This window comes from Bufo bufo, chromosome 4 (genome assembly GCF_905171765.1).
Source record: "Bufo bufo chromosome 4, aBufBuf1.1, whole genome shotgun sequence".
NCBI lineage: Eukaryota > Metazoa > Chordata > Amphibia > Anura > Bufonidae > Bufo > Bufo bufo.
In genome coordinates, this window is record NC_053392.1 from 230,609,951 (window position 1) to 230,754,129 (window position 144,179).

The following is a 144,179-nucleotide window of genomic DNA, read 5'->3' on the forward strand; positions in this document are numbered from 1 at the left end:
GCTTCTTCTTCACTGAACAGGACCTGCCAAAGGACCTGCGAGGTGCGCGACGACGTCACCTCACTCTGCCATGCATATTGTTTTGCATTCTGTCTTAAGAATGCTATTATTTTCCGATATAACCATGTCATAACAGAAAATAATAAAGTGAAGCTCGGGTCCCCATTGACTTAAATGGGGTTCGGGGTCAAGTTAAAGTCCCGAAGCCGAACTTTGACCTGAAGTTTGGCCGAACCCGTTGAACCCTAACTTCCACAGGTTCGCTCATCCCTTACTCATGAGTATCCAGTACTGACTGTCAGTTTTGTCCCTGTGGACATGGATTTCTCCAGTTTTTCTGAATCCTTTGATGATATTATGTACTATAGATGGCTGGATATTAAAGTCTTCGAAAGTTTACATTGAGGAACATTTTTTTTTAATTGTTCCACAATTTTTAGATGCAGTTTTTCACAGATTAGTGAACCTCCGCCCATCTTTGCTCTGAGAGTCTCAGCCTCTCTAACCTACTCGTTTTATACCCAGTGATGTGACTTAGTTGCAAATTGCTCCTCCAGCTGTTTTTTCATTAGTGCCACTTACTTTTCCAGCCTTTTGTTGCCCCATCCCACCTTTTTGGAGATGCGTTGCTGCCATCAAGTCCTAAATGAGTTAATTTTTTTTCATGAAATGGTAAAATGTTTTACTTTCAAAATCTGATATTTGTTCTGGGATCTATTGGTAATAAAATATGGGTCTGTGAGATTTGCAGATCATTGCACGCTGTTTTATTTACACTTATTTACATATAACACCGCACCCCAACTTTTGTGGAATTTGGGTTATACATCTACAGAGCTGTGTGAGGGCAAATTTTTTGCATGACTGTAGTTTTTATTGATACCATTTTGGATTGTGTATTGTATGACTTTTTAATCACTTTATATTCAATCTTTTCAATGGGGCTGAGCTGCAAATAGGCCATGTGACGTAACCACTCACCGAGCGCCAGCCTCTTCTAACAGGTGATCGGCTGGGTTCTCGGGTGTCAGACCCCCAACAATCTGATATCGATGTTAGGTCATCAATATGATTTACGGGTTATCCCCTTTAATGGGATTGTCCAAAATTAGAAAAAACATTTCTGCTTTCTTACAAAAACAGCAGCATCCTGTCCATGGTTTGCATCTGTTATTGCAGATTGGCTCCATTGGAGTCAACTGGTCAGAGCTGCAATACTGCACAAGACCTGTGAAAATAGGTGGTTTTTGGATGAAATCAGCCATGTTTGTCTGATCCTGGACAACCCATTTATTCCTCCTGCTCTCCCTTGCTTTATACTAAATCAGGTGCTGTTCTTAGTGGTTACGGACTCCAGATTCATTTGTCAGCTGCTTTGTTAGCACAACATGGTGAAAAGTAAAGGCAAATGCAGTGTAAGAGACAGGTCTCCTTTATCAGAACCAATGCAGACACTAGATGTACGTGGCATACTTCCCAGAACGTGATTCAGCAGAAAATGGCTATAGTCTAAATAGGATCCAAGAGCAGCTCAGGGCAATGACCATCAGCCCTTGGCCGCCTATTCTCCAGGTCTTCCCCAGCCCAAGGTGCACATAAAAGCCCCATATATTGACTCAGGTCTCCATGGAGACAATGTAGCGCCATGCTCCGGCGTCTGAACCCATGACTACTGTTGAGCGAATCGAACTCCACGAAGTGGAATTTGACCATTATTTCAGGGAAAAGGAATGTCCTTGTGCTTCGTGGTAGCAAATCAATTTACCTTGAATGGTAGAAAATAAAAATTTAACTTATCTCATCCATTTGTGCGCGAAGAGTTGGCCGCCGCCATCTTGCTTGAAGATTTCGCATGAAATCCCTTGCGCGGTGATGTATGACACAACCACGCCGGCCAACATGATGATGTCATTATGGGTCGCTTGAGATATTGCGCCGGATCTTCAATCAAGATGGCGGCAGCTGGTGCAGTGGCCGGGTTTGGGTTGGCCCGAGGTGTCACCACGTGTTGCTGCTCTCCGGAAGGGATGGTAAGGCGTGGTGTATCCCAATGGGAAATAAGTCCAGAGAGTCAGGGTCTGCAGTAAACCAGGGTGCTTCTTTACTGGAGGACTTCAGGTACAAAACAATACATGCAAAATATTGGGCTGGCTTCTCCAGTCTCCTCCCTGGCAGAAGAAGGGTTTGATGCTGAAGAAAGGCCTGAGCTAGCTGTCTCTCTTTCTCTTCAGAAGACTGGCACCCTGGTCCAAAGCTGGAGATCCAGGGTCTGTGGCAGCTTATCCCCGTCTCAGCATCTTTTTCTGGTCACTCAGTAGTCTGGCAGAGTCTCCTCCCTGGCAGAAGAAGGGTTTGATGCTGAGGGAAGGCCTGAGCTAGCTGTCCCTCTCTCTCAGAAGGCTGGCATCCTGATCAAGGGCCCACGCAGGGCCGGTTCTAGGTGAAATGGGGCCCTGGGGCGGAAAAAAAAAAGGCCCCCCCCCCCCCCCCACATGACACTTGCTGACTTTAACGTCCCGTATTGTAAACAAATGCAAGTGGCAAAGCAACATGTACAAGTAAAAATGCCCCCAAATGCACATTTCTCCAGTCCAACTGACTCCAAACAGAACCAGGGCGAGCAAGTACACTGGCACGGGTGAGATGGTGCCTGGGATGGATAAGACCCATTTTAATCAACCAACCTACCAGTAACTGGTCCCCTCACACCCCCCAAATGCACATTTCTCCAGTCCAACTGTCCAAACAGAACCAGGGCGGGCTAGTATACTGGCACTGGGATGGGTGAGATGGTGCCTGGGATGGATCCCGATCCAGTTCAATCAACCAACCAGTTACTGGTAGGTTGGTTGATTAAACTGGATCGGATCCATCCCAGGCACCATCTCACCCATCCCAGTGCCAGTATACTAGCCCGCCCTGGTTCTGTTTGGACAGTTGGACTGGAGAAATGTGCATTTGGGGGGGGGGGGGGGGTCCGGTTACTGGTAGATTGGTTGATTAAACTGGGTCGGATCCATCCCACCCGTCCCAGTGCCAGTATACTAGCCCCGCCCACCCTGGCTCCCGGCGGTGTTCAGCATATATTGACAAGAATCTGGGGCATTACATGATGTAATACCACCCAACTTTCGTGCTGTCCAGCATTGCACATGCGCAGAGACATGAGAAAAGTTTGAGGAAGTGAGTGCCCCCCTTCCCCCATCCTCTGTGTCATGCAGGACAGCTGGGAGACACTGACATTACTTGCTATCCTGCATGACACATGTGCAGAGACATGAGTCTCTGGGAAAGCTGAGTGAACCCCTCCCCTCTGCCTTTCCATGTTCTTATTATCTGCATTTATGCCTTGCAGGATAGCAGGAAATCTGAGTGACATCACATGATGTAATAGCACCCAGCTTTTCTGCTGCCCTGCATGGCACATGTGGAGAGACATGAGAATAGTCTGAGAAAGCTGAGTAAGGCTACTTTCACACTTGCGTTCAGAACGGATCCGTCTGCATTATATTTCAGAAAAAAATCTAAGTGTAAAAGTTGTTCAGACGGATCCGTCCTGACTTTGCATTGAAAGTCAATGGGGGACGGATATGTTTGAAATTGCACCATATTGTGTCAACTTCAAACGGATCCGTCCCCATTGACTTACATTGTAAGTCTGGATGGATCCGTTTGGCTCCGCACGGCCAGGCGGACACCCGAACGCTGCAAGCTGCGTTCGGGTGTCCACCTTGTGGTGTCTCAAAGGGTGAAGTAATTGAGGGTATATACAGTATGTGTCTCCCAGGTTCTTAGCATATGCTGAAGAAAGTTATTTAGGAAAGGGTTAAAAAACCTAAGCCTGGGTCCTGATGAGCTGCACCTGGGGAGTTGCTAGATAACTGGGCTGACAACACACTTGCTCCGAACTTCCTGGGAGTGAGAGAAGCCACATCTCACTGAGGGACCTGAAGGTCCAGAGCCTGCAAACTGCAAGTATCACAGGTTGCTGTTCAAACAGCGTGCTTATTTTGGGTGGACTGAGGATAGCTCATCCACATCCTAGAGAGGGACATATTGTTTAGTTAGAGCCTGGACAAGGCTAGGTGTTTCGTTTTATGTTTTTGTGTTTTAATGCAACCTGTGAAATAAAGCTGGCAGGACGCCAGTTGAAATGCACTTCTGTCTCCTGAGGTCTCCTTCTGCGAAATAATCTGACTAATCCCCCTACCTTTTCACCTCTGGAAAGGTGAGCTAAATAACGGACTGTCACAATTGGTGTCGGATGCGGGCAACGACACCTCAGAAAAGCTGAATGCTGCAGTGCTGTGTGGGAACTTAAAGGGCCAGAAGCCCATTTGCTCAGTGGAACAGGTGCTGCTGAATACTTAAAAAAAAAAAAAACTGTGTGGAGTTAAAGGGGGCTTGCTGCTGGAAATTTTTCTGGTCCTTGAACAGCTGGTTGCTAAGGGTAACGCCTGAATACAAATTGTTTCTGGACTTGGGAACAGGTATATGTCCTGGGTAAAACCTGCTACATTGCTGCAGAGAAAGACTTCTGACATGGAGGATATGTTAAAGGCTTTGCTGCAAGCCACCGCAGCCCAGCAACATGCAAACAAAGTGCAGCAAGAAGCTAATCGGCAGACAGAGGATCTGGCGCGGTCTATGGCAATGCAACTTACCACTCTAACAGAGATGCAAAACAAAGATCGTGTTGCTTTGACTGAGGTGGTGCAGCGCTTTGCAGACCAGACCCCTTGGTCGACTGAAAGTGGTCCCATGGGGAAGAAGGACATATGTGCTGGGAACTACCTACAAAAGATGGCTGCCACGGATGATGTGGAGGCTTATTTGATGACCTTTGAGCGCACCGCTGAGCGTGAAAGATGGCCACTAGATCAGTGGGCGGGGTTGATAGCCCCCTTTCTGAGTGGAGAGGCTCAGAAGTCTTATTATGATTTGGATCCTGCCGACGCTCAGGATTACTGTAAGCTGAAAGCGGAGATTTTGGCCCGTCTGGGAGTTACTTTGTCGGTTCGGGCCCAAAGAGTGCACCATTGGGTTTTTCAGGCAGACAAACCAGCTCGCTCCCAAATGTACGACCTGGTACACTTAACCAAGAAGTGGTTACAACCAGATGTTCTATCGGCTCCAGAGGTTGTCCAACGTGTGGTAGTGGACAGATATCTTAGAGCCCTTCCACCTGAAATATGCAAGTGGGTTACCCACGGTGACCCTAACAGCGCAGATGAGTTGGTCTCTCTGGTGGAAAGATATGCTGTGGCAAAGGACCTGTTACAAAAGCCCTGCCTAACCCAGGAAAGTACCCGGCAGGGGGGTACTCCTGCGAGGGGTGGGGCCCCTAACAGGGACACAAGGTCCAAAGCTGAACTCTGGCCGGAACGCTTCGAAAGGTCCAAGTCTGACTTTCTGAGACCAGAACCTATCAAATGCTTCCGGTGTAAGGGACCAGGACATATTGCTGCTAACTGTCTGTTAAACTCAGAGCCCATGCAGTGTGATATGAGTGCTATGCCAAATACGAAATCGATGTTTGCCCAAGGGGTTTGTTCTATTGGGACCCCTGAAAAGGTCGATAAACATCTGTGTCCTGTTTCAGTAGAGGGGAGAGAGGTGCAGGCTCTCCTGGATACTGGCAGTATGATCACGTTAGTCAAAGCCAGTTTGGTAAACTCCGATAGCTTACAGACCCAGTCAGTAGGGGTCACCTGTATTCATGGGGAAACTCGCGAGTATAATACGGCACGTGTTACCATAGGAACTGTGCTCAACCAGATAACCTGTCAGGTAGCGTTAATACCCACTCTCATGTATGACGTAATACTGGGGAGGGATTTTCCTTTTTTCTGGGAATTGTGGGAAAAAAGGGTTAAAGAGCCAACAGTGGTTACGATCTCTGGAGAAAGGGCAACAGGAGTCACAGTACCTGAGCTTCTTCATGAGGTTCTGTCATCTCCTGATAAGGCCGTGTTTCCTTTTGATGTAATGTCAGGGGACACCGAAACCACTGATGTAAGTGGGGAGCCAGAGGAGAGGGTTGAAAATGTCTTAGCGGATATAAAGGTTTCACGCGACAATTTTGCCACAGCGCAGCTGAATGACCCTACTTTGGTTCGGGCCCGGGAAAATGTAAAAATAATAAATGGTGTTCTGGTTTACCCAGATGTCATGCTTGCTTATCCCCATATCGCGATGCAAAATAACTTACTGTATCAGGTAGACAAGCAAGGTGAAGACATCGTAGAACAACTGATAGTTCCCAAGCCATTTAGGAAGATGGTCTTGGATCTAGCACATGGTCATTTGTTGGGGGGACATCTGGGGATGAAAAAGACAAAAGAACGAATTTTAATGCGTTTCTTTTGGCCATGGCTAGTAGCAGAGGTACGAGATTACTGTGCATCTTGTCCCGAGTGCCAATATACATCTCCGTCCCCTAACTTTAGAAGCCCATTGGTACCCTTACCCATTGTGGAAGTGCCATTCGAACGAATAGCTATGGATCTGGTAGGCCCTATAGTGAAATCAGCTCGCGGACATCAGTACATACTGGTGATCCTAGACTACGCCACCAGATATCCAGAAGCTATTCCATTAAGAAATATGACGGCAAAGACCATAGCCAAGGAGTTGGTCCTGGTGTTCAGTAGGGTTGGGATCCCTAAAGAGATCTTAACGGATCAGGGCACCCCATTTATGTCCAGGGTGACCAAAGAATTATGTCGGCTATTCAGGGTGAAGCATATCCGAACCTCAGTCTACCAACCGCAAACGGATGGATTGGTGGAAAGATTCAATAAAACCCTGAAAAACATGTTAAGAAAGGTGATTGCCAAGGATGGTAGGGATTGGGATTGCCTACCTCCCTATTTACTGTTTGCCATACGAGAAGTACCGCAATCGTCTACGGGGTTTTCACCCTTTGAACTTCCGTATGGCAGGCAGCCCCGAGGGCTACTCGACATAGCTAAAGAGACGTGGGAGCACGAATCTACCCCGTACCGTAGTATAATTGAGCATGTGTCACAGATGCAGGACCGGATCAAGGCAGTCATGCCCTTGGTTCGTGAACATATGCAGCAAGCCCAACAGGCCCAAAGTAGAATATATAACCGGGGTGCGAAACTGCGTCATTTTAGCCCAGGGGACCGGGTGCTTGTATTAATACCCACAGTAGAGAGCAAATTCTTAGCAAAATGGCAAGGGCCCTTCACAATTGTTAAAAAGCTAAGCGAGGTGAACTATCTAGTTCATCAGCCCGGGAAGAGAAAACCCGAACAGAACTATCATATTAACTTGATAAAGCCCTGGAAAGATAGGGAAACTCTGGTGGTAAACTCAGTACCACGAAGCTACACCGTACCTGAGGTTAGAATTGCTGAGTCCCTGTTTCCCCATCAGAAACAGGAATCACAGGAATTTGTTATGAGAAATAACGATTTCTTCTCAGAACTCCCAGGCCTCACTCATGTGATAAAACACGATATTGTCACAGAACCCAGTGTTAAGGTGAAGATTAAGCCCTACCGGGTCCCCGAAGCAAGGCGCGAGGTCATTACCCAAGAGATTAACAAGATTTTAGACCTAGGAGTAATAGAAGAGTCCGTAAGTGAGTGGTCTAGTCCCATCGTTTTAATTCCCAAACCTGATGGGTCCATAAGGTTCTGTAATGACTATCGCCAGTTAAACTTGGTCTCAAAGTTTGACGCCTACCCAATGGCGAGAGTAGACGAACTAATAGACAAGCTGGGTAGTGCTCGGTACTTAACAACATTGGACTTAACTAAAGGGTACTGGCAAATTCCGCTAACTGAAAAGGCCAAGGAAAAGACGGCTTTTTCTGCACCCAGTGGTCATTTCCAATACACTAGGTTGCCATTTGGCCTCCATGGGGCCCCGGCGACTTTTCAGCGTATGATGGATAGGATCCTAAGGCCACATATTGGTTATACATCAGCATATCTGGATGATGTAATAATTTACAGTAGCGACTGGGAGTCTCACCTACAAAAAGTGCAGGCGGTCGTGGATTCACTAAGACAGGCGGGTCTCACCGCAAACCCTAAAAAGTGTGCCATCGGCTTGGAAGAAGCCAAGTATTTGGGATACACCATTGGGCGAGGTCTGATCAAACCCCAGCTAAACAAAATAGACTCAATACAAAACTGGCCTAGACCCCTAAACAAGAAGCAAGTGAGGTTGTTTTTGGGAATTGCAGGGTATTACAGAAGGTTTATCCCTAATTTTGCATCTATGGCGGTTCCCTTAACCGATCTTACAAAAGGAAAAAATTTGGTGATGATAAAATGGACCCCAGAGGCCGAGAGGGCGTTCCAATCCTTGAAACAAGCCCTGTGCTCCCAGCCGGTACTGGTATGTCCGGATTTTCATAAACCCTTCTCACTGCAAACCGATGCTTCGGAGGCTGGGTTAGGAGCAGTGTTATCACAAATAATTGATGGGGAAGAACACCCTGTCTTATACATAAGTCGGAAGCTGAATGACCATGAAAAGAGAGGTATGCCACTGTAGAGAAAGAGGCTTTGGCCATTAAATGGGCCCTGGACGCTCTCAAATACTACCTACTGGGCAGAGAATTCACCCTCATCACAGACCATGCACCCCTAAAGTGGATGCAGAATAACAAGGAAAAGAATAGTAGGGTTACCAGGTGGTTTCTGTCCCTCCAGCCTTTTAGGTTCACAGTACAGCACCGAGCAGGCAGCCACCAGGGAAATGTAGATGGTTTGTCTCGTACTTACTGTTTGTCAAGCCAGGGTGCCCCAACCCATAGGTTAGTGCAAAAGGGGGGGAAATGTGGTGTCTCACAGGGTGAAGTAATTGAGGGTATATATGTGTCTCCCAGGTTCTTAGCATATGCTGAAGAAAGTTATTTAGGAAAGGGTTAAAAAACCTAAGCCTGGGTCCTGATGAGCTGCACCTGGGGAGTTGCTAGATAACTGGGCTGACAACACACTTGCTCAGAACTTCCTGGGAGTGAGAGAAGCCACATCTCACTGAGGGACCCTGAAGGTCCAGAGCCTGCAAACTGCAAGTATCACAGGTTGCTGTTCAGACAGCGTGCTTATTTTGGGTGGACTGAGGATAGCTCATCCACGTCCTAGAGAGGGACATATTGTTTAGTTAGAGCCTGGACAAGGCTAGGTGTTTCGTTTTATGTTTTAATGCAACCTGTGAAATAAAGCTGGCAGGACGCCAGTTGAAATGCACTTCTGTCTCCTTCTGCGAAATAATCTGACTAATCCCCCTACCTTTTCACCTCTGGAAAGGTGAGCTAAATAACGGACTGTCACAGCCTGCTGAGCGGAGCGGAGGCCAAACGGATCCAGACTGATGCATTCTGAGCGGATCCGCATCCACTCAGAATGCATTGGGGCAGTACGGATCCGTTCGGGGCCGCTTGTGGGAGCCTTCAAACGGAGCTCACAAGCGGAGCCCCGAACACAAGTGTGAAAGTAGCCTAACACAACTCCCACCTCCCCTCATATCTTCTCATGCACTTGTGCCATGCAGGACATCAGGAAAGCTGAGTCACATTACATAATAGCACCCAGCTTTCCTCCTGTTCTGAATGGCATATGTGCAGAGGAATAGCCTGGGAAAGCTGAGTGACCCCCCTCCCTCCACACACATACACCTCTGCACTGTCCTCACCTATAAGTCGTCACTTCATTACTGGTGGGGTTGTGGCAATCCAGAGGAATCAGGCGGGAGGCGGGGCTAGCAGGCGGGGCTAGGAGGCGGGGCTAGCAGACGGGAGAAAGTTAAGAAGATAGATGGGGGGGGGGGACCTCTCCTCCACTGCGGGCCCCCTTCCTCACGGGCCCCATAGCAGCTGCGTGGTCTGCCTATATGGTAGGTACGCCACTGTATGAGATAGATAGATAGATAGATAGATAGATAGATATGAGATAGATGATAGATAGATAGATAGATAGATAGATAGATAGGAGATAGATAGATAGATAGATAGATAGATAGATAGATAGATAGATAGATAGATATGAGATAGATAGATATGAGAGATAGATAGATAATAGATAGATATGAGATAGATAGGAGATAGATAGATAGATATGAGATAGATAGATAGATAGATAGATAGATAGATATGAGATAGATAGATAGATATGAGATAGATAGATAGATAGATAGATAGATAGATAGATAGATATGAGATAGATAGATATGAGATAGATAGATAGATATGAGATAGATAAATATATACGAGATAGATAGATAGATATAAGATAGATAGATAGATAGATAGAAGATAGATAGATATGAGATAGATAAATAGATATGAGATAGATATGAGATAGATAGATAGATAGATAGATAGATATGAGATAGATAGATAGATATGAGATAGATAGATAGAAGATAGATAGATATGAGATAGATAAATAGATATGAGATAGATATGAGATAGATAGATAGATAGATAGATAGATAGATATGAGATAGATAGATAGATAGATATGAGATAGATAGATAGATATGAGATAGATAGATATGAGATAGATAGATAGATATGAGATAGATAAATATATATGAGATAGATAGATAGATAGATAGATATTAGATAGATAGATAGAAGATAGATAGATATGAGATAGATAAATAGATATGAGATAGATATGAGATAGATAGATAGATAGATAGATAGATAGATAGATAGATATGAGATAGATAGATAGATAGATATGAGATAGATAGATAGATAGATATGAGATAGATAGATATGAGATAGATAGATAGATATGAGATAGATAAATATATATGAGATAGATAGATAGATATAAGATAGATAGATAGAAGATAGATAGATATGAGATAGATAAATAGATATGAGATAGATATGAGATAGATAGATAGATAGATAGATAGATAGATAGATAGATAGATATGAGATAGATAGATAGATAGATAGATAGATAGATAGATATGAGATAGATAGATATGAGATAGATAGATAGATAGATATGAGATAGATAAATAGATATGAGATAGATAGATAGATATAAGATAGATAGATAGATAGATATGAGATAGATAAATAGATATGAGATAGATATGAGATAGATATAAGATAGATAGATATGAGATAGATAGATAGATAGATAGATAGATAGATATGAGATAGATATATCAATCAATCAATCAAATCAAATAAGCTTTATTGGCAGGACTAAATACATTTCAGCATTGCCAAAGCAAGTGGGAAAAAATTGGGTAGGGTTGGGGGATGGGGACATAGGGTGGGTGGGGGTATAGGAGTCCATGGTATATCAGGCTCCTCTCAGTCTATGGCAGGCAGTAATATATTGTGCTGCTGTGGCAGCTGTGTTCTCCTCTTCCCCCAGCAGTATGAAGAGTCTCTCTTCCTCCTCCATGGAGATGAAGGCTGGGCAGAGATCAGACAGTCTCCTGAAGTGAGTCTCCCTCACTGCTGAGTATTTGGGGCACCGCAGCAGGAAATGAGCCTCATCCTCCACGGCCTCCTGGTCGCACTGCTAGCACAGTCTGCTCTCCCTGGTAATGTACCTCTGTCGGTGACGCCTGGATTCAATGACCAGGCTGTGGGCGCTCAGTCTGTACCGGCTCAGGATCTGTCGGTCTTTTGGATTGGGGAGTTTCTCCAGATAGGGGGCCAGTTTGTACTCCCTCTGCAGGCTCTGGTATACTGTCAGCTTCTGGGATGTTCTTATGTCGTTCCTCCAGACGCTAATATACTCCTCTTTGTACTTGTGTATCGTCCTCTGGATTTCGCCCTTTGTCAGACTATATTGGTTGGTGGCTTGGGCATGCTGGGTTTAGGTGACTTGTTGCTTTGTTTTTCTAGGGGTTCTTGGTGTAGCAAGGCTTTGTGATGGTAGGAGCTGGGACTGCTGCTATGAAGATGGGCTCTGAATGATAGCACCCTTTTCTGGACAGCAAAGTAGAGTGGGAATCTGTCCAGTTCTGCTCGACAGGCGCTGTTTGAGGTGCTCCTATGGACCTGGAGAAAGTGTTTCCAGAGTCCAAGTGGAATAGTTCTGTTGGCCCAGAGTCCCACTTTGCCCGGTCTGGGTATATGTCTGGGCCCCAGACTTCGCTGCCATACAGGAGGATCGGGGCGATGACGGTGTCAAGGATTTTAAGCTAGATGGTCGCTTTAAGGTGATACAGACGCCTTCTGATGGCATAGAAGGTTTTGCTCGCCTTGTCTTTCAGTGTTTCCATGGCTTTCTTAAAACTCCCTGATTGGCTGATTTCTAGGCCCAGGTAGGTGTAGCTGTCAGTTTCTGAAAGTGGACAGTTGTTTAGCAGGAAGGGAGGACGCGCGGCTGCTATTCGGTTTCTTTTCTGGAATACCATGATGTTTGTTTTCTTTGGATTGAAAGGCAGTGCCCACGTGTTACTGAACTTCTCCAGAATTTTCAGGTTATCTTGGAGACTCAGTTGGCGATAGTAGCAGAAGATCATCTGCATAAAGGAGAAATTTCACCTCAGTGTCATGGAGGGTGAGACCAGGTGCTGTGGAGGACTCCAGATGTAGATGTTAAACAGGGTTGGACTGAGGCTGCAGCCCTGTCTGACTCCTCAGCTCTGCCGGAAATAAGCCGTTCTCCTCCCATTTACTTTCACGCTGCATCTGTTCTCAGTGTAGGAACTTCTGATGACATCATATGTTTTTCCTCCTATTCCGCTTTCAAGAAATTTCAGGAATAGGCCCGGATGCCACACTGAGTCAAAGGCCTTCTTAAAGTCCACAAAGCAGGTATAGATCTTTCCATGCTTTGTATTGTGGACATGGCTCTTGATGAGGCTCTGCAGGGTGTAGACGTGGTCCGTGGTGCGGTGGTTTGGTATGAAGCCTGCTTGGCTTCTGCTGAGGATGTTGTGCTGGGTGAGGAAGCTGAGGATCCTCTTATTCAGGATACTGCTGAGGAGTTTTCCCAGGTTGCTGCTGACGCATATCCCTCTATAGTTGGCTGGGTCGTACCTGTCTCTGCCCTTGTGTATGGGGGTGATGATGCCCTGGTTCCAGCTCTGGGGGAAGTAGCCGGCACTCAGCACAACATTGTAGAGTTTTACTAATGCGGCCTGGATACCTGGCGGGCTGTATTTGATCATTTCTGGAAGGATCCCATCTGGGCCGCTGGCTTTTTTACTCTTTATCATTGAGATCCTCTCTGTTATCTCCTGCAGCGTGATCGGTGTGTCTAGAGGGTTTTGGATATATATGAGATAGATAGATAAGATAGATATGAGATAGATAAATAGATATGAGATAGATAGATATGAGATAGATAAGATAGATAGATATGAGATAGATAGATAGATAGATATGAGATAGATGGATAGATAGATAGATAATAGATAAATATATAGGTAAGATAATAAATAGATAGATATGAGATAGATAGATAATAGATAAATATATAGGTAAGATAATAAATAAATAGATATGAGATAGATAGATAGATATGAGATAGATAGATAGATAGATAGATATGAGATAGATAGATATGAGATAGATAGATAAGATAGATAGATAGATGATATAGATAGATAGAAAGATAGATGATATAGATATACATGGGATAGATAGATAGATAGATATGAGATGGATAGATAGATAGATAGATATGAGATAGATAGATATGAGATAGATAGATAGATAGATAGATAGATATGAGATGGATAGATAGATAGATATGAGATAGATAGATATGAGATAGATAGATATGAGATAGATAGATAGATAGATAGATAGATAGATAGATAGATAGATAATAGATAAATATATAGGTAAGATAATAAATAAATAGATATGAGATAGATAGATAGATAGATATGAGATAGATAGATAGATAGATAGATAGATAAATATATAGGTAAGATAATAAATAAATAGATATGAGATAGATAGATAGATAGATAGATAGATATGAGATAGATAGATAGATAATAGATAAATATATAGGTAAGATAATAAATAAATAGATATGAGATAGATAGATAGATAGATATGAGATAGATAAGATATGAGATAGATAGGAGATAATAGATAGATAGATAGATAGATAGATAGATAGATAGATGATATTGATATACATGGGATAGATAGATAGATAGATATGAGATAGATAGATAGATAACAGATAGATAATAGATAAATATATAGGTAAGATAATAAATAAATAGATATGAGATAGATAGATAGATAGATAATAGATAGATAGATAGATAGATAGATATAAGATAGATAGATAGATAGATAATAGATAAATATATAGGTAAGATAATAAATAAATAGATATGAGATAGATAGATAGATAGATAGATAAGATATGAGATAGATAGTTAGATAGATGATAGATAATAGATAGATAATAGATAGATGATATAGATATACATGGGATAGATAGATAGATATTAGATAGATAGATATGAGATAGATAGATAGATAATAGATAGATAATAGATAGATAGATAGATAGATAGATGATATAGATATACATGGGATAGATAGATAGATATTAGATAGATAGATAGATATGAGATAGATAGATAGATAGATAGATAGATATGAGATAGATAAGATAGATAGATGGATAGATATGAGATAGATGATAGATATGAGATAGATATGAGATAGATAGATAGATAGATAGATAGATAGATAGATAGATATGAGATAGATAGATAGATAATATATAGATAGATAATAGATAAATATATAGGTAAGATAATAAATAAATAGATATGAGATAGATAGATAGATAGATAGATAGATAATATATAGATAGATAATAGATAAATATATAGGTAAGATAATAAATAAATAGATAATAGATAGATGATATAGATAGATAGATAGATAGATAGATATGAGATAGATGATAGATAGATAGATAGATAGATAGATAGATATGAGATAGATAGATAGATAGATAGATAGATAGATATGAGATAGATAGATAGATAATAGATAAATATATAGGTAAGATAATAAATAAATAGATATGAGATAGATAAGATAGATAGATAGATAGATATGAGATAGATAAGATAGATAGATGGATAGATATGAGATAGATAAGATAGATAGATAGATATGAGATAGATAAGATAGATAGATATGAGATAGATAGATAGATAGATAGATATGAAATAGATAGATAGATATGAGATAGATAGATAGATAATAGGAGATAGATAGATAATAGATAGATAGATAGATAATAGGAGATAGATAGATAGATAGATAGATAATAGATATGAGATAGATAGATGATAGATAATAGGAGATAGATAGATAGATAGATAATAGGAGATAGATAGATATGAGATAGATAGATAATAGGAGATAGATAGATAGATATGAGATAGATAGATAATAGGAGATAGATAGATAGATATGAGATAGATAGATTGATAGATAGATGATAGATAATAGATAGATGATAGATAAATAGATATGAGATAGATAGATATGAGATAGATAGATAGATAGGAGATAGATAGGAGATAGATAGATAGATAGATAGATATGAGATAGATAGATAGATGATAGATAATAGGAGATAGATAGATATGAGATAGATATGAGATAGATAGATAGATATGAGATAGATAGATAGATAGATATGAGATAGATAGATAGATATGAGATAGATAATAGATAGATAATAGATAGATAATAGATAGATAGATGATATAGATATACATGGGATAGATAGATAGATAGATATTAGATAGATAGATAGATATAAGATAGATAGATAGATATGAGATAGATAGATAGATAGATAGATGGATAGATATGAGATAGATAGATAGATAGATAGATATGAGATAGATAGATATGAGATAGATAGATAGATAGATAGATAGATAGATAGATAGATATGAGATAGATAATAGATAGATAATAGATAGATAGATGATATAGATATACATGGGATAGATAGATAGATATTAGATAGATGATATAGATATACATGGGATAGATAGATAGATAGATAGATATGAGATAGATAGATAGATAATAGATAGATAATAGATAAATATATAGGTAAGATAATAAATAAATAGATATGAGATAGATAGATAGATAGATAGATAATAGATAAATATATAGGTAAGATAATAAATAAATAGATATGAGATAGATAAGATAGATAGATATGAGATAGATAGATAGATATGAGATAGATAGATAGATAAATATATAGGTAAGATAATAAATAAATAGATATGAGATAAATAGATAGATAGATGATAGATAGATAGATAGATAGATAGATATGAGATAGATAGATAGATAGATAATAGATAGATAGATAATAGATAAATATATAGGTAAGATAATAAATAAATAGATATGAGATAGATAGATGGATGAATAGATAGATAGATAGATATGAGATAGATAAGATGTGAGATAGATAGATAGATAGATGATAGATAGATAGATAGATAGATAGATAGATAGATATGAGATAGATAGATAGATAGATAATAGATGATAGATAGATAGATAGATAGATGATATAGATATACATGGGATAGATAGATAGATGATAGATAGATAATAGATAGATAGATAGATAGATAATAGATAGATAATAGATAGATAGATAGATAGATAGATAATAGATAGATAGATAGATAGATATGCACTATACTTGTTAAACTGTGGTGGTCTTCTATATAGAATTGTGTAATCACATGTATCACTATATTCATGTTGTTTGCTTATATATTCTTAATTGATGTTAATCTTTTGTTGATCAATGTCCCTATATATCACATGCTTGTGGCACATGTGCATTAGGCTTGATAAAGACAGCAACAAGCTGTTGAAACGTCGCTTCATTTTTGGGTCAATAAACTACACGTTTTCTTCAATAATCTGGGGTGCTGCCGGCTGTTTTTCCATTCCATATTACTGGACCTAGGTGCTGGTCCACTCTGGCCGGACGTACACCCCTCGCATCTACAGTGTGCTGCTTCCTCATTTTCTAAAGTCTAGATAGATAGATAGATAGATAGATATGAGATAGATAATAGATAGATGATAGATGATAGATAGATAGATAGATAGATAGATATGAGATAGATAGATAGATAGATAGATAGATAAATAGATATGAGATAGATAGATAATAGATAGATGATAGATAGATGATAGATAATAGATAGATGATAGATAGATAAATAGATATGAGATAGATAATAGATAGATAGATAGATATGAGATAGATAGATAGATAGAGAGATAGATATGAGATAGATAGATAGATAGATAGATAGATAGGAGATAGATAGGAGATAGATAGATAGATAGATATGAGATAGATAGATAGATAGATAGATAATAGATAGATAGATGATAGATAGATATGAGATAGATAGATAATAGATAGATAGATAGATAGATAGATAGATATGAGATAGATAGATATGAGATAGATAGATAGATAGATAGATAGATAGATAATAGGAGATAGATAGATAGATAATAGATATGAGATAGATAGATGATAGATAATAGGAGATAGATATGAGATAGATAGATATGAGATAGATAGATATGAGATAGATAGATAGATAGATAGATAGATATGAGATAGATAGATAGATAGGAGATAGATATGAGATAGATGATAGATAGATAGATGATAGATAATAGATAGATGATAGATAGATAAATAGATATGAGATAGATAATAGATGATAGATAGATATGAGATAGATAGATAGATGATAGATAGATAGATATGAGATAGATATGAGATAGATAGATAGATAGATAGATAGATAGATAGATAGATAGGAAATAGATAGGAGATAGATAGATAGATAGATAATAGGAGATAGATAGATAGATATGAGATAGATATGAGATAGATAGATAGATAGATAGATAGATATGAGATAGATAGATAGATAGATGATAGATAATAGGAGATAGATAGATAGATAGATAGATATGAGATAGATAGATAGATATGAGATAGATAGATAGATAATAGGAGATAGATAGATAATAGATATGAGATAGATAGATGATAGATAATAGGAGATAGATAGATGGATAGATAGATAGATAATAGGAGATAGATAGATAGATATGAGATAGATATGAGATAGATAGATAGATAGATATGAGATAGATAGATAGATAGATAATAGGAGATAGATAGATAGATAGATAGATAGATAGATATGAGATAGATATGAGATAGATAGATAGATAGATAGATATGAGATAGATAGATAGATAGATAGATAGATAGATATGAGATAGATAGATATGAGATAGATAGATAGATAGATAGATAGATATGAGATAGATAGATATGAGATAGATAGTTAGATATGAGATAGATAGATATGAGATAGATAGATAGATAGATAGATAGATATGAGATAGATAGATAGATAGATAGATAGATAGATAGATAGGAGATAGATAGGAAATAGATAGGAGATAGATAGATAGATAGATAGATAGATATGAGATAGATAGATAGATAGATAGATAGATATGAGATAGATAGATAGATAATAGGAGATAGATAGATAATAGATATGAGATAGATAGATAATAGGAGATAGATAGATGGATATGAGATAGATATGAGATAGATAGATAGATAGATATGAGATAGATAGATAGATAGATAATAGGAGATAGATAGATAGATAGATAGATATGAGATAGATATGAGATAGATAGATAGATAGATATGAGATAGATAATAGATAGATAGATAGATATGAGATAGATATGAGATAGATAGATAGATAGATAGATAGATAGATAGATATCTAATAGATAGATAAACAGATAGATATGAGATAGATATATAGATAATAGATAGATATGGAATAGATAGATAGATATGAGCTAGATAATAGATAGATAGATAGAAGATATATAGATAGATAGATAATAGATAGATAGAAGATATATAGATAGATATTAGATAGATAGATAGATAGATAGAAGATAGATATGAGATAGATAGATAGATAGATAGATATGAGATAGATAGATAGATAGATAGATAGATAGATAGATAGATATGAGATAGATATGAGATAGATATGAGATAGATAGATAGATAGATAGATAGATAGATAGATATATAGATAGATAGATATTAGATAGATAGATAGATAATAGATAGAAGATAGATATGAGATAGATAGATATGAGATAGATAGATATGAGATAGATAGATAGATATGAGATAGATAGATAGATAATAGGAGATAGATAGATAATAGATATGAGATAGATAGATGATAGATAATAGGAGATAGATAGATGGATAGATAGATAGATAATAGGAGATAGATAGATAGATATGAGATAAATATGAGATAGATAGATAGATAGATAGATATGAGATAGATAGATAGATAATAGGAGATAGATAGATAGATAGATAGATAGATAGATAGATATGAGATAGATAGATATGAGATAGATAGATATGAGATAGATAGATAGATAGATAGATAGATATGAGATAGATAGATATGAGAGATAGATAGATAATAGATAGATATGAGATAGATAGGAGATAGATAGATAGATAGATAGATAGTTAGATATGAGATAGATAGATATGAGATAGATAGATAGATAGATAGATAGATAGATAGGAGATAGATAGATAGATAATAGGAGATAGATAGATAATAGATATGAGATAGATAGATAATAGGAGATAGATAGATAGATATGAGATAGATAGATAGATAGATAGATAGATATGAGATAGATAGATAGATATCTAATAGATAGATAAACAGATAGATATGAGATAGATAGATATATAGATAATAGATAGATAGATATGAGCTAGATAATAGATAGATAGATAGATAGATAGATAGATAGATAATAGATAGATAGAAGATATATAGATAGATATGAGATAGATAGATATGAGATAGATAGATAGATAGATAGATAGAAGATAGATAGATAGATAGGAGATAGATAGATATGAGAGATAGATAGATAGATAGATAGATAGATATGAGATAGATATGAGATAGATAGATATGAGATAGATAGATAGATAGATATGAGATAGATATGAGATAGATAGATAGATAGATAGATAGATATGAGATAGATATGAGATAGATAGATATGAGATAGATAGATAGATAGATAGATATATAGATAGATAGATAGATAATAGATAGAAGATAGATATGAGATAGATAGATAGATATGAGATAGATAGATGATAGATAGATAGATATGAGATAGATAGATGATAGATAGAAGATATATAGATAGATAATAGATAGAAGATAGATATGAGATAGATTAGATAGATAGATAGATAGATTTTCGTCACTTTTGATGTGCATTTTTTTCAAAATGCATGGCAGTGGAAGAAATATAAAAGGAGCGTATGCTTCTCTTTCACTGCTAGATCTACTCTTGGCTTTGGTACAAGAACTGCATTAAAAGCTGGCACAAACCCTCTAGCCCTTCACAGCGCCCCTCAGGGTACATTCACACGGCAGTGTGGTTTCTGCGGATTTTCCATGCAGATATTGAGGATATTGTCAGGAATTTTGATGAAGATTTTGTCACAGATTTGCCCCAGATCTCACTCACTGCAAAGTGTGAAATCTGCAAAATCCACACAAACTATTGACATGCTGCGGGTTCCAGATTCTGCGGGTCAATTTCAACGTGTGCATTATCTATGATGCATATTACACATGATACCCGCAAAGTTAACTCCATGTACACATGTGCATTTTTTCCATGCAGAAATTGACCTGCCGTAAGGATTGTGGGCAAAGCCTAATGTCTCGTTCACACGTCAGTGTTTGGTCAGTGATTTCCATCAGTGATTCTGACCCAAAACCAGGTGCGGCTCCAAACACAGAACAGGAACAGATCTTTCCTTTAAACCATGTGTCTGTGGAGGCTCCAGTCCTGGTTTTGGCTCACAGTCTCTGAGGGAAATAACTGACCAAGACACTGATGTGTGAATGAGGCTTTAGTGTATGTCCACAGGGGATGGGTCAGCGGCAGGTTTCCCATTAAAAATACAGGGTATCTACCAGAATCTCACAGCAGCTGTGTAGATTTCATTGTCACATTCATAGCATAAATGATGCCCATTAGCCACAGATTTCACCCATGCTACCAATTTAAAGTCTCCCCGCAGATCAAACTATGTGCAGATTCAAAAGCCACTAAGTCATGCCCAGCTCGGTAGTAACGCCTTATTCCAGGGGCAGACTAGTCATAGACCCTACAGGGAAATTACCTGGTAGGCCGATGTCCAAGGGGCTGCGTGACCTATCCTATAGGCCACCAGCTGGGTGCCTAATGACCTGATGCTCTAAGCATTAATTAATAGTAGGAGCATCAAGTACTTATACACCTGGCTGGCACCCATAGGTGACCTCCTGAACTCAACTGTATCACTCTTCTCAGGACAGCCACACAGTTGGATACTGCGGCACGGGCTACAGTATTTTGTGCTGCACTGTGGTATATGGTTCTGCTGGGGCAATATTCTGTGCTGCTCTGTGGTGTATGGTTCTGCTGGGACAATATTCTGTGCTGCACTGTGGTGTATGGTTCTGCTGGGACAATATTCTGTGCTGCACTGTGGTGTATGGTTCTGCTGGGGCAATATTCTGTGCTGCACTGTGGTGTATGGTTCTGCTGGGACAATATTCTGTGCTGCTCTGTGGTGTATGGTTCTGCTGGGACAATATTCTGTGCTGCTCTGTGGTGTATGGTTCTGCTGGGACAATATTCTGTGCTGCTCTGTGGTGTATGGTTCTGCTGGGACAATATTCTGTGCTGCACTGTGGTGTATGGTTCTGCTGGGACAATATTCTGTGCTGCTCTGTGGTGTATGGTTCTGCTGGGGCAATATTCTGTGCTGCACTGTGGTGTATGGTTCTGCTGGGGCAATATTCTGTGCTGCTCTGTGGTATATGGTTCTGCTGGGGCAATATTCTGTGCTGCACTGTGGTGTATGGTTCTGCTGGGGCAATATTCTGTGCTGCACTGTGGTGTATGGTTCTGCTGGGGCAATATTCTGTGCTGCACTGTGGTGTATGGTTCTGCTGGGGCAATATTCTGTGCTGCTCTGTGGTGTATGGTTCTGCTGGGACAATATTCTGTGGTGTATGGTTCTGCTGGGGCAATATTCTGTGCTGCACTGTGGTGTATGGTTCTGCTGGGGCAATATTCTGTGCTGCACTGTGGTGTATGGTTCTGCTGGGACAATATTCTGTGCTGCTCTGTGGTATATGGTTCTGCTGGGACAATATTCTGTGCTGCTCTGTGGTATATGGTTCTGCTGGGACAATATTCTGTGCTGCTCTGTGGTATATGGTTCTGCTGGGGCAATATTCTGTGCTGCTCTGTGGTGTATGGTTCTGCTGGGGCAATATTCTGTGCTGCACTGTGGTGTATGGTTCTGCTGGGGCAATATTCTGTGCTGCTCTGTGGTGTATGGTTCTGCTGGGACAATATTCTGTGCTGCACTGTGGTGTATGGTTCTGCTGGGGCAATATTCTGTGCTGCACTGTGGTGTATGGTTCTGCTGGGGCAATATTCTGTGCTGCTCTGTGGTGTATGGTTCTGCTTGGGCGGTATTTTGTGCTGCACTGTGGTATATGGTTCTGCTTGGGTGGTATTTTGTGCTGCACTAAGGTACTGCTGCCCCCGCCTATGTTTGTTGCCCCGCCTTCTGTCAATCTGGTCCCGCCTATAAGATGGGGCCACCCATGCCTTCTGAAGGGCCCATCTGCTAGTCCTAATGCCCAGTTGGGGATGCAGCTGCTCACTGGCCCAGTCATCTGAGGCAGCTGCAGGGATGCCCTCGGCACAGGAGGGGTTCGGCAGCTTGTTGCATGATCTCACAGGCGCTGCCAGTCACGTTGTCTCCAGTGTGTGCAGAGGGAGAGCCGGAGCCCCGCCGACCACAAGCAGACTGCAAAAAACAATGATCCCTTTTCCCAAAACTTACATCTCACTTGCCATAAAAATACAACAACACCGTCAATTCTTTTTGTTGGGAGGTCAGTCACAGGTTTGTTAAAAGGCATAAAGATCTTTCCAACCTTCAACATTATTTCAACATGAAAAAACTGCATATCGAGGTGTTAGGAAGCTGTATGCCAGACCACCAGACTCCCGGTGGGCAAGCCCACCTTCTGCTCCACTCCATTACGACAAACACCGCCAAGGAGGAGTCCGTGTACTGCTACGCGGAGCTCCGAACCCCACCCAACAAAAAAAGAGCATGCTCAATGTCATCCTGGATCCCCGACAAGAAACAAGAAAATGTTGAGGCCTATGTCATTGAGGTGATCCCCATCAGTCTGGAATTATCCCCTTCCAATTGACGATGGCGGATCACCACCCCTGATCTGGAGCGCACAAAGAGAGCAATTCTCATGCTGACAGAGCTCTGCGCTCTTAAAAAGGAGGATTTCCACCGGCTGACGCATTGCGTTACATCACTGGGTGCCTACATTCCTTTCTAACATACTCCTTACGCCAGCCTTTTAAGGCCTCCCAGACAAGGAGGTGCCTGGTGACATTCGTCCAGCCATTAAGTCGAAAATGAAAGCAGATGCCGGCCATGCTGAGCTGGGCAACCACTGCAGACACCCCGCGGTCACGGAGCCAAAGCAGGTAAACTAGTGGGACAGCTAAAGACTCCTCAGCACGACCATGCACCTGTCTGTCGCCAACTAACCCCCACCATTCTGACCAAGACTTACCATGACCTAGGCAGGTGGCTGTTGCAACCGAAGCCTGGCAGATGGGGTGGACATGGGCAACCCTCCTTCTCCGCGTCCGGCAACAGGTCTCAAAACTTTTGCCACTGGAAACAAGAGAGAGCATCAGCAATTGTATTATTTGACCCTGGGACATGGCGAGCCCTGAACCAGATGTTAAGTTCCAGGCACCAAAGCTCCAGATGCCGTAATAACGCCAAAACCGCAAGGGATGAGGATTACAAGCTGTTAATACAGTCATAGGCGTGTGCACCCTAAAGCACAAACACACACGCCGCAGGCGTATGTACTGTATGTATATATTATACACACACACATATATATACACAAATACACTCTGCATACGTACATACAGACCCGCACTATAGAAGAGAAGAAAATACATACATACCCGCATTTTTCGCCCTATAAGACGCTCCAGCCCATAAGACGCACCTAGGTTTTAGAGGGGGACAATAAGAAAAAATATTTTTCATTACACCTGAGGTCAGACCACCAATGTTTATTAGACCTCAGCTGACAGCCCCAATAAGACCCCCAATGTTAATAAGACCCCAATAAGATCTCAGATCAGACCCCAATGTGAATGACCCCCAATCAGACCTCAGATAAGAGCCCCAGTGCCTCATATCAGCCCCCAGTGCCCCTCTTCAGCCCCCAGCAGCCTCTCTTCAGCCCCCCAGTGCCTCATATCAGCCCCCAATGCCCCTCTTCAGCCCCCCAGTGCCTCATATCAGCCCCCAATGCCCCTCTTCAGCCCCCCAGTGCCTCATATCAGCCCCCAGTTGCCCGTCTTCAACCCCCCAGCAAACTGTATGTATGCAGGTGATAGGCTATCAGGAGCTGAAGAGGAGGAATTATTATTGCCCATGTCAGCTAGACAGCTCAGTGGGGGTAAGGAGCTGTAGCACTAAAGGGCACAGAGCACGAGGGGCCAGAACATGGGGCTAGAAGCACTGAATGGCACAAAGCACAAGGCAGCAGAGGGCGGAGGCAGAGAACATGGGGCCCTCTTGTTGCTGGCGACGACGCAAGCGGGGGGCTAGGACTTAAAGGGAACCTGTCATGTGGATATTTGATTATAATCTAACTAATTATATACAATCATTAACTACTAAAAAGTGCCTTAGATGTATTCACTTACTGGTGTGACAGATGGTTATCTCATAATATACACACAAAGATGCCGCATGCCGCATGCTAATGAGCTGATTTGAGTCCAGCGTGATGTCATTGAGTCCAGCGTATATTTGATTCAGAGATATAGCCACTCCCCTGCCCACCTGCTGCTGATTCATATGGAAACAAACTGTCACTCAGCAGCAGGTGGGCGGGGAGAGTCAGGAGCTCATGAATATTCAGGACTCATCATTATCAGCTGGAGCTTTTCAATACAAGATGTTGGCAGATTGACTGGGTCAATCAAAGAAAGTGACCCAGCATTATGCTAAGAGAATCAGTCACTTATTTATGTTGCCCTTAGTAAGGCCTTATTCACACGTCCGTTGTTTCTTTCCTGATCTGTTCTGTTTTTTTGCGGAACAGATCTGGACCCATTCATTTTTAATGGGTCCTGAAAAAAAATCAGACATTGAGCTGTCCGTTTTTTTTCAGGACCCATTGAAAATGAATGGGTCCAGATCTGTTCTGCAAAAAACGGAACAGATCAGGAAAGAAACAATGGACGTGTGAATGGACCCTTAGGACACCATAAAACTGGTGACAGGTTCCCTTTAAGGGGTACCTCCATTTTCACCCCGGCAGCCCCCCTGACTTGAGCATCAGAGTAGTTCATGCTCCGAGGCTCTCCTTTGCCCTGCGCTAAATCGTGCAGGGCAAAGGCATATTCAGGAGTTTCGGTGACGAACCGGGCTCTCCATAGGGCTGCCAGGAACCCCGATGACGTCACCGGCACTGATGGATGGGCTTTACATTACAGTAAAATGGCTAGGGCAGCGCTAAAGAACGCCTATCAGAGCCAGTGACGTCACCAAACACACTGCCGGGCAGAAGCTTCTGCCCGGCAGTGTGTTATTGTAAACAAAAGAGCCCGTGCCCTGCGCGATCTAGCGCAGGGCAAGGGAGTGTATCGGAGCATGAGATGCTCTGATGCCAACATCAGGGGTGCTGCCTGGGTGAAAATATGGGTATGTCCGGGTTCAGCTCTGAACCCGGACAACCCCTTTAAGACTCCTTCACACGTCAGTGTTTAGTCAGTGATTGTGAGCCAAAACCCGGATTTTAGCACCACAGACATAAGGTATAAAGGAAAGATCTGCACCTGGTTTTGGCTCATGGAAATCACTGACCAAACACTGACATGTGAATGAGGCACTAAACCTGCACAGGGGGGAGACCAGGGACGGAACCATTCCTGCCTTTTCTGAAAGGGGGGTGAACCACCCTTTAGCAGCTAATGAATGCAACATTCTCCCCCCCCCCTCCCCTCCCCTCCTCCCAGCTTGATAGTTCCAGCTGCTCTAGCAGGCTGGCTGCTCTCCCATTAACCCTTTCAGTCAGAGACCTCCTCCTCCAGTCCGGTGTCTGTCACACTCCCAGACGGCAGCCATCAGCCACCATCCCGGGGAGGGGAAGGAAGGAGGCAGCGCCGCTCTCGTCTAATCCTGCTGCCTGTGCGAGTGAAGATGGCGGCTCCCATCCCCACCAAGCCCGGCACTGTAGTGGGAGGCAGCAAGCCCGCTCCCCCGGAGCTGGATTTCAGGTCTGGAGCTCGGGTAGAAGAGCTGAACAAACTCATCCAGGAATTCAGCAAGCACGACCAGCGGGAGTACGACGACCAGCGAGCCCTGGAGATCCACACGGCCAAGGACTTCATCTTCTCCATGCTAGGTAACCTGGCTGCTGCCCCCGTGCTCTGTGCCCACCTGGCAGGTCTGTGTCTGCCTCTGCTGCCAACATGTATGTACACTGCAGGTCATGTGTGCCTCTGCTGCCAACATGTATGTACACTGCAGGCCATGTGTGCCTCTGCTGCCAACATGTATGTACACTGCAGGTCATGTGTGCCTCTGCTGCCAACATGTATGTACACTGCAGGTCATGTGTGCCTCTGCTGCCAACATGTATGTACACTGCAAGTCATGTGTGCCTCTGCTGCCAACATGTATGTACACTGCAAGTCATGTGTGCCTCTGCTGCCAACATGTATGTACACTGCAGGTCATGTGTGCCTCTGCCCACATGTATGTACACTGCAGGCCATGTGTGCCTCTGCTGCCAACATGTATGTACACTGCAGGTCATGTGTGCCTCTGCTGCCAACATGTATGTACACTGCAGGTCACGTGTGCCTCTGCTGCCAACATGTATGTACACTGCAGGCCATGTGTGCCTCTGCTGCCAACATGTATGTACACTGCAGGCCACGTGTGCCTCTGCTGCCAACATGTATGTACACTGCAGGTCACGTGTGCCTCTGCTGCCAACATGTATGTACACTGCAGGTCACGTGTGCCTCTGCTGCCAACATGTATGTACACTGCAGGCCACGTGTGCCTCTGCTGCCAACATGTATGTACACTGCAGGCCACGTGTGCCTCTGCTGCCAACATGTATGTACACTGCAGGTCACGTGTGCCTCTGCTGCCAACATGTATGTACACTGCAGGTCACGTGTGCCTCTGCTGCCAACATGTATGTACACTGCAGGCCACGTGTGCCTCTGCTGCCAACATGTATGTACACTGCAGGCCACGTGTGCCTCTGCTGCCAACATGTATGTACACTGCAGGCCACGTGTGCCTCTGCTGCCAACATGTATGTACACTGCAGGTCACGTGTGCCTCTGCTGCCAACATGTATGTACATTGCTGGCCACGTGTGCCTCTGCTGCCAACATGTATGTACACTGCTGGCCACGTGTGCCTCTGCTGCCAACATGTATGTACATTGCTGGCCACGTGTGCCTCTGCTGCCAACATGTATGTACATTGCTGGCCACGTGTGCCTCTGCTGCCAACATGTATGTACATTGCTGGCCACGTGTGCCTCTGCTGCCAACATGTATGTACATTGCTGGCCACGTGTGCCTCTGCTGCCAACATGTATGTAAACTGCAGGCTACGTGTGTCTCTGCTGCCAACATGTATGTACATTGCTGGCCACGTGTGCCCACCTGGCAGGTCTGTGTGTCTGCCTCTCACGTGTGCCTCTGCTGCCAACATGTATGTATTGGGTCCAAGGCTCATGGATACAAAAAGGTAACCCATGACATTAGGCCCAGAGCTGACATGATGTGTGGATTCATATATGCATCATCTTTGTAGATAAACGATGACATATTAGACACACAGTACATTGCTGGAATCATATGTACTCAGAGGGCCAGGTTTATCATTAGCTCAGGTCAGAATAATGGAGTGAAAAAAGTCCCAAACGCTAAAACTGCGCACAAATGTGCGACTTTTTCCTGCTCTGCACTTTGCTCGCTAGTTTTCTGAAAGTGGGCGTGTTTTCTTATGTAAATGAATCTCTAGACAGATTTACTATTGGGACTATTTAAAAAGTCGCAGTTTCACTCCAGTGAGGACCATGCTTATCTTATGAGACTTTTTAATAGAACATGCGACTTTTTCATAAAAACGTGCGACTTTTTCGTAAAGATGTGCGACTTTTGTAAAGCTGCTTACTGACGGATAAACTGCTACCGTCAAACCACATTTATTACAGTCTGAAAGGGCCGATCATAAATCTGACTTGGCTAAAACTGACTTTAGCCATATGTGAAAGTGGAGTGAGCTGTCAGTCATGATAAATCTGGCCATCTATGGGTCTATCTAGAATGATCTGGACTTGCCTGCCTGATGAAGGCTATATGTGCAGCACTGGTGCTTCCGTGCTCCTGACTGGGACTGTGGAGGAGATCTAGCCGACATTGATTGGAAAGCCTAAACTTCAGCACAGCAGCAAAAGTATTTCCTCAGGTTTCTTTGCGGTTCCTGAAGGATCTGCATGCTTTCTTGAGACTGTTCCTACACTTACTCATGGAAGGAGCTCACGTCCTGGAGATTAACCCTTAGCTCCCAGTGATATTACAGTTTGTATTTCACATGGACGGGTCGCAGAGAATACACCCTGGGGCGAGTCTATGGCGCTTTGTGAAGTGCTGTGACTGCACTGGAAGTGGCCGGAGTCGCCTTTCTACCGCCTCTTGGCTGTTGCACAATAAGGAAATATTCCTTTGCTGCACCTTTTATAAATAAGTCTTAGAGGGTTTGTCCAGGATTACAAGAACATGGCTGCTTTCCTTCAGAAATGACTCCGCTCCTGTCCTTGGGTTGTGGCTTGCATTGGAGCTGAACCTCAGTAGCCAGCATGGGCTATGGACAGGTATAGCGCTGTTGCTGGAAGAGAGCAGCCATGTTTTTTTAATCCTGGACTAACCCTTTAAATAAAGCTTTGAGTAAATCTTCTTGCGTGTATTTGGCATCTAAGGCCGCAGCTACACAGTGAACACATTTCCATCCATTTGACGTCGGTGGAAAATCTGTCCGTTTCCTACATGAAGATGTCTGTAAAGAATCATCAAACTGGTGTAAAGTAGAACTGGCTTAGTTGCCCATAGCAACCAATCGGATTCCACCTTTTATTTTCCAAAGGAGCTTTGAAAAAAGAAAGGTGGCATCTGATTGGTTGCTATGGACAACTAAGCCGGTTTTCCTTTACTCCAGATAAATCCACCCCTCTGTTTGGTCGGTGTGTCTGTTTTTTGCCCTCCCTGTGCCATCCGTACTCCATGGGCACTGTTCAGCTGAAAATGAATTTCCAGAGCATCTCCTACCAATGGTCCGGGAAAAGACACTATCCGCGTTGTGTCATTGGTTTTTCACGGACCTGTAGACTCCAGTGGGCGTGTCTGGTCCACATCACCAAAGTGGTGCACGCCTCCGTGATGTTTCCTCTGACCCATGTTCAGTGGGAAACCACTGACGTATGAACAAGCACATTAAGAGTCGATGGCTACGTGTGCTGTCTGTGGAGAACATGTAGCGCATGTCTGTGCGTCAGTGAAGTGCGCACAAGGCCGCTTTCACAGTCCGTGTTTGATATGGGATTTCCACTACTGATTGTAAGCCGAAACCATAATGGCGCCTGCACAGTGATGAGGTATAATGGAGAAGATTTGTACCTTTTTTAGGTTTTATTTTCTGGTTTTGGCTCACCATCACTGATGGAAATTGCTCAAACACTGACTGTGTGAAAGAGGCCTAAAGCTGGTCAGGCGGCCATGTGTAGCGAATGTCTCTCCAACGCTGCATTGCTCTGTTTACTGCCGGTGACGTTACTGGGCTTCTCCTAGCAGTGAGCCCGATAACGTCACTGGCACACATGGTTGGAGGGTACTATGGAAAGTAGCATGGTAACAGCCTCCGGCAGCGCTATCAACCACCCGTCGGTGCTGGTGACATCACCGCGCTCACTGCTAGGCGGAACTCTCTGCAGGTTCCCTTTAAAAAGGTTTTCCAGGGAAATCCTGGAAACAGCCCGCTCAACCAATCACAGACTGGGGTGGGTCACTGCTGCAGCCAATGATTTGCTGAGCGAGCAGTCCAAGCTGCTTCCTGCGTGTTGATCCCAGGAAGAAGAAAGCAGCTGAGACCAAAAATGGCAGCGGGAGTTCAGGGAGGTGAGTAATGAATTTTTTATTTTTTTTATTTATGTCCATCCCTGGGGCAAACCTGCAGATAACGGCTCGGATACAGTTTGTCCCTAATGAGAATTCTTGTTTTGCTGGCTGTCTCCCTGTTAGGCCTCTTGCACACGACTGTATGGCTTTTTCAGTGTTTTGCGGTCCGTTTTAAACTGAACAGTTTTTTTGTTTCAGTATTTTTTTTTCCGTTTTGCCATTTTGTTTTTCCGTTTGGTTTCCGTTTTTTGCGGATCGCAAACGGAAGCATGGTATATACAGTAATTACATCGAAAAATTGGGCTAGGCATAACATTTTCAATAGATGGTTCCATAAGAACGGATACGGAAGACATACGGATGCATTCCGTATCCGTTCAGTTTTTTTTTTTTTTTTTACAGCTCCATTGACTTGAGCCACGGAACGTGATTTGCAGGAAATAATAGGACATTCTATCTTAAAACGGAAATACGGAAACAATGCATACGGAGTACATTCTGTGTTTTTTTTTTTTTTTGCAGACCCATTGAAATGAATGGTTTTGTATACAAAACGGAGCGTAAACGGGGAAAAAAATGTTTGTGTGCAAGAGGCCTTATAATATTTAATCTTCAGCAGGTCTTCTATATTTCATAGTAAGCGGATAGTTAACTGCATGTTTCTATTTCATTTTTAGAATTTTTTTTAATTTTATTTTTTTATGGGTTATCTAGGCAAAATGCATGAGGATCCCGGCTCAGTAATTGGCTGCCAACACAATGACAAGTGTCTGTCATCTTTCTCATAGGATGTGCTAGGGCTGCAGTAAACAATTATTTTAGTAATTGAGTATCTTATCGATTTTATTTTTCACTATTAATCGAGTAATCTAATAAGAAAAACCTTCTTAAAATAGCGTATTGCTTTTTAAAAACAATATTTTTATTTCTTACAGTGGTATAGCACATAATTGCACACACATAAGGCTTCTATACATTCTGTCAGAAGCCAGAATGTACCATATCGGGTACAGCTGGATACTGCCGACTGCTGTAATGGGGTCCGGCCTTGTTACAGCATTCAAGCTGGGTTTTGTAAGGACAAAAAAAAAGCTTTGGATGATACGCAGCATGTATGCCGGAACATGGCCAGATGGCCTTGGACCACATTATAGTCAATGAGAGCGTATAGCTGGTTGTATCCGGCTATACCCAATACGGTATACTCCAGCAGGCTGTTCCTCTGCCAGAATGTGTATCTAAGGTTATGTTGTGAACTCTGGTGGAGGAACAGACTGCCATGATGTCCCCCTTTCCCAGTGCCTCCATGCCATCCACCATGTCCCTCACGCCCCCAGATCAGCCCCTCCATGCCAAATCACAGGTGCCCCCATTTACCCCCCCCCCCCGCCAATAACTTTATACATGCCACTGCTGAATCACAGGTGCCCCCATTAACCCCCCCGCCAATAACTTTATACATGCCATTGCCAAATCACAGGTGCCCCCATTACCCCCCCCCCCCCCGCCAATAACTTTATACATGCCATTGCCAAATCACAGGTGCCCCCATTAACCCCCCCCCCCCCCCCGCCAATAACTTTATACATGCCATTGCCGAATCACAGGTGCCCCCATTAACCCCTCTCCCCCCCGGCCAAAAACTTTATACATGCCATTGCCAAATCTTAGGTGCCCCCTTCCCTCCCCGCCGCTGGTGCTGCTAACTTTATTCTTGCCTTTCCTCGCAGCATGCGCTGGCACATGGAGTCCGCAGGAGGCGCGCCTTCATCCCAGCATGCACTGGGGCCTGATGTCACACACAGCGTCAGCCAGCACGCTGACGATGTGTGAACGCAAGGCCCTGCAGCGCCGAGTCGGGAGGCCAAGGAACGGTGAGAAGCTTCACTTCACTCCCGCTCCGTGGTCATGTGATTTTAAACTTTTTTTTGGCTCGATTTCATCAATTTAAATCAATGAATCATTTCAGCCCTAGTGTGTGCGGATGGGATTTGAAAGATCTCCTAACCTTCTGTTCTGTAGCAAGTAATCAGCGCCTGCCCTTCCGTGGGAACCAGAATTGTCTGAGGTCACAAAGCTGGGAAGAGATGCTTCTATCTGAGGGGGAAAACAAGAGTTAACATTTTATTTAAAGGGAATCAGTTTTTCTTGTCGATTCCAGGCCCTGCTCCCATGTTATACTTTCTAAATATGTAGATTAGGTCTTTGGTGCAAAGAGGGTGTCACCATTGCTCTTGTTGCATCCAAGCTCTGCTCCTTTCTGTGACCAGCAACTCCCCTGGCTGCTTTGAATGACGGGGTCAGGCAGTAATAGAGGGGCTGACTACAGAAAGGAGTGGAGCTTGGATGCAATAAGAGCAATGCCGATGCCCTCATTGCACCAAAGGCCTAATCTGTATATTAAGAAAAATTATCATAACTTTGGAGCAGAAACTCGGATCGACAAAATCTATGCAAACAGCTGTACAGGGAGGTCACTGGTGACAGATTCCCTTTAAATGATCTGGGTGTTACTAATCACCACAGATTTAGAATATATTGTTAGTGGATTTATTCTACAAGTCATGTATATCAAGGAGCACTCCTGGAATTCTTTAATCTGTCCCTCCAGTAAATTGTTTTGGCGGTAATTTCTTTTTTATTGATTCTTTTTACGTTATCAGTTCCATTCAGTTGCACCACTTGACTCATTCTGACTCTCCAAATGAAGCGCCCTCTTCACTGTGGACCAGATGCCAGTCTCTCTATACAGTCCAGTCTGCATCCCATAGGCGAGCATAGACAGACTGACAAGAGGCTGCTTGATGCAAAGGGTCAGGCCGTGACTGTGTGGTCCAAGCGAAGAGATGGCGCTGATAATTCAGGAAGTAAACGATCATTACTATTTACCGGATAGGCATTAAGGCTACTTTCACACTAGCTTTTTTTTGCGGATCCGTCATGGATCTGGAAAAACGCTTCCGTTACAATAATACAACCGCATCCGTCATGAACAGAACCGGTTGTATTATGTCTTCTAATGCCATGACTGATCTGTCAGGAACACCATTGAAAGTCAATGGGGGGCGGATCCGTTTTCTATTGTGTCAGAGAAACTGATCCATCCCCATTGACTTACATTGTGTGTCAGGACGGATCAGTCTTGCTCCGCACCACATCGCGGACAGAAAAAAGCTGCAAGCAGCGTTTTTCTATCCGCGATGGGGATGCAACCAAACGGAACGGAATGCATTCTGGTGCACTCAGTTTCGTTCAGTTCAGTTTTGTCCCCATTGACAATGAATGGGGACAAAACCTGAAGCGTTTTCTTCCGCTATTGAGATCCTATGACGGATCTCAGTAGCGGAATAGAAAACGCTAGTGTGAAAGTAGCCTAACAAGGAAGAGCGAGATTTTCCTGGCGTGTTTAGTAATTCTCAGGCTGGGTTCACATGATGTTTTTGCCATCTGTTTATTGTACATAAACATATACGTTAACTAGTGTAGAGCGAAGTGCGCTTTGGATTATAGATCCGCAGTCGCCTCTTTCAAAAATTCCCATGCAGTATGGAGATCTGTCTCTGTACAGCATTAAAATGTATGGGCTGAGCGGAGGTGAAGTCTCGCGGGACTTCGGTGAAGAACTTTGACATTTGATTCTACAACTTTGAAAACTGTAATCCGAAGTTGGCTTTGGTACCGAGATACCAGTCTCCTCCGAAACCGACTTCAGATCCCAGTTTTAAAATGGTTTTCAAGTTGAAGTCCAAAGTTATTCAATGAAGTCTCGTGAGATTTTGGACTTAGGGTATTTTGCCTCCACGAAGCCCATACATTTGAAGTCTCCGTACAGAATTCAAACTAAGTTTCGCTCAACACTGACGTTAACAGATGCCTCAGACACATGTCATACAGTGGCATCCATCACCATAGAGTTCCATTGTAACGTGAAACGAAAAAATAAAAATAAAAAATAAGATAGAGATATATATATATATAAAACGTATGCGTTTTTTACCGGACTCTGCAGGATGGAAAATCGTGGTGTGCTACGCTTTTGTATCCCCTTCTTTCCCCCAAAATATATGTTAAACAGATGGCAAAAACGTGATGTGACCCCCACCCTTACAGAGGACCCGTCAACCTTCTGTTTTAGTGTGTGTGTGTGTGTGTATATATGTATGTGTGTGTATATGTATGTATGTATATGTATGTATATATATATATATATATATATATATATATATATATATATATATATATATATATATATATATATATATATATATATATATTATATTTTTATTAGTAAGTAGAGCTTCAGTTGTTGAACCTTGGAATTTCATGAGGATCATATTTACTAAAACGGGCATGTCCGAGGAGCTGAGAAACGTATTCTGTATGACGTTCCTTCTAAATGTGCACAGTGAAAACATTTATATTTTTTAATACTCCTGGAATGGTATGGGCATATATATATTTCATTGCACATGTATTCTTGAACATGCATGGAGGTTGTATAAGTGGTCTTGTCTTGTCTTGTCTTTGGATGCAAACGTCAAGAGGATTCCATGTATGGGTTGTAGCTTGTCCTGATAATCCAGTTTCAACAAGTTGCTACAATACAAATTTGGTTTGATAGGTGTATAATAAATGCATAGTTTTCTGTGACAAAACAGACCCTCAGGCCTCATTATGCAGTATACAGCCGAGACATGAAGATGCTGAAGTAAATGCACAGGAGTGTAAGTCTGGAAGCCCAACCTGCGGCCCTCCAGCTGTTCCAAAACTACAATTCCCAGTATGCCTGGACACCCTACAGCTATTAGGAGTTGTAGTTTTGCAACAGCTGGAGGGCCGCGGGTTGGGCATCCCTGGTCAAGAGAGTTCCAGGTCCCTCAGAGCTTGTTTTATGTTCCATGGTCTTTGCCATCATCGGGATGAAGCCTTGGTACTGCATCGTGACCTCTGCGTCATGTATTTCTATAGTAAATTTTGTAGGGATCAATAACCTGCGGCACTCCAGGTGCTGTCAAACTCCAACTCCCAGCGTGCAAACATGCTCTGGTGTTCCCACAACTCCCCTAGAAGTAAATGGAGCACTCTGGGAGTTGTAGTTTCAGAACAGCTGGAGTGCCGGAGATTGCCGATCCCTGGTCTATAGTATGGATGTGGATGAAGCAAGTCCTTGCATACAGTTTTAGGCAGGTGTGAGGAATATGCTGCAAAGTTAGAATGCTTTGTAACGTAGAAGTGTTAATGGTTTTCATTTATCAATTGACAATGCAAAGTGAATGAACAAACAAATGACCACCGTCTGCATCAATTCTTCTAGGTAGACTGGCACACAGTTATTTTAAAGGAACCCGGCAGGCAGGCACATATCCTCTGTGGATGTAGGCTTGCTCAAGTCATTCTGTCCCTTCATGCAATCCCACACAGACTTGATGATGAGAACGGGGCTCTGTGGGGCCATGCCATCAGGGCTGGTTTTAGACAATCTGTGCCCTGGACAAAATTTGATGTATAATAATTCAATATTGTAACACACTCGCATTTAGTCAGCTGAAAAGGCAGTATGCCAGAGCATTGCTAAGGTCTTAAAAGATCAGGGGCAAAAAGCCTAAAGGTGTATGCTACCCCCACCATAGAGTGAATAAATATAGAATAATTAGTGTGTGTCCATCTAGTCCAAACTGCATACTGAAACTGAACAAAACGCACTGTCCCCCGGACAATATTACCAATCATACCGCTAAATGCCCTTGGTCTCTGCAGTAAACGCTCCACAGTCACAGGCTGTAAAAGTCTCCTAGCTGAATGCTCCAGCAGCAGGAAGAGGTTGTGAAGCATGGCCTGCTGACATTGGAGGATGGCTAGGGCCGATTCTAGTTTCTCTGCTGCTTGGCCTCAGCAGTATAAGGCTACATGCACGCTAACTTATTTTGTTTCCATGTCCGTTCCGTTTTTTTTTTTTTGCGGATAATATGCGGACCCATTCATTTCAATGGGTCTGCAAAAAATGCGGACAGCACTGTCCGCATCAGTATGTCCATTCCATAGCCCCCGCAAATTTTTTTTTTTTTAACATGTCCTATTCTTGTCCGTTTGGCGGACAAGGATAGGCATTGTTACAATGGATCCACAAAAATAACGTATCACATACGGACGTCTTCCGTCTTTTTTTTTTTTTTTTTTTTTTGCGGACTGCAAAACACATACGGTCGTGTGCATGTAGCCTAAGGGACATGACTGCTGAGGCCAGGGATTGGCTGCATGGTGATCTGTGTGCATGGCGCATCACTACTGCAGCCAGGAAGATGTCAGAAGCGGGGAGGACAGGAGCACAGCGCTGGAGGAATCAAGGGTGAAAACAGTGACTATTGATCCTTTTTACAAGGGTTTTCTGAGTTTGTATGTAATTTAGATGACCTCTTTAACACAGGGGTGCAGATTTACTAACGTATAAGATTTCTCAAAGTGGCGCACCTTCAGCCTGTCTAGTCAATGTTTATACCGCCTATTAGTTGGCCTACCCCTTGTCAGAAGTGGTGGAAATAGTATTTAAAACTTTAGATACGTGTGAGCCAGAATTCGGTCATGTTTTCTGTAGAAAAGATGCCACGGTGTCTCTATAGAACACCGTACAGAAGAAATATGGAACGTCAAAAGTGCCCTTTGACCATCTGTACATAACGGAAACCAGTTTTTCATATGATGCCGGTTATGAGGTCTTCACCGACTGAACATCTGACAGGTGTCCTGCTACTGCATGAGCAAGTACAAAAATAAGCTCTCCAAGGAACGTGCAATGGTGCGTCTTCTGAGATTGTAAATTCTAACCATTCATGTATGTCCACGTTTCACACAGCTAAAAGTGCTCAAAATACATTCATCTTCCAAAAATTGAATTTTCCATTCTGTCTTCCAGTCAGCTTTATTAATACGTTCTCCAATGAGCACAGAAATCATTCCTACATCCCCTAGGAGAACATCCCTGGAGAACTGACCTTTAGTGGATGAGGCACGGGTTGTGTTTTTTTTTTTTTTTTAGATGGTTGTATCAAAAGCCCTCACGGTCCATATGTACTGTAACCGGGGGCGACTGGTAGAGAATGGGACTGGATGCATTCAGAAATAATTAGGCTTTCTTATTAACGTGGTGCAGTCTGGCATCTGAAAGACGAGCTTGTTCTGTTGCCTGCGGTACCATGAGAGAGGTCTGTGTCTCTTTAAATTTCAGAACTAGGCCCTAGTGTTGGGAATTAGCATAAATCAGGTATTCATCGGGCTAGTACAAAGCTCTTTTATCTTAATGGGCCATTTATGATCATCATGAATATTATTTTCATTTGTGTCACTGTCCTATTTTTCAATCCCATTTCTGTTTTCACGCTGAATTGAATGAAACCGCCGATCCTGCCGTGTGAAAGATGTATGACTGTATTAGGCTCTTGCTGTCATCTGCAGTCAGCTGGGGGCAGTATCCATGGCTGTGAAACACTCACATTATCCCCATGATACATGAGCCTCCTCTGTATTTTTCATTCTTTATTAAAATAAACCCATCACCCAGTACGTTGCTAGACAGCACAGCCGTCCTCGGAACGACTTCAAGGCTTCTCCAGATTGATGGTTTTTTCTAAAGCAGAGTTTAGTATGGCAAATAATCCAATATTGGTTGCTTTTAGATTTGTGTTTTATGTATTATATGGTCAAGTGATATGCAGCATTTAACCCCAGCAGTGGCAGTAAGCAGCATTATTGCCAAACATTTTGATGAAATTTGATAGAATGTATAGTAACAATGATTCATTTTTTAACTCTGTATTATGTGGCAGTGTAGATCATTCTGTGTCAGTGCGGGAATCTGTGGACACGGCCGTACGGTCAGGTTTCTGATGCCGTTTTGGAAGCCAAAACCTCGAGTGAATTCAAAAAAAGAGAAGTTATATCTTAACTCTTTTTATGATCAATCCTGATTATTATTTTTTTTTATTCTCCACTCCATTTTTGCCGTCCACTAATTGTGGATCCACAAAACATGCATACCGGCCATATGCGGTCCGCATTTTGTAGAACGGAACGTCCAGCCCCTCCAGACAGTTGTCCTGTCCTTGTCCATAATACAGACAAGAACATTGCATGTTCTGTTTTTTTGCGGGTGCCACAGAACGGATATGCGGATGCGGACAGCACACCACTTTTTGCAGCCCCATTGAAGTGATTGGGTCTGCATCCGACCTGCAAAAAATGCGGATCGGATGCGCACGAAAACACTTATATGGAAGTTGAGGGGGGCCTGCCTGCAAGGTTGGAAGACCAACTCACACTTGAGGTTTGAATTTGTCACGTTCTTAAGATCCAGGTTTATGATCAGGGCACTTCTCAAATGTTTCTTGCCTATTATTAAGACTATTGCAATTTGGTTGTGTAATACTTTGTTGAGACTTCATACTGTATGGCAGAATTCACTTTTTTTTTTTTTTCTCATGGCTTCATTTGGAATCTATGAGAACACCTTGTTTGCTTCACCTTGTGCAACACTATGGAGGTATTCTTCTGTAGAACGTGGTGTTGCATAGCAGCACCATACGTGGGCACAAGTGCTTATAGCTCTGTAATACAAAGCCTTCTGAAGTCTAGGTCACTGTACAAACTCCAGGGCTTGATGTGGTATTCCAGCAACTAACATTTTTTAACCTATAGACTGGGATAAATGTTACATTTCTGACCACAGATGGCTAGGATTTGGGACTGCAGTAACCCATCCATCACCACAAGTGATGAGCAGACTTCTGTTTTTCAAGTTCGGCATTCAAGGTTCGGGTTATCTAAGAATTCAGTTATGGAATCCGCTATCATGGACCATGGTCCGTAGTAGTGGAGTCCATAATGGAATTCTTAGATAATCCGAACCTTGTACGCTGAACTTGAAAACAGAAGTCTTCTCATCCCTAATGACCACCACTGTGAGGAGAGGTTATATGAAATGGTGGCTGAGCATGCTCCTTACATTTGCCTTTAAGATGGTGAAATATATATCTTTTATTCCCAGTCATGATTGAATAAACACCATTAGACATGTCTACTCTACCTCTTTCATATGTCCACCTTTAGAACCTACTGCGACATAGAAGTTTCTGGAATGAATTGCATTGTCTTTGGACTGAGTTTTCAGTCTCACTTTGTTGTAATATTGCTCTACCATCTAAGGGTACTTTGAAATGTTATTTTTTTTAATTAAATGTGTAGTCAGTCCGATAAGATCAGTTCCATCATGAAGTGTCCTCTAAATGGCCCTTTTATATTTCGTTTCATGAGTCCCCTCACATTCATTGTGTCTCTTTCACAGAGGAATAATGGTTTCTTCATGGGCTTCCTATGCTGAGCTGACAGTGAATGGACGTTGTTAAAACTTTAGCTTGTTTGCACATATCATAGAGTGACTGACTGATTTCTTAAACCTTTGAACTGCAGGGAACCAGTTTGTAGGACAATGGCCCTCTCATGCTAAAGTTTCTACAAGGTTAGACATGAGCGTCTCTGCTGCCTTGAAGCACATGATCTATCAACGTCCATGTCAACCTCTTGCAGGCATTCCCTGTAGTCGATCAGTTGGCTCTAGTTTTAAGGAAAAATTCCAACTGAAACCGTTCCAAACACATTGCCGCACAATATGTTGGTGTCTCTAAATACGTAAATGCATACAGGTACTTGCTGGTGGAGTTTGGTCTGTGTGCTCATAGCCCAGTTAGTATTCCGCATCCTAGACTGTTTTGTGGCAGATGAGGACATCCGTCTGGCACCAGATTATGCCAGCTGCACAACTCTTGGCTCTGTGCTTTGGCTTTGGAACAGTGCTTCCTCTACACATGGCCTAGAGGATTTGTATGTATGTTCTATGTAATGTGATCTAAGAACAGTCCCTGTATGGTTGTACTGGTTTATCCTTGCCAGGGTATCGCATAGATCTCAAATGATTTTCAACTGGTAAAGGTAACCAGGTCTCTCAGTCATAATTGTTGTTGGGTGCTGGGTTATCAACCCTATATGACCTAAATGGACTTTCTGGCTAGACGTGTGTAAGCAGCTTAGTATCTGTGACTACAGTTGTGGAATGAATTGTGTAGTCGTATAGCGACTTTAGGGATGTTAGTAGGAAGTGGCCTTTAACTCCTTCATTTAGAAGAAATGGTTGCAGCAAATATTTATGCTGTGGAATTGCAGAGCTGTATATTTTCTGGCAAACTAGAAAGGCGTCAAATACGATTATTTGGGCAACTTGACATTCGTAGGAACTCCATAGGAGCCTTCACAACACATCCACCAGATTCCTATAAGTGGCATGTAACTTCTCCATGAACCCTAAGGCCCCTTTCACACGGGCGAGTATTCCGCGCGGATTGAACGCATTGCACCCGCACTGAATACCGACCCATTCATTTCTATGGGGCTGTTCACATGAGCGGTGATTTTCACGCATCACTTGTTTTTCACGCAACGCAGGCCCCATAGAAGTGAATGGGGTTGCGTGAAAATCGCAAGCAAGTGCGGATGCGGTGCGATTTTCACGCACGGTTGCTAGGAGACGATCGGGATGGAGACCCGATCATTATTATTTTCTCTTATAACATGGTTATAAGGGAAAATAATAGCATTCTGAATACAGAATGCATAGTAAAATAGTGCTGGAGGGGTTAAAAAATAATTTAACTCCCCTTAGTCCACTTGATCGCGCAGCCCGGCATCTCCTTCTGTCTCCTTCTGTCTCCTTTGCTGAACAGGACCTGTGGTGACGTCACTCCGGCCATCACGCGATCCATCCATCACGCGAGTGACGTCACCACAGGTCCTGTTCAGCAAAGGAGACAGAAGAGAAGCCGGGCTGCGCGAGCAAGTGGATTAAGGTGAGTTATTTTTTTTTTTTAACCCCTCCAGTGCTATTTTACTATGCATTCTGTATTCAGAATGCTATTATTTTCCCTTATAACCATGTTATAAGGGAAAATAATACAATCTACAGAACACCGATCCCAAGCCCGAACTTCTATGAAGAAGTTCGGGTTTGGGTACCAACATGAGTGATTTTTCTCACGCAAGTGCAAAACGCATTACAATGTTTGCACTCGCACGGAAAAATTGCGTGTGTTCCTGCAACGCACCCGCACATTTTTTTATGCAGCGCCCGTCTGAAAGAGGCCTAAGCGTTTCACTCAATTGTACAGCAGATCAGTGTTTCCACTGCGGCAAATGTATATCGTCCATAAGGCTGGCCATGTACCTTAGTGGTGGCTGCTTATCTCCACTGAGAACAAAAGGATTGTGCATGTTTTAAGGGAACCTATCACCATGAAAATGCAAACTCCCATTTTGGACATTGGCTAGGATATGTCACCAATAATAGGTGGGGACCCTTACCTATACTTAGAACGGAGAAGTGCCATTTATTTCTATGGCGTGCCGAACATGTTTTCAGAAGTTCTTATTGAAATGAATGGGAACGTCACGGCGCAAGCGCGGCCACCACTCCATCCACTTCTATGGGGCTTATGGAAAATGGCTATTTTCGGCAGTCCCTTTGAAATGAATGGAGGGCGGCCGCTCATGCACAATGTGTTCTCCAGCACTTTGTGGGCTCTGTTCTAAGTATAGGATAGACTATCCTAGTGGTATGCCCGCAATGTCCAAGATGGAAATAACCATTTAATCTGCAGACAGCTTGATATAGAGCAGAATAATATATAGTTTTGTGAGAAAAGATTCAGTAAGGCCCCACGCACATGGCCATTGTGCGGCCGTTCCGGAAATTGCGGTCCCGAATGCATGGGCAACATCCGTGGGTCCGTGGTCTGTCCGCACCGCAGAAAAATATGAAGTGTCCTATTTATTTGTGGTGCGGAACAACAGAAAGAAACACCATGGAAGCACTCCGTAGTGCTTCCGGTGTTTAATTCCGTGACTCCGTTCCGCATCTCCGGAATTGCAGACCCATTCAAGTTAATAGGTCCGCATGCGTGGTGCACACAGCCGTGAAATGCCGACCCACCATTTACGGGCTGCAATACGGCCACGACCGCCCAACGGCCATGTGCATGAGGCCTAAGCTGGTAATTTATAGTTTTAAATCTCTGCTCTTTCTCAGGCTAGTTTCACACTAGCGCTGTTATATCCGGCAGGGAGCAGGCACAGTGGCTTTCGTTCGGCCAATTCTCGGCATATATACTGGGTTGTGACCGGATCTTCGCTGGTCCCTATTATAGTTCATGGGGCCAGCGGGTATCGGGTACTTTTGGTAGTGCCGGATCCAGACATCTCCAGCAGGCTACTCCCTGCCTGACAGGCTGCCGGTGATGTCTAGCGCTAGCATGAATAATGTTAAATTACAATTTTTACTGAATCGTTACCCACAAAACTATGTATCAATCTGCTCAGCTCCTCCTGCTCTATAACCTGCTACCTGCGGATTGCACTGCATTTTGCTATGGCAGGTTCCCTTTAAATCCAGCAGTCAGTCTTTCTCCTGACATTGTGGAGGAAATGTCAGGACACCCCCGTGCCCATAAGATAGTCGGCCATTATCTTAGGTCTATGGACAGTTGCTCTTGAACAGAATTACCGGATCTGCCCTTTCCGAGGCTGTAGTTTGTATTCTTGTATGTGAGGTAAGAAGAGTATTATTTAGAACAGAACAGGTTATCACACAGAAATAATACTACCGTTACATTGCATTGTGTTGTATTTCCTCATAGACAAAACTACAAACGTCTCCTTTACAATAACCGCACGTACATTTATTTCTGTATCTGTTACATAATGCAGACATTCTGTGTCGCGAACGTCGGCTTCGAAGAACTTTAAAAATGAAATAAGGAAACATTCGGCGTGAGTAGCGGATTTCTAGGCAGGTATACTGAATGTCTCTCTGTATTTCACAGCTATGAACTATGGCTTCAAAAAGTCACAACGCTTTGGGGTCACTTGCGCAAAAAGTTTGCAACTTTTTTTTTATTTTATTTTTTTAATACCGCTGCACCATTCTGCGCCCCCCTACACATGCGGAGTGAAAATCTAGTCTGGATTTCACAGTAGATCACTTTTATTTCACATTTATGAAGTGCGACTTCTTAAAATGTTGCTACTCCACACCAGGCACCCTCGTATACTACTACAGGGCACTTGCGACAAGTTTATTACTACTGTGCCCCATTCTCATAAATTTGGCGCAGGTGTGCATAGCAACTCCAGTCTAGAAACTAACTGCAAATACACCTACAATGCAAAATGTCCTTCTAATTTTTTTCCCTTTAAACCTTTGAAACACTTGCTCAGCTTTTCTGTAGTCCTTTTATTGTCCTATTGGCAGAAATAGTTTATTATGACCCGTCAGATGTCCGCAGCACAAGCCTCTATTATGGGATTTGAACTAATGTTCATGATAATGTAGCCGGTCTCTTCTGTAGGATCCGTTCTGGCCATAATTCAGGCCTTATGAATGCTCTCGTCTTGTCATGCTTCTGCCATATCATTAGTTCCTTGCAATTTGATTGAATATTTGTTCAGACAACAAAACGGATGAGTTTGTGCGGTCCATGGAAACTGAGGCTTGTTATTTTCCTATCTCTTGATGTGCGGTGACAGGCCCAATCATTTTACTGTAGCTCTGTGCTTGTACTCTCAGCATGCTCCAATACTGAGATCCAGAAGAAGATAACCCCTTCTCACTGGGTCACCACTGTCCCTATACAACAGGATTCACAGATTCAGGTTCGGAGCCAAATTTTGTTAAAAAAAAAAACTGCATGTAGGTTTCCAGCCTTAAAGGGGTTGTTCCATGGTTAATGTAAAAAAAATTAAAAAAGAGAAAACCAGACATCGTATAATACGCACCAATCTCTTACTAACAAAGAACCAGCCTACCTGACATGGATCCAACAATCCCCATTCATTGCTCCAATTCCTCTGCTAGATTTATTTCCCACTGGCAGCTCAGGGGACGTGTCCTTTCTGCTGCAGTTTTCTCTCAGTAATTGTCACAGCTTCTTAAAGAAGAGCCAGTTGGTGGCAGTTCAAGAATCGAACGGAGCATGTGCGACCACCTCAGCAATATCACCGATGTGGACAGAGAAATAAAGCAAAATTTAAAAAGCAGGTGGCGCTAAACAGAAGCCATTTATTGAATAACTTAGTTGCTATACTGCATTTTAATTACTGGCAATTACAGAACTATTCAGATCCAGGTCCTGGTGGGAAAAATGTAAAAATTTTGGGACTATTACGTAGTCATTGGGTAGAACAGCTTACAATGCAGCTAAGGTTTTTAATATTTTGCTAAAAATTTTTATGTACATCATTATGGAGGTAGCCATCTTATCAGAACTGATATTAACAGGATTCCGAGAGATTCTTTTACAGCATGAAACCTTTAGCCCCGAGCGCACTCATTGGGGGAGATTTATCAAAACTGGTGTAAAGGAAAACTGGTTTAGATGCCCATACCAACCAATCAGATTCCACTTTTTTTATTTTTCATAGCTCCTTTGGAAAATGAATGGATCAATCTGATTGGTTGCGCAGGGGCAACTAAACCAGTTTTCCTTTACACTAGTTTTGATCTCCCCAATTGACTTCTAGTGTGCTCTAGGCTTGCTTAGTGACATGTGCAAAGGTCACTATGCAGGGAGGGGGAGGAGGTAAGCTGCGGCGTTTCCTATGTTCTCTGCCTCCAGCTTTATATACGAGGTGTTACATACATCGTTGCAATCTGGCCTGGGAGAATATTGTCATGACTGCAGAGTGCTAAACTAAATATGTACGAACAGTACTAAATATGTCACCCACGTGGGACTCAAATATTTCCATTTCATAGACTGCTTAAAGCTTCTCCTAGAGGGAATTGTTAGTGACCGAGAGCAGAGGGATTGGAAAACCAGTTTGGTCAATGACTGATGATAGTACATCATTTGTGGCATCCCTCATCATCCACGCTCGTCATTTGTGTTGTGTAATACTATACTTTTGTTTTTCTTTGGATAGGGGAATGTCTGTTCCTTTCTTTGTGAATGTGATAATACCAGTATTTAAACGTACTGGGATCTTATTACCAGTTATTACCGCTATCCCTGTGGATTTCATGTCCTCTGTGATGTGACTAAGCTCATAGTTGCTTGTGTAGAAGGATTTTTTTTTTTTATTGTACAGTAGTTGAGTTCTTCATACATGCATTATATATTTGCATCAAGAAAATATATAAAGAAATTGAGGTAGTCAATCTTCTCGGTGCCGTATTCTAGGCATGTGCTATATGTAAAGCTGGCCATGGACATAGATCATAGTCATCATTTTGAATGAAAAGGGGTTGTCCCACGAAGAATATTTTATAGGTTTCAAACAAGCACCTGGATGTGAGCACTTGCATGTCCTTAAAAATGTATTATAGCTACTGAGTTATTCAATGAATTCTGTCTGTACAGCGCCACCTTCTGTTTGCACTTTTTCTCATTTCTCTGTCCTGCTCACTGAGATGGAAGCACATGCTCATTTCCATCCATGACCCCAAGCTGACTGCTTCAAGTAAATCTGGCAGAACAATTGGAGCAATGAATGTGGAGATCTCTGGATCCATGTGAGGTACAGGGCTGGTTCTAGCTTTGTTAGAAAAAGGGTTGCCATGTACTAGATTATCGTTTTTATTTTTTAATTATTTATGGGATAAACCCTTTAACTATTAAATGTTATGAGGATCATTCACATTTATATGAAAGTTGTCCGAGCTTGACTATTTCATCAGGCATGTCTGAAGAGCTAAGGTCTGGTGGTTCTCCTCTGACAACCGATGCCTGGCGGAGGGGAGAAGGACTGGAAATGTTGGCTTTCAACATGACCAGTGATTTGTTTGTGTAGGAGATAAGCTGCTGCCTGAAGGATAGTGGAGTTGAGAAGAATACGTAACTATTGTCCAACCAATCATTTGGCCAAAAGCTCTTGAGTATATCCAGCTTTATTTGGAGACAACCCACCTTCTCTAGAGTCAAGGGAATAGAGACCGACGGTATCTGTTGTTTTTTTTTTGTTTTACAACCTATTGTCCTCCATTTCTGCAACTAATAATGGAGTAATGGTGAAGCCGGAGGACTTAGTTATTTGATCCTACATTCTTAAAGCGTATTTTCCATCATAAATGGTCAGTAGGGGACTTCATAGCTGCTGTTCATACCGGATTGTGTTTGTTCTATATGCAGTATTTGTCTTTTGCAGTTCTCCAATTACTTAGATTATTCTTGGTTACAGTCGGATCATTTTGAGTTTTCCTGCTGAGAAAATTTGAAGAAGTGTCCAGCTCATGGGAAAATTATTCTTCGCTTTATAATGTATCGGCATTGATATTATTTAACCACGACACATCTCTTTAGTGGTATATTATTAGAGCAGCAGACAGCCTTAAATAGCATCAGGCAGAACGGCTGCGACTTCTGGGAATGTGGAAGAGAGTGTAGATAAGCAGACTGAGAGATTTTGTAGAACTTTCTATCCGTTTATGCGTTATTTGTTATATATGTGGGTAAAATAAAAGCTTTAGGCCTCCTGATGCACAAACACCGACCGTGGGGCAGCCGCAGGGGATCGGGGACCCACTAACTTTAATGGGTCCGCGATCCGGCCATTCCGCAAAAAGATAGGACATGTTCTATCTTTTTGCGGAACGTAAGTACGGGGCGAAACCCCATGGAAGCACTCCGTAGGGTTCAGTTCCGCATCTCCAGATTTTTCGGACCCATTGACGTGAATGGGTCCGCATCCGTGATACGGAATACGCACGGAACGGTGCAGCACATGTTCGTGTGCAGGAGACCTTAGGCTGTGTTCACACCCAGCAGTGAGTGAGTGCTGTACAAATGCAAAAAGTTTCAAAAAACTTAGCACAAAGGACTTCAAAATGTTGAAAAAAAGGTCCAATTTTGTGACTTTTTGAAGACCGAATTGTGGAATGCAGGGCTTGATAAATGACTCCCTAAGTCTTCATGTTGAAAGGGGTTGACTTATTTGGACAACCCTATTTCTGAATCCAGTTCTGCCCATGAATAGCTGATATTGATGCTGCTGGTGACATATAGCATAGTGCCCATTCAAAAAATGGTTGTGCAGGAGCTGTTCTTTCTTGTAACTCTCTGCTATGGCTATAAGAGAAACGTCTAAGAAATCCATGTGTCTCCGTAGAACATATGAACCGTCTGTTCATTCCAGCTGTAGAGCAGTTGACTCTTATGCAGTAGAGTTGCAGGACAACCTATATACCCTAATGTTATTAGGTAGCTTTGTAGTTGATGGAAGATCTGCTGATAATGGGGGCCAGGGGAGCACCGGTAGACTGTGCCATGGTGATCTAATAGTAGTTGACATTTTCATAGGGTGCAAATTGTGTCCTAATGCGTGCAGCCCTTAAGCTTGCATTCCATTCCACGGCGGTGACTGTCGCCAGTTTCTCCAAGTCGGAAATCCAATTTATTTCCAAAGCCCCTCTTGCGTGATAGGATTGCTTTTCCACTCTGTAAGGAAGGTGTGCTGACCAAAGAAAATGGGTCATGTCCAGCTAACACTGAGATCTTCTGCATAGAATAATGGCTTAGAGAAGATTTAGTAGAGCATTACAGTGAGGAGGATTACATTTTCTTAAGTGTATCAAACTGACTGCAAATTGCTGTTGCTTTGGGAATCGCATTATTATTTTTTTGGAGTGCCTGCCACATTGATATGTATTTTTCCTTTACCTACAGTATGTGGGAACGAAATCTAATGGTGAAGGCATGCCCTGGCCCGCTATGCTTCATTGGTCAAACAGTATAAATAATGCAAATAATTGGTTGTGCTGTATATTTGGCTTTAGATCATCCACGGGGTTCATGTTATATTTATGTACCCATTGCATCTTTCGGCCAGAGGCGCAGTGAACATAGCAGTGCGTTGGAAACTGCACATCCCCCTAGTACAGACTGTGGGGTGCTATATGTGCGGAGCTTCTGCCCCCTAGAAACAGGGGAATACCACTTTATTTGGAGAGTCTGGTCCCAGCAGAACCCAAGAGATCTGTGACATAAGGATTTTGCCATGGGTATATGTGTCGCAGAGGGTAAAATCCGCACCACGTGTCAAACTTCCACGCAGAATCGGTGCAAGTTGGATGAGATTGAAGTATAATCCACCTGCTACTGTAAAACGCTGCGGATTTTCAGCCCGCATCTCTTTAGTTGTGAATCTGCAGAGCATATGCACGGAGAACATACGGGTTCATTTATCAAACTGGTGTAAAGTAGAACGGTCTTAGTAGCCCCATAGCAACCAATCAGATTTCACCTTTCATTTTTCACAGACCCTGTGGAAAATGAAAGGAGGAATCTGGTTGCTATGGGGCTACTAAGACCGTTCTACTTTACACCAGTTTGATAAATGACCCTAATAGTCTTAAGGCATGTCCACATGGTTGTATTAGGCACAGAATCCACACCTATATTCCATGTGGTTTCCTGCTTAAGGCCTCATACACACGGCCGTTGTTTTGGTCCACATCCGAGCCACCGTTTTGGCGGCTTGGATGCGGACCCGTTCACTTCACTGCATCCGTTGCTCCGTTCCGTGGCCCCGCAAAAAAAAAATATATATATAACATGTCCTATTCTTGTCTGCGCTTTGCGGACAAGAATAGGCATTATATTGAAGGCTGTCCGTGCCGTTCCGCAAATTGCGGAATGCGCACGGACGCCATCCGTGTTTTGCGGACTGCAAAACACACCACGGTTGTGTGCATGAGGCCTAAAGCTTTTTTTGGTGTGGATTTAGATCTGTTTTAGGCTTCCCACTGATTTCGGTGAGAATTTCCTCACAGAATCTGCACCAAGGACGAACATGTTGCTTATTTTCCTACAACATAGAATATCAGTCAACACCTGGAAAAAGCTGCTCCGTATGAACTACAGAAACTGCATGTTAAATTGACTATGTGACTCTAAAAGTGTTTCCCAAGACTTTAGAACTGGATAGGGACCAGCTGTTGTAAAAGGCACCGGTGCTCCTGTGAGCGTTGCGGCCTTCTCCCGGCTAAGGGTACTTTCACACTAGCGTTATTCTTTTCCGGCGCTGAGTTCCGTCCTAGGGGCTCAATACCAGAAAAGAACTGATCAGTTTTATCCTAATGCATTCTGAATGGAGAGTAATCCGTTCAGGATGCATCAGGATGTCTTCAGTTCAGTCTTTTTGACTGATCAGGACAGAGATAATACCGCAGCATGCTGCGGTTTTATCTCCGTCCACAATTCTGGAACACTTGCCGGAATGCCGGATCTGTCATTTCTTTCCCATTGACATGCATTAATGCCGGATCCGGCCCCGAGTGTTCCAGCAAAACGGATCCTGCATTGCAATCTGCGCATGCTCAGACCGCAAAAAAATAGAAAAAAAATAAATGCCGGATCCTTTTTTTTTGGATGACACCAGAGAGACGGATCCGGCATTTCAGTGCGTTTTGACGGATCAGGCAGGCAGTTCCAGCGACGGAACTGCCTGCCGGAATCCTCTGCCGCAAGTGTGAAAGTACCCCAAGCAAGCACAGCGCTGTACATTGTATAGCGGCTGTGCTTGGTATGGTAGCCCGGGGGTGGGCTGCGCCTAGGCTATGTGATCGATGAAAAGCTGAGAGTAGGTCACAGTGCTACTATGAGCACCCCTGCCTTCTCAAACAGCTGAAAGGTGGGGGTTTCGGGTGTCAGACCCCCACCGATCAGGTACCTGAGGATGGGTCCCTTTTAAGGTTTATTGCACTAAAGAGAGTTTTCCATCCGGATGCGGTCCATTTTTACAGTGCATAGCATTTGGAGTGAACAATGGGCCTATGCACACGAGCGCGGTCTTTCACTGACCATCTGTCCATTCAGGATAAATCACAGCATGTTCTGTCTTTATCCGTTTTTCATACAGAACTGGTCCATTCAAGTCTTGGGTCGGTGAAAAAGCTGAACCACACTTAAGGACTGTCCATTTTTCACTGTGTGAAAGACGTTAAAAACAAATTGCATTTGCACAGACAAAATGCAGGAATTTAACAGATTTGCGGTATACACTGAAGCAAACTAACGGTAAACTGGGGGGGAGGGGGGATGTCAGTTTTTCACTGACAGAACTCGGACAAGTTCAGTATGGTTCGTGTGAAGTAAGCCTTGGCAAGTACTCGCATGCAGAGATTACTGCAGGCTCTATTCATAGGAGTCAAACAGTCAGTAATTTCTGCAACGCATCTGCTGCATGTGAATACACCCTAAACTACCATGTGCATGATCCCTAAGGGCACATTCCCATGACTGTGGCAAAAATAAAGCCTTTAAAAACAGATACATTGTCTGTTTTTCGTGGCCATTTTGAATCCATTTTCTGGCCGTATGTCCATTTTTAATGGCTGTTTTGCAAGCATTTTTAAAGGCTAAAAAAAATTTAGTTTTTTTATATATATTTTTTTTTTAAACATCCAAACCCCTGCAGTGCCCTCAGAGTATACATAATGCCCCTCATAGGATCCCCTGGACATCAAGTTGCTGCCATGGTGCCCCTAGTATGATTAAAGACCTCCTTTGTGCCTCTCAGTAGGAGTAATATACCCCCCTTAGTGGCCCTCATTCTTCGTGTGCCAAGAAAAAAAAAACATTTCCTTGCACATGCAATGGCAACAGGACCCAGCGTCATCATGTGACATCACACTGGGCACATCAGGTCCTGCTGTCTCCAGTGAGGCGTGAGTGTCCCCAGACTGGTAAGTGGTTAAGGATTTTTTTATTTAATTTTTTATAGTGTACTCAGTATTTATTGGCCATCAGATGGGTGACTCCTTTCTAAGCGGCTGTTAAAAACATCCCTATTGACTGACTGACAGCATTAAAAAAGAAACGGTCATAAAAATAGCCACCCAGACTTTAATTGGTTCTTTTTTCACGTTTGTGAATGAAGCCTAATCTCCCCAATAAAAAAATTGCTAATACTAAAATGGCCCTTTACACCCCTTTAAAAGAGTTATCCAATTTCTGAAACAGCACCCCCATGTGCCGGGCTCCTTACAGGGAATATACTTACCCCGCTCCCTGCACCGCTCCTGGTCCCCGCACCGCCATTGCTGCTTCTCCCTGTACATGGATGAAAATATCTGGTGTGGGGGGAGCAGTCAATGGCAGGCGGGGACAGGGATGAGCCTCCTTAGCATCGCGGGTGATGCTAGGGAGGCTCGTCCCCGTCCCTGCCTGTCATTGGCTGCTCCCCCCCCCCCCCCCCCCCCGACACCAGATGGTTTTTATCCGTGTACAAGGAGAAGCAGCAGCGGCGGTGCAGGGAGTGGGGTAAGTATATTACCTGTGAGGGTCCGGCACATGGAAGGGCTGTTTGAGAAATTGGATAACCCCTTTAAAGCCTATAGCTCTAATTTAAGGACTTGTGCAAAAGACCATATTTTTTAACGCATTGTTTGCAGATCGGATGTGGACCCATTCATTTCAACGGGGCCACAAAAAATCCGACGGCACCCAGTGTGCTGACTACGTCTGTGTGTTCATGCGGCTGTTCCGCAGAAATGGTAGAAGTGTCCTGTTGTTCATTTTGCGGGCCGTCATACAGTGCAGGATGCACACGGCCGGTATCTGAGGATCCACGTGTGCATGAGGCCTAGTCGTACTGTACAAGCTAGTATCATTACATTAAAAACCAAATGCACAGATTATAGTAACATTATCGTACAAAAATAATTGCAAAGTTACATTTACAGAAAAGGCTCCTGTTTCTTTGGGATTATTACATACCATTACAGTACAGTTAGTATCTGGACACACTTAAGAAAGAAATCAGCGTCTTCATGCTGGTAAAGAAAACTCGAGATCTGAAGCATAATGGAGCAACGCAGTGTTTTTTTTACATTAAGGGAACAAAAGATTGTGATCCTGTTTCCTATTAATGTTATAAATGATTTATTACGGTTTACCAGGTCAGTTCCGAGTTCAGGTTTTGTGAAAGTGATGTAAAAATGAACAGTCTGCTGAGCTATGTACCAGAACTTGGTCTTCCTGACCCGTGGTATGCCAAGAATTCGCCCCAAGCTAAGCTCTGCTCATGCCACAGCTCGCAGTGCTCTGGAGGGCAGACTAACCTTTTTCAGTCGACCTATCTTTTTCTCACCCTCTCTTTAATATTCTCTAACCTTTCATTCTTTTGGCGCTTCACAAAAATGTCTAGAATTGATTGCAAATTATGAAACCAGGCCGTATCCTCTCTGCCCTTGAAACATGCTGATGGTTTAAGAGGTCGAGTAGTCGCGCGAAGCGGTTTTGGAAATGTTTGACAGGCTCCACCTGCACTTTATTCAGGAATATGCTGACCTCCAGAAATCTTATTTGGATCATCAGCAAAAAAAATTAAGTAAAAAGAGGGTCTCGTGCTGCATTCAGACCTAACCGATTACATAGCAGATGGTCTGTTCCTCTTCCATGAAGTAATATGCAATGATATTGATTATTACTGAAAGAGATTGGAGCAGGGTAATAGGCTGCATTTTCCAATCTTTTGATCAATTTGGTTAGTTTTAGGCCTCCTTCACACATCGGTGACAGTTTTCTATGTGCGTTGCGTTCATTTAATTCCATGTGTCTGTTTTTTGCCCTCTGTGTGTAATGCTAGGCTGAAAAGAGGATTTCCAGAGCATCTTCTAGCAATGGTCCCTGCTTTCGGGGCTGTATTTCCTTAAAGACCAGCCCTGTATGAAGACCTACTGGAAGTGGATATGCAAAGAGGTATCTCCTAAGGCTACTTTCACACTTGTGGCAGAGTGATCCGGCAAGCAGTTCAATCGCCGGCAAAACGTATGCCAACTGATGGCATTTGTAAGACTGATCAGGATCCTGATCAGTCTTAAAAATGCCTGATCCGTCAGAAAAATGCATTCAAATGCCGACTCTGTCTTTCCGGTGTCATCCGGCAAAACTGATCCGGCATTTATTTTCTTCACCGGCATTCCGTTTTTTTTTAATGCTGGATCCAGCACTAATACATTCCTATGGGAAAAAATGCCGGGCATTCAGGCAAGTCTTCAGTTTTTTTCCGCCGGAGATAAAACCGTAGCATTCTGCGTTTCTTTTCTTTTGCCTGATCAGTCAAAATGACTGAACTAAAGACATCCTGAACGGATTACTCTCCATTCGGAATGCATGGGAATATGCCTGATCAGTTCTTTTCCGGCATTGAGCCCTTTTGACGAAACTCGGTGCCGGAAAAGAAAAACGCTAGTGTGAAAGTACCCTAAGAAAGAGAACCGTCTCAGCAGTGCCACCTATGGGAAGTGAAACAAAACAATAGCTGATCTTAGGGAGACCAGAGGAATCCAAAGTGCAAAGCTCCCTGGGAAACAGTAAAATGCAAAATAACCGTGAAGCCCCAGTTATGGGTCTTCAACACAGTGAAAGCCAGATATCCCTCACAGGAAGGAGAGCCTGTTTTTGTTTGAGTAGTCTCCAAGGCATTGCTCCTGGTTAGAGTAGAATACTACTACTGATGAGGGGCGACACCCAGAAACAGCTGTCTGTGGATGGATAACTGGCTTAGGTCTTCCCCTGTCACATCCTTAAGGCCTCATTCACACACACGTGGATTTTCACGGACTAATAATTAGTCCGTGAAAAGCCGTCCTGCTGGCTGCACAAGCGCACACGTCATTGGTTGCTATGACGCCGTGCGCTTCATGCCGAATGTGTGACTGAGTCCTAAGGCTTGTAAAAGAGCTGGATCTTGACATAGGGGACACTTAATATGGTGGATATGGTTATCACTGTAATGGGGACACCACTTTGCTTGGTTTTCCTTCCTTTTGAGGGATATCTGGCTTTCACTGTGTTGAAGACCCATAACTGGGGCTCCACGGTTATTTAGCATTTTACCTATTGGAAGTTGCTTCCTATGAGTCGAAATCTGGCTTTCCAACAAGACTTGTGATTTGACAAGGGAATATAGCCAAGCCCGATATTCATCCGTAGACGGCTGTTTTGGAGTGCTTCCAGTGGTCCCTAAAAAACAGACCAAACCTGAATGGTGTCTGTGGTTTTCACAGACACATATACCGAATGGGCGTTTTTGGTCTGGAAAATGGACCAAAATAGTGCATACTTTGCTGTTTTCTAGGGCTGGTCTGCAGAAATAAATGGGGTGTCTGATTATACCCATTGAATTCAATACTGCCGTGTGCTTTCCATGGAGAACAGAGACGGCACACATCTGTAATTCACTGGTGTGTGAATAAGGCCTTATTTGTAAGATAATAGAGGAGATTTATCAAAACTGATAGAAGGGAAACGTAGCCTAGTTTGCCCATAACAACCAATCAGATTTCACCTTTCACTTTCCAAAGGAGCTGTGAAAAATGAAGGGTGGAATCCTATTGGTTGCTATGGGCAACTTAGCCAGGTCTACTTTACACCAGTTTTGGTAAATCTCCCTCATCTATTCTGTTCTCAACACTTAGATATTCCCACCTCAGAACTGGCATACCTGAATACACCCACATGGCCTGTCTCTACACGAACCGTACATCACCATTATGCTGCTGCCGTAGCTTTGCAGTAGTATAATTTATACATGGTATACCTGATATTTTAATAATGTAATCTGACGGTCATGTCACGGTATGGCTAATTCAGGTGAGGCCTAGCCTCTGATCTATCATCTGTCTCAAGGTGACCTCTCACCTAGCCCAGCAGCTGCTGTTGGCAGTCATGGATTGCCCTTTGTGCCCACTGAGTCATATTAAACCTGTGTGGACCAATAGTTGATAAAGAATTGTGCCATGTATGTCTTCAGCATTGCATTGCTTATTACTAAAATACAGCCTGGGGGAACCATGCTGCATGTCTCCTCATTTACTTCATCATTGCGATGTGTGTACAGTCTTCATGGCTGTTAGGGGTTATCCTTCTCTCTGTCATACGTCACATACTACAGTAAATTGTGAGGAGCCCATTCCTGAGGTTTATGTATGGAGAGTATAATATTGCCTCATAAGTGGGCCAAGTAAGATACTAAGTATAGATCTGACACAAGTTAATTGATTTTCACAATGTAGAACGTGTCCAATTATATGGCTTGACTTCTGTGGTGTTAGAAGGGAGCATCTGTCTCTCTCAGAACTTGAGATAACTGGGTAGCATCTGTACAGATATAGCTGGAGCATCTCACATGATAGTTGCCAACTGTACTGAATTTGCAGGGACTGTCCCTGGTTTTCAAAGTCCTGGGCCAGAAATGGGTGAGGCTAGCGATAACCCGTCCATAAATGGCCATTTCCCGGTGGCGTTGGGTGTTCCTCGGGGCGGGGCTTTCAATGTCCTGATTTTTACCAAGCTAAACGTTGCTAAGTATGCTGGATGTATGGTGAAGTAAAGGAGCTCCGACGTCTTCTGTTGTCTCACTTTTCTGTGGGGGTGCAGCAGCTCTTCCCATGTGACAGTGAAGCAGCTGTATCTTTCAAGAGTGCATGGCAGTCAGCTGTTGCTAACCCAGCCCCAGTTTCTGAAGTTCTGCTCTCCTGTCTTCCTTACTGAATAGAAACAAATTCCGCAACATAAACGCTGCCCTAGCGGTTTTACTAATACATGCTATAGCATTATAGTGTGCAGTGCCCTTCCCTAATTTCTTTCTCCCCTGTCTAGAGAAGGGGTGTAAAACCTTTTCTGGTTGGGGGCCACATTGTCAGACTGAAGGAATCCCAAGGGCCGAAAATAAAAGTTAAAGGGGTATTACCAACTGAAATACTATATTTATGGCATATGGATACAGAATATATCATAAATGTCTAGTTATACTTCCAGGATTTCCATCTAATGGGAGAATACATGAAAAATGCATGTGAGCAGCCACAAGCCATAGACATACATGTCTGTCACCAGATGGTTGGTGGCCACACAGAATGATATCGAGGACCCCTGGTCTATATATTTCTATGAATTTAAAAGTAGGAATGGATGAAAGGTGTCTGGCTGCCATACATTTTATAAGTCTTTTTATTTAAAGTGATAACAAGTTATGCCCTATCAACAAGGAGTCCTACCGCTGGGACCCCCACAGATCACAAGAACAGGGAATCCATACCCTGTGGAACCCCCTACCTGATTAGGATGGACCTGCTGGTTGGAAAAGTCCCCCCCTTCTAAGAACAGACTAATGTCTCCTGGTCTCCCTAGTCATGAGGTAGATGGTTTTCATCTTCTGATGGGCCGCTTTTCTTATTAGCTGTGGTTTCTGTATTATTCTTTTATTACTTAGGTTTACTACAAAGCAGAAATGTCGTTACAGGTCCCGGGATGTGAGGCAAACCTTGTGTCCTATTTTGTTGCTTTGTGTGATGTTCTGTTGTATGTCTGCAGTTTTAATTGTTGATCATCTGTATAGGGAAGATATGTTAGGGCCATCTTTCTGTTACCGTGGTGTGATACCATCCTGTCGATGTTCTCTGCAGCGTGTGCGCCTACGTGCCAACTGTTCTACATACTGCTTTTATGCAGGGCTATTCATTTAATGTGGCGTTTCTATCTCTTTCTTATTTAGGCTTTGCAGTTTGTGTGCCCATAAAGATACCTTTTAGAAGTGCTTTGCCAGGGAAGCCCTAGACGGCCTTTATTCCTCATGGCTAAGCCCAGGGGATGTGTGTGCTTTTATTAGATGAAAACCATTTGCTTAGTGAATCGGAGGATGTGGACATGGTACTTTCAGATTAGTAGCCCACCTATAAATAGATGCAGAATGGGCTGTGACGGACAAGGAGAATGTGGATGCACTTTCCATAATGGAATAGATACATCTTTCCTGATAAAAGCTTTAATGTGACACCATAGGACGAGGATCCTGAGTCATGTTGGCTTATGTTATCATGTTCTCTGCCTGATGCGTGAATATTAAAACAGATGAACTGACCTTAGGTTAGGATGGATGGATTTGAGTAGGTCTTCGTCTTAACCCAAAGAGGGCGCGTCCGCTGCGTGAGAGCAAATATTATAATGACAGTTCTACTTAAGGCGATAACCTAGTCGGGGCCATTTATTAAAGAAGAAAGGGTATGTAGGGAGAAAATCAGCCATGTGGAAAATGAAAGTACACCACCACTCTTGCTGATGTGGGAACGCTTTTTTTTTCTTCACATTTTATTTCCTTCTGTGAGACCTATAAAAAGATGATATAATAAACATGACGTCATAGTCTTGAAGGTGGCCATGGCTGGTCAACAAGACCTATGCCGGTGAGGTCTAATGCAGTACATGACCGCCATTTGAGAAAATGTAAAAATACTGTTCACCCCATCAACATTTTTTGGTGCTGTGAACTAAGGAAGGCAGCTGTGCTATAGCAAAAAAAAAATATTGAATTAAATTAAAGGGTTTCTGCACTTTGTTTTAAACTGATGATCTATCCTCTGGATAGATCAGCCTCTGATCGGCGGGGGTCAGACACCCGGGACCCCCGCCGATCAGCTGTTTGAGAAGGCAGCGGCGCTCCAGCAGCGCAGCGGCCTTCTCACGGTTTACCGCTGGCCGGGTGACGTCACGACTTGTATTAACTGGCCTGGGTGGGGCTAAGCTCCATTCAAGGGCCCAGGACCCCCGCCGATCAGAAGCTGATGATCTGTCCAGAGGATAGATCATCAGTTTAAACAAAGTGCAGAACCCCTTTAAATTTTTCTAAAGATTCTTACGGTTCTAAATAAATAAAAAATTTTATAATTTCTTTTCTTTAGAACCTAAGCAATTTGGGTGTAATTTATTTGGACCCAAATTGGATCAGATTCCGCCAATTCAGACTCCAGCAGAATTTTAAGAAATTAACAAATCTCTAATACAAGGCACATATAAGCTACGGCAGTGAACTTCAGCTTTTTTTTTTCTTTTTTTTTTTTTTTTTAATCTAGCTTTTTATATCCCTATATCACCATGGCCTTAGGCAAAGGATGAGGGTTTGTGAGTGTTGGATGCTGAACATTTATTTCTATACTTTGTTGTACTCTTACACCTTTTTAAGATATTAGACAGTTTCTCCATAAACAGTTAAAGTAGGACTCCCATAACATTTTTTTATCTGATTTGTTAGAACAGTAATGATGTAATCTGTAGTGAAGGTAAACTTCTTACTAGTGACTGTATTTGTGAGTTATAACCTCCCATCTGATCCTCAGCTGTGTCATGTGAACTCTCCAACAGACACGGGACAGGAAGTCGGTTACTTCTCTATTCATTCTTATGAGACTGACATTGAGTCTCCCATAGTAATATATAGAGAAACTGGCTTCCTGTCCTCACATAAGATGCTGTGTTATTTGAAGAATCAGTGCCATTCACATGAGACAGCTGAGGATCAGAAGGGAGGTTATAACTGACAAATACCTTTTTAGTACAGTTTACATCATGTACACTTTGTCAGAGAATAACAATTTTTGTGGGAGTGTCTCTTTAAGGATATTTGGAAATATATTACTCATCTGTGTTATAAAGTGTAGGATTTCTGTGACCTGGGAAGCAGTGCATTTTGGGATCTTCCAATGATAGTTACAGCTTTGCAGACTAGCAATTAGGCTACAGTACATGTATCGAACAGCATAGGAAAGCTAAGTCGCAGTGTACTCTGAGGACACCAAGATCAAACTCAATTCAGTGAACAGACCTGTCACACCTATAAAAGGCAAAATATGGGGAACAAGTGTGCCTGCTACTCTGTTATATGTACCTTCCAATGGTGTGACTTATGGGCTCAGAGTGTACTGGTAATGTAGCAGAGTATCAGTATCTTCTTTTTATGTACCTTAGAATTTAAGGAATTTTATCTTGTAAGTTGAGTTATCCTTTATTGTATTTAAAAGGGTTATACAATTGCAGAAAATGGGGCGTTATTGCTAGGATATGCCCCCATAGTCTGATAAGTGCGGATCCCACCTCTGGGACCCACACCTATCCTGTAACTGAAGCCTTGAAAGTCAGAGGACGCACCGCGCTTGCGCGGCCACCGATCCCATTTTTTTTCTATGGGGCTGATGGAAAGAGCCAAACCAGCGCTCGGCTTTTTTTGGCGGCCCCATAGAAATGAATAGAGGGCGGTGGTGCATATGGGGTCATGATGCAACCCCTTTTAAGCTTTATGGATTCCTTCTCTTAGCTACTTTAAAAGCTGTTAAAGGGAGCCTGTCACCTAGAAAATGAATATTAAACCGCCAGCAGTACCTTTATTGCAGCCTGTAGCATGATTATAAAAGTCTGTGTCTTTTCTGTACAATGCGCCAAAAGTCTGAAAAAACTTTTATTCAACTGGCCACGCTATGTAAACGATAGTCATGAAGTCAAGGGGGCAACGGCTTTCTCGCCTGAAGTCAAGCATGCCCCGCCCCTTTAGTATTTGATAGAATGCCCAATTCCTTCACTGCTGGGCACTTGAGCGTACTCTCGCGCTTGAGCAGGGTCTCATGTGAGAGTGCCTTATCATTGAGCATACCTCACAGCGGAGTGGAACAGTGCGCAGTCACTGTCTGCAGGGACAAAGCGCACGCGCAAGACTACGTTTGAGCGTCCAGTGGTAAAGGAATTTGAATTCCTATCAATCAAATTGTAAGGAGCCGGAAAGGGGGTGGGGCACGCTTGACTTCAGGCGTGAAAGCCGCTGCCCCCCTGACTTCAAGACTATCGTTTATATAGCGTGGCCAGTTGAATAAAAGTCTTTTTTCAGACTTTTGGCGCATTGTACAGAAAAGACACAGACTTTTATAATCATGCTAGAGGCTGCAATAAGGTACTGCTGGCGGTTTAATATGCATTTTCTAGGTGACCGGTTCCCTTTTAAGGTCTTATTCCTGTCCCAAAATGTATGGTTTGAGCAGCTACGTAATACAACTGAATAAAAAATATATATATATTTATTCAAGGAGTTTTTCCATATGTTAGGTTACACCTTAAAGAGGACCTTTCATGGGTCCAAAGAATATGAACTTAGTAGCAGGCTGCATAGAGCGGCGCCCAGGGATCTAAGTGCACTTACTATTATTCCTGGGTGCCACTCCGTTCGTCCGCTGTGGCCCCCGGTAATTTCTCAACATTCGGTGCAAGTGGGAGGAGACGCCAGTGTCTCTCCTCCCTGACAGCAGCGCTGTCCAATCACAGCGCAAGCTCAGAGCCAGGGAGAAAAAAAACTCCCTGGCTTTGAGCTGTGATTGGACAGCGCTGCTGTCAGGGAGGAGAGACACTGGCGTCTCCTCCCACTTGCACCGAATGTTGAGAAATTACCGGGGGCCACAGCGGACCAACGGAGCGGCACCCAGGAATAATAGTAAGTGCACTTAGATCCCTGGGCGCCGCTCTATGCAGCCTGCTGATAAGTTCATATTCTTTGGACCCACGAAAGGTCCTCTTTAACTTAGTGTTTGGTTGGAGTGTCAATCAGTTATTAGAAACGAGGGGTGTCATTACGAGTGAAGAAAAGCACCACCCAGGCAAGTACTGCAACTATGCTCCCCTCACTTGACTGCTCTCTGTGCTGCTCCTGCTTGTGAGAAGCTTTTCATATTAAAGGGGTTGTCCCATGAAAAATATTCTACACTTCTCAAACTAGCACCTGGATATGAATATTTTTGTAATTGCATGTAATAAAAAATTTAGCATAGCCACTGAGCTTTTCAACAAAATGTATCTGTATAGCGCCATCTGCTGTTTTTTGTCTTGTTTCTTTGACCTGCTCACTGAGAAAGCCGCACATGCTCAGTTTCATCCTTCAGCTGCCCCCTGAGCTGTGACGGGGACTGCATGGGCACGCCCCCTGAGCTGTGACAGGGACTGCATGGGCACGCCCCCTGAGCTGTGACAGGGACTGCATGGGCACGCCCCCTGAGCTGTCAGCTTGATATAGTAAATCTAGCAGAGCAATGAATGTGGAGATCTCTGGATCCATGTGAGGTACAGGGCTGGTTCTAGCTTTGACCTGCTCACTGAGAAGGTCGCACATGCTCAGTTTCATACTTCAGCTGCCTCCTGAGCTGTGATAGGGAGAGCATGGACACGCCCCCTTAGCTGTGATAGGGAGAGCATGGGCACGCCTTCTGAGCTGTGATAGGGAGAGCATGACACGCCCCCTTAGTTGTGATAGGGAGAGCATGGGCACGCCTCCTGAGCTGTGATAGGGAGAGCATGACACGCCCCCTTAGTTGCAGCAGAAAAGACACTCCCCTAGAGCTGTCAGCTTGATACAAATCTAGCAGAGCAATGAATGTGGAGATCTCTGGATCCATGTGAGGTACAGGGCTGGTTCTAGCTTTATTAGAAAGATAGTCATGTACTATATGAGCTCTGATTTTTACATTAGTCATGGGATAACCCCTTTAATGCCTCCATTTATCGCAATGTTCAGATGGTTTTTGAACCAGGTAGATATAAACACGTCTGTGAAAATTTATTATGGCCATCATATTCCCAGTGAATAAACTGACAGTCCTGTGTGTATTATACATTGTGTTGTTACCTTGCATCTCTCTTCTGCAGTGAACTAGGACTATTAGGACGATCTGTCCAAAAATATGCCAATGCAAATATTCCTTTCCCTACCGTATGTAACTGGGCACCTTGCATAAACCTAATCTGTCTTGCACTCTTATACCGTAGCCTATTGCATTGATCATTGGCAGCTAACAGGACTGCCTGCCTGATCCTGGTCAGTAGTCTTATGATTCGTGTTTCCATAGCAATCTACAAGCCTGATTACAAGTGCTTCCATCCTGGGAATTCCACGCATTTCAGCCTTGTTTGTCTGCTGAGGAGGGCAGTGTTTGAAATCTGAACCGGAGTGAGTCCGCACAATAGGTCACTAAAAGTGAAAATGTGCATGCTGCTAGCCATTGTCCTACTATTAAGGGTTTAGCAAGTGAAATCGGACAGCTGTTCACGCTCCAGGAAGGGGAACTAGTCAAACTATCATGCCAGCTTTGGAGATCAAATTGTCCTTAGTTCACCCCTCTCATTTCCACTAATTGTTGTCTTTTGTACAAGGATTAGAAGAACGCAGGCTCTAGGTACTGTAAAGAATGAGAAAATTGGAGCGTTGCTATTAATTATATTTTGATTGTGGCGAAGTAAATTCACCAGTGACTTCCCCTTCGGCAGCCTTGGAATTCCAGTGCAGGAAAGTTAATTGCCTAATGTGGCATGAAGTGCTTGACTAGTTTGCTGCTCTTATAGAAATATGTAAATGATCCGTTTTCTCCACCAGGTGTTGGAAGGTTGGTATGAAGACAAGAAAAATGTAAGAGTACACGCGCTTACGCTCCAGTGCCCACGTATATAATCAGGTTACAAAAGGGGATCAAGATGTCTGAAGGCTTTGTGTTGGAATAATGTGGGCCTCTGATATCTGGCCAACTCATGTGATCACAAATCCTACGCTGTGAGCTGGAGGGTGTTCTTTTCTTCATTGTCATGGGCGGCAAAGCAGCCAGATCAAAGGACTTGTCTGATCTCTGAAGTGGGGCGTTACGTGAGGCTGTGCAGTGCATGGCTTTGCAATTATTTGTGCAAAAATTTCATGAAATGTTGCATTGCATTTGCTTTGTTACACCGCTCACTCCAGTTTTGGAAAGTGGACGTGCTTAGCCTGTCGAGCTGGATAAGGCCTCATGCACACGGCCGTTGTTTGGGTCAGCCGTTTTGGCGGCTGGGATGCGGACCCATTCACTTCAATGGGGCCGCAAAAGATGCAGACAGCACTCCGGCGCGCAAAAAACGGCACGGTCGTGTGCATTAGGCTGATGCTACACGACTGCGTGACGGCAAGCCTCAGAAAAGTCGCCACTTGTCTGCAACTCATTTAGAGCTGTGATTTGCAGCCTGCATTGTAAAGTCCTGTGCGACTTGCAGCCTGCGGCCAAAAATCCAACAGTGGAGTTGGATTTTTATATATATATTTTTTTGCAACTGTTGTGTTGCAGTCGTGGCATGTTGCAAGTTGACTCCCGACTACATTGACAATCATTGCATGCGATGTTTGTGTTCTGTTGTGCAACATGTCGCCATGTAGCCCCAGCCTTAGGAACCGTTCCTTCTCAGCAATCGGCTGCTTGGTCAGTCGGTGTGAAGCACTGTATTTACATACAGCGATCACCTCCACAGTATCAAGACGAGGGATAGCTAATGCAATCGCTTATCCTCATACAACTGCACTGTTTCTGGCCAGTAGATCACAGTAGACAGCACCATCTGCTGGCCGGAAGCAATAATTTTGGCGCCTGCAATAAGGCGAGGCTCACCTGATGAACGAGTGTTCCACTCATTCATCGCGTGATCTGCGGCATCTTTACACGGGCGGATTGTCAGGAACAAGGGTTTGCAGCAATGTTCGTTCCCGATAATCTGCCTGATTATCTACACGTCTAAATCCACCTTAACGGGGTTGTCCACGTTCAGTACTGAACCTGGACATATCCCCCTTCTTCCCCCACTCAGTCTCCTTGATATGAATCCGATGCTCTCGCTTCCGCCTAGCAGGGAGTTCGGTGATGTCATCAGCACTAATCGGCGGGCTTTAGCGCTGCCCTAGCCTGTAAAAAGACTTTCGATTGCGTTCTGAGAACATCCATCTAATGTGTCCATTGCTGGTGAGAAGCCGGTCCATGTTCTCTGATACTTACTGACCGACCTGCCCAATAGCAGAAATGACTCCGCTACCCAAGTACAAGAGGATCTGTGTGGAGGGACTGGATTACTAGGTATATGTGCCCACTGGTGCACAACAGATAGGATGGACATAGTAAAAGACACCAGGGGGCGCCATACTAAGTATGTAATAGCAATATGTAAACATAGGAACGTTTTTAAAAATTCCACATTCCTCTTGAAGAATTATCTTTTTGTGATCTGTGAATGTCTCTCCTAATTACAATGAAAGCCTTTACCTTTATTAACGGGCATTCCACTCGGACAAAGAGAGACTTCAGCTGCCTAAAACGGTGTTCATGTACCGTATATGAGTGATACTGTAAACCTGCATGTGGCTATCTCTCGTCACTGCTTCATTCAGATGTTCATTTCTTTGTATACTTATTTTGAGGTTTTACAGCCGTGTCAATATTTCGCTCCGCAAGCCCATGTGCACTCTGCATTTTTCTCAATCTCCTCCATAGGAATGATGTAGGATTCCTAAAGTGACCCCTTCAATCTGACATAAAAATGGAACATTATCCTGGAAACGGAGCCTCTTCCTTCTCACTTATTGGCTGCGACACTTCTGATACTTCTGATGCACCCTGAGCTTGTGTGGTCGGAGACGCTGGCTCTGTAATGGGTAGTCTAAGGGATACGGTCATAAGTGGCGCGAATACTGCAGATTCACTGTTGCCGAACTGCGTTTAGAATCTGTAGCATTTATACAGTAGCAGCAAAGTGGATGAGATTTCAGAAATCTGCGGAAAACAGTGGAAGCTGTCTTGTGCTGCAGGTTTTCAATCTGCAGTATGTCAGTTTATCCTTTTGGCTTTCACCCTCGGCTTTCAACCATTTCAAGTGGATTTCAGGGAAACTTTAATATCGGATCTGTGGGGCGGCCACTCCTAGAACCCCCTGCTGGTCAGCTGTTTGAAGAGAATGCAGTGCTTGTTAGAGCGCCGCCTTCTGTTCATTGTTTACCTGCTCGCCATCACAACTGCAGTGGTGAGCAGGTGTAGTTACAAGTATGGCTTCCCCGTTCACTTCTGTAGGACGGCTCTGTAATAGTCACTTGAACAGGAAGGCCCGATCACATGAGAATGGAAACAATAGTACAGCACATTAATCTTCCAGGCTGAGAACATCGGTCAGCACTTTTAATTAAAATACATATTTTTAGACCTGTGGTTTATGGAGAGTATTGGAACAATAAAGCTACAGTTTTCCCTGACTTTTTGGAGCTAGTAACAGTGCTCCAGACTAAAAAAAATACCTAGTAGCCATTGGCTCCTGAACTGAAAAATGTAGGAGCCAAATTAAATTTTTAGTTGCCAAATCGAAACCGAATCAAAATTTTGGTATCGTGACAATGGGTTGTTTCGATACCAAAATTTTTATTTGCTTTCGTCACCATAAAAAAGTATTGCGATACTCCATACCACGCAAAAAAAATAAAAAATAGGCTGCGTGCATTTTGCTTTTTATGAAACGTTCGGCCCATAATAGAACAGTCCTATCCTATTTTTTTGGGGTGACAAGGTGACTAAAAAAATGGCGAATCGCATGGTTTCTATTTATTTCTTTCTGTTACGGCGCTCACTGCATAGGAGATATTTTTTAATAATTAATATGTTTATTTATTGTTTTTTTATTTTATATGTAAATTTGGGAAAGGGGGGATTTAAACTTAATATTTTAGGGTACTTTCACACTAGCTTTTTTCATTTCCGGCATAGAGTTCCATCACAGGGGCCCTATACCGGAAAAGAACTGATCAGGCATATCCCCATGCATTCTAAATGGAGAGCAATCCGTTCAGGATGCATAAGGATGTCTTCAGTTCAGTCATTTTGACCAGGCAAAAGATAAAACCGTAGCATGCTACGGTTTTATCTCCGGCAAAAAAAAACTGAAGACTTGCCTGAATGCTATGTATTAGTTCCAGATACGGCATGCGCAGACCGGTAAAAAGATACAAGACGGATCCGTCTGTCCGCATGGCAAGCGGAGAGATGGATTAGTTCTTGCAATGCATTTGTGAGACGGATCCGCATCCAGATCGGCGGATCCGGCAGGCAGTTCCGACGACGGAACTGCTTGCCGGATCACACTGCCGCAAGTGTGAAAGTAGCCTTAGTGTTTGTGTTATTTTTTTATTTTTTTTACTTACTATTAGCCCCCTTAGGGGCTGGAACCCTTGTCCTATTCACCCTTAGGCCCCTTTCACATGGGCGAGATTTCTGAGCGGGTGCAATGCTTGAGGTGAACGCATTGCACCCGCACTGAATCCGGACCCATTCACTTCTATGGGGCTGTGCACATGAGCGGTGATTTTTACGCATCACTTGTGCGTTGCGTGAAAATCGCAGCATGCTCTATATTGTGCGTTTTTCACACAACGCAGGCCCCATAGAAGTTAATGGGGCTGCGTGAAAGTCGCAAGCATTCGCAAGCAAGTGCGGATGCGTGCGATTTTTCACGCATGGTTTCTAGGATGAAAGTCTATTCACTGTGTTATTTTCCCTTATAACATGGTTATAAGGGAAAATAATAGCATTCTTTAATACAGAATGCTTAGTAGAAGGTCAATTGAGGGTTAAAAAAAAAAATATATGAACTCGCCTCCTCCAATTGATCGCGTAGCTGCCGGTCTCCTGTTCTTTCTTCAGGACCTGTGGTGACGTCACTGTGCTCATCACATGGTACATCACATGATCCATCACCATGGTAATGGACCATGTGATGAGCTCAGTGACGTCACCACAGGTCCTGAAGAAAGAACAGGAGACCGGCAGCTACGCGATCAATTGGAGGAGGCGAGTTAATTTATTTTTATTTTTTTAACCCTCATTGGCACTGTGCCACCAATGTTTATTATACTTGGGGGGGGGGGGGGGGCGCACTGCGCCACCAATGAAGATAACTGACCTGTTAATACAAATACATGAGGCGGGTGCCGGAATCAAATAGCCGGCACCCGACTTCTATGACAGGGAGCTGCGATCTGCTGCAGTTAACTCCTCAGGTACCGCACCTGAAGGGTTAACTGCCGCTGATCGCAGCTCCCTGTCAGAGGTCGGGTGCCGGCTATTTGATTCCGGCACCCGCCTCATGTATTTGTATTAACAGGTCAGTTATCTTCATTGGTGGCGCAGTGGCCACAGCCCCCCCCCCCCCTTCTCCTCCTCCTCCTGTCTCTCTTCTTATTGGCGGCAGCAGCACAGGGGGAGGGAGAGACTCCTTCACTGCGCTGCTGAGAAGAACATCGGCGGCGGGGCAGAGAACTATAATCTCCGGTGCCCCGCCGCTGTATTCAACTGCAGAGCTGCGGCGGCAGGTCTAGTCGCAAATGGCGACAAGACTAAAGTCTTGTCGCCATTTGTAAATTCTAAGTCGCATTGGCGACCATTTTGGTCGCCATCTGGAGCCCTGCTGCGATTCTGTGTGTCTAATGACACTATAAAAGGGTGTTACTGGTGACATGGCTTTTATGAGTACCCAGTGTCTGTCTGACGAATGCTGCAACAGTTGTTGGAAAAATAAATTAGTAATAATGTTCCCATTTTAACCCCTTAATGACTTGCACCGTTCATGTACACCGCAGGTCAGGGCTTTAAAGATGGCGCCTGCTCAGCAAGCGCATTAGCTGCAGCCCTTTCCCTTCACAAACGCCTCTAAATCTCGCACAGTGCTGAATACTGCCTGCGCACTTCTGGATGTTTTTGGCTCATGCCCAGTGAAACAGTTGAGGTTGATGCCCTCAGTTGATCCGGAAGAGCGCAGGCAATGTTCGGCACTGTGCCTGTTGGCGATGTTGAAGGGAAAGGGTGGGTGGGGTTATTGACTGCTAGCAACCTAGTGGGGGCTGGCAACAGCGCTGCTGGGGGCATAGTTTGAGTGGAGGAGAGGTGTGCGTGGACTCTTTAGGGGGTCAGGCCTGGGCATTGGTTGGGTCCCTTTTGAATGAAAATAACACCCCTCTGGACACCTTAATGCCTCATTAGTGTATAGATAAGGGTCCGTTCACACGTCCGTAAGTGTTTTGCGGATCCGCAAAACACGGACACCTGCAATGGCGATCCGCAATTTGCGGACCGCACATCACAGACACTATAATAGAAAATGCCTTTTCTGGTCCGCAATTGCGGACAAGAATAGGACATGTTCTATTTTTTTTTTTTCAGGAATGGAATTGCGGATCCCGAAAATGCGAATTCGCATCCGTTCTAGCCCCATTGAAAGTGAATGGGTCCGCAAATTGCGGAACGAAAGCGGACCCAAATTACGGACGTGTGAATGGACCCTAAAAGTGGATTTTATGAAGATATAATACCAGTTCCAAAGAAAAACATATGGAAAGAAGGTATGAAGTGCTGTAAGGACATTCTTTAGATTAGTTAGGTGGCAGATTCCCTTTAAAGTCCAAGAAGGAAAGCTAGGTGCTACGGACACTCGCTTCCCCCTTTCTAAATAATCCTTTTTTTTCTTTTTTTTCTTCTTCCTCTAATGATCTTTTGACTTCCATAACCAAGACTACTTTTTCAAAGGAGTGTGTGATTTCTGGCACCTCTGATGGATGCGTGACTATCTAGAGGAGAAGGACTACTCCCGGCTTTGTGTTGGTTACTTACCGGACTGCCCATCAGATCACATAGCCCGATGCTCAGCAATAGCTGGGAACGTCAGTCATTTGCTTGGCTTGAACATATTTTTTGCAGCTCTTCTAAGTACTGCATGATACGATTGCGAATCCTGAAAGCTGAGCTATAATCAACATCTTCTCCACTTGACTGAGTTCTGTAAATTGTATGATAATGGCGGGCTTCATTCCATACTTGCTAAACAGGCCGACTGCACTGTTCAAAGCATCCCACCCTTTTCAGCTCATGTAGGTCCCTGCAATGGTGACAGCATTGCTCAAAGATGGACATATTTTAGATACTTTTTTTGTTAAATAGAATGTGATGAGACAGCAATTCACGAAAAGGAGGATGCAAGTACGCAAATCTGAATCCAGTAAAACCGACTTGGAGACAGCATCCCATTAACGATCTGTCTGTGTTATGCTCTAGTCAGCATAGTAAGTGACCGCAATGTTTCCACCCATTAAAACAGTACCATTAGTAAATCTGCCCAGTATTTATACTTAAAAGCGGTTCTCTGAGATCAGGAACCCCGTTTAATATTGCAAGTAAGGCCTCATGCACACGACCGTGGTTAAGGGTGCAGAAATAATAAAAAAAATATAATCGCCTGTCACAGGTGCTCTGGTTCCAGCACAGAGCTCCCTTTTCCACCTCTTCTTGTCTGCGTTGGACTGAAAGTGCGGCATGCCATCTATGCGCATGTCACTGCAGCCGGTAAATTGGCGGGTGTGTAGGCGGCACATCACACTTCTGGCCTAGTGCGGACCAGCAGAGGTGAAGAGCTTGATGACAGAACTGTAGCGCCAGTGACAGGTGTCAATATTTCAGGAATTATATTTAATTGGAATGGGGTCGTTTTTAATAAACAGTACACACCACAAAACCTTAAAGGCTTTGTCCGAATTTCATGATATTGATGACAAATCCTCCCATTCAAGTGAATGGGGCGAGCAGCTGTAATTGCACTGAATAAGACGCTGATCATCAGGCGTGCCTGGAGTCACTGCCACCGATCTGCTACTGATGACCTATCCTATGGATGGGTCATTAATATCCTCAAACTGGGCATGCACTTTAAAATACTTAAAGTATCTGGTAGTGAGAGAAGAAATCTTTTTTCCTCTTTGTGGTTAGTGCTTTGGATCTGCTTATTGCCATCCCAAAACTCACAATAAGGCTACTTTTACACCTGCGCTAGGTGCGGATCCGTCTGGTATCTGCACAGACGGATCCGCACCTATAAATGCAAACGATGGTATCCGTTCAGTACGGATCCATCTGCATACACTTAGTCAAATAAAGTCTAAGTGAAGTCAAACGGATCCGTCCTGACTTTACATTGAAAGTCAATGGAGGACGGATCCGTTTACAATTGCACCAATATTGTGTCAATGTAGACGGATCCGTCCCCATTGACTTACATTGTATGTCAGGACGGATCTGTGTGGCTCCGCACCGCCAGGCGGACACCGAAACGCTGCAAGCAGCGTTTTGGTGTCCGCCTCCAGAGCGGAATGGAGGCAGAGCGGAGCCAAACTGATGCATTCTTATCCGTTTGGGGCCGCTTGTGAGAGCCTCGAAAAGGCAGTGTGAAAGTAGCCTTAGTTTTGTGTTCTCAGATAGTACCCAACTGACCCAAAGCTATCTGAAATCTTCAATAAAAGGCTATGATTTATTTTACTGTCCCTCGTGTACGCTACCTGAAGAACAATTGGGAGTAGTGATTTCAGCTCTTAAGCTTGATTTATTGCATATGACGTTGGACCTTTAACCTCCAACCATATAACTATTAGTCAGTTACAAAGTCCTTGCGTGCGGTTCCACCCTATAAATGTTACCATCACAGGGATCTCAAGTCTCCCGGACGTTCAGGGAGTCTCCTGCTATTAGATAGCGGCTCCCTGACACCCACATGTGAGACAATATATCCCGGAAAGGTTTACTGATAGCAGTCAGCAGAGAGATAAGAGAAGTGACAGGACAGAGTTTACATTACAGGTTGAATTAACCCTTTAGGGTCAAATTGGCTTCTCAAGGAGATATATATGTTAAAGGCATCCCTTCTTCTGTCTCATTCAGTAGCTATAACTATTGAGAGAGATGTATTTTTTTTAAATACATTTACACATTTAACCCTCCATTTTAATACTATTATTTACCCCAGTGTTAAATTCACCCCCCCTGGATGTTTTTTTCCTACAGTGGGGTAGATAATTACACACAGGGTTTTAAAGAATGAACTTCCTGACTCAGACCAAGAGCCGACTCAGCGAGTCAGCAAGTGAATAGAAGAATCCGCGCATGCGCATTGCGCAACCTAAGCTTCGGTTCACTTGCTTCTTGTCAGTTCAGCGAATGAACCAAAGATTCGATTCATGAATCGGTTCAGTTGAATGAACTGATTCAAATGAACCGATTCATGTGAAAGATCCGAACTTCCCATCTCTAGTTTACTCGCAGTAAACCTTTCCGACAACCTTTAGCAGTGTCCCCTTCTCAGCGCGTGCGCACAGTGCAAGAAGAAGCCGATGCCAGCAGTCCGCAGCGGCGCATCAGGCTGAGCCTGTGCGCACGCGCGGGATCTCAAAGCGGGGGGAGGGAGGGAGAGGCGGCACTGAGGAGTAGAAGAAGGCGCTGGGCACGAATGCATCCACAGACCTCCCCTGCTTGGGCACCTTAATTCAATGATTGACAGGTTAGTAAAACCTGTTTTCCGCAGAATAAAGCCACAAATAGCTTTTATAAGGCCACCTTAGAAATCAGAATGCTGCCCTGGACATGAGCATATGTTTAGCTCACAGGGCTTATAGGTGGTGACAGAATCCCTTTAATCATATTCATAAATGTGATAATTTGGGGCAGGGTGATGAGCCCCGTCCTCCACACCATAGAGCAAAGTGTGCAGATACTGCATATGTCTGGAAAATGTAATAAAAAGTTAGTGAAAGAAAACCTCCCTGAAATGAGTTTTTGCAGGTTGGGATGTCTGCCATCAATTGTATGTAATTTGCCTTTGGACATGTCCTTATAGTCCCTTCTGAAAGGCAAAGTTGGTACATACTGTATTCAGTTACTGCTTTTAGTGACTAGAGTCTTATCGTAGTATCATTTTATTATTCATTTATCTTTGCTCACCCTGACACGTGATCAGTAGCTGAAAAAATGATTATATATGACCACCTTTGTACAGGAGAGAGTTACTGAGGTGTTGCACCCCATGCGTCATAAAGTCAGAAAAGCTGCTGTTAGCTGATAATTGACACTCTTCATAGTCCACATAAAGTCTCTTATATTGGGTAAATGGAAGTAAGAGGAACTGGGGGAACCAGGAACAATATGCATAGCATGATAAAAGATGACCTTTGGGGAACCCCCTAATACACTTAAGGGCCCTGGGCCGAGAATCGCAAAGTTAGAGATTATCTGCCGGTGTAAATGTACTGCTGATCATAATAATTAGATAATTTGTGCGTTCACAAAAATTGTGATTTACCGTGCTGCCGGCAAACCAAGTCAGTATAGGTAAGAGCGATGGCATTGGTGATCTCTCCTCCCCATACTCTGGAGGAGATCGCTGCATGGAAATACAGAGTTCTCCTCCAACTGGTCCCATGTAAAGGGACCTTTAGATGTCTTCTACTGTAATGGATTTTTCCCATTTATCACCTGTCCACAGGATTGATGGAGATATCCGAACTCTGTACTAGGCAGTCCCAAAGAATTGAATGGAGAGGTGGTCACGCATGTGGGGATTTGAGAACCTTTGTTCCTGTGATGTGTTGAAGGTACCAGTGATCGTACACTTCTTACCTATCCTGTGGAGAGGTGACATTGTTCATAGGCCATCCCATTAAGTTCCATTTCCTATTGGAAAGGATTGAGAGCGCATAAGCAGGGCAATTGAAATGTGCATCAGTTTACTTTTTTGACAAAGCCTCGTTACCGGGCACTTGCTTGTATTAGGTCTGATGCAAGTGGCTATGCCGTGCGCCTGAGCATATGTACAGAAGCACGGAGCTATTCTGCTTACCTCTGCCACAATATCCAACAAGAAAAGCTTATTTATATCTTTGAATAAAATTGGAAGCATTTGGAGGTGCAGTAAAGCCCCATAGATTTTGGATATTGTATTACTGCTCGGTACTACATTATATAGGGCAAGTGCTTGGACGTTCCCATCATCTACCAGTGGAAAACGTCTGGAATTGTTCCAGTTTGTTCAGGATGAGATCTGACAGGCTATTACAATTTCCAGTTCTCCCATCTAATGTCCTATTCATGGACGGAGAAAGTAGTAACTACTAATCAATATACGGACGTGATTTCTCCAGCTCGCTGTGTTCTTTCTGGAAGCAATGATGTCTTCTACTGATAAAATAGAGGTAGGTTGTATTACCCTCAAGCTTCCAAATGAAGATGCTGAGAGTGATTACTTCTCACGGCTGCCTACCAGCAATGTGATCTGTTGTCTCGCCTCCATTTCTCCAGGCGCTCCCCGGTCGGGACCCGCAGGTGGACATGCTGTAGAGCTGGGTCTACACAGGGCAATAGTTAATATTTGTAAGTCGTTGAGCCTGGTAAATGACGTACATGAACTGTTCATACAGCTTCTCGTACCGCTTTATATGTCGTCTCCTTATTATTCCATTCTGACAAGCGGCAGAATTGGCTTTGAATAGAAGACTTCTTTATTTCTGTGCCCTCCTCTAAATTTAGATTTATGTAGAACCGAGCGCCTGTCTGAGGAAGGAAATTAAGTAAACAAGAATCTGCCGTCGCGTCTTCCCGACAAACATTTTCGTTCCCGGTTTTATACAAGTAGGGATTTCACACCGCTGCACAATTAATTTAGAGCGCAAAATAATGTTCTGTGCTGAAGCCTGGTACGCTCCAGTGGCTTTAAGACCGCGGTACGCTCTTAATTAACGCGCGCTTTCTCGATTATTAATTGGCCCCTTGTTTATAGTGCATGCATTAACATAATGTATAGGCACTCGTTCCAGGATCCGGAAAGTCTGTGCATATTACATGTATTTCATTAGTCTAAGGAAAGAGGGGGAACTTACACTTAACACTTTAATGACCATTCACCTTTTCCTGATTTAGTGCACGTGGTGATTAAACGGTCCTAACGTTATTTGTTGGACTACCATAATAATTTGTGACACCTAGGGGATTTTATAAATGTTTTACAGAGAACTAATTTAATTTTATTATTATTATTTTTTTTTTTTCAAGCTTTAGCTTATTTAGATTATTCTTTACAAATGCAAACTGAATAAGGGTACTTTCACACTAGCGTTATTCTTTTCCGGCATGGAGTTCCGTCCTAGGGACTCAATACCGGAAAATACTGATCAGTTTTTATCCTAATGCATTCTGAATGGAGAGCAATCTGTTCAGGATGTCTTCAGTTCTTTTTTTTTTTTTTTTTTTTATCTCCAGCCAAAAAGACTAAACACTTGCCTGAATGCCGGATCCGGCATTAATTTACATTGAAGTGTATTAGTGCCGGATCCGGCATTAAGTGTTGCGGCAAAACTGATTCGGTTTTTTACACCGGATCCGTTTTTCCAGATGACACCGGAGAGAGTGCCATCAGTTTGCATACGTTTTGCCGGAATCCTCTGCCGCAAGTGTGAAAGTACCAGGCCCTGTCAAAGTGCAGAGAGAGCAGAGCCTCTAGGTGTAATGGTAACGCCCCGGTTGCTCCTAGAGGCTCATTTGCATATATTAAAACATCATTTTTCTCACCAATGCGGAACATATGAACATGGGACCCAACACAGATGTCTTCAGCTGCCCAAGCGCACATGTAACAGGTCAGCCAGTTTCGTAGGCACAATTCTGACAAATGCCCTTTAAACTGGGTTCCATATTTTGTATCGATAGTTTTGATATATATGATATGTAGTTTCACGTGAGCAGGGCAACTACGGCAACAGTTTAATTTGGCGTGGACAATGTTTAAAAATGTTATCCTATTATTTTCTGAATATATTTGTGGCACGTATGTCCTCCAAGAGGCCATTGTCACTTTTTTTGTATTTCAAACTATTCCACTCTAACTGGCATCCAAAGGAGCCCCAGGTACAGAGACAACCGTGCACTGTGCGCCATTTTACACAGGCAGAGGTGATCTGCTCTGACAGACGCATGAGTGAAATGGACAGAAGAAAAGGCCTCATCAGATGTACGCTGTGGAGACTTATGACCAATGTTCCATAGGAAAAGCAGATGTGTCTCTATTGCAGAAGTCTTGAGAGACACTTCTTTATTTTGTGCAGAAAAGTTCATGTACATTCTTATTTCCCATGGAGCAAACACCAGCTAGGTTCTCTCAATGAGAACCATACCCCCAAATCCGACACCCCCCCCCCCCCCCCCTTCAAGAACAGCATCAAAGATCATTTCATGTCTACTGCCGATTGTGGTCGTCTCATCCTTTTGGTGGAGACTTTGGTTTGGCTCTAGTGAGGCAGTTTTCATCCTTTGGAGAAGAGCAAATTTGCATATTGACTTGTAATATAACTCTTCATACCTTGTCATATTCTGGATTGCATTGACGCTACAGACTCAAAAGTAATTCTAAAGCATGTTATAGGAATGATGTTTTTATGTTGTTCCCGTGCTTTGTGGTTTTCGTCCAAACTATCACATCTCTCTGACAGAACAATTGGCCTCCTAGACTGTGAGTCCCACCAGGGAATAGGGATTGGTGTGACTGTAATCTTCGTTACAGCATCTGTTGGCGCCATACATACCATAGCGAATACATATTTAACTACTACAAAATCAGTGCTTTGCCTTCATCTTCAGCATATCGTTTCTTTTTAGCGTTCCTACACACAGCCGCATTGTGGATCAGTTTTGTTTAAAGCCATGAGACTGTGCCCATTGACTTCTATGTGCCCATGCTGTACCCCCATGTTCCAAAGCGTGGCATATTACATAGGTATTCCCCTGTACAACGATCGACTGTAGGGGGAGAATATGGTGCTCCATGGAGTACTTCTAGAGATCTATGGACTGACCAATCCTAATTCAAACAACCTCAACCCCAAGACCTGCAGCTAAAATGAAGCAGATTATACCATAATTCTTCATACCCTCTATTAGATTTTCTGTTCCACGTGGACGTACCCTTAGGTTGCATTCAGGCAAACGATCTGTGTTTTGGACGGGGGACACACAAAATGGCATCCATGTGCAGTCCACATTTTCACTTGCACAGATGAGTCTTGGGGTAAATCTGAGCTGAATGATGCATGTTGCAGCCTTTCTCAGCTCGGACCAAGGGTCTATGTTGAAGATCCTCCTGTGAATTGATCATTGACCTTAAATGGTCACCGTTCAGTTTGGTAGTTGTCCGGTCTATACTCGAATAGCGTATCATTCATCTTAATTCTCCTTCAGAGCACCAAGGAGGCATAGGTGGGTGCAGCATGTAGATGTTTGATACAATTGGAGGCTTATTGTAGGTGTTTATGTGCAGAGTCTGGAGGTTTTGCTTGTTGAGACTATATCATCTCTCACACACAAGACAACACGTATGTACAGTGTATGGGACTTTTATCACTTCTACTCTTGCTTACCTTGCGGCTGTGAAATGTTCTGTCATGTGCGTCACTGTCTGACATGGCGCTAATTACTTTTATTGACCCGTGCTACACTCTATCAGTCACCTCAATATCACGGCTTTGATGCAGGACACTAATTATACTGGAATTTTCTGATGAAATGGTCCTATTCAAACACAAAGAATAGACCGTGTTCTGTGTCCTAGGCTACTTTAAAAAATACAATAGATGTAATTTGCCGCCTTCCTTATGTTCACATTGTCCTTGATAATTTTACGGACTGATGTATAAAGCTGCATCCACAGGACAGTGAAAACAGCTGTTAAACACGGATAGTCAGGTCTTCATGGCCATTTTTGCATCCATGTGTGCATCTATTTTCTAGTTGTCCATCTGCTTTTAACCCCGGTTTTGTATCAGTTTAGCATTCGTTTTTAACGGCTGTTAAAAACGGATGAGGTTTTAACTTCTACAGTATAGATGATGCCTCCCCTTGACATCAGATGGCATCCCCTTGGATAAATCTTCTGTGCTGTCCAGATAGAGGTCCTGTCCATAAGATGGCTGCTGATGGAGGGTCACGTGACTGGACACATTAATCGTCCGCCTCCTTTTCAAACACATTGCGCCTGCACTGAATTCCAAACTGGACAGATGCAGTAAATGATTGGCTGCTGACGGAGGGTCATGTGACCATTCTATGGACCGGACCTCTGTGTGGACAGCCAAGAAGACTTGGCCAACAAGGGGACGTGACTTATGAAATACAGAAAATGGTGCCGAATAGCAACAAAGGCTATATTAGTAAGTGCCATGTAGTCCTCCTAAAAGGGATTCACGCGACCGTATTTTTGGTGCAGATCGTACACGGACTCATTTGTTTCAGTGTGTCCTCAAAAACAACAGCACACCGCGTGCAGTGCAGTCCGCATCCGTATGTCTGTTCCACATTCTCGCAAAAAAAAAATATAAAACATGTCCTATTCTCACCTGTTTTGTGGACAAGGATAAGGCATTGTTACAATGGGTCCACAAAAAAATGATGCAACACAGACACCATCCTTTTGTCTTGGTGGATCCACATTTTGCGGACCGCAAAATACATACGGTCGTGTGAATGCACCCTTACCTGAATCTGGCCAACCCCTTTAATAGAGGTATATAAGATTACATCTCTAGAGTGATTCTGTATTTTGTCACTGGTGGTATCTTATCCCCCATTGACTGTGTGTGCTGCGGACTGTAAATTACAGTCCACAATGCATGGGCACCGACCGTGTGAATCCCGTATTGCGGCGCTGAACCATTGACTTGAATGGGTGCATGATCTGCAATATACGGCAAAAGATAGGACATGTCCTATCGTGTGCGGTGGCACGGACCCGAAAGCCCATGGAAGCGCTTCGTAGTGCTCCCGCAGGCTTCCGATCTGTGCCTCCACACTGTATCTTGCGATTGCGGACCCATTCAAGTCAATGGGTCTGCATCCGTAATAGTGTTCACAAGGCCGCGGACCCGAAATACAGGCATGGACCGCCTATGGTCAGCCATAATGAAGTGGGGCAGTCAGCTCTTTACCGACACAGTCTCTGAAACATATAGTATACATTTTGTGGTTTGGCTATAAAATCGCAATGATGATTTGGTCCATTGCAAAGCCTGCATTCTCGAGAGATGTGGTCCTGCAAATCTATCCGACGTGGATTGAATTCTAAGCAGTTTCCACAGTTTGACCCTACTTATCCAATAATGTCATTTACCGTCAAATCAGCACTTTGTAAAAAGAAGAACAAGCCATATACATGTGTTCAGCTATAAAGGGAGCACTGTCATGGATTAACTCTGACACGTCAATAGCTTCTAGCTATTTTTTTATTTTATTTTTTTGAGGAATTATTTAGGGACCAATAATGTAAATGCTGACTTAAGCTCCAAAGGCTTATCCCAGTGCCATATTGTATACAGTACATTCGTAATGGAATGAGACATTTGTGCAAGGAAGGACACTCCGACTTTAATCATTTGTGCTGTATGTTAAAAGTAGCATAAACTGGCTCTGTAGGCTTCTTTTTGAATATCAACCTTATAAAAACCTAATTCACCAAGTGCGACAAATAGGATGTATAAAGGAATAAAAGGGGTTCATATATCAAAACCTAATTATTGTATAAGATTGATGGGGGACGTGATGTAATCCTAAAGCCTATAGAGTAGGTTGTATATCCAGGGAAATGTTTTTGTATAGCTGCTGGCACACTCCCCATAGACTAGGCTGTGCACATCTAAGACGTACCCACAGTCTACGAGTAAATGCATATACCATATTTTCACTCTATTTTTCGCTATTAATCATACATACACATGCCATGCTTATATATGGGTTAAGTCAGCCCACCATAGTGTGTACACAATCAGCACTGATATGGACTAATTAATGAGCAGGGCTGGGCAACCCCATACACAGCATCAGTTTAGAAAATGGACAATACAAACATATTAAAAATGACCAGAAGAAGTAAAATTAGTAAAAAGCCTAAACCACTATGTACAGTGTTCTTAAAGGGGTTGTCTCGCTTTAGCAAATAACTTTCTCTACATAATAAATGCTAATACAAGTCACTTACTAATGTATTGTTATTACCCATATTGCTTCCTTTGCTGGCTGGATTCATTTTTCCATCACATTACACATTGCTTGTTTCCATGGTTACGACCACTCTGCAATCCATCCGCAGTGGTCATGCTTGCACACTATTGTGGAACGCCCTAGCCCATGTGTACTCCCACGGTCCCGACCACCAGAGAGGCTGATGCTATAGTGTGCAAGCACGACCACCACTGATGGATTGCAGGGTGGCCGTAGCCATGGAAATGGTGCAGCGTATAATGTGATGGAAAAACAAATCAAGCCAGCAAAGGAAGCAATATGGTTAATAACAATACATTAGTATTAACTTTCTCTGCAAGATAAAGGCCATTTGCTGAAGCGAGACAACACCTTTTTAATATAAATAAAATACAAAAAATGAATAAATTATCATCCTATGTCTACATGCACACGACCGTGCCGTTTTTTTTGCGATCCGCAAACTGCAGATCCACAAAAAACGGAAGCCGTCCGTGTGCCTTCCGCAATTTGCGGAACGGGCGGCCCATTGTAGACATGCTATTTTTTTTTATTTTTTTTGCGGGGCCTCCTGGAAGGAGCAACGGATGCAGACAGAACACGGAGTGCTGTCCGCATCTTTTGCGGCCCCATTGAAGTGAATGGGTCCGCACCCGAGCCGCAAAAACTGCAGCTCGGATGCGGACCCGAAAAACGGTTGTGTGCATGAGGCCTATCTCTGCGGTAATGCAAACCTTCAGGTGAATAAGTGTTTGGTGTTTACATCCAAAATGCCTCGTTTCAATAGACATCGCTTTAGATCACCTATGGTATACAACTTAACCTTTTCAAAATGTCTGGATGCTCTGGACATGTTGCACTGGCTGTTAGTAGTGATATCGTTAATGCTCCAGCGCACGCACTTTGTTGCCTAACAGAAGGTGCAGAATCCGATTTTTGGTAGGTTTAGCAAAAAGACACATTCTACGTGGATGTGTGCCACATATATATAAAAACCAGTGCAGTGTAACCCGGTCTTATGGGTACTTACTGTTCTCAATATACTAGGTGCAACTGATTGCCCAATAGTGGGTGCTTTTTGAATACAATTCTTCAACCGTGCGACGATTTTTCATCTTCATTGAGTATGGGTAAATATTTATTAATATGTTGTATTTGAAAAAATTGAGGGCTATACTGTGACACTATCACCAGAGCAATGGTCCCGTTTTGGTTTTTATATTTGTCGGTACCAAACAGTAATTGGTGTCGGGATAATCTGTTTACTTTGCCCAAGGCACGTTCTAACATCCAGGGGGCAGATCAGGACAGCTTCATTTGTCCTGCAATTACACTTGGCACATATTGTTTCCCCCATAGGGATGGCTTTGAGGGAATACATAGGATGATTTGTTTTAGCATGTAATATAGTATTTACTGAACTTTTTTTCCTGTGTGTGGCTGTAGCTATAATCTGCCCTAGAATCTAATTAGTCCATATCAGTGCTGATTGTGTGCACACTATGGTGGGCTGACTTACCCCATATACAGTACAAACCGGATTACCAAAAAGTTGGGACACTAAACAAATTGTGAATAAAAACTGAATGCAATGATGTGGAGATGGCAAATGTCAATATTTTATTTGTAATAGAACGTAGATGACAGATCAAACGTTTAATCCGAGTAAATGTATCATTTTAAAGGAAAAATACGTTGATTCCAATTTTCACGGTGTCAACAAATCCCCAAAAAGTTGGGACAAGTAGCAATAAGAGGCTGGAAAAAGTAAATTTGAGCATAACGAAGAGCTGGAAGACCAATTAACACTAATTAGGTCAATTGGCAACATGATTGCGTATAAAAAGAGCTTCTCAGAGTGGCAGTGTCTCTTAGAAGCTAAGATGGGTAGAGGATCACCAATTCCCACAATGTTGTGCAGAAAGATAGTGGAGCAATATTAGAAAGGTGTTAACCAGCGAAAAATTGCCAAGACTTTGCATCTATCATCATCAACTGTGCATAACATCATCCGAAGATTCAGAGAATCTGGAACAATCTCTGTGCGTAAGGGTCAAGGCCGTAAAACCATACTGGATGCCCGTGATCTCCGGGCCCTTAAACGACACTGCACCACAAACAGGAATGCTACTGTAAAGGAAATCACAGAATGGGCTCAGGAATACTTCCAGAAACCATTGTCAGTGAACACAATCCACCGTGCCATCCGCCGTTGCCAGCTGAAACTCTACAGTGCAAAGAAGCCATTTCTAAACAAGTTCCACAAGCTCAGGCGTTTTCACTGGGCCAGGGATCATTTAAAATGGAGTGTGGCAAAATGGAAGACTGTTCTGTGGTCAGACGAGTCACGATTCAAAGTTCTTTTTGGAAATCTGGGACGCCATGTCATCCGGACCAAAGAGGACAAGGACAACCCAAGTTGTTATCAACGCTCAGTTCAGAAGCCTGCATCTCTGATGGTATGGGGTTGCAAGAGTGCGTGTTGCATGGGCAGCTTGCATGTCTGGAAAGGCACCATCAATGCAGAAAAATATATTCAGGTTCTAGAACAACATATGCTCCCATCCAGACGTCATCTCTTTCAGGGAAGACCCTGCATTTTTCAACAAGATAATGCCAGACCACATTCTGCATCAATCACAACATCATGGCTGCGTAGGAGAAGGATCCGGGTATTGAAATGGCCAGTCTGCAGTCCAGATCTTTCACCTATAGAGAACGTTTGGCGCATCATAAAGAGGAAGGTGCAACAAAGAAGGCCCAAGACGATTGAACAGTTAGAGGCCTGTATTAGACAAGAATGGGAGAGCATTCCTATCTCTAAACTTGAGAAACTGGTCTCCTCGGTCCCCAGACGTCTGAGTGTTGTAAGAAGAAGGGGAGATGCCACACAGTGGTGAAAATGGCCTTGTCCCAACTTTTTGGGGATTTGTTGACACCATGAAATTCTGATTCGACATATTTTTCCCTTAAAATGGTACATTTTCTCAGTTTAAACTTTTGTTCCGTGATTTATGTTCTATTCTGAATAAAATATTAGAAGTTGGCACCTCCACATCATTGCATTCAGTTTTTATTCACGATTTGAATAGTGTCCCAACTTTTTTGGAATCCGGTTTGTATAAGCAGGGCATGTGTATGTATGATTAAGACCACTTGTCGGTCAAAATGCATCAGATGACAGTGGGGATGTACTTATCTTTTTGCAATAAAGGAGTGATTTTTACTTACAACACACTAGATGCCTTCTCTACCTTCAAATTGCTTATTGCTAAGGATGTGAACAAGCCCAGAATCCGTGCAGTGACCTGTTTGACTCCAAAATCTGGAGCTGGATTACATTTTCTCTATACACTGTACTCGCCACGCTGCATGGTCCTAACTGCCTACAGCTTCAGGATGTAGTGCGCACACTAGGACCTTACCCTGTATGACTCCAGGTCACAGTGTGGTGTGGGCCGGAGAGGAACAGGGTATGGAGAATGCGGCTGAATGAGTGGTGGCACCATCCGGAGAGGTAACTTTTTAGTTATTGGCAGTCTGATGAAGATTGGGGGGGGGGTCTGATCTGAGGTCTAAAGATTGGGTGACTTATCTGAGGTTTCATGAAGATTGGGTGTCTTATCTGAGGTTTCATGAAGATTGGGTGTCTTATCTGAGGTTTCATGAAGATTGGGTGTCTTATCTGAGGTTTCATGAAGATTGGGTGTCTGATCTGAGGTTTCATGAAGATTGGGTGTCTGATCTGAGGTCTGATGAAGATTGGGGGTTTGATCTGAGGTCTGATGAAGATTGGGGGTCTGATCTGAGGTTTCATGAAGAGAAAAAAATGTTTTTCCTCTTCTAAATCCTAGGTGCTTTTTGAGTAACACTGGGAAATGTGTGTTGAGTGGTTTGGATTTAAAGCTCAGAGGCATCCACGTTTATTTATCAAAACTTCCATCAGGCCGTGTGTCTACTGGTATTTATACCAGTACACTCCTATTTCACCCTAGGAAGCCACTATAACTGTATTTAGATATTTGTCCCGGAAAGCTGTGATACAGTGCTTTGTGTTTGATACTCCGTATGCCCACGGTTAATCATATAATACATCTGTGGACAAGGTTCTGTCTATGTAATCTACACCTTCTCTGTAACTTTTGGATTTCATCAGTATTTTCTGCTTAATGCAATAAAGTTGCCCGATTGTCGGTGCAGATGAGGGCCGCACTTACATGCCATAATCGCCTCTGCTGTTGGAAAAATCATTGTTCCTGGGCAGCAGATAGCGATGTAGACAAAATGATCTGCTGCACAGAAATGACTGGAAGACACGATCACCCAATGAATGACCATTTGGGTGGTCACTGGTACCTTTTATACAAACTCTAATCTTCCCCCGATAAATGGCCTGATTTTATCAGTCAGGCTCATACACATCACAATGTGAGTACAGACAATAGAATCGTAGTCAGGCAGGAGCTCGCTGTATCAGAACCAACCTACATTTAACTGCTTAGGTGCAGAACATGGTCATCTTGACCTCTAAAAATCAGGACATACCTGGAATGGAAACCGTCTGGGAGATGTGCAAATAGTGTGAATATTTCAGGTTTTGCATTGGCGGTGTTTGCATGCTCTTATTGCTTAGAGGAGGGGAGTAGTGTCGTTTATTTCTAGCTGCACATTTGACTGCACCTTTTTTCTACACAGAACATGGGTGAAGCACAGATATTTACTTAACCTCTTCCTGACTAATTTTCCTTTTTATTTTTAACTTTACACAATGTCTGAGGGCTTTTTTTTGTTTTTTTGTGCGACAAGTTGTACTTTCTAATAACACCATTTTGTATTGCATACATTGTACAATTTGAAAGCTGGAAAATTGGGGTAGAATTGGAAAAAAGTTTATGGGTTTCGTTTTTGCGGCAGTTCCTTTGTATTAAAACTGAACTGTTGCTGTAATTGTACTGACTGAGAGAATTAAAGTGATACCACATTTTTATAGTTTTTCTTTTATTTTAATACGTTCACCATATTCTGACCCCAATAACTATTTCATATTTACATCTGCTGAGTGGTGTGAGGGCTCATTTTTTGCATGACTTGCTGTAGGTTTTATTGATACCATACATAGGTGTATTGATCACTTTTTGTTCCATATTTGTATTTATTTATCTTTTGAGAGGTGAAGCAACAAAAAAATGCAAATCGGCCATTTTCCTTTTTTCTGTTATGATGTCCACTGTACTTGATAAATTCTTAAATTTGAATAGTTTGGACATTTTGTGATGCAGCGATGCCAGTAATGTTTATTTTTTCATTTATTTATATATATATATATATATATATATATATATATATATATATATATATATATATATTTTTTTTTTTTTTTTGCATTTTTTTTTTTTTAATATGGGGTAAGATGTGATAAAATTTTTACACTTTCTTTTACATTTTTTTAAAGTCCCCCTAGGGGACCTGAAAATGCAATTATTTGATTGCTTCTCCCATAAGCTGCAATGGTGATTCATTGCAGTCTATAGGAGATTCGCTATGTTCCTGCAGACATAGGAGCATTGCTGTGGCAGGTCTTGGATCCTTCAGAAGGCTCAAGGCTGCCACAGCAGCTGAACAGCTCCTTCAGTCTTGGCAGGGGGGTGCCATTCAAGCCTCGGGAACTCAGAACTCCCAGAAAAAGACCTCTCAAATAGCGTAGTCGCAAAGGACCACAGTATCGGAGGGGTTAAATGGCTGTATGATTATCAACCATCATGGACTTTGCCTCCGGGTGTCTGTCGTGTAAAACCTAATGTGAACATTATTACTTATCTTTTTTCAATGACTGTTGCAGCATTCGTCAGACAGACACTGGGTAATCCTAAAAGCCATGTCACCAGTAACACCCTTTTATAGTGTCATTAGACACGTAGAATCGCTTACTAGCTCTATAAAATCAGGGAAAACTGTAGCTTTATTGTTCCAATACTCTCCATAAACCACAAGTCTAAAACAATGTATTTTCCTTAAAAGTGCTGACCGATGTTCTCAGCCTGGAAGATTAATGTGCTGTACTATTGTTTCCATTCTCATGTGATCGGGCCTTAGAAAGACACCCCAGTTCTCTGAATGCATTCAGCTATAGAAATCTTGCCCCCTACTGTTGGGGAGAAAAAGAGGATGACAAATAGAAATTATTGTATATATGAAAAACTAGCATGAATAGAAATGTGTTTCTCGCGGGAGGAGGTGAACGGCGCCATCTTTACACGTACAGCGCGTGTTGGTAAGGGGTTAAAAGATGATTCTTGTTAAAGGGAATCTGTCACCTAGTTTGAGCATATTAAACTGTTAACATAGCAATGTTCAATAAAGTACCTTCATTTCAGCAAGGGTCTTCTTTCTTTTATTCAAGTTTTCATTTTGATCAAAAAGCGATCAATAAATTTACTCCCACATCGGAGCCGAACAGCAGAAAGAAAGGAGGATGCAAGGATCGTGGGGTGAATAAATTATATGACGTAGCGGAGGGGGCGGCGCTGTGGGAGTAAATTAATTTATGAAGAGGCGTGCTGGGCTTGAAATAAAGGCGGGCTGGGCACTGCAGGGGGGCGGTACTGGGCACTAGAGGAGAGGAATAATGCCCCTCTGGGCACCTTAAAGCTTAATTAGCATATTTGAAAAATCGCTTTTTTATTAAAATGAAAACTTGAATAAAAGAAAGAAGACCCTTGCTGGAATGAAGGTACTTTATTGAACATTGCTATGTTAACAGTTTAATATGCTCAAACTAGGTGACAGATTCCCTTTAATTATGCATTTTATCAATGGTAGCTTCCAAGCTATTGAACATCTTCAGTCCGGCCAGTGCCCTAGCTGATAATAGACCAATTCACGGGAACAGAAGTTTGTGTCCAATAATTAGGACGTGTAAATGTGCTGCCGATCACTCGAAGAAAGAGCAAACCCTCATTCGTCAGGTGAAAGCATTGTTGATGCGGACACCAAAATCATTGTTCCTGGACAGCAGATTGTCCTGTGTAAATTGTTTCTGGGCAGCAGATTCCAATCAATCTGAAGGTGTTAAGTGAGAACCCCATACAGAAAAGATGAATACTTCATGTAAATGCAGCTCTCACCTCCACTGACGAGCGGGCAATTATTGGGATCAAACTGTTTATGGTCCAAGGTGAATAAAACATTGGTTGTGTTGACTAGACTTCAAACTACATCACTAGACTGGATGTGTGATCATTGAGGGAACCACCTATAGAGGTATTATCTTTGAATTACCAGTGTACAAAATCCTACATTTTTGGGTGAAACTTCTGAAAATAAGACCATTGACTTGTGATTAGATAGATAAGATGGAGCCCCTATGCTTATGTTTGGCGGTCTGCAGCCTTTAGCCTCAGTGCTTGTGGTTTTGAATGGAGTAGAAGTAATTTGGCCCTTGTTTCCTAAGGACATGTTGTGACACCAGCAGCAGCGTAAATGAGCGCTGAATGTAAGGGAGCATCTGCAGGATCGGCGTGAAGTATCCTCCAGCAGCATTGCACACACTTGGCTAAGCTGGAGACAGCCGCTGCCATGTGATATCCAGCATTCAGTAAGCCCGAAGAGATGAAAGTAAAAATAAGCTTTTATTGGGAGCTGTAATTTAATTTGGTCAAACATGCACGTGGGAGGCAGACGGGATGATTTTCTGATGGCTGACCATGGCCAAAAGCATTATGTTACATTTATCATATTTAATTCACTTAACAGAAAAAAAAAATCAAAATGGATGATTTGCGTTTTTTTCCCGTTGCTTCACACCTCAGAAAAAGACCTCTAAAATGCTGTGAGTTAAAGGGAACCTGTAATCCACTTTATGCTGACCTCACTGATAGACAAAAATGCTGATTTCAGCGGTGTGTCACTGATGAGCTAAAAGTGGTGCTGAGAACCAGCATCATTATCATTTCAGCCCAGGCCTTGAAAAGAGTCAAATCTACCTGAGAAGAGTCCTGGTTATTCATAATCTCCTGCTCTCACCCATCTGCTGATGATTGGCAGTTCTCTCCTAGAAAGAAAGAGAGAAAACTAGGTAGAAGACTGTCAGTCATCAGCAGGTGGGCAGGAGAGCAGGAATTCATGAATAACCAGGACTCTTCTCAGGTGGCCGGGACTCTTTTCCAGGCCCGATCTGCAATGATTGTGATGTTGGTTCTCGGCAACCACTTACTTTTAACTTATAAATGACAGACCGCTGAAATCTACTCACCTGTCTCTACTTCATACTGCCGTTTAGTATGGACAGCATAAAGATGATGACAGGTTCTCTTTAAATGTCCATGATGGGCTTATTTTATGATGATGTAGGCCGTCCGTGCCCATATTGTGGACTGCAAATAGCTGGTCCGCAATATACGGGCACTGGCTGTGTGCACTCCGTATCACAACTGAGGACCCATTAACTTGAATGGGTCTATGAGCCGCAAGATAAAGTCCGAAGCGGAGGCACGGATTGACAGCCTTTGGAAGCACTACAAAGCGCCTCAGTGGGATTTCAGTCCGTGCCTCTGCACCGCACAAACATAGAACGTCCTATTTTTTTGAGGTGCGGATCGCAGACCCATTCAAGTTGGTGGCTCTGCGTCCGCAAACGGCGTACACTCTGACAGTGGCCATGCATTGTGGACCGCTATTTGCGGTCCACAATATCGGCACAGACAGCCTACGTTCGTGTGCATGAGGCCTAAAGGTTTTAGGGGTTTTTGTTTTTCATTTTGGCTTTTAAAGGGTTTTCTGAGTATAATTTCTATACTTGGGATAGGTCATCAATATCAGATGGGTAGGGGTCTGTCATCCGGCACCCACACCAATCAGCTGAGCTGCAATACCAAGCGCAGCGGCTATCCAATGTACACTTTGCTTAGTATGCTCCTTTTTAACCTACTTTTGGGTGTTGATTTCCCCAAAGCACTGCGGCCTCTTCAAATAGCTGTTCAGCGGTGGTGTCGGACTTCCAATGTTCAGATATTGATGACCTAATCTGAGGAAATTTCATCAATATTTTTTACTCCTGGAAAACCCCTTTAACCTAGGAGCAAAGTCCAGTTGTGCTCGTATAGTGTGGATGTTGGTTTCACCAGCCTCTTAGGGCTCATTCACGTTTTAATATTTCAGAATTGTGCAAAAAAAAGTTTTATTTGCACATTTTTATGTGCCTGACTTTTTATTTTATTTTAGTACTTTGCATGTTCCAATGGGTTGGTATTGGTAAAGAGTTAATAATTTATTTCTGGATGGCAGAAAAATAAATTCTAAAAGGACCCTATAACTAGTGTTAAGCGAACTTGTGTTTTAAGTTCGGCATCTAAAGTTCGGGTTATCGAAGAATCGCATTATGGATTCTAAATTCCGTTTTGGTCCGTGGTAGCGGAATCCAGAACGCGATTCTTCGATAACCCGAACTTTAGACGCCGAACTCAACACTCAAACACAAGTTCGCTCAGCACTACCTAGAACGCATTCAGAAGCGATGCACTGCAGCTTCTTTTGCAGTATAGTGCGCGCTATAAAGCACTTAAACTTCCAGTAGACAAATTAGCTCTGTTGGTGCGGTTCCTCTAAAAGAGAATTGTCAGCAGAATATTTTACTAGCAGAAGTCTTTGAGCAAAGCTATTAACGCACGTGTTAAAACAAGACATCATGGGCGCCTCATTATTAATGTGTTGTTATTATGTATTGCTGCGTGCCCTTTCTGGTTCTAGTTTATGCCATTGTTACACTGTAAGTGATCACTGACACAAATCCTTTTCTGACTGCAATGTATACAAAATGTGCAAAAGTAGATGTGTAACATGGGGAGAGCACATACTCTTAAAGGGTACTCAGGCCATTTACAGCTGCTGCCAAACATAGTAAAGGTAGTGATACAGTTACTTACCCCTTTTTTTTCCTGCCGCTTCCAGTGGCGCCGTCCAGTTCTACACCACTGACATTATCTTCCTGGCTGCAGCAGTGACATCCCGTGCACACCGGTCGCCAAGCAGCCAATCACTGACCCTAACAATACATGGAATGTCACGACCACAACTAGAGAAAGCAGGTGGTGGCAGGGAGGACCAGAACGTGACGGTGGAAGTGGCATTGGAGAACACTGATTATTTATTTTTTTATCTTAGACCAGTGATGGTGAGCCTTTTACAGACAGAGTGCCCAAACTGCAAACCTAAACTCACTTATTTATCGCAAAGTGCCAACATAGCAATTTAACCTGAATACTACAGTGCAGTATATAGTATATCTTCCATGTACTTTATCATTTGGCTATAGTAGCCTGCCTACATTCAGTGCGCTGCCTGTGCCATTCATAGTGCGCCCTGCGCTGATGAGTGGCAAGAAAAGTTCATGCATATTGTTACACCATAGACTTTTTCCCAGGGTGCTGGTGCCCACAGATAGGGCGCTAAGTGCTGCCTCTGGCACCTTCGCCACCACTGACTTAGACCATGTAAAGCAGCTGCAGGTAAACCACCAGACAACTGCCTCTTCTAGTAGTTTTTTTCAGTAGACTGCTGGTCCATGGTGGTCAAGAGACACTGCTGCGGAACAAGATGGGGTCAGGCAAAACCTTAATCACGGACAAGCCGAGGTTAGGGCAGGCAGCGTTTCTGCAATCCAGAGTCAGGCCGAAGAATCAGGGCAGGCAGCTCAGGGTCAGTATGGAGGTCAGGACAGACAGCAAATGGTCAAATCCAGAGTCAGGCAGAAGTCTATATACCAGAGATCTAAAAGAAGACAATTAGCACACTTTTGCCAGTAACTAGAGAACTAGACGTTATTACTCGGGCATCCTCCCACAGGGGAAGGGGACTTAAAATAGGCTGTCCCGGTTCAAAGCTGAACCTGGACTTATCCCCTTCTTTGCCCAGGCAGCCCCTCTGAGTAAAGCATCAGAGTATTTCATGCTCTGATGCTCTCCCTTGTCCTGCGCTGCATCGCACAGGACAAGGTCTGTTTTTTGTTTAGATTTTCACACTGCTAAGTGGAGGCTTCCACCTAGCAGTGTTCCTGATGACATCACCGGAACTAATGGGCGGGCTGTAGCACTGCCCTAGCCTGTGTGCAGCTCAGCCCCATTCAAGCCAATGGGGCTGTGTTGCAGTACCAAATACAACTTCTATATGATGTGTGGCACTGTGCTTGGTAAGCACCTGGGAGGCCGCAGCTTCCCGAAACAGCTGATTGGCAGGCATGCTGGGACTCGGAACCCCGCTGATGTGATATTAATGACCTATCCTGTGGATAGGTCATCAATATTATTTCCATGATAACCCAAGCTTTATGGTCGCCTTAAAGGCAATGGAACCAGCATGGTAACTATTCACATTACCTACTGATACAGAATTCAGTCCTTTGCCATCTGGTGGGTGGCTGTATACATGGTGGTTAGTGTCACATGGCTGAGAACTACATACATCTGGTTGTCCATGAATTAGTGTAAATGGCAATACTTTTTTGGCTGCACGACTTGTACAGATAACAGAATTGTGTGCATCACTTGTACGAGCTGCACATAAAACACATGGCAGCACATTACTGCCACACTGGCCTCATAAACTGTGTGCCCGGTGTATTCTTTCACTCGGTAGCCAAATGGCACAATATGGACCTGTACAGATCCTCTTTCTGTAAAGCAGGAGAGATGGGTGGTGCCACGTGGCTCTCACTGCCCAGCTATAGGGTAGATTACTTTAGGTTCTGAGATTAATTTATAGGCCATGTGCACACAGGGGGCGTATTTTCCACACATATTATCATGTGGAAAATCCACAGTGTAATAGTTACAGCTATGTAGATGAGATTTTCCAAGTCTTACGTACCGTACATGGTGCTGCAGTATTTACAATCTACACTGCCATGTGCACGTACCCTTAGTCTTTGTATACTCTGCCATGTTCTGACGGAGTGTGAAATCTGTATATTTAATCACTAAAAGGCCCCTTTCACACGAGTTTTCCGCGCGGGTGCAATGCGTGACTTGAACGCATAGCGCCTGCACTGAATCCTGACACATTTACATTCATTTCAATGGGTCTGTTTTTTTCCACGCATCAGTTCTGCGTTGTGTGAAAAACGCAGCATGTTCTGTATTTTGCATTTTTCACGCAGCCCTGGCCCCATAGAAGTGAATGGGGCTTCAGTGAAAAACGCATTGCATCCGCAAGCACGTGCGTGTGCGATGCGTTTTTCACTGATGGTTGCTAAGAGATATTGTTTGTAAACCTTCAGTTTTTTATCATGCGCGTGAAAAATGCATCAAAACGTGTTGCACCCGCGCGGAAAAAACTAAACCACTGAAGGCAAAACTGACTGAACTTGCTTGCAAAATGGTGCGAGTTTCACTGAGCGTATCCGGAGCCAATCCGTCACGCTCGTGTGAAAGAGGCCTAATGGTACACAATTGGTTTTGGTGGCAGACATATGGTTGTGACACAGCAGTGTGAATAAAGGCAGGTGGTAGGGGAAAATAACACAATGGAGTTTTACTCGAATTAGGCTTTTTGCAAACCGCAGCAATCATCATAACACTGGAAATGTAGGGTGCACGCTGCTTCGGCACCCTGTAGCCGGAGAGGGCTCGAAAGGTCCATCAGATCCATATGTTGGGCCCAGAAGAGCCCAGGTAGAGTTTCTGCATTGGGGCCTAGTGTTTCGCGAGGACAATAGGTCGGGGGAAATGATGTCGCTAGGGTGAGGTGGTGAGGAATAAATGTTCTTAGCAGATGACGTCTGATATAATTAAAGGTCCTCTCATCTTGCCATGCTCTATTATTTAGAAGTTATATCCAGCATCCATGGCTCTGTAGATCACCTCCAGATGAATATTTCATTTTAAAAACTAATGAAAACTGGGAAAAGAGAGCTGTGCAATATTTTCTAACTAGCCAATCTCTCCTATATCGAAATGAGCAGTGCGTTCTAGGAATGCACGGCGCTGCTGCATCTCCCAGAGCCTCGGGGAGCACACCATGAATTAGAAGTACACCGAGAAGAAGATGATTCTGCTGCGCGCTCTGCTCTGTATACAAATTTATTCCTCATATCTGAACACATCTCTGCTAATCGGGCTCACATCCAGTTTTATTACTTTTTTTTTTAGCCATGAAAAGGGGGGAACAATTTCTACGTACGTTTAAATGACCAGTGCAAGAAAAAAAAAGGTGAAGGTCGCCTATGGAGAGATGGGTGCTCTGTACAGATGGAGGAAAGGGGTCTTTACTGTAAGAGCAGAGCTGTAAAGCTGTGATAGAGCAGTAATATATATTCTATATCCCCCTATCCTATAGAAAACCTTTTTAAGGTTCAGCCATGTCACTGTGTTCCCACAAAATTTTAACTCCTATCAGACTAGTACCCAGAGGTGTAACTTAGAGTTCCTTGGTCTCAACATATGTAGCTAAGCCCATCAACAGGAGCCATTTAGAATATCTGTGTCTTCATGTGTGGATACCAGGGCCGAGGTCTAGCTGTTCTGCTAGTGTTGTAGAACCTGTGGGAATTAAAAAATATATCATGAGACCCGATAACATAGTAACACGGCTACATTATAGTACATAAAGGACCCCAGCGAGTAATATAGTCATAGGCTGTAAAATATTTCTGTAGGGATCAGCAACCTCCGGCACTCCAGATGTTCTGAAACTACAACTGCCAGAATTCTCTATTCACTTCTTTGGGAGTTGTGAGAACCGCCAAGTATGTTGTGTATGCTGGGAGTTGTAGTTTCACAGCAGCTGGAGTGCTGAAGGTTGCAGATCCCTGCTCTACAGTGCTGGTGGTTTTCCTTCACATACGGTAATGCTGCGGTCATTCAGGCCTGGAAGCAGTGCAGGACCCATCAAGCATGACTAATTGGACCCTCATATCCCCTTCTCTAATGAATCTTCCTTCACTCCTGTAGACTGCTTTTCTTTGTATATTGATCACGTATTAAAAATCACTGAGGTGCCTTAACCTTTAAACCGATTGATTCGGGTTGTAGTCTAATGGCCCTCACCCATTTCTGCTGGACGCACTAATGGATTGCATCTGTTGATTTTATATTTTTCCGTTTTCTCCTTAAATCCATGTATCTATTTATTCACCTCTTGGTAGAATTTTAGCTGCCAAGTAAAGGGACCATGTGGTTCAAAAGGTGTTTTCCAAACTTCAGGATGACCCATGGCCCTTGTGGAGCAAGCTTTTGTAATGACTAATGGGGGTCTCCTTTTTGTTGTGGGCCCTCTGGTGTCTTGCTGGGAGAGAGGCAGGAAATGGAAGCCCAAGAAACCCGCGTCTGTTTCACCCTCTGACTCATGATACAGGAAAATCCGTGGGAACGCCTGGCCTTCCCCCTGAGACGGAGCTGTAAATGGTTCCTGCTATTAGTCCACTTTCACACTGGCGTGTTCAGGGATCTCACAAGCGGTCCAAAACGGATCAGTTTTGCCCTAATGCATTCTGAATGGTAAAGGATCCGCTCAGAATGCATCGCTTTGCCTCCGATCAGTCTCCATTCCGCTCTGGAAGCGGACACCAAAACACCGCCTGACGATGCAGAGGCAAACAGATCCGTCCTGACACACCATGTAAGTCTATGGGAACGGATCCGTTTTGACAATGTTAAAGATAATACAAACGGATCAGTTTTGAACGGATGCATGCGGTTGTATTATCGGTGCAGATCCGTCTGTGCAGATCCATGACAGATCTGCACCAAACGCGAGTGTGAAAGTGGCCCAAGTCACAAGCCAGTGTATCACGGACGTGTGCTGTATGTGTTCTTCACGGATAACACAAGTACCTATTCACTTTAATGTGTCTATTTACACATCCGTGTTTTAGCGCGGTCTGTGGTTTTAGCACGGATTCATGCTCTATTTAGTCTGTGTTGACGGATGTATCACGACCATTATAGTCTATGGGTCCGTGAAAAACACAGATGCCATCAGTGTTTCACAAACTCAGCTGTGCAGTCTGTGAAATGCACGGAGAACAGAAAACGGACACACAAACCTAACACTGATCATTCATGGACAAATCGCTTACTATCTTATCACAGATTTCATCACGGACGTGTGAATGAAGCATAAGGATTGTGAACACCACTCATTTGGGTGGATTTATTCAGCAGGTTAGCTTTTTGCCTGGATTTCCACGTAGCGTCCGGAAATCAATAGCCACACGATTTTGAACTTGACTCCATTAACCCACAAAATAAGTGGTGTGTGAAAACCCAGCCTTAAAGGGGTTGTCTACAATAAATAATTGATCATTTAGTTACCTGGTAGATCCCTTGCCACCACTGTGGTACTCCTGGCCCAGATCTGTTTACCCCACTGGAACCATGACTACGGCAAAGAGGCCAATGATTGGCTGCAGCAGTCACGTGTCGTCACTGCTGCAGCCGGGTAAACAGATACCAGAGCGGCGGTGTGCTGCCGTAAGTAGCGATCAGACGGATCCTCTATGTTGTCCTCTTGAAACCAAACAACCCCTTTAAAGCTTGGGGACAAAACATAGATCCCGTTTAGTGCCCTGCTAGGAAACCTTGGCTTTGAGAGTCCTATATTTAGTGCCCAAAACTGAATTGAATAGAAAATGCAGGGGGCCCCCTTCTGAAAGGTTTATTGTGCCATATATCTGTCTACCCCTTCCATCAGCCGAGTCTGTATTTGTACGGCAGGCTTGACTTACATGTTGTGGCATTGATGGGGTTAAACCTGTGGAGAAGAATCTGGACGCCGTCCCTCACTGTTTTATGTCCCACAGCCCCATGATGTCTTATTGTGGGGTCAGAACTGCAAATTCTCCTACCATCGCCACATTGCTCCCTCAATAAATCACCCTCTCCTTGATATGCTTATGGTGGTCTCCTTTTTGTTGTGGGCCCTCTGGTGTCTTGCTGGGAGAGAGGCAGGAAATGGAAGCCCAAGAAACCCGCGTCTGTTTCACCCTCTGACTCCTGATACAGGAAAATCCGTGGGAACGCCCGGCCTTCCCCTGAGACGGAGCTGTGAATGGTTCCTGCTATTAGGCTACTTTCACACTGGCGTTTTGGCTTTCCAAAACAGATCTGTTTTGCCCTAATACATTCTGAATGGAAAAGGATCCGCTCAGAATAAATCAGTTTCCCTCCGTTCCGTCTCCATTCCGCTCTGGAGGCGGACACCAAAACACTGCCTGCAGCGTTTGTGTTCGTCTGATGAAACTGAGCCAAACGTCCTGACACACAATGTAAATCAATGGGCACGGATCCGTTTTCTATGACACAATCTGGCACAATAGAAAACGGATCCGTCCTCCATTGACTTTCAATGGTGTTCAAGACTTTCTATGTTAAAGATAATACAAACGGATCCGTTCTGAACGGATCCGTCCATGACTGATCCGCACAAAACGCAAGTGTGAAAGTAGCCTAAGTTTTGTGTACCACGCTAAACGAATCTTGTCCTGGATCGTGGCGCCCTGATCCGTTTGATCGCCGTGCAAAGGAGATCATGCAATATTTAAATCTGAATTCATTGTCGGTAAAAGCTTTTACATTCCAAAACTTTAGCATTAAAGGGAACCTGTCGCCGGGATTTTGTGTATAGAGCTGAGGACATGGGTTGCTAGATGGCCGCTAGCACATCCGCAATACCCAGTCCCCATAGCTCTGTGTGCTTTTATTGTGTAAAAAAAACTATTTGATACATATGTAAATTAACCTGAGATAAGTCAGAGCTTGAAAATATGACTCTTCTCTGGTCACACAAGCAAGATATGACTCTTTTATGTTAAATTGCATATGTATCAAATCGTTTTTTTTACACAATAAAAGCACACAGAGCTATGGGGACTGGGTATTGCGGATGTGCTAGCGGCCATCTAGCAACCCATGTCCTCAGCTCTATACATAAAATCCCGGTGACAGGTTCCCTTTAAATGTAAATCCCCTCAGATCTCTGAGCTAATAAGATGACTTGCATTTTATGAATGTAGCGAGATGAACGCTGATGCTGCCCTCTGCTGGAAAACCAGCGTATCAGGTCATTAAAGGCACAGTAGCCATTTCTCTAGTGAAAAGAGGATATTGCTTTATTGTAGCTGAGACATCTTATGCAATAAGTCATTTATTGTAATCCAATGTAGATTATATAGAAACAAAAACATAAGCATTTGCCATGGTTGGTTTTTTGGCATGGTTAGGTGATACTCCATATCTAGGATGCTTATATTTTTATTTTTTATTTTTTTAATGATGGGCAGTGGTATCCCCTTCTCATTTTTAGGGAGCCTATACATGTTCAATAGCGGTCAACCAGACGACTCTCTCTCGCGACTCCTCGCCCCCCCAAACACACATGTACATGCTTGGTTGAAACAATAATGTATGTGTTGTCAATGAAGAGAGAAAAGAAAGCCTCCTCTAGACATCTGATGGCCTCTTATCTCCTGTTAGTGGCCCTGTAACCTCTCCTGCATTCCCCTTGTAATAACTATGGAGCATCTATTCTAATGTCTTTCCTTTATTATTCCTGCTAGAAGTTATGAATGAATTACTAGCAGTTTGCAATGAAGGTCTAGCGTTACCATTTGGGGGTGTCTCACTGCACAATCTGTCACTGCAGCGCTGATTGGATGTCAGACTGCACATACACACACTCCCAAGTAGTAACACCCAGCTGGACCTTCATTTCAAACTGCTAGTAATTCATTCATAACTTCTAGCAGGAATAATAAAGAAATTACACTGTCAGAAGAATAGATGATCCAGAACGATTACATGAGGGATGCAAGTACCGTATTTTTCCCTTCATAAGGCCTCATGCACACGGCCATGCTGTTTTTTTTTTTTTTTTTTTGCGGTCCGCAAATTGCGGATCCGCAAAAAACGGAAGCCGCCCGTGTTGCCTTCCGCAATTTGCGGAACGTGCGCCGGCAATATAAATGCCTATTCTTGTCCGCGAAGTGCGGACAAGAATAGGACATGTTATAGTTTTTTTTAGCGGGGCCACGGAAAGGAGCAACGGATGCGGACAGCACACTGAGTGCTGTCCGCATCTTTTGCGGCCCCATTGAAGTGAATGGGTCCGCATCCGAGCCGCCAGAACGGCAGCTTGGATGTGGACCCAAACAACGGTCGTGTGCATGAGGCCTAAGGTGCATTTTTTTCATCCCAAAAGTGGGGGGAAAATGCCCCTGCATCTTATGGGGCGAATACTAATGAGCGCTTCCATTATGTGAGCGCTCGTTAGTACTGGAGGACGGGAAGCGGTAAAGGCTCTGTACTCACAGCTTCCTGGTCCTCGGCTGTGCAGTGGCTGCGCTCAGTTTGAGGGCGCTCTGTGACCTCATGCTGTGCGCGCAGTTTCACAGCACAGCTGGCAGCAGTAGGAAGAAGATGGCGCTGGAGGTGAGGAGCATCTAGAACAGGAGAGATAAATGTTTTGTTTTATTTTAAGTTCTCTGTGGCTGTGGGCTGATATGGGGGCTGAAGAGAGGCATGGAGGCTCATATGGGGCTAATGATAGGCATGGGGGGCTCATGGGGGCTAATGAGAGGCATGGGGGGGGGGTCATATGGGGGCTGAAGAGAGGCATGGGGCTCTTGAGGTCTGATTGGGGGTCATTCACATTGAGGTCTGACCTTAGGTTTTATTGGGGTCTTATTAACATTTGGGGTCTGATTGGGACTATGAACTGAGGTCTGATTAACATGGGGGTCTGATCTGAGGTCTAATGAAATTTTTTTTTTTTATTGTCCTCCTCTAAAACCTATAGGCTGATGTGTCTTAGGCCTCATGCACACGACCGTTGTGTGCATCCGTGGCCGTTGTACCGTTTTCCGTTTTTTTCACTGACCTATTGACTTTCAATGGGTCCGTGGAAAAATTGGAAAATGCATCGTTTTGCAGCCACATCCGTGATCCGTGTTTCCTGTCCGTCAAAAAAATAAGACCTGTCCTATTTTTTTTGACTGACAACGGTTCACGGACCCATTCAAGTCAATGGGTCCGTGAAAGAACACGGATGCACATAAGATTGGCATCCGCGTCCATGATCCGTGGCCGTAGGTTACTTTCATACAGACGGATCCAAAGATCCGTCTGCATAAAAGCTTTTTCAGAGATGAGTTTTCACTTCGTGAAAACTCATATCCGACAGTATATTCTAACACAGAGGCGTTCCCATAGTGATGGGGACGCTTCTAGTTAGAATATACTACGAACTGTGTACATGACTGCTGCCTGGCAGCACCCGATCTCTTACAGGGGGCTGTGATCCGCACAATTAATTGTGCGGCTCACAGCCCCCTGTAAGAGATCGGGTGCTGCCAGGCAGCAGGGGGCAGACCCCCCTCCCTCCCCAGTTTTAATTTCATTGGTGGCCAGTGCGGCTCCCCCTCCCTCTATTGTAATATCATTGGTGGCCAGTGTGCGGCCTCCCCCCCCCCCCCCCCCCTCCCTTCCTTTATTGTATTAACATTGGTGGCCAGTGTGCGGGCCACCCCCCTCCCTCCCTCTATTGTATTATCATTGGTGGCCAGTGTGCGGCCCCCCCTCTATTGTATTAATATCATTGGTGGCAGCGGAGAGTTCCGATCGGAGTCCCAGTTTAATCGCTCTGGGGCTCCGATCGGTAACCATGGCAACCAGGACGCTACTGCAGGCCTGGTTGCCATGGTTACTTAGCAATATTACAATATTAGAAGCATCATACTTACCTGCTGCGCTGTCTGTGACCGGCTGGGAGCTCCTCCTACTGGTAAGTGACAGATCATTAAGCAATGCGCGGCACAGACGTGTCACTTACCAGTAGGAGGAGCTCCCGGCCGGTCAAGACAGCGCAGCAGGTAAGTATGATGCTTCTAATATTGAAATATTGCTAAGTAACCATGGCAACCAGGCCTGCAGTAGCATCCTGGTTGCCATGGTTACCGATCGGAGCCCCGCTGCCACCAATGATCGGGTGGGGGAGGCCGCACACTGGCCACCAATGATAATACAATAAAGGGAGGGAGGGGGAGGCCGCACACTGGCCACCAATGATAATACAATAGAGGGAGGGGGGGCCGCACACTGGCCACCAATGATAATACAATAAAGGGAGGGAGGGGGGGGCAGGGGGAGGCCGCACACTGGCCACCAATGATATTACAATAGAGGGAGGAGGGGGGCCAGGGGTGGGGGCCGCACACTGGCCCCCAATGATATTCAAACTGGGGAGGGAGGGGGGGTCTGCTGCCTGGCAGCCCCTGATCTCTTACAGGGGGCTATGATATGCACAATTAACCCCTCAGGTGCAGCACCTGAGGGGTTAATTGTGCGGATCACAGCCCCCTGTAAGAGATCAGGTTCTGCCAGGCAGCAGGGGGCAGTGATGTGCACAGTTCGTAGTATATTCTAACTAGAAGCGTCCCCATCACTATGGGAACACCTCTGTGTTAGAATATACTGTCGGATATGAGTTTCACGATCGAACTCATATCTGACAGTATATTCTAACATAGAGGCGTTCCCATGGTGATGGGGACGCTTCAAGTTAAAATATACCATCGGATTGGAGAAAACTCCGATCCGATGGTATAATAGGGACTCCTGACTTTACATTGAAAGTCAATGGGGGACGGATCCGTTTGAAATTGACATTGACACAATATGGTGCAAACGGATCCGTCCCCATTGACTTGCATTGTAATTCAGGACGGATCCGTTTGGCTCCGCACGGCCAGGCGGACACCAAAACGACTTTTTTTTATGTCCGTGGATCCTCCAAAAATCAGGGAAGACCCACAGATGAAAAAACAGTCACGGACCAACGGAACCCCGTTTTGCGGACCGTGAAAAAATACGGTTGTGTGCATGAGGCCTTATAGGGCGGAAAATACGGTAGTCGCTAAAACAAACATGTCAGGAGAGGTTACTTGTCCTCATAGTTTCCATTGATATTTGACCACCAGAATAAAGCAGCATGATAAATTAAAGACCCCCTACAAAACTGTCTGTCATTGTGGCCTCTGGTAGAAGTGAAACCTTGACAGCAGTGTGAACAGAACCGTACAAAATACAGCCTGGTGTTTTTTTTTAAGTAGTTATAGAAGACCAAGGCACCTTTATGGGAGAACTCCAGTTGTACTTTGTTTCTCTAAATTGCTTGAATATAAGAGATATAGTCAGACTCAGGCTACTTTCACACTAGCGTTGTTTGAATCCGGCGTTCAATTCCGACACCGGAACTGCCCGCCGGATCCGGAAAAACGTGTGAAAACTGATTACATTTGAATCCTGATCAGAATTTTGATAACAATGAAAAAATGCATTGGAAAAAACGGATCCGCCATTTATGGACTTTAACTTTTTTTTTCACATTTTTCGGGTTTAACATGCAAAAGCCGGATCCGGTTTGACGGAACACACGGCGCCAGATCCGGCGTTAATGCAAGTCAATGGGAAAAAGGCCGGATCCGGCGTTCAGTCAAAGTGTTCAGGATGTTTGGCCGGAGGTAAAAATACAGCATGCTACGGTTTTCTGAAAAGCCTGATCAGTCAAAAAGACTGAACTGAAGACATCCTGATGCATCCTGAACAGATTACTCTCCATTCAGAATGCATTAGGATAAAACAGATCAGTTCTTTTCCGGATTTGAGCCCCTAGGACGGAACTCAGCGCCGGAAAAGAAAAACGCTAGTGTGAAAGTACCCTCAGTATAGATCTGAAGTTTGTAGTTCATCTGTTACTCCCCCTAGAAATGTATGACAATGGAAACAGAGCATGTGTCCCTACACAATCTGATTCTGTAAAAAAAAAAAAATCTGCGCCAACTGTTGACACACTTGTTTAACAAAGGAAATGTGTTAATCTGTTCATACATTTCTTGGAGGATTAACAGAGACACCACACAACGTTGAGTTCTAAATCAAGGCTGTCCAGAATTGTTCTTTAATGACGATTACCAGTATTACTAATATATACATATCGGGAGAGAGAGAAAGAGAGTATTGTTGGAGTAAGGAGAATAGTTGCCTATCTGTATCATCCAGTTTTATTAGAGCATACATGCCTCCTAGTGGTCGTTACAGTGTATTACACAGAGATTGTGAATGTATTTTTGTCCTGAAGTGATGAGGAGTCATCTAACAGGACTGGCTTGTCACTACATGTACACACACATACTGTATATACAGTATTCTGTATACATACGGAGGCACATTTATCACACTAAGTATAGCAGAAACATGCTTTGCAAGAAATGTAAAAAAAAAGTAAAGAAAATAAGGGGACACGGCTAAACATAGTCACTCCAAACATATTATTGAAGGGCACCATATTTGCATATAGCTGTGCTGCTAGATGGTGCTTTACGGAGACTAACTTCATAATTCAGCATTGCGAAGCATGCCAAACTTTTTCGGTCTGATTGGAATTTTGCCGAAAACTTTTTGTGCCCCTGTCTGTGGGTGGCCAATTACCCCTGAGATGTACAAATCCGCAATAGCATGAGCTCATTTACAAAGAAATATGCTGTTAAAGAAGCACTCCCACAAAAATTTTTATCCACTGACCTGTTAGGTACCTATTGGAAGGAAACTGTAGTGAAGGTATTTTTTATATTGTTTAACTGGTGGCTGTAGTTGCGAAGTATCCCTTCCTTCTGATCCTCAGCTGTGTCATGTGATCAACACTCCGACTATCCAAATAACACAGCGTCTTTTTTTTGGACATGAAGTCAGTTTCTCTATATATTCCTCAATATCAGTCTCCTAGTAATGAATAGAGAAGTAACTGACTTCCTGTTCTATGTCAGTGTTGGTCACATGACACAGCTGAGGTTAAGAAGGGAGGGGATAACTCACAAATATAGTTGCTGGTCACTATAGTCACTACAGTTTACAACAAGGACCTTTCTAACAGGTCAGAGAATAAAACTTTTTTGTGAGAGTGCTACTTAAATTCTAATGTAAAAGTGTCCTTGTAACCTAAAAGGCTGCAGTTGTGGGGGAAAAAAACTGTATAAAAATACTTAAAATTTTTATAATCCCAAGGAGCTCTAAAAATGAAAGGTGGAATCTGATTGGTTGCTAGGGGTGACTAAGCCAGTTTTCCTTTACACCAGTTTTGATAAATCTGCCCCATTGTTTGCAGTGACGGTAATCGGATACCAACATGGATCCACATTAAAGGGCTTGTCCGGCCATGTATATTGATGACCTATCGTCAGGATAGGCCATCAATATCAGATCAGCGGAGGTCCAACGCCTGGCACCCCCGCCGATCAGCTGTTTGAGGAGGCGGCGCTCCCTCTACTTTACACTACACGTTGTCTCCTGTGGAGCGGTGGCGTAGTGTAATTACAGGTAGTCGTTCCATTCACTTGAATTACACTGCATTACCGCACCGCCTCCTCTTCAAACAGCTGATCGGTGGGGGTCCTGGGTGTCGGACCCCTACCAATCAGATATTGATCAATCCTGACTAGTATAGGTCATCAATATATCTGGCAGGACGACCACTTTAAGCTCTGGTTTCAGCTGACTTCACTGTAATCCCCAACAGGATGTGATTTATGCCGTTTTAGCAAATTTCTATAGTAACGTTCCGACTGCTCCCGTCTTATTGTGGATTGTGGCGTGATCTCCAAGTCTCTAACCATGTAAATACCTTCACTTAGAATTTAGAGCTTAGAGAAGCACAAAACTCATTATACCAGTGAATAGCCGCGCCACTTTTTCTTATAAACTCTCTGGATTATGCAAAGCCTTTACATTTTATTTCCACATTATTTTAATGTTCCTCAGCCTTTCCTATTAAATTCAGAACAATGGTTAATACAAGATTTACTGAGACAACTGATCCTAATTGATCTAGTAATAGGCCTGTCGACAAAGAATATCTTAATCAGTTTAACAATTAATAAGGTTTTCAGTACATCCGCCTGGAGGGTTACAAGACCCAGCATGCAGCCTATAGGTCTAGGGGGACTGTGGCTCCATCTAGTGGTGAATGAAAGAACTGCACTATATCAACATTTTCCAAAACAGTTCTCTCTGTGCATTCACTATATGGATAGTATTTGTGACATTCAGTGATAAAATGATTAGTTTATTGGCTTTATCAGATTTTACAGTCATAGAGCTGCATGTTTGTGTAGTATTTATGTATTCGGGTTATGAGATGTCTGGCAGATACAAGTTTTATAACTGTCTGGACTTGGTTAGAAATGGTTATAAATGATATTGGCTTCCTCACTTTAAATGAGGAATCATGCGACCTTGATATAGTACATGGATACCAAGATCTCCCCAGTCTTTGCTATGCTAGATAGATTTCAAGCTGGCAGCTCAGGGAATGTGTCCTTTCTCAGGGAAGTTGGGGGCATGTCCTTTCTGCTGCAGCTCTCTCTCTCTATCACAGCTTCTAAATGTAGATCTGGTTGCAGTTGAAGAATGGAGCTGGGTTTTCAAACAGACCTTCAGCGGAGACAATGTTCTGTTTCGGTTCCATTGTCTCAGTACTCACTTTTACAAGTGAATGGCCCCTTTCAAACGGTCAGTATTTGGTCAGTTTTTGGTCAGTTTTTGTAAGCCAAAACCAGTAGTGGAATCTACAGAGAAAAAAAAATCATTCAAATATTTCTGCTTCATCTGTTTTGGACCCACTCCTGAGTTGGTTTACAAATACTGACCTAATACTGATGCAAAATACTGACCTAACGCTGGCTAATGGGTCTACAGGGAAAAAAACTGCCAGCACAGTTTCATACCGGCGGAGATCAGGAAAACTGCTGCCCGCAATGCCGGAATGCAGAGAGATCGCAAGCGCTAGTGTGAAACTAGAAAGAGAACGGTAAACCAGCTCAGTTTAGACCAGGGATACACCACCTGCGTCCCTCCAGCTGTTGCAAAACTACAACTCCCAGTATGCCTGGACAGCCTACAGCTACTGCTGGAGGGCCACAGGTGGAGCACCCCTGGTATATACACAGGAGGTCTGAACGCTGTCACTGCACCCAGTGGACTTCTGATCAGAGTAAGGCCATGTTCACACATTCGGGATTCTGCCAGGACTTGGATCCAGACTCCTTGTGTAAATCCTCACAGAATGCATCAATGTGAATGGGGTGCTTTATATCCCATGCAGCGGAAAAAAATCTGTGGACGATACTTAATTCTCTGTGGATTTTAAAATCCACAACATGTTCATTAGGGCTCATTCAGACGGCCGTATGCTGTCCGCAAAAATGCGGATCAGTTTTTTTGCGGATTAGATGCTGTCCCATTCATTTCTATGGCGCCTTTTTCTTCCATTGCACGGCTCAGCAAATGAAACCTGTCCTATATTGGTCAGTGAAAATCAGGACATGGCCCTATTGAAGTCTATGGATCAGCAAAAAAACGGAATGCAATCAGTTTTTTTGCAGACATGCTGAACTGTCCGCGAAAAAAACTGATCCGCATTTTTGCGGACAGCATACATCCGTTTGAATGAGCCCTTATTACTCTCAGGGATTCTGGAAAGGACACAGAGCAGTCCAGTGAATAACAGTGGGACTAAGCCACGTGGCCCTTCCGGGAAAATAACCGTTTTAGCCTTGGATTTCTGCTGCAGATTTGAAAAATTCATATTTGATTCAGCAAATTCTGAATGTGAGAACAATGCAAGTTGTAGACGTCTAGGGCCGTCGTCTGAAACTGCCGATTTCCCAGGCCTAATTGTACATGCATTGTTGACCCTATAACCACTCTTGCATTATGGATAGGCCTCAGATTGATTGAGGGGTAAAGCACTAAAAAAAGGCTGTCCATTAGCCTCAGTTAGTCTTAATGCACTTGGCCTGCTTTTATATGGATTGTCTGCCAAGTTGAACGTTTTCTTAATTGATGCGTAAAAGCTTGAGAACATGGCAGACAGGCCTGGCATTGATCTGACGAGGCTTCGGAGAGCGGGTAGCAGGTTTACATCAGCAGTGCCACCTGGTCTAATTAAGCATCCTGTCTGAAACCCCTGGCATTTCAGTGTCTGTCCATCCCGAGAGCATTTCTAAAATTTACATTTTAAACTAAGCTTCATAATTGGTGTCATAATTAACACGCATTCGAATGAAACCTTAACTGTTTGCTTGCTGTGTCAGTAGAAGCCTTGCTTTTGCCGGTGCTAGCCAGTTGATGGCACTGGGCTTGTCTTCCAGACCTAGTAGCCCAGTATATATAGGGGGAAATGTATCCTACTGCTGTAAATCAGATCAGATTCAACCAATCAGATTCCACCTTTCATTTTTCAGAGTTCTTTTGGAAAATGAAAGGTAAAATCTGATTGGTTGTTAGGGGCAACTAAATCAGTTTTCCATTACACCAGTTTGATAAATCTCCCTCACAGACTCAGAACTGCCACTCTCCTCCCCCTACGGTCCCTTTGGCAGCTGCCATGGTGGTGAACATGGTAATGGTTCCTGATAACCTCGGCAAACCCCTGTTTTTGCTGGAGAAGCAGCCACGGGAAAACATTACATGGAGTCCATGTTAATACATGAACAGCTCTAGTCTGCCAGAACAAGTGCCAATGCTAGTTTGCAATCTCCATATGCCCTGCCTAGGACAACCTCTTTTAAAAATCCTTTTTTTAAATTTTTTTTATTTATTTTTTTATTCTCAACCGTAACTGCACATCACTGGTACCTGGGCTAATATGTATTGAAACTCAACCGTATTCACTTGAATAGAGCCGAGTTGCAATACCAGACATGTTCCATACTAAGTACATCACAACTCCTTTAACTTTTCAGTTTATATTCTGTTTAGTGCCTCTTTAAAAACAAATCTGGGAAGGCCGTAGATTTTTTTTCACATTGTGTACTGTACCTAGATCTCCTAAGCCTTTGTGCATAATTTTCTAAGGCTACTTTCACATCAGCATTTTTCCTTTCCGGTATTGAGATCCGTCATAGGATTTCAAAACCAGAGGAAAATGCTTCAGTTTTGTCCCCGTTTATTGTCAAAGGGGACAAAACTGAACGGAGTTGACCAGAATGCATTCCGTTCCATTTTGTTGCGTTCCCATGCCGGACAGAAAACCGCTGCAAGCAACGTTTTTGTGTGCATCCTGGGATGCAGAGCAAAACGAATCCGGCATGAAACACAATGTAAGTCTATGGTGCCAGATCCGTTTTCTCTGACACACAAGAAAACTTAGCACCCATTGACTGATAAATAATGGTTTTAGAGACGTATCCGTCATGGCTATTTTAGAGAGAATACAACCGGATCCGTTCATAACTAATGCAGCCGGTTGTATTATCATGATGGAAGGGTTTTTGCTGATCCCTACCAGATCAGACAACAACGCAGATGTGAAAGTAGCCTAATAATGGTCATTTTTGTCCTACTATTGCCTCTTTTAACTGCCATGCTTTTATATTGCTGGTATGCTAACCATTTTGCTTATTCTGTTTTCAGGTATGGTTCAGAAACTAGACCAGAAGTTGCCTGTAGCCAATGAGTACTTGCTGCTTTCAGGCGGTGTTCGAGAAGGAGTCGTTGACCTGGATCTGGATGAGTTAAATGTTTATGCCCGTGGAACAGACTATGACATGGATTTTACTCTACTTGTGCCAGCTTTAAAACTCCATGACCGAAACCAACCGGTCACACTGGATATGCGCCATTCTGCCCTCTGTCATTCATGGCTTAGCCTTCGCTTGTTTGATGAAGGGACCATCACCAAATGGAAAGATTGTTGTACAATAGTTGACCATATCAACGGGGCTACTAACTATTTTTTCTCTCCTACAAAAGTTGCAGACTGGTTCCATGAGTCAATCAGCATTGTGTTGTCTGAGATCCAGAAGAAACCTCAGAGAGGGATGCCCAAGGTAGAGAAGGTTGAAAAGAATGGTACAATTATTACGATCATTTTAGGCGTTGGTAGCAGTCGCATGATGTACGATATTGTTCCTGTGGTCTCTTTCAAGGGTTGGCCGGCTGTAGCTCAGAGTTGGCTCATGGAAAACCATTTTTGGGATGGCAAGATCACAGAAGAAGAAGTAATAAGTGGCTTTTATTTAGTACCAGCTTGCTCCTATAAGGGTAAAAAAGATAATGAATGGCGGTTATCGTTTGCTAGAAGTGAGGTACAGCTGAAGAAATGCATTTCCAGTAGCTTAATGCAAGGCTATCAATCTTGTAAAGCCATAATCATAAAGCTTTTATCAAGACCAAAAGCTATCAGTCCATACCATCTTCGTAGTATGATGCTATGGGCTTGTGACAGACTTCCAGCTAATTACTTGGCTCAAGACGATTACGCTGCCCATTTTCTTTTGGGTCTTATTGATGATCTTCAGCATTGCTTAGTCAACAAAATGTGCCCCAATTACTTCATTCCTCAGTGCAATATGCTTGAGCACCTTTCAGAGGAGACTGTTATGTTACATGCTCGAAAGCTCTCTTCTGTGAGGTCCGATCCAGCAGAACATCTCCGAACGGCCATAGAACATGTCAAGGCAGCAAACAGGCTCACCATGGATATCCAAAGAAGGGGGAGCACCACTAGCATACCATCACCACAGTCTGATGGCGGAGACAATAACCAACCTGATGACCGGTTAGCCAAAAAATTACAACAGCTAGTGACTGAGAACCCAGGAAAATCCATCTCTGTCTTTATTAACCCTGACGATGTAACCAGGCCTCACTTTAGGATTGATGACAAGTTTTTCTGAGACTTTCACATGCTTACATGAGGACTTGATGTGTAGTCTGTGTGCTGTCTTGTTTTTACATATCCAGCATAGATTGGATCTGTCAAGAACAATATGAACTTTTTAATCCTGATTGTGCAGGACTTTGCAAATTTTGAAACGGTAAATTACTATTCATATGCTGCTTTGATCATTTTTAGTTTTAAGGGAGAACATGAGCCTTAACGACCATTTTATGTTTGCATTGTCTATTTAATTTGTCTACATATTGAGAAATTAGATTTATGTTTTGGTAATAAATGAATTTCATTGGGCTTCCCTTGTGTTACACAAGGCAGTCATTTGTGGCTCTGCAGCTGGGGCTCAACTAAATAAATGGTGAAATACCAACATCAGATATCTAAGGTGGCCTGCATTTTAAGCTGCTCTAGAAAGGTTGACTTTGCAGTGAAGTTGGTTTTCTGGATCCTTTAAAGAGGACCTTGCGTTCCCCATGTAATAACAATTCTGGGGCATCTATTCTTAGTACTCTATGTTGTGCCATTCCTTTATTATTTCTACTAGAAGTTATGAATGAATTGCTATTAACCTTCAGTAAGGGTACAGAGGGGAGGTAACCAGTTGGGGGGGTGTACCTGCACAGACTCACTCTATCCAATCTGTGCTGCCATTTTCAGAGTGTGCAGGTACACACCCCCAACTGGTTACCACCCCTTTGTATCCTTACTGCAGACTGCTAGGAATTAATTCATAACTTCTAGTAGAAATAATAAAGGAATGGCACAACATAGAGCCATAAGAATAGATGCTCCAGAATGGTTATTACATGGGGAATGCATGAAGCTATTAAAACAGACCTGTCAGGAGAGGTGAAAGGTCCTCTTTAAGTTGATAGGAAGTACAATAAATTTGATATTCCTACATAGTGAAATTTTACTGGAAATTGCTACATGGGTCCATAAAAAATATTCAGATTAAATCTAAAGGCACTTTTTTACTTTCAAAGTTTCATCTCTTAAATGACTCTTACTGGAATATAATGTCAAGTCAATCCAGTATCCGAATATAAGATTATTTTATTTTATTTTTCTAGGTAGAGTCTCCTTAAAATGAGTCTGTCACCAGGAAAACCACTATTTAAACCAGGCACAATGCCTTGAAGGGCTACCCCAGCTGATTCCATTGCTTCTTTCTGGAGAAAAAAAATACTATTAATTAATATGCAAATAAGCAGTTAAGTGCACCTTGGGCAAGCCCAAGCCACTCTGTGCACCCTTGTGCCTCCTGCTTTCTTTGCCAGACTCTCCATCTCATTCTTGATTGACTGGGCCAGGCAAGATGATTATGCAGGAGCCCTGTCAATCAAGAAGCAGAGGGCGGGGCTAACAGAGGAAGTAGAAGGAGCAAGGGTGCACAGAGAGGCTTGGACCTGCCCTCTGTGCTCTTAACTGCTGATTTTACATATTCATTAAAAGCACTTTTTGTGCAGAATAAAGTAACAAATCACTAAGTAAAAGGTATCATTACACATAGCTGAGCTAGCTGTACAAGGCACTGCCTGGTTTACCAGTGAATTTCCTGGCGACAGACTCCCTTAAAAATACTATATTGTACTTCTGCTGAGACTATGCCACCTGTGCGCTGGAAAACTGTAGTAATATATTATTCCCAGCTAATAATATATATTTCCTTGTAAATCCCCAATACAGCACAGTATATGCGTGCATGCTTACAGACTGTTTCTAGAGGGCACGGATCACACATAGACAGTCATTTGGAATGAGCCCTCTTTGAGAAATAATGGTCAAAAGTAGTGATTTATTTTCTAATTTTGAACGAATTACAATATTGTAAGTTTAATGTTAGTCTTCAAAGTAAATATACATTATCAGATTCCTTACACCGGTTTACACCTTACTTATACCGTGCACACTGAAACTAGGGTTGGGCGATATAAAAAATATTCCCATAATAATGATATTAAGAAATTTATCGAGATAACAATATATCACAATAAATACCTATTAGTAGAAAAAACACTCAGAACATGGACTTGTGTTTCAGGTCTTTTAATTGTAAAATATAAAACATTTTACAATTGCTCCTGTTATAAGTAGGCATAGGATTTACAGGAAAAAATATATATTTCCATATCCTTTACCAGATAACATAACATTGGGCCACAAGGAGACATGTGGACTGGGAAGGCAGTGGGCCACAAGGAGACATTATATATTGTATGGCTTGTGCCTGGGCAGGCAGTGTCGCAGGCCACAAGGAGACATTATCTACTGTATAGGTTGGCTGGGCAGGCAGCGGGCTACAAGGAGACTTTATATACTGTATGGGCTGGGCAGGCAGCGGGCCACAAGGAGTCGCTATACTGCATGGGGCCACCAGGAGACGTTATACTGTATGGGGCCATGGAGACATTATATGGTCTGCACTCAGGAACTATACTGTAAGGGGGACACAATATAATGTATTGGGCTTGGCCACATGGTGACATTATACTGTATGGGACAACAATTTTTATCCCCCCAATCGGTATAATAACGTCTTCTGTCCCCCATACAGTAGTGTTGTCTAGTTGTTCCTGTATAAGAGCAACAGGGAGACATTATACTGTATGAGGCTTATACTGATGGGACTCTTCATGACCTGTATATTATTCCGTAATGCCTGCTATTTGGTATAGAGATCAAGTGCCATCATCCCATGCAGTGCAGGCAGGGCCAGGGCCGCTAAAGACATAGGCCCCTTTCAGATGAGCGAGTTCCACACATTGGACTCAAAATGTGAGTATGAAGCAGCCCCCGTCCTAACCTCCCAGCACTGACAGGGTTGCATAGCATTATATTGAGTTATAATGCTGTAACCCTTACAGTTCTGGAATGTATTGGATAACACTGACATACAGTACAGACCAAAAGTTTGGACACACCTTCTCATTCAAAGAGTTTTCTTTATTTTCATGACTATGAAGGCATCAAAACTATGAATTAACACATGTGGAATTATATACATAACAAACAAGTGTGAAACAACTGAAAATATGTCATATTCTAGGTTCTTCAAAGTAGCCACCTTTTGCTTTGATTACTGCTTTGCACACTCTTGGCATTCTCTTGATGAGCTTCAAGAGGTAGTCCCCTGAAATGGTTTTCACTTCACAGGTGTGCCCTGTCAGGTTTAATAAGTGGGATTTATTGCCTTATAAATGGGGTTGGGACCATCAGTTGCGTTGAGAAGTCAGGTGGATACACAGCTGATAGTCCTACTGAATAGACTGTAAGAATTTGTATTATGGCAAGAAAAAAGCAGAGCTCTAAGTAAAGAAAAACGAGTGGCCATCATTACTTTAAGAAATGAAGGTCAGTCAGTCAGCCGAAAAAATGGGAACACTTTAAAAGTAAGGGCTATTTGACCATGAAGGAGAGTGATGGGGTGCTGCGCTAGATGACCTGGCCTCCACAGTCACCGGACCTGAACCCAATCGAGATGGTTTGGGGTGAGCTGGACCGCAGAGTGAAGGCAAAAGGGCCAACAAGTGCTAAGCATCTCTGGGAACTCCTTCAAGACTGTTGGAAGACCATTTCAGGGGACTACCTCTTGAAGCTCATCAAGAGAATGCCAAGAGTGTGCAAAGCCGTAATCAAAGCAAAAGGTGGCTACTTTGAAGAACCTAGAATATGACATATTTTCAGTTGTTTCACACTTGTTTGTTATGTATATAATGCCACATGTGTTAATTCATAGTTTTGATGCCTTCATAGTCATGAAAATAAAGAAAACTCTTTGAATGAGAAGGTGTGTCCAAACTTTTGGTCTGTACTGTACATTCCAGAACTCTAAGGGTTACGTAGCATCATAAATCAATATAATGCTATACGACCCCGTCAATGCTGGAATATTAGGACGGGAGCAACCGCATGCTCACACTGCGAGTCCAATGTGTGGAACTCGCTCGTCTGAAAGGCGCCATAGACAGACAGTAACACCCGGGCCGTTTCTATCTTTTAGGGTCTCTTGCTCCTCTTCTCCCTCCTTGGCTTACACATTCGCAGGCCAGGATTCAGGGGAACTGGGAGAGATTGGCTGCTGACTATATTTGCCCGCCTCACTTGTGTGGTCAGCTGTGGATGGAGACTTGAATAAATAGGAGCAAGGATGGGCCGGGGGTGGCCGCTGCGGGAAGTAATGTACTAGTATGCACTGTGCAGGCGGGCGGACACAGATGTTTTAGAAGCGGTCAGCGCACATGTGGCTGCTCCTATGACGTCACAAAATACTGCAGTTATTAGGAAACGTTGATATCGCCATATTGCTGTTTCTTAATACCTCAACACATTGTTGACACCGGTATATCACTCAACCCTAAGGGCCCTTGCAGACGAGCGTTTGTCACGCTGCGAGTCCTCAGCGCAGCTCCCGGCCTGAACTCCCAGCACTGATCAGGTTGCATAGCCTTATATTGATTTATGATGCTATGTAACCCTTACAATTCTGGAATGTATTGGATAACACTGGCATAATGCTGTCAGTTATATACAATACATTCCAGAACTGTAAGGGTTACATAGCATCATAAATCAATATTATGTGACCCCCAGCAGTGCTGTGAGGTCAGGCCGGGAGCTGCGCTGCGGACTCAGTGCGACCAACGCTTGTCTGGACCCTAACTGAAACCCTGTTTTATCCTACATAAGAAAATGTAATGGTTAGGCCTTGCTTTTCATTAAACATGTTAAAAAATAATAATAATAATGTACACAGCTGTTTGGGTCCGCATCTGAGCCGCAATTTTTGCTGCTTGGATGCAGACCCATTAACTTCTGTGGGTTCACAAAAGATGTGAACAGCACTCCGAGTGCTGTCTGCCTCTGTTCTGTTCCGTGGCCCTGCAAAAAAAAATAGAATATGTCCTATTCTTGTCCGCTTTGCTGTAAAAAATAGGCATTTCTATTATGGGTGGCCTGTTCTGTTCTGCAAATTGTGGAATGCACGTGGGTGGTGCGGTCTTGTGCATGTAGCCTAAAAAGAATGCGCCTGCAGATGGTTAAGGTGTCTGTACACGGTGCGGCCCTGCCATCTTCTCTGCATGTGGATTACCGCCAATTGCCAGGCTGCAACTGTCCTTGGCGTTGTTTCAGATGGCATGTACAGGGGCAGCCTGGAAATTAGTAGTTTCCAGGCTTCACCGTGCGTTTGGCATCCTACGTCATGAAGTTCCCACAATTGCCCCTATAGTCCATCACGAGATCTGGTAGTGGACTGCAAAGAGGCTTCTATGATTTTTTATTTATTTATTTTTAATTGTTAACTTGTCTTCTCATCTCTGTCCAGTTAATTGAACAATATTAATGAATTGCTTACATGGCAGGTGGTAAGCTCTAAAACAAAAGCCTCGCCTCGGTTACCAACACTATTGGAGACCATCCCCAAAATGGCTGCCTGCATTATATTTGTATATATGTATCTGCTTATAGTTTATTGGGGTTTAAAATGGTCTTCCAGCATCTTCAGGTACAGTAGGATTGTACAAAGGCATACTGTATATTAGATTCTTTTGGTGCTATATTACACTGGATAGTAAATCACCCTACATTACAAGAGGTGATTTGCGGTATGTACTAAATGACCTCTCTCAGAACAAGTGCGTAGAGAAACGAGGCATTCGTTTAGCGTTGCTCCAGATCAGTTTAAAGAGCACTTTTTAATGCGGTGGAGCATGTCACCTCTTTACTGTGTGTCCACATTCTAATGCAAGTTTGTCTTTCCTACTCTTAACGAATGGATATCTTCACATTCCAGGTATACGTCAGATAATGCTCCAGTCTCTATAGACTGGTAGATTCTTCGGGATAAAGTTGACAGGAAGGTATCAGTTGGGGTGGTTTGCTTTGATGCTTTGGCAGGGACGGTGGTATACAATGTAACGATGAGCATTACCATATGCCTTATTTGCACTAATATTAGTCATGTCTTTTGTTATGTTTAAATAGTTTCCTGCCCTATACATGTCTTTACTTTCCCTTTCATAGAAGAAACATGTTTTCATTTCACCGGTCTTGGTTCTCCTAAAATATGATGTAATGCTTTCATCTTGCTGAAATTTCCAGTTCTACTTGATCGTGTAGAATACGTGTGTATCATTCGTCCATCATTGTATCTATGTGCTGCTATCAGACCCAAGATGTGTATAATTGATAAGATGCATTTTTTTCTCATGCAAAATTAAAAATGGAAATCTGTGTTGGTCTGTTGATGTTTCTGTTTTAATCATCTGTACATGTCACCGGACTAGTAATTCAGCGGGAACGGTTGGGCTTGGCTTTATAGTTACAGAATGATTTGGGTGCATGCGTGTGTATGTGTGTGTGTATATATATATATATATATATATATATATATATATATATATATATATATATATATATTTCACATGCAGCACAGAATATTCTGGAAATTGGAGAGGTGAGTAATCCAGTGGACAGCAGGTATGGCCTTAAGGTGGCCATACGTATTCAATAGCTGTCAGCCGAACGATCATTTGGCAGACAACTACCTCCAGGCCCTCCCGTACACGTTTGGCTCGGCCGAACATGTCTGAGCATGCTATGGGGAGAACAGAGAAAGCTGCTGCCAGACTGTTCTAGTGGTGGCTTATCTCACCGAAGAACAAAAGAATCGGGCATAAATATTGATTTTGCCGGATTGTCTCCCCCCGAATAATCTGTTGGGGGAGAGCCAGAAGTTCCCCACTCGCATTAGTGTGTTGGCCAACAGAAGTATAAGGTTATGACCAGCTTTAGACCATCTGGAATGCTAGACCAAAAAATATTGATTTTGCTTGATTGTCTCACCCGAATCATCTCTTAGGGGAGAGTCAGAAGTTTCCCACTCGCATTAGTTTGTTGGCCGAACCCACTGTTCTTGGCAGGTTCAGCCTACAAAAGTATATGCTTATGACCAGATTTAAACCATCTGGAATCCTAGACCAAAATATACAACCCCTTTTGACTCCATCCTATAGCTTGTAAACCTACAGTATATCAACTTCTAAGCCAGCCTGGGTAGCCAGACTGCAAGGCACCCTGGAAAATTCATTAATAACCCATTTACATGGGTAATTCAGAATCTGAAAAGGGGGGGAGGGGGGGGGGGGGGGTGTGTGTATTATTTTATTTTATTTTTTTGTCACAGCTATTGCCAGATCTGTCCATGTCTATATGTTATTGCAATTTCTGTCTATTCAATTGAGGAACAGATATACTAACTGCCTAATTCTCATAGAAGTTCTCTAACTCATAAAATATAGATACTCCCAAAGGAAGGGAAATACCTGTTTATCAGCAGGAGTCAGTCTCTTTTGTCTATTTCATTAACTAACAAGTTCTCTCTGTTATTGCCTTCATCATTTTTAGCTTATAGATGGTTTGTAGAATAAAGAGCAAATTGGACACCTTAACTCATCTGATTGTGATCATTTGACAGAGTATTTTCACAAGTTAAAGGCTGTTATATTACTAATATTAAAGGGGTTGTCTAAGATCTTTTTTTTTTTTATTGAAAAAATTGGGGTTACAGAGTTTTTTTTAAGACTAGCACCACATCTGAATTATTAGGTCATCTAAATGTGTAGTAATTTGCAGTCTCATGAAAGGGTTTATCCGGGATTTTAAAAGATTCGGCTAACAGGGAAATTGGTAAGATTTAAAAAAAATATATACAGTCAGGTCCATAAATATTGGGACATCGACACAATTCTAACATTTTTGGCTCTATACACCACCACAATGGATTTGAAATGAAACGAACAAGATGTGCTTTAACTGCAGACTGTCAGCTTTAATTTGAGGGTATTTACATCCAAATCAGGTGAACGGTGTAGGAATTACAACAGTTTGCATATGTGCCTCCCACTTGTTAAGGGACCAAAAGTAATGGGACAATTGGCTTCTCGGCTGTTCCATGGCCAGGTGTGTGTTATTCCCTCATTATCCCAATTACAATGAGCAGATAAAAGGTCCAGAGTTCATTTCAAGTGTGTTATTTGCATTTGGAATCTGTTGCTGTCAACTCTCAAGATGAGATGCAAAGAGCTGTCACTACCAGTGAAGCAAGCCATCATTAGGCTGAAAAAACAAAACAAACCCATCAGATAGCAAAAACATTAGGCGTGGCCAGAACAACTGTTTGGATCATTCTTAAAAAGAAGGAACACATCGGTGAGCTCAGCAACACCAAAAGACCCGGAAGACCACGGAAAACAACTGTGGTGGATGACCGAAGAATTCTTTCCCTGGTGAAGAAAACACCCTTCACAACAGTTGGCCAGATCAAGAACACTCTCCAGGGGGTAGGTGTATGTGTGTCAAAGTCAATAATCAAGAGAAGACTTCACCAGAGTGAATACAGAGGGTTCACCACAAGATGTAAACCATTGGTGAGCCTCAAAAACAGGAAGGCCAGATTAGAGTTTGCCAAACGACATCTAAAAAAGCCTTCACAGTTCTGGAACAACATCCTATGGACAGATGAGACCAAGATCAACTTGTACCAGAGTGATGGGAAGAGAAGAGTATGGAGAAGGAAAGGAACTGCTCATGATCCTAAGCATACCACCTCAGCAGTGAAGCATGGTGGTGGTAGTGTCATGGCGTGGGCATGTATGGCTGCCAATGGAACTGGTTCTCTTGTAGCTATTGATGATGTGACTGCTGACAAAAGCAGGATGAATTCTGAAGTGTTTCGGGCAATATTATCTGCTCATATTCAGCCAAATGCTTCAGAACTCATTGGACGGCGCTTCACAGTGCAGATGGACAATGACCCAAAGCATACTGCAAGAGCAACCAAAGAGTTTTTTAAGGGAAAGAAGTGGAATGTTATGCAATGGCCAAGTCAATCACCTGACCTGAATCCGATTGAGCATGCATTTCACTTGCTGAAGACAAAACTGAAGGGAAAATGCCCCAAGAACAAGCAGGAACTGAAGACAGTTGCAGTAGAGGCCTGGCAGAGCATCACTAGGGATGAAACCCAGCGTCTGGTAATGTCTATGCGTTCCAGACTTCAGGCTGTAATTGACTGCAAAGGATTTGCAACCAAGTATTAAAAAGTGAAAGTTTGATTTATGATTATTATTCTGTCCCATTACTTTTGGTTCCTTAACAAGTGGGAGGCACATATGCAAACTGTTGTAATTCCTACACCGTTCACCTGATTTGGATGTAAATACCCTCAAATTAAAGCTGACAGTCTGCAGTTAAAGCACATCTTGTTCGTTTCATTTCAAATCTATTGTGGTGTATAGAGCCAAAATTTTTTGAATTGTGTCAATGTCCCAATATTTATGAACCTGACTGCATATCTGTTCAAGCCCCCTTCGCTCCAGTGTTGCTGCTCTGGTGGTCTCTACTGGCCTTTTTTGCAGTGATGATATTGCATGCATTCATGTGACCTCTGAAACAAAGCACGGGCCTCAGTGGTATTATGCAGTATATAATAACATCACCACTAAGGCATTATGTCAGTGTTATCCAATACATTACAGTACTCTAAGAGTTACATAGCATCATAAATCAATATAATGCTATGTGACCCATCAGTGCTGGGAGGTCAGGACAGGAACTGCTGCATACTTGCGCTGCGAGTCCGGATCGTGGAACTTGCCCCTCTGGAAGGGGCCTAAGGCAGAGATTGCTTGTGGCAGCCATGTGCAAGTAAGCAGAGACTGGTTGAGAGCAACAAAACAGCACTGCTAGATCACCTTGAGATTAAAAAGGTGGTGGTTTTTTTTTTTTTGTTTTGTTTTTTATCAACTTTTCCCATTCAAGACCATCCCTTTTAATCAGAATGCAAATTACTAAAATACAGTGCTTTAAATTCTATATAATGAGATACTGGCCTTTCAGAGGATCTAATAAGATGGTAGGTCTTGAAAAAAAATTTCCAAGTCCAATATAAAAGATGGGGGAGCATTTCTTTCTGCTGTAACACAGTTCTGTCAAGATAACATCATTTAAATATTCTTTTAATAAAGTTGTAAAACTGAACACCTGGCATTATACCTTTTAGTTTTTCAGACTTAAAGGGGTTATCACATGATTAATGTCATCTGATTTTTGTCATTTTTTACATCATCATGGTACACGACAATCTCTGTCTAACAAAGCATAGTACCAGCCCTGTACCTCACATGGAGCCAGAGATCTCACCATTCATTGCTCTGCTAGATTTAGATCAAGCTGACAGATCAAGGGGCGTGTCGTTTCTTCTGCAGTTAATGGGGTGTGTCCATGCTCTCCCTATCACAGCTCAGGGGGGCGTGTCTTTTCTGGTGATGCTCTCTCCTATCACAACACTGGAGGCAGTTGAAGGATGAAACTGAGCATGTGCGGCCATCTCAGTGAACAGGTCAAAGAAAGGAGGAAAAAAAACTGCAGGTGGTGCTATACACACAATACATTTTATTGAATAACTGGCTATACAAAATGTTTAGATACCATTACAAATGTATTCAAATACAGGTGCTGGTTTGAAAAATGTAGAATATTGTTTGTGGGACAACCTCTTTAACCACTTAAGGACCACAGGTTTATACCCCCCTAGTGACCAGGCCCTTTTTTACAAATCGGCACTTCACAACTTTAAGGCCTCTTTCACACGGGCATTGCGGGAAAATGTGCGGGTGCGTTCCGGGAACACCCGTGATTTTTGCGCGCGAGTGCAAAACATTGTAATGCGTTTTGCACTCGCGTGAGAAAAATCGCGCGTCTTTGGTACCCAAACCTGAACTTCTTCACAGAAGTTCGGGCTTGGGATCGGTGTTCTGTAAATAGTATTATTTTCCCTTATAACATGGTTATAAGGGAAAATAATAGCATTCTGAATACAGAATGCATAGAAAAACATCGGTGGAGGGGTTAAAAAAAAATAAAAAAAATTTAATTCACCTTAGTCCACTTGTTCGCTGCCCGGCATCTCCTTCTGGCTTCATCTGATCTCTGTGCAGCAACAGGACCTGTGGCGACGTCATTCCGGGCATCACATGATTCACCATGGTAAAAGATCATGTGACGTACCATGTGATGACCAGAGTGACGTCATCAAAGGTCCTTGACCTATAAGTAATGCTCACCACAGGTCTTATTCAGTAAAGGGGACAGAAGGAGATGCCGACATCGCGATCAAGTGGATTAAGGTGAGTTAAATGATTTCTTTCTTTTTTTTAACCCCTCCAGCGCTGTTTTACTTTGCATTCTGTATTCAGAATGCTATTATTTTCCCTTATAACCATGTTATAAGGGAAAATAATAAGGATCGGGTCTCCATCCCGATCGTGTCCTAGCAACCATGCGTGAAAATCGCACCGCATCTGCACTTGCTTGCGGATGCTTGCGATTTTCACGCAACCCCATTCATTTCTATGGGGCTTGCGTTACGTGAAAAACGCACAAAGAGGAGCATGCTGCAATTTTCACGCAACGCACAAGTGATGCGTGAAAATCACCGCTCATGTGAACAGCCGCATAGAAATGAATGGGTCAGAATTCCGTGCGGATGCAATGCGTTCACCTCCCGCAACGCATCCGCGCGGAAAACTCGCTCGTGTGAAAGGGCCTAACGGTTTATTGCTCAGTCATGCAACTTGGCACCCAAATGAATTTTACCTCCTTTTCTTCTCACAAATACAGCTTTCTTTTGGTGGTATTTGATTGCTGCTGAGATTTTTCCTTTTTTTTTTATATTAATCAAAATAGACCGCAATTTTGTCAAAAAAAAGTGTCTTTTTAACTTTTTCTGGTAAAATTGTTCAAATATAATTACATTTCTATACAAGTTGATGTCAGAATTTATTGTGCTACATGTCTTTGATAAAAAAAAAATCCTATAAGTGTATGCATTTGCACAAAAGTTATAGCGTTTACAAACTATGGTACAAAAATGAGAATTTCCGCATTTTGAAGCAGCTCTGACTTTCTGAGCACCTGTCATGTTTCTTGAGGTGCTAGAATGCCAGGATAGTATAAATATCCCCCAAATGACCCCATTTTAGAAAGAAGACACCCCAAAGTATTCGCGGAGGGGCATGGTGAGTTTATGTATGATTTAATTTTGTTTCACAAGTTAGCGAAAAATGACACTTTCTGAGGAAAAAAAATAATTATAAAGTTTCCATTTCTGCTAACTTCTGGCAAAAAAATAATCTCCCACGGACTCACTATGCCACTCAGTGAATACCTTGGGGTGTCTACTTTCCGAAATGGGGTCATTTGTGGGGTGTGTTTACTGTTCTGGAATTTTGGGCGGGGCTAAATTGTGAGCAACCCTGTAAAGCCTAAAGGTACTCGTTGGACTTTCGGCCCCTTTACACACCTAGGCTGCAAAAAAGTGTCACACATGTGGTATCGTCGTACTCAGGAGAAGTAGGGCAATGTGTTTTGGGGTGTATTTTTACATATACCCATGCTGGGTGAGAGAAATATCTCTGTAAATTGACAACTTTGTATAAAAAAAAATTAAAAAGTTGTCATTTACAGAGATATTTCTCACACACAGTATGGATATACAGTCATGTGAAAAAATTAGGACACCCTTTGAAAGCATGTGGTTTTTTGTAACATTTTTAATAAATGGTTATTTCATCTCCGTTTCAACAATACAGAGAGATTAAAGTAATCCAACTAAACAAAGAAAACTGAAGAAAAGTCTTTTCAAGATCTTCTGTAAATGTCATTCTACAAAAATGCCTATTCTAACTGAGGAAAAAGATAGGACACCCTCACATGTATTCCCTCTTAAATTGGCTCAGATCTCACCCAGGTATATCACACCAGGTGCACATAATTAGTAGATCGTTACTCTGCATGTTGAATGAGGCTTGCCCTATTTAAACCTCAGACATTTAGTTTGGTGTGCTCCTGACTGTTGAAGTGAGAGTGAGCACCATGGTGAGAGCAAAAGAGCTGTCAGAGGACTTCAGAAAAAAGATTGTAGCAGCCTATGAGTCTGGGAAGGGATTTAAAAAGATCTCAAAAGATTTTGAAATCAGCCATTCCACTGTCCGGAAGATAGTCTACAAGTGGAGGGCTTTCAAAACAACTGCCAACATGCCCAGGACTGGTCGCCCCAGCAGGTTCACCCCAAGAGCAGACCGCAAGATGCTAAAAGAGGTATCCAAAAACCCTAAAGTGTCATCTCGAGAACTACAGCAGGCTCTGGCTACTGTTGATGTAGAAGTACATGCCTCTACAATCAGAAAGAGACTGTACAAGTTTAACTTGCATGGGAGGTGTGCAAGGAGGAAACCTTTGCTTTCCAAGAGAAACATCGAGGCCAGACTGACATTTGCCAGCGATAAAGTTGACAAAGACCAGGACTTCTGGAATAATGTTCTTTGGACAGATGAGTCCAAAATTGAATTATTTGGACACAACAGCAGAGGACATGTTTGGCGTAAACCAAACACAGCATTCCAAGAAAAGAACCTCATACCAACTGTAAAGCATGGAGGTGGAAGTGTCATGGTTTGGGGCTGCTTTGCTGCAGCAGGACCTGGTCAGCTCACCATCATAGAATCCACGATGAATTCTACTGTGTATCAGAAGGTGCTTGAAGAACATGTGAGACCATCAGTTAGAAAATTAAAGCTGAAGCGGAACTGGACCATGCAACATGACAATGACCCAAAACATACTAGTAAATCAACCAAAGATTGGCTGAAAAAGAAGAAATGGAGAGTCCTGGAATGGCCAAGTCAAAGTCCAGATTTGAATCCCATTGAGATGCTGTGGGGTGACTTGAAAAGGGCTGTACGTGCAAGAAACCCCTCAAACATCTCACAGCTGAAAAAGTTCTGCATTGAGGAGTGGGGTAAAATTTCCTCAGACCGATGTCGAAGACTGGTAGATGGCTACAAGAACCGTCTCACTGCAGTTATTTCAGCCAAAGGAGGTAACACTCGCTATTAGGGGCAAGGGTGTCCTATCTTTTCCTCAGTTAGAATAGGCATTTTTGTAGAATGACATTTACAGAAGATCTTGAAAAGACTTTTCTTCAGTTTTCTTTGTTTAGTCGGATTACTTTAATCTCTCTGTATTGTTGAAACGGAGATGAAATAACCATTTATTAAAAATGTTACAAAAAACCACATGCTTTCAAAGGGTGTCCTAATTTTTTCACAAGACTGTATGTAAAAAATACACCCCAAAACACATTGCCCTACTTCTTCTGAGTACGGCGATACCACATGTGTGACACTTTTTTTTGCAGCCTAGGTGCACAAAGGGGCCCAAATTCCAATGAGTACCTTTAGGATTTCACAGAGCATTTTTACACATTTGGATTCCAAACTACTTCTCACGCTTTAGGGCCCTTAAAATGCCAGGGCAGTATAAATACCCCACAAGTGACCCCATTTTGGAAAGAAGACACCCCAAGGTATTCCGTGAGGGGCATGGAGAGTTCATAGAAGATTTTTTTTTTTTTTATTTACACAAGTTAGCGGAAATTGATTATTTTTATTTATTTATTTTCTTACAAAGTCTCATATTCCACTAACTTGTGACAAAAAATAAAATTTTACATGAACTCACCATACCCATCACGGAATACCTTGGGGTGTCTTCTTTCTAAAATGGGGTCACTTGTGGGGTATTTAACTGCCCTGGCATTTTAGGGGCCCTAAAGCGTGAGAAGTAGTTTGGAATCCAAATGCGTAAAAATGCCCAGTGAAATCCTAAAAGTACTCATTGGAATTTAAGCCCCTTTGCACATCTTGGCTGCAAAAAAGTGTCACTCATGTGTTATCGCTGTACTCAGGAGAAGTAGGGCAATGTGTTTTGGGGTGTATTTTTACATATACCCATGCTGGGTGAGAGAAATATCTCTGTAAATTGACAACTTTGTATAAAAAAAATGGAAATAGTTGTCATTTACAGAGATATTTCTCACACAAAGTATGGGTATATGTAAAAATACACCCCAAAACACATTGCCCTACTTCTCCTGAGTACGGCGATACCACATGTGTGACACTTTTTTGCAGCCTAGGTGCGCAAAGGGGCCCAAATTCCAATGAGTACCTTTTAGGATGGCATTTTTAGACATTTGGATTCCAAACTTCTTCTCGCGCTTTAGGGCCCCTAAAATGCCAGGGCAGTATAAATACCCCACATGTGACCCCATTTTGGAAAGAAGACACCCCAAGGTATTCCGTGAGGGGCATGGCGAGTTCATAGAAGAGTTTTTGGCACAAGTTAGCTGAAATTGATTTATTTTTATTTTTTTATTTTTTTCCTCACAAAGTCTCTCTTTCCGCTAACTTGTGACAAAAAGTTCAATCTTTCATGGATTCAATATGCCCCTCAGCGAATACCTTGGGGTGTCTTTCCAAAATGGGGTCATTTGTGGGGTGTTTGTGGAGACCCTCAAATGCCAGGGAAGTACAATCATTACATGTATGGCCAGCATTAGGAGTTTCTGCTATTCTCCTTATATTGAGCATACGGGTAATGAGATTTTTTTTTTTCGTTCAGGCTCTGGGCTGAAAGAAAAAATGAACCGCACAGATTTCTTCATTCGCATCGATCAATGTGGATGAAAAAATCTCTGCCAAAAAATGGGCAAAAAAAAAAGAGGGGAAAGGTGTCTGCCAGGACATAGGAGCTCCGCCCAACATCCAAACCCACTTCAGCTCGTATGCCCTGGCAAACCCGATTTCTCCATTCACATCAATCGATGTGGATGAATAAATCATTGCCAGAATAATATATTTTTTTTTTATACAAAGTGTTTGCCAAAGCATATGAACACGGCCCCTCAGCTCATAAGCCTCGGCAAACGTATCTTTTTTACTGCAGAGGAGAAATCTCGTCTTGCAGCGTCGCATACACTGACTTTTGTGTAATCTGACAGCAGCGCAATGCTTTTGTCAGAATGCACATCAGTGCTGCAGATGGTTGATCGCTTGATCCACCTAGAAGCTAAAAAAACAGGCAGCAACGCAATAAATTTATTAACATCAACTTTTGTAAACTTTATATAACATTTGAAACAACATTAACTTTTTTGATTACCTGTGATTTTTTTATTTTTTTTATAACCTCCAGAGATGTGGCGAAGTACATTATGCACTTTGTCCCAGGTGAAAGGAGAGGTTTGTGGCAGCTCTGTGTGAAAGGGCCCTAAGACCCCTGTGTGCCTGTCCTGTGTCACGCGCTCCCTACACTAATAGTGTACCTGTGTGTGGTACTTGCGGAAACACTCCACTATGCATAGGGCAGGCTGGTCAGGACAAAAAACGGTGGTGTCACGCCTTATTCCAGCCCTGCTACAGACATGACATCTTTTTCTTGGGGAACGCTGAGTTGGGGTACCAGGATAGACACTCAGGAAGTGTCTGTTATGTAGCCGGCTAACTACATCAGGGACTTGGGGCACGGACCCTCCTGGATACAGGAGTTCCAAAATGATCTCTTCCTGGAATTTTAGGAAGGATCCCGTTCTCCCAGCCTTACTGTAGAGAACAAAACTATAATGGACAGCTAATTGAATTAAATAAACAGACACCTTCTTATACCAGCGTCTGGTGCGGCGGGACACTAAATAGGGAGCCAACATCTGGTCATTGAAGTCCACCCCTCCCTTGTGAAGGTTATAGTCTTGGACAGAGAGGGGTTTCTCAATGACTCCAGTTACCCTTTCAATTTGTACTGTCGTGTCTCTGTGAATGGTGGACAGAAGGTAAACGTCCCTCTTGTCCCTCCACTTCACCGCGAGCAGTTCTTGGTCACACAAGGCAGCCCTCTCCCCCCGTGCAAGTCGGGTACTAACGAGCCGTTGGGGGAAGCCCCGGCGACTAGGTCGCGCGGTGCAACAGCATTGAATTCTGACTAGATGTAAGTGCCGAAAGAGGGCCACGCTTGTGTAAAAATTTTCCACGTATAAGTGGTACCCCTTGTGGAGTAAGGGTGACACCAAGTCCCATACAATCTTGCCACTGCTCCCCAGGTTGTCAGGGCATCCGACCGGCTCCAGTTTTTAGTCTTTTCCCTCATAGACCCTAAAACGATATGTATAGCCTGTGGCCCTTTCACAGAGCTTATACAGTTTGACCCCATACCGGGCGCGCTTGCTGGGGATGTACTGTTTGATGCCAAGGCGCCCAGTAAAATGTACAAGGGACTCGTCTATGCAGATGTTCTAATTGGGGGTATACACATCTGCAAACCTGGATGACAAACGGTCTGTGAGGGGCCGAATTTTGTGGAGCCGGTCATAAGCAGGGTGGCCTCTTGGATGACAGGTTTTATTGTCAGTGAAATGCATAAAGCGCATGATGACCTCAAAACGTGCCCTGGACATAGCAGCAGAGAACATGGGCATGTAATATATTGGGTCTTTAGACCAATAGGACCGCAATACATTTTATTTTAGTTAGACCCATGCTGAGGATAAGGCCCAAAAATATTTTAAATTCGGAAACTGTGACTGGTTTCCAACGGAAAGGCTGGGCATAGAAGCTTTCTGGATTGGCGGTTATATACTGTGTGGCGTAGCGGTTGGTTTCTGCCACAACAAAGTCATAGAGATCTGCGGTGAAGAACAGCTCAAAAAACTCAAGGGCTGATCCTAAATGAGCTGTCTCCTCACGAACTCCAGATTGGGTGGTGAAAGGGGGCAATACGGGTGCGGCGAAAGCAGGGGATTGCCAATTTGGGTTTGCCAGCACCTCTTGGAGACTAAGGGCTCTACGGGCCTGTGAACGTGGTGGCTGCGACGGGGGAGTTACTGCACGTGCCACAGTACCGGCTTGAACTGCCCTTCTGGTGCTCGCCACTTCACCAGGGAATACGGCAGTGCTGGTAGAAGGTCCAGGATGTGCTGCGCTGCTGGTGTATGCCGCACCATAAAAAAGATCAGCGCTAGCACCACTCTGCTGCAAATGAGGCTCATCATGCGGGGTAGGCAGAACACTGACATGGGATCGGGTACGCCTGACCGTAGCAGGGACCTCAACCTCGTCATCTTCACTAGCGGTTAGAGTGCCACTGCTGTCTACAGGTTCATATTCTGAACCACTGGATTCAGCGGGTAAGGCGTTCCCATCGCTATCATCCATCAGGGCCAGAATACTGTAGGCCTCTTCAGCGGAATACCCCTTGTTTGACATTTTGTGCTAACTAAATTTAGGGGGTATTCCTCTGAGACTACCCAGGAAAAAGAGCACACCTGCCTAGTAAAAAGGATTGCTTGCGAAGTAAAGCTGCTAATAAAGATCCAGAAAGCTCAAAAGTGATCTTTATAGCGCCACAGCGATTTTACGTTTTTTTTGCAGTGATCAGAATTTTTTTTATTTCTGTCACTGCAGTGGGGCGGACTGAACGCAAGTGTGTGCACAAGATCAGGCCTGATGGGGCGAACACTGCATTTTGTAGAGCCTAAGGTGACCCTAATGTACTGATATAGATCTGATTGCGATCAGTCTTGATCACTTACAGATACTATATAGTACTAGTGCTGATTAGCGACAGCAATGACGCTAATCAGCGACTAATCAGTGACTGCGGTGCGGTGGGCTGGGCGCTAACTACCTAACAAGTAGGGCTGCGCATCTTCACTCGTCTCACGATTCGATGCGATTACGATTATCAAGTCCACGATTCGATTCGATTCGGCGATGCATCACGATGCATCAAGATAATTACCCAAGTCCCCTTGTTTTTCAATTTTACATCAAAAAATTAATTCAATCAGTCAGAAATTGCACAAAAATATTTATTTGTATCTGCTATTTAAACAAATCATACCAAGTTCCCTGCATATCATATAGCAAAGTCTGAATGAACAAAACAGTGCAGCAGACAACAGTATTTATTTAAAACAGTACTGTCTGTGTCTCTGTAACATTAAACTGTTGTGCTGGCCTGGCTGGTGCAGTTAGTTTATAAGTTTTACAATAGTTTTACCATATAATATATATTATATATTATATAATATTAAACAGTACCTACAAAAAAAGGAGCACTTCAGTTCCTGACTGTAAAACATCACAGTGAGTCAGTGACTGTGTTATAGGTTCACTCACTGTGATGTTTGCCAGTCAGGAACTGTCTGTCACACAGTGTGTTCAAGTTGTCTGTGTTGCAGAACTTCCTGGTTCACCGTGATTGTTTTGGCAGCAGGAGCGCACCACCACCAGCACCACCACCACCACCAGCACCAGCACCACCACCAGCACCAGATGGGTAGTACGTCTAGATCAGTGCTATAAGCTCTCAGAGTTGTCACTTTACAGAAAACGTTACCTGCACTGAGCACTCAGCAAGCACTCTACCACGATACATCAACTGAAGCCAAGCCATGCCACCATTAGAGGAAGCTGGAAAATCCTTGACAGAATACATTTTCAACTGAATCTGAAAACCTTGGACAAATCTTTATGGGATCACAAACACACACCACAGAATACCAGAAAAAAAATAAACACACATCCTCCTCACTGAATCATAATGGTAAAGGGCAGGCCACAGGACGGGCAATGTGGCACAGCCACCATAGTCAGACATGATGTCAGAGAAGGTCGGTGTGTGTTTTTTTGGTTTGTGTGAATGTGTATTTGTGTGATCCAATAAAGATTTACTCCAGGTTTTAAGTTTCAATTTATTCTTTCAAGGATTTGCCTTCCTCTGGTGGCTTGGCGGGCGTCAGTTGTCTGGAATTAAATACAGAATTCTTTTGGTTGAAGGTTAAACCCCTAAACAGAGTCAGAAATTCACAGAGCATGACAGACACATTGGGAAAACACCAAAAAACACGTCAGTGTAAAAATACAAAATGGATCGGACGGACAGTCGCATAATAGAAAACCATTCTCCATCTCCTCTCCACTCCAGTGCTGCTAAAAGCTAGAATAATATCATATATTCTGATTAATCAGAATAATCAGGGGAGGGAAAGGGAAAAGGGGAGGGGAAGGGAAAAGAGAAGGGGAAGGGGGAAAAGGGGAGGGGAAGAGAAAAGGGGAGTCTGGCAGGGGAGACAGAGAAATAAAAAATTTCAGTGGCAGAGACAATGCTATAAACAAAATCTATAAAATTAAAAACACTGCTCAGCATTTGGGAACATGTAGATTTTTCTGTAAGAACACCAATTGATCTACATGGTCTGGTTTGAGGGCGCTTCTTTTTGCAGTTACCACATCTCCTGCAGTGGAGAAAACCCGCTCTGCAGACACGCTTGTACCTGGGATACACAAGTATTGCTTTGACAGCCGAGAAAGGAGGGGAAATATGACCTCATGCTCACGCCACCAGTTCAAAGGGTCCTCAGTGAGAGGCAGAGGTGGGGCTTTACAATAGTTTTCCATTTCCTCTTCAGCCTTGGCATAGGGGGTCTTTTTGGGTTCTATTGTACCTTCAGTGTCAGTGAAAGACTGTCCCAGCAAACTCACGAGCAGCGATCTGGCCTTTTTGGGAGGAGATGGTGGAGAATGGTTGTCTTCGATGGGTGAACTGTCCTCTTCTTCCAGAGTTTGTTTTCTTCTAGGCACTTGATGATCCTCTTGTGTCCTCTCACTCTCATCTGATGTAATCTGTGTTTGAACAAAAAAGAAACGGAAAAAAAACAATAAGTAAAAACACAAATGTCAATGCCTTTGATTCTGATGGGGTGATGAAAAAGCACAGGAAACGGACAGTACAGTTCCCGCACCGCATCAGATTCAGAAGCGTGGTAGTGCTTGTGCTACTGTCGTTTCAAGAAGAAACATGATGGAATTCTTCAAATTAATTTAATTACCTCCAAGGATGCAGCTTCCTCAGTGACTCCTTTAAATATCTCCAATCTTTCTTCATCTGTGAGGATGAAAGGCAGTCCCTTAAAGCGAGGATCCAGTGCAGAGGCTGTATGAAGGATCTTCTTCTCGGCCTCACTGCTGTACCTCTTCTGGAGATCTGTTCTAATAGAATTCTTGATCTCATGGATCATGGGTGTGTCTCCCATCGTGTCTGTCATGCTCTGGAGAAGTTGTGCATTTATAGGGGCAATGAGAGAAACTGTTGGATTGCGCTCTTCTGACATCAGCATGGTTGCATCCTTCATTGGCTTTAATGCACTCACGGCGTCCTCTGCATTTGACACATCTGTTTCGTTTAGAGTGCAGAGATCGGACTCTCCTCTTCTGACTTCTGGAGACAGCAAGGTGGCACAGACTGCAGGTTGTTGTTCCAAGAACCTCTCGACCATGTCGTATGCACTGTTCCATCTTGTTGCCACATCAGTTATCAGCTTATGATTCTTCAGGCCAAGACATTTCTGTTTCTCTTTTAGACAGTGGCTTGCTCTAGTGCTGCGGTGAAAGAATGTGGATATCCGACGTACTCTGCCAAGAAGCCTAGAGAGAGTGGCCACTTTCAACGCTCGCTGGGATGCAAGATTCAGTGTATGGGCGAAGCATTTCACATGGGGGAATTTTCCAACTTGAGCTGCAACTATCATGTTTGACGCGTTGTCGGTCACAAGCACTACAGATTTATCGGACAGCTGCCATTCTTCCACAACATGAGAAAGTAGCTCTGCCAGATGAGCACCCGTGTGAGACTCATAAATGGCTCTCGTTTGCAGTACATGCGACAAAATCTGCCAGTCCTTACTAACGTAATGTGCTGTTATTGTAACATAAGACTCTGTCGTGACTGAAGTCCAGGAATCACACGTTATTGCGACTCGACTTGCTTGGCTCATTGATGCAATTATCTTAGCTTTGGTTTCGTGGTAGAGTGCAGGTATGACGTTTTCTGTAAAGTGACTTCGTGACGGGATCTTGTAACGCGGCTCTATCGTCTTCAAAAGGTAGCGAAACCCACTGTTTTCCACAACAGAGTAAGGGCGCAGGTCCTTCGCTATGAAAGCTGCCACAGCTTTTGTTATTCTCTTTACCTTTTCAGAGTTGGGCGGCAAAGTTGACTGTAACATTGCATCAATTCTTGGCTGATCTGGGTTCATTTCCTTGGTGGTGGTGGTGGTGGTAGGTTTTAGCATTTCTGGGTGAAAACGGCTGACGTGGTTTCTCAGATTAGTAGTATTCCCTAGATATTTAATTTTTGTGTGACAGATTTTACACACAGCGTATGACTTGTCCAATTCGTGCTTCCTACTTTTTTCATAAAAGCCAAAATGTTCCCAGATGTTTGCTTTTAAAAAGCTAGGTGCATTTTTTATCTCTCGTTCCTTTTGTTCTACTTCTGCCATTTTTATTTACTAGCAAATGCAATGCATGCCAGGCATCTATGTAAATTTGTGAGTAGGGATGACACAAGTCTTGAATTTGAGTGACTAAGCCTAAAGCCTGCCACGAGATCAACAGAAAAAGTAACACTGCTGGCTGCTGGTGGTGGTCGGGTGGAGCGATTCTCCTCCTGCCTGTGGTGGACTGGACTGAGCCTGAGGAGTGAGGAAAAACGGACAGGTGGTGACTGAGGTGACACAATTTTTTTTTTTAGGTACGGTAATAAGTTAATAACAGGCAGTGACCAGCTGCGCCTGCAGTCTCTGTGAGTGGTGTATCTGTGTGATGGTCACCTACCTGTCACAACAAGGTGGCAGAGTCTGGCTGGCACGTGGCACCTGCGCAGGCGCAGGGGCGTAGCTAGAAATGACTGGGCCCCATAGCAAAAAAAATTTATGGGCCCCCCGGTGGTGACCTCTATGAACCTTGTAAAGAAACCAAGACAATGGGGACACGGGACATAGCTTTCTGTAGCAGTTACATCTGACTCCGGTCCCCGAGGGGCCCAAAGGCTCCAGCATTATAAATGGCACATGGTAGGCGGCGGTAGAGAGTTTACATTGGTGCTCGAGGCTGTGCTTAATGCTACTTTCACACTTGCGTCAGAGGATTCCGGCAATCTGGACGCAAACGGATGCATTTGTCAGGCGGATCCGTCTGACAAATGCATTGAAATACCGGATCTGTCTCTCCGGTGTCATATGGAAAAACGGATCCGGTGTTTATTTTTTTCACAGATTTAAAGGTCTGCGCAGATCGGAAGAACGGATCCGTCAATGCAGCAATTTTAATGCCGGATCTGGCACTAATACATTTCAATATAAGTTTAAAGCTGGATCCGGCAAGTGTTCAGGATTTTTGGCAGGAGAGAAAACTGTAGCATGCTGCGGTATTCTCTCCGGTCAAAAAACGTAAGAGGGACTGAACTGATGCCTCCTGAACGGATTGCTCTCCATTCAGAATGCATTAGGATAAAACTGGTCAGTTCTTTTCCGGTATTGAGCTCCTAGGACGGAACTCTATGCCGGAAAAGAAAAACGCAAGTGTGAAAGAACCTGAGAGACCATCAGTATGTTAGTCCTGGAGGTTTCAGGTTGATAGATCCTGTGTATGCTACATTGTATCCACAATAACCATCCTCTCAGTAGGGACTGATACACGTGTGAAGGGGCTCTGATGGTGCAGGATCAGTAACTGTCAGTAAATCTGACACCCCAGCAGTTTCAGATTCCTGCCCTTAGCTGAGAGTTGTCAGTGTGGATCACCTCCTGCTGGGAGCAATCTCCAATACTGTGAGATAAATGTAGACATTCCCAGACTGGCCACTAGGGGCCGCTGTTTGACCGCCTTTCATAGACCCGTCCACTGTAGTAGACGGAGGGGAAGAATAAGAAGAGACACAACCGAAAAAAATAAAGAAGAAACATGGCGCGGGCGGCAAAGGTATGAGAAGCGGCAATATGAGCTGTGTAGGTGGCAGGCGGTAGGTGGGTGTATATGCTGTGTAGGTGGCAGGCGCTTTGGAGGTAGATATTACATACTCATAGGTGACAGAACTTACCTCGCCGCCAGCCACCGCACGTCCGCACTGCCGCCTGCTTCTGAGTGTCTGACTGGGAGCCGGAGATGCGCAGAAACCACGCCTCCGGCTCCTCCTCACTCAGTCAGACCTGGCTCACTCAATGTTGTGGCCACCCCCTCTGACACGTCAGCGGGAGGCGGGAGGCGGGAAAGAAGGCGCCCAAAAACTTTTTTCCGACTCGGCTGCACGGCGGACGCGACGCTGACGTCATCAACATGCATCGATTATTTAAAGCAACCGCATCGATGCAGAATCGCCGGGGGTCGAATCGCGATGCATCGATGCATCGATTATATTCAACAGCCCTACTAACAAGTAGCTAAGTAACTGGCGGTGATAAGGGACCCTTACAGGGGGGTGATCAATGACAGGGGGGGTGATCAGGGAGTCTATATGGGGTGATCTGGGGTTAATAAGTGACGGGGGGGGGGGTGTAATGTGTGCGTGGTGTTTGGTGCTACTTACAGAGCTGCCTGTGTCCTCTGGTGGTCGATCCAAGTAAAAGGGACCACCAGAGGAGCAGGTAGCAGGTATATTGGACGCTATTTACAAAATAGCGTCTGATATACCTATTTGATTGGTTATTTAAAAAATCTACAGCCTGCCAGCCAATGATCAGCGCTGGCAGGCTGTAGTTCAACTTGCGAACTGTGCAATCCTGTGAACGCGCGCTCCTGTGAGCGCGCGTTCACAGGAAATCTCAGGCCTCACGAGATGACGCCAATAGGCGTCGCTGAGACCTGAGAGCGCTGCCGTCCGGACGCCTATCGGCGTTACTGTGACGACAAGCGGTTAAGTGTTACTCCAGCTCCCTCTTTTCCCACTTAGAGGCTTTGTAGGCCCTCCATGGAATATATAACCCTGCTGAGTGCACCGAAGCAGAATTTATATCCCCAATTACGAAGGCATGGGAACACTTTGATTACAATATCCACTGGTGGTAGGTATAAACCCAGACATTATTAATGTCACCCTCTTGCTAACTTTGCATATCTCTGATACATGTTGTATTAGAGAAGATGGAGCATATCTAGAATCTAGCATTTTTTTATGACTCATTGTGTTTTATGTAAGTACATAAAGTAATACTAATGAGCCAGCAAAGTTAAGAAGAATTCAACTACAATTATCTTCCCTTGCCAAGAAAGCATTAGAGTGCTGGCTCAGTAAACTGCACTTTGTTAGGAGGGTAATATAAAGATTGCTCAGGTAGCAATTTCCCAGTAGGTTTCCTACTCTCGGTTCCTACAGAACTGATTTTAATTTGCTCACAAACTGTCAAGAAACTCATACTGTTCCTTTGTGTTTACCAGCACAAAGAAAACTATTTATCAAGAGAAAAGTGGCAAGCTGGAAAAGTGATGCTGCAAGTGCGCAACTATTTACTTTGCAAGTTTTTATATGGACACAAAATGAGCATGGTGTTTTATATATGAATTACACCATGCCGGCTTATACGGAAGTCTTTTTAAGAGCTTCCTTACTAAACTATTTTCCATTTTTGCATTTTTATTTCTTACTTCCGGACTCCCTGGAAGCCATAATTTATAATTATTATTTTTTGTCGTTCAACTTGTTTTTTTGCTGGACAAGTTGTACTTTGTAATGGCACTATTTAATATTGCATGCAATCTTGTATATGTAGAACAGTGGAAAGCTGGGAAGAAATTTTAAATTGGAGTGGAATTGGGGGAAAAAAAATACAGTGGCATTCGTGATGTGGTAACACTGACCTGTTAACTTAATTCCCTGGGTGAGTACAATTAAAGCTATACCACATTTGTGTCGTTTTTCTTGTGTTTCACAGTTTAAAAAAAATATATATATATATATATATATAAAAAATGTTTTTTTTCTTTTATCAACATATTCTGACGCCCATAAGTTGTTTTTTTTTTGTTTGTTTTTTAAAGTTACATCTATGAAGATATGTGAGGCTCACTTTTTCCGGGGAGATTTGTAGTATTTATAGATACCATTTTGGTGTATGACTTTTTTATCACATTTCATTTAATTTTTGGTGGTAGTATTTCAGTATTTTGACAGTAAGGACATTTTCAAACACAGATTATGTTTGTTTAATTTTGTTAAATTTTTATTCTGGGGAAAGGGGGTGATTAGAATAAAAAAATAACTTTTTTTATTTTTTACCTTTCTTGTAACCTTTTTTTAAGTCACTCTAGGTAAAGCAATTCATTGCTGTATAGGTCTACATAGGAACTATAACTGTGAAGGCACTGGTTTTGTCAGCAAGATTTCAACCAATGGCTCCCCCGTTCGCTGCACAGAGGAGGCAGTCCAGCCCAGGGAGCACATGCTCCGAAGTTTTTCACACCTCAGATACTGTGGTCACCGCAAATGTGACCTATCTCTGTTTCTCTCATATCTCTGTCTATGGGTCCATTCACACGTCCATAAGTGTTTTACGGATCCGCAAATTGCGGATCCGCAAAACACGGACACCTGCAATGTGCGATATGCAATTTGCGGACCGCACATCACAGACACTATAATAGAAAATGCCTTTTCTGGTCCGCAATTGCGGACAAGAATAGGACATGTTCTATTTTTTTCAGGAACGAAATTGTGGATCCCGAAAATGCGGATCCAGGAAATGTGGATTTACATACATTCCAGCCCCATTGAATGTGAATGGGTCCGCAAATTGCAGAACGAATGCGGACCCAAATTACGGACGTGTGAATGGACCCTATCACTGTTTCGCAGAGGTCAATTATCTGAACAACTACTTTACATATGTAGAAATATACTTAAATATACCATAGAAACATCTGACAAAAAGATCTAAAAACACTGAAAAAACAAACTTTGTATAAAACAAATTTTGTGTCAGTCTTGAAACTTTGTCAGTTTTGACCCTTGTGATATTTTTATTTTCCTTAATAAAGTTACTGCATGCTTTGGGTATGATATTTTGGGGTCATTTTCCACCTACAGACCTTAAAGAGGTTCTCCCATGAAAAATATTCTACATTTTTCAAACAGTCACCTAGATCTGAATACTTTTGCAATTGCATGTACACTGAACAAAAATATAAACGCAACACTTTCGGTTTTGCTCCCATTTTGCATGAGCTGAACTCAAAGATCTGAAACATTTTCTACATGCACAAAAGACCCATTACTCGCAAATATTGTTCACAAATTTGTCTAAATCTATGTTAGTGAGCACTTCTCCTTTGCCGAGATAATCCGTCCCACCTCACAGGTGTGGCATATCAAGGTGCTGATTAGACAGCATGAATATTGCACAGGTGTGTCTTAGACTGCCCACAATAAATGGTCACTCTGAAATGTGCAGTTTGATCACACAACACAATGCCACAGATGTTGCAACGTTTGAGGGAGCGTGCAATTGGCATGCTGACTGCAGGAATGTCTACCAGAGCTGTTGCCCATGCAATGAATGTTCATTTCTCTACTGTTAGCCATCTCTAAAGGCGTTTCTGAGAATTTGGCAGTACATCCAACCAGCCTCACAACCGCAGACCACGTGTAACCACACCAGCCCAGGATATTCATGCTGTCTAATAAGAACCTTGATATGCCACACCTGTGAGGTGGGGTGGATTATCTTGGCAAAGGAGAAGTGCTCACTAACACAGATTTAGACAGATTTGTGAACAATATTTGAGAGTAATATGTCTTTTGTGTATGTAGAAAATGTTTCAGATCTTTAAGTTCAGCTCATGAAAATCAAAGTTCTTTTGATACATGACAATCTCTTTCTAACAGAAAAGCAGCCCTGTACCTCATGTAGATCCAGAGATCTCCTCATACACTGCTCCAATTGCTCTGCTAGATTTATAGCAAGCTGGTAGCTCCGGAGGCGCGTCCTTTCTGAGCAGACCTTTTGCTACTCTCTCCCTGTCACAGCTCAGGAGGCAGTTGAGGGATGAAAGTGAGCATGTGCGGCCATCACAGTGAGCCAGACAAAGAAATAAGAAAAAAAAAAACTGCAGGTGGCGCTATACAGATACATTTTATTGAATAACTCGGTGACTATGCTACATTTTTAATTACTTGAAATTACAAAAGTATTCAGATCCAGGGGCTGGTTTGAAAAGTGTAGAATATTTTTCGTTGGCCAACCACTTTAACTAAAACGCAACCAAACATTCTAACTGCTGGGGTGACCTGTATTGCAATGTTGTAGCATTTTTGTCATTTTTAGCTGGTCAACAACACTGGCATGATCTCATTATTGTAACCAATCAAAAATTAAGTAAGGCCTCTTTCACACTTGCATTGTCCGGATCCGTCGTGTACTCCATTTGCTGGAAGTGCCCGCCGGATCCGTAACACCGCAAGTGAACTGAAACGGATCCGTCTTCAAAATGCGTTCAGTGCTACTATGGCACCCAGGACGCATGCTGCAGTATTTTCTCCGGCCAAAAAACGTTCCGTTCTGGAACTAAAGACATCCTGATGCATCCTGAACAGATTTCTCTCCATTCAGAATGCATGGGGATAATCCTGATCAGGATTCTTCCGGCATAGAGCCCCGACGACGGAACTCTATGCCGGAACAGAACAACGCAAGTGTGAAAGAGCCCTTAGAGGAACAAGTCTACCAGAAAATAAATTCTGGGCAGTGTTCAGTTTTTAATATACAGTACAGACCGAAAGTTTGGACACACCTTCTCATTCAAAGAGTTTTCTTTATTTTCATGACTATGAAGGCATCAAAACTATGAATTAACACATGTGGAATTATATACATAACAAACAAGTGTGAAACAACTGAAAATATGTCATATTCTAGGTTCTTCAAAGTAGCCACCTTTTGCTTTGATTACTGCTTTGCACACTCTTGGCATTCTCTTGATGAGCTTCAAGAGGTAGTCCCCTGAAATGGTCTTCCAACAGTCTTGAAGGAGTTCCCAGAGATGCTTAGTACTTGTTGGCCCTTTTGCCTTCACTCTGCGGTCCAGCTCACCCCAAACCATTTTGATTGGTTTTCAGGTCCGGTGACTGTGGAGGCCAGGTCATCTGGCGCAGCACCCCATCCCTCTCCTTCATGGTCAAATAGCTCTTACTTTCAAAGTTTTCCCAATTTTTCGGCTGACTGACTGACCTTCATTTCTTAAATTAATGATGGCCACTGGTTTTTCTTTACTTAGCTGCTTTTTTCTTACCATAATACAAATTCTAACAGTCTATTCAGTAGGACTATCAGCTGTGTATCCACCTGACTTCTCCTCAACGCAACTGATGGTCCCAACCCCATTTATAAGGCAAGAAATCCCACTTATTAAACCTGACAGGGCACACCTATGAAGTGAAAACCATTTCAGGGGACTACCTCTTGAAGCTCATCAAGAGAATGCCAAGAGTGTGCAAAGCAGTAATCAAAGCAAAAGGTGGCTACTTTGAAGAACCTAGAATATGACATATTTTCAGTTGTTTCACACTTGTTTGTTATGTATATAATTCCACATGTGTTAATTCATAGTTTTGATGCCTTCAGTGTGAATCTACAATTTTCATAGTCATGAAAATAAAGAAAACTCTTTAAATGAGAAGGTGTGTCCAAACTTTTGGTCTGTACTGTATGTCTGTGAAGATTCAAGCAATTACAATAAGCTAAAACTGCAGAAACGCCAAATGGCCGGATGGCATCTGCTGTATTAAACGGCTTCCTCTAGGATCCTTGCATTACTGCTTAACCCTTTAAGGACACAGCCCTATTTCACCTTAAGGACCAGGCCATTTTTTGCAAATCTGACCAGTGTCACTTTAAGTGCTGATAACTTTAAAACGCTTTGACTTACCCAGGCCGTTCTGAGATTTTTTTTTCGTGACATATTGTACTTCATGACACTGCTAAAATTGGGTCAAAAAAGTAAATTTTTTTGCATAAAAAAATACCATATTTACCAAAAATTTTTAAAAATTTGCAAATTTCTAAGTTTCAGTTTCTCTACTTCTGTAATACATAGTAATACCCCCAAAATCTGTGATGACTTTACATTCCCCATATGTCTACATCATGTTTGTAGCATTTTGGGAATAATATTTTATTTTTTGGGGATGTTACAAGGCTTAGAAGTTTAGAAGCAAATTTTAAAATTTCTATTACATAATAGAAACCACCCAAAAATGACCCCATTCTAGAAACGAAACCCCTGAAGGTATTCAAAACTGTTTTTACAAACTTTGTTAACCCTTTAGGTCTTCCACAAGACTTCATGGCAAATGGACATAAATTTTAAGAATTTAGATTTTTTGGAAAATTTTCCAATATAATCTATTTTTTCCTGGAAAAAAACAAGGGTTAACTGCCAAAAAAAACTCAAAATGGGTTGCCCTGATTCTGTAGTTTGCAGAAACACCCCATATGTGGTTGTAAACTACTGTTTGGCCAAACGGGAGGACATAGAAGGAGGGGAACACCATATGGGTTTTGGAAGGCAGATTTTGCAGGACTGGTTTTGTTTATACCATGTCCCATTTCAAGCCCCCCCCCCCTTGCACCCCTAGAATAGAAATTCCAAAAAAGTGACTCCATCTAAGAAAGTACACCCCTCAAGGTATTCAAAACTGGGTTTACAAACTTTGTTAACCCTTTAGGTGTTCCACAAGAGTTAATGACAGATGGAGAAACAATTTAGAAATTTAAATTTTTTGGAAAATTTTACATTTTAACCCATTTTTTCCAGCAATAAAGTAAGGGTTAACAGCCAAACAAAACTCAATATGGGTTGCCCTGATTCTGTAGTTTGCAAAAACACCCCATATGTGGTCGTAAACTGTTTGGCCAAACGGGAGGACATAGAAAGAGGGGAACGCCATATGGGTTTTGGAAGGCAGATTTTGCAGGACTGGTTTTGTTTATACCATGTCCCATTTGAAGCCCCCTGTTGCACCCCTAGAATAGAAATTTAAAAAAAATGACCCCATCTAAGAAAGTACACCCCTCAAGGTATTCAAAACTGGGTTTACAAACTTTGTTAACCCTTTAGGTGTTCCACAAGAGTTAATGGCAGATGGAGAAACAATTTAGAAATTTCTATTTTTTGGAAAATTTTCCATTTTAACCCTTACTTTATTACTGAAAAAAATGGGTTAACAGCCAAACAAAACTCAAAATGGGTTGCCCTGATTCTGTAGTTTGCAGAAACACCCCAAATGTGGTCGTCAACTACTATTTGGCTAAACGGCAGGACATAGAAGAAGGGGAACGCCATATGCTTTTTGGAAGGCAGATTTTGCTGGACTGGTTTATTTACACCATGTACCCTTTCAAGCCCCCTGATGCACCCCTAGAGTAGAAACTCCATAAAAGTGACCAAATCTAGGAAACTACGGGATAAGGTGGTTGTTGTTTTGGGACAATTTTAGGGGTAAATATGATTTTTGGTTGCTCTATATTACACTTTTTTGAGGCAAGGTAACAAAAAATGTTAATTCTAAAATTGTTTCTACATTCGCTATTTAGTTTTGTGGAACACCTAAAGGGTTACCAAAGTTTGTAAAGTAACTTTTGAATACCTTGAGGGGTGTAGTTTCTTAGATGGGGTCACTTTTTGGAGTTTCTAGTCTAGGCTACATCAGGGGGGCTTCTAATGGGACATGGTGTAAAAAAAAACTGTCCATCAAAATCTGCCAGAAACCATATGGAGTTCCCTTTGTTCTACGCCCTGCCGTGTGGCTATATAGCCATTTACGACCACATATGGGGTGTTTCTGCAAACTACATAATCAGGGCCATAAATATTGAGTTTTGTTTGGCTGTTAACCCTTGCTTTATTACCGGGAAAAAAGGATTCAAATGGAAATTTTGCCCAAAAATTGGTGTTTTGGCACCGTTTTTATTTTATATTTTTAACGCTGTTCATCCGAGGGGTTTGGTCAAATGTTATTTTTATAGGGAAGATTCTTACGGACGCGGCGATACCTAATATGTCTACATTTTAAAATTTATTTAGATTTTACACTATATTATAATTTTAGGAACCAAAAAAATTATTTTAGTATCTCCATAGCCTGGGAGCTACAGTTGTTTTTTTTTGTTGGGCGACTATCTAATGTAGGGGCTCATTTTTTGCAGGATGAGATGGCGGTTTTATCGGCACTAATTGGTGTTTTGGCACCGTTTTTATTTTATATTTTTAACGCTGTTCATCCCAGGGGTTTGGTCAAATGTTATTTTTATAGGGCAGATTCTTACGAACGCGGCGATACCTAATATGTCTACACTTTAGAAGTTATTTAGATTTTACACTACAAATTATTTTAGTATCTCCATAGCCTGGGAGCAAAAATTTTTTTTTTTTAGTTGGGCGACTATCTAATGTAGGGGCTCATTTTTTGCGGGATGAGATGACGGTTTTATTGGCACTAATTGGGGGTGCATATGACATTTTGTTTGCTCGCTATTACACTTTTTCTGATGTTAGGTGACAAAAAAATTGCTTTTTTTACACGTTTTTTTTTTTTAACGCTGTTCATCCGGGGGGGGGGGGGGGGGGTTAAATGTTATTTTTATAGAGACGATTTTTACGGACGCGACGATGCCCAATATGTATGGCTCTCAGACTTGGGAGACACTAAACAGGCATCCTAAAACTGCGGCCCTCCAGATGTTGTAAAACTACAATTCCCACCATGCCCTGCTGATGGCTGTAGGTTGTCTAGGCATGCTGGGAGTTATAGTTTTACAACATCTGGAGGGCCGCAGTTTGAGGATGCCTGCACTAAAACTAATATTTTTTTGGGGAAAAAAAATTGTTTCTGTGTCTCCAAAGTCTGAGAGACATAGTTTTTTATGTTCTCTAGGGGACTGTTGGAGATTATAAAAATTTAGTACTCCATGGAAGTGTGATACTCCCTGAAGCAATCGATAACACAGAGGCCCGGATGATCGGGGCAAGTGTCACATTGAGTAGTGGTGTCCTTCCGTATCCCCCTCTTGTGACACACTCTGCATCTTTTTGGGGTTTGTCCCTTCTTTCCAGTATGGGGGACCACACCTGGAAAATGTTGGCCAGGGACGATCCGGGCGCCTCCAATTCCCGAGGTACTCCGGCCTGCTCTTTCCCGGTCCGAAAAGATCAGGTCTTTGAGGACTGCCTCATAGAATTGGAGGAATGTCCCTGTGCTGCCAGCGCTTCGGGATAGTACAAAAGAGTTGTACATGGCAACCTGTACCAAGTAGACCGCAACTTTTTTGTACCATGCTCGGGTTTTGCGTATGGCGTTATATGGCTTGAGGACTTGATCAGAGAGATCAACTCCTCCCATATACCGATTGTAGTCGACGATACAATCGGGCTTGAGGACCGTTGCCACGGTACCTCGCACAGAGACGGGGGTGGTGCTGTTACCGTGGATTGTGGACAGCATAAGGACATCCCTCTTGTCCTTATACCTGACCAGCAACAGGCTTCCACTGGTAAGGGCACGGGTCTCACCCCTGGGGATAGGTACCTGGAGGGGGTGGGCAGGGAGGCCGCATTGATTTTTCCGCACGGTCCCACAAGCGAACGTGGATCTGGCGGCAAGGGACCTGAACAAGGGAATGCTGGTATAAAAGTTGTCCACGTACAAGTGGTAACCCTTATTCAGCAGTGGAATCTCGCCCCTCGTACACACGAAATTTGTAAGTGTACCCTGAGGTACTCTCACAAATTTTGTATAGCTTCACGCCATACCTCGCCCGCTTTGTGGGAATGTATTGGCGGAAACTGAGTCTTCCCTTGAACGCAACGAGAGACTCATCAACCGCGACCTCCCTTCCAGGTACGTAGGCCTGCTGAAATGTGGCCCCAAAGTGATCGATGACCGGCCGTATCTTATACAGCCGGTCATAGGCAGGATCACCTCGGGGGGGACATGCTGCATTATCGGAATAATGCAGACATTTCCGGATGGCCTCAAACCGGGAGCGTGTCATGGCCGTACTGTAGAGTGGGGTCTGGTAGAGGATGTCCCCACTCCAGTATTGCCTGACACTGGGTTTTTGCACTAGACCCATATGCAGCACGAGGCCCCAAAATGTCCTCATCTCGGCTGCACTGACCGGCGTCCAGCCACCGAGTCTAGCCAAAAATGAGCCCGGGTTTTGAGCGACGAACTGTTGGGCGTACAGATTCGTCTGCTCCACCATCAGATTCACCAGTGGGTTACTGAAAAAAAAACTAAAAAAGTCAATTTCAGTAAACCCCACTGTGGGAATCTGGATTCCTGGATTGCCAGCAAAATCCGGAATCTCGGGCTCAAAGTCCACTGGGGGACACCAGCTAAGTTCATCGGCAGGGGTCTCTGGTGGGCTTATTTGGTAGGCCGGGAAACCAGTACGAACCCCAGGGCGGCTCGTACTAGGGTGGGCCACAGGATCCCTAGCATGCGGGGCCCCAGATGATGATGAGGAGGATGCGGATGACAAAAGGAACGTGGGGTCATCCTCATCCTCATCCTCACTGGGGCTCTCAGAGTCGGAGGCAATCTGGGCGTATGCCTCCTCCACCGAGAACATCCGGCGGGCCATGGGTGTGTGTGTGTGTGTGTGCATGTGTGTAAACCTTTATTCTATGTGCGTGTGTGTGGGGGCACGGGTGTTCGCGTACTAAAAAGTCCAGGCAAAAAAAATGGGCAAGTGTTAGAAAAAAAAAAAAAAAAGTTCAAATTTGCTGATCAGCGGTACAACGATGTGCTAACAGTGGCCGGACGCTAAGAGTGCTGGCCAGTCAGCGCACGCAGAAAAAAAAAAAAAAAAGTGGTGGTGGGGGGGATGTGCGGGGGGGGGGGGGCAAGTGGCAGGGGGGGTCTGGGGTCTGAAAGCTGAAACAAAAAAGTTTAGAATAAATGTGCTTTTTTTTTTTTTTTCCTAACTTTTCCCTTCTATCCCTGCCTAACGGTGCCTCTCCCTCACTGACCCTAACCTACCTGGAGGGTGATGGGTGCAGGAGGGTGATGGATGCCGATTAGGGGGGACTCAGGAGCGTGGTGAGGACGGTGCTGCAGGGTGCTCGTGCAGAACAGGAAGAGGAGGGGAGAGAGGAGCGCAGGAAGTTTGAATCTCGCACCTCTCTCCCCTGCACCAATCAGCACCCTGGACAGCAGCGTTCAGCACCAGGGCCAGCACCGCCTCTCCAAATCTTCGGACTGCGATTGGTGGTGTATAATCAAGCCACCGATCGCAGTCTTTTTCCGGTTCATCGGGTCACCGGAGACCCGAATGGACCGGAAACGCAGAAAACCGCAGGTCTGAAACCTGCGGTTTTCTGCGATCGCCGATACGGGGGGGGGGGGGGGGGGTCAAATGACTCCCCCTGGCGTTGTTACAGGATGCCGGCTGAATGATTTCAGCCGGCATCCCGTTCTGATTAACCCCCGCAGTGCCGGCATCGCGATTTAAAGCCTTAAGGACTCGGGAAACATGCCGTACCGGTACGTCATGTGTCCTTAAGGGGTTAAATAATAAAATAAGATAAAAATGTGTTCAGGGAAAATCCTTTTCATATAATACTAGCTCATAACTGGGTCAAAACAAAAGAAACACAAGAAATGTTATCTAGAGATTTACACTCTGAAATATCTTTTTTATTTTATTTTTTAAATGGGAGTGTTTCTTTGTATCAAGGTTTTGACCTGGGCCTGGATCCTAATAGAAATATTCAGCTTATGGTCCATTTACATAGGTCATCATACAGAGCAATGATCAGGAATTATTGCTCGATCATTTAGCTGCATTTACAGTGGCATGCAAAAGTTTGGGCACCCCTGGTCAAAATGACTGTTGCTATGAACAGCTAAGCACTTTGAGATGATCTCCTAAAGGCATAGAGTTAAAGATGACACATTCCCTTTGTATTTTTTTACTTCATCTTTAACATTTTCAAAATAACAAAAGAAAAGGGACCAAAGCAAAAGTTTGGGCACCCTGCATGCTTAGTACCTAGTAGCTGGCTACAAAAAGCAATTACAAGCTGTGATACTTGCCATAGATTAAATCTCACTAGGACGGGAACGCGAGAGAGCATCCATGTGCGCGCTTCTGTCACTTCCCTTCTTAACGGGCAACAACTGCACATGAACGACCAGTGAAAGGCAGATGACACATGTCGTTACCATAGGGAACAGGATGACAACACAAGGCTGATGAACATTAGAAAGCTGTAAATTACACTATTTATTTATTTTATGCACTTATATAGCGCTACTATATTCCGCAGCGCTTTTACAGACATTAGCATCCAACTGTCCCCAATGGGGCTCAAATCTAAGTTACCTATCAGTACGTCTTTAGAGTGTGGAAGGAAACCAGAGTACCCGTAGGAAACCTACACAAACACGGGGAGAACATACAAACTCCATGCATTGTTGTCCTTGGTTGGATTCAAACCAAGGACCCCGGCACTGCAAGGCACCAGTGCTAACCACTAAGCCACCATGCTGCCCATATACATTTTTTTTATTATTATTATTATTTTGGGGAAACATATAACTTTGAGTAACTGGAATACCCCTGTAAGTTAGAAAAAGCAGACATATCTAATATATAAAGCTGTGTGTATGTCCACTAAAGGAATCAGCACCGTTGCATTT

The 144,179-nt window shown here is 43.1% G+C and overlaps 2 protein-coding genes across 2 annotated transcripts; one reads left to right on the forward strand and one right to left on the reverse strand.

Moving 5' to 3' along the window:
• The first annotated feature begins 26,239 nt into the window (after positions 1–26,239).
• Positions 26,240–108,199, forward strand: MB21D2 (Mab-21 domain containing 2). Its single transcript, XM_040428362.1, has 2 exons — positions 26,240–26,685; positions 106,484–108,199. The coding sequence occupies exons 1-2, from the start codon at positions 26,481–26,483 to the stop codon at positions 107,746–107,748; spliced, it is 1,470 nt and encodes a 489-aa protein (XP_040284296.1). The 5' UTR covers positions 26,240–26,480; the 3' UTR covers positions 107,749–108,199.
• A 19,571-nt stretch (positions 108,200–127,770) lies between these two features.
• On the reverse strand, positions 127,771–130,015 carry LOC120997976 (E3 SUMO-protein ligase ZBED1-like). Its single transcript, XM_040428363.1, has 2 exons — positions 128,536–130,015; positions 127,771–128,329 (listed from the first exon to the last, which is right to left on the reverse strand). The coding sequence occupies exons 1-2, from the start codon at positions 129,985–129,987 to the stop codon at positions 127,847–127,849; spliced, it is 1,935 nt and encodes a 644-aa protein (XP_040284297.1). The 5' UTR covers positions 129,988–130,015; the 3' UTR covers positions 127,771–127,846.
• Between the last annotated feature and the right edge of the window lie 14,164 nt (positions 130,016–144,179).

Coding starts and splice junctions, on each gene's coding strand:
- LOC120997976 (XM_040428363.1), bottom strand. CDS start 129,987: ATGGCAGAAGTAGAACAAAAGGAACGAGAGATAAAAAATGCACCTAGC. Junction 128,330..128,535: donor AGGAAGCTGCATCCTTGGAG/GTAATTAAATTA, acceptor GTTCAAACACAG/ATTACATCAGATGAGAGTGA.
- MB21D2 (XM_040428362.1), top strand. CDS start 26,481: ATGGCGGCTCCCATCCCCACCAAGCCCGGCACTGTAGTGGGAGGCAGC. Junction 26,686..106,483: donor CTTCATCTTCTCCATGCTAG/GTAACCTGGCTG, acceptor TTCTGTTTTCAG/GTATGGTTCAGAAACTAGAC.